A 144179-nucleotide genomic window follows, 5' to 3' on the forward strand; every position below is an offset into this window, starting at 1 on the left:
ATAAAAGACAAAAATGAATCCGCTCATCGTGAACAGCGGGTATGAACCCAAATTTTAAATATTCCTCCGAATATTGACGAGTTTTTTTCTTGCTTGCACCACTCATTTTACTATGGGCTATAATAAAAATAAGATCAATTAAAAACTAATATTAAAATATGTGTTAAAATATATTCAATGTGACATAGAGTAAATGTATACTAAAAATTAATATTTATTTAAATGTATATAACACATTTACTACACTACCACCGCAAATCAAAAGGTATCTATATTTTTTCCACTTGACAAAATTTTCTGGAGAGTTATGCTTCTAAAATTAAAATTGTCGTGCATGCACTATTATAGCCCCAATAATATTTATAAAATATTATTGCTTTCTAGCCCCGATGCAAGAAGTACTTAACAAAGAGTTTAATATTGATAAAAATAAAATCAAATACTTACCAATTATATCTATACAATATATATATGTATATTTATTAAATCAACGAGCTTTTACAACAGTTTTGACTGGCACTTATTTCAAATTAACACCAACTGAATGATGTGAAACATTACAGAAGTTGCGATGGGCCAATTAGGTGAGAATAACTGCATTGTTTAGCGAGTTTTTAAAACGTCCGGGGTTCCCCACGGCAGACGGCACGCTCCGCGGTGAACCCAGGAGGAAGTTTACTTGACGACGCCAATCACCCAGTTGATATTTTGGTCTCGTCAAACAAAATTATACTTAATAATTATTTACCACAATTATTTAAGAATTGCATTTTTTGTTAAATTTGGCACCAATATCTAGCATTGCATTTAAATGGCCCGGGGCGAAAGAGTTAAAGTTGTGTCGAGTCCATTTTCAAATTGCCTCCCTTAACTATCAAAGTGCCCCCCTGTGGGGCGTGGGCCCCACGTTGGGAAACACCGAAGGGATCAGGGTCCTTCTCTGATCAGTTTCATCTTCAAAGAATGCCACCAGAAAGGGATCAATGTGGGTCCAGGCATAGTGTGGAATGTGCAAACCATTCCCTCCTAAGTGTCCTTGGTTAAGGAAGATAGATCTTGCAATTTATTTTTTTTAATTATTTTATTTATTTATTTATTCATTTTAGAGAAGAGAGAGAGAGAGAGAAAGAGAGAGAGAGAAGGGAGAGGAGCAGGAAGCATCAACTCCCATATGTGCCTTGACCAGGCAAGCCCAAGGTTTTGAACCGGTGACCTCAGTGTTCCAGATCAATGCTTTATCCACTGCGCCACCACAGGTCAGGCAGATCTTGCAATTTATTAGCTGGCTCTAAATTGCTTGGTCGTTTTTCTATCCAGTTGTCTCAGTTTGCCTCATTCCACCTGCCAGGAAATTTCCCTAGCTTCTCACTAACCTGCCTCAATATTATTTGATAAATCAATAAATCTTTATAATTAAGATAACAAATAAGGCTCCTCATTGATATTTTTCTTTATCATTCTTCACATGGCAATAATAAAAGAAATACAGGGATTTTAAAGTATAACAAGATATTGTTCTTGAGATGTATTCAATCAAAGTAACAAGCAAAAACATACTCTGATTTATTCTATCATTCATTCATTCACTCAACACATATTTACTCTGGGAATTCTGCCAGAGGAAAACACATTTATCCTAAAGGAACTAGTGCTGAGGCCATTCTCGCTCATCTGTGGAGTCTCTCCCTGTTCAGCTTAGAATCTCACGAGAAAGGGGCTTGTTGTCTTTTTTCCTTTGGTTACAGTTCCTAAATGAAATTAGGCTCAGGAAGACATAGGTCTCCACTCCCTCCCCAAATCTTTCTATAAGTTGACAATAAATGATTAAGAAAAATTCCCTATCACATTTCAGAACATTTGTTTGAGCAGAAACAAGCTTTTCATTAAAATAACTCCAAACACACCAGGTTTTGATGCTGAGGGGAAAAGAAAATATAATTTCTTAACACAGTGCTCTTAAACCCAGAAATGGAATCTTTACTTTTTCACATCTCTCATTTATTTGGTCTTTCTTCATTGCAAATATGTGAGCTGGCATCTACCTATTAAATATGTAAACCTAGAGATCGTTAAGCAAGAAAACAGCTTTTCATTATTTAGGCAAAACATGAAATCTGTGGGATGCACACAGGGTTTCCATGGCAACTATTCTATATGAAAGAATGCCTGACTAGTCCTGCAGATTGTTCTTACCAGCCACCAGCCTGGTAATGTTTGTAAATTCAGCCAACTTGGAAAGAAACTGGCATGGTAAACGGGTTTTGTCTCCTCTCTCTGTTCTGGAAAGCTAATGGCCAAAGTGATGTATATGTGTCTCTCAGTGCATTTCTATAAATTTTAAGGTGACTTTTAATTTTGCTTTTGGTTTTTCTATTTGCTTCCACCAACTGTAGTACAGATTTTTTGAACCCACAAGTGATGAGCTCTAGCCACTCTAGAATACAGATATTTATATTTGTGGTCCCAGGAATCAGACACCACAATTTCTAGGAATTTATTCGTATTTAAGAAATGAATAAAAACCTTACAATTGACAGAGCTGCCTAAGTTTGTTTCTCCTTTCTACAATAATCAAAAATTGTTTCTTTTCACAAAAGTTAAGCCCAAGCAATGACTTTTCAAAAGCTCCTTAGATAATTCTTTATCTAAGTATATCTTATAAAAAATGCCTCCCTCGCTTTTTTTGGTATATTTCTAGATGTGATTTCAGCTATTGCATACCCACCTTTTCTTGTTTTTTCAAAGTGACAGCATTCAATATATTTTTCTATATATAAAGCCAAAAAATGATTTGATGTTAAACAAACATCCATATCAGCGTCAAGGAAAGAATGTATGACTACCAGTGAACTGGAAGGAAGCACATGGTAAATTTCTTTGGCCACTGTCAACCATTTAAAATACTCAGATTCAGAGAGATAACACTAGAAAACGGAAAACTAGGTTAATTCTCTAACCACCACTACTCTCTTCTCCCTGAGCATAAGATAAAAGAAATATGCAATCCTTGGGTTTTTTGTTTGTTTTAATTTTATTTTTTAATGGGGTGACATAAATAAATCAGGGTACATATATTCAAAGAAAACATGTCCAGGTTATCTTGTCATTTAATTATGTTGCATACCTATCACCCAAAGTCAGATTGTCCTCTGTCACCTTCTAACTAGTTTTCTTTGTGCCCCTCCCCCTCCCCCTTCCCCCTCCGTCTCCCCCCACGCCCCGTAACCACCACACTCTTGTCAATGTCTCTTAGTCTCGCTTTTATATCCCACCTACGTATGGAATAATGCGGTTCCTGGTTTTTTCTGATTTACTTATTTCACTTTGTTTAATGTTATCAAGATCCTACCATTTTCCTGTGAATGATCCGATATCATCATTTCTTATGGCTAAGTAGTATTCCATAGTGTATATGTGCCACATCTTCTTTATCCAGTCATCTATTGATGGGCTTTTTGGTTGTTTCCATGTCCTGGCCACTGTGAACAATGCTGCAATGAACATGGGGCTGCATGTGTCTTTACGTATCAATGTGTCTCAGTTTTGGGGGTATATACCCAGTAGAGGGATTGCTGGGTCATAAGGTAGTTCTATTTTCAGTTTTTTGAGGAACCACCATACTTTCTTCCATAATGGTTGTACTACTTTACATTCCCACTAACAGTGAATGAGGGTTCCTTTTTTTCCATAGCCTCTCCAACATTTGCTATTACCTGTCTTGTTAATAATAGCTAATCTAACAGGTGTGAGGTGGTATCTCATTGCAGTTTTGATTTGCATTTCTCTAATAACTAAAGAAGATAAGCATCTTTTCATATATCTGTTGGCCACTAGTATTTCTTCCTGGGAGAAGTGTCTGTTCATGTCCACTTCCCATTTTTTTATTGAATTATTTGTTTGTTTGTTGTTGAGTTTTATGAGTTCTTTTATATTTTGGATATTAGGCCCTTATCTGAGCTGTTGTTTGAAAATATCATTTCCCATTTAGTTGGCTGTCTGTTTATTTTGTTACCAGTTTCTCTTGCTGAGCAAAAACTTCTTAGTCTGATGTAGTCCCATTCATTAATTTTTGCCTTCACTTCTCTTGCCTTTGGAGTCAAATTTATAAAATGCTCTTTAAAACCCAGGTCCATGAGTTTAGTACCTATGTCTTCTTCTATGTACTTGATTGTTTCAGGTCTTATGTTTAGATCTTTGATCCATTTTGAGTTAATTTTAGTACAAGGGGACAACTGTAGTCCAGTTTCTTTCTTTTGCATGTGGCTTTCCAGATTTCCCAGCACCATTTGTTGAAGAGGCTTTCTTTTCTCCATTGTGTGTTGTCGGCCCCTTTATCAAAAATTATTTGACTATATATATGTGGTTTTATTTCTGGGTTTTCTATTCTGTTCCATTGGTCTGAGTGTCTAATTTTCTGCCAATACCATGCTATTTTGATTGTCGTGGCCCTATAATATAGTTTGAAGGCAGGTATTGTAATGCCCCCAGCTTCATTCTTTTTCTTTAGGATTGCTTTGGCTATTCGGGGTTTTTTATAATTTCATATAAATCTGATAATTTTTTGCTCCATTTCTTTAAAAAATGTCATTAAAATTTTGATGGAAATAGCATTAAATTTGTATATTGCTTTGGGTAATGTGGCCATCTTGATTATATTTATTCTTCCTAACCAAGAACAAGAAATATTCTTCCATCTCATTATATCTTTTTTGATTTCCCTTAACAATGGTTTGTAGTTTTCACTATGTAAGTCCTTTACATTCTTTGTTATCTTTATTCCTAGGTATTTTTTTTGTTGTTGTTGCAATCGTGAAGGGGATTATTTTTTGAGTTTGTTCTCAAATGTTTCATTGTTGGCATATAGAAAGGCTATGGACTTCTGTATGTTAATTTTGTATCCTGTGACCTTGCTGTATTGGTTTATTGTTTCTAGTAGTCTTTTGGTGGATTCTCTAGGGTTTTTGATGTATAGGATCATATCATCTGCAAAAAGTGATACCTTTACTTCTTCTTTTCTGATATGGATGCCTTTTATTTCTTTGTCTTGTCTGATTGCTCTGGCTAGAACCTCTAGCACCACATTAAATAAGAGTGGAGAGAGTGGACAACCCTGTCTTGTTCCTGATTTAAGGGGGGAAGGCTTCAGTTTAGTGCCATTTAATGTGATGTTACCTGATGGTTTATCATATATGGCCTTTATCATGTTGAAATATTTTCGTTCTATAGCCATTTTGTTGAGAGTCTTAAACATAAAATTGTGTTGTATTTTATTGAAAGCCTTTTCTGCGTCTATTGATAAAATCATGTAGTTTTTGTTCTTTGTTTTGTTGATATGGTGTATTATGTTAACCATTTTACATATGTTGAACCATCCTTGAGATTCTGAGATGAATCCCACTTGATCATGATGTATTATTTTTTAATATGCTGTTGTATTCAATTTGCTAGTATTTTGTTTAGTATTTTAGCATCTGTATTCATTAGAGATATTGGTCTGTAGTTTTTTTTGTGTGCGATCCTTGCCTGATTTTGGTATGAGGGTTCTGTTTGCCTCATAAAATGTGTTTGGAAGTATTGCTTCTTCTTTAATTTTTTGGAAGACTTCCAGTAGAATAGGAACCAAGTCTTCTTTGAATGTTTGATAAAATTCGCTGGTATAGCTGTCCGGGCCTGGACATTTATTTTTGGGGAGGTTTTTAATGGTTTTTTCTATTTCTTCTCTACTAATAGATCTGTTTAGGCTTTCTGCTTCTTCTTGACTCAGTCTAGAAACGTTGTATTGTTCTAAAAATTTATCCATTTATTCTAGGTTGTTGAATTTAGTGGCATAAAGTTTTTCATAGTATTCTACAATAATTCTTTGTATATCTACAGTGTCCGTGGTGATTTCTTCTCTTTCATTTTGGATTTTATTTATATGAGTTCTTTCTCTTTTTTTCTTGGTAGTCTTGCCAAAGGTTTGTCAATTTTGTTGATCTTTTCAAAGAACCAGCTCCTTGTTCTATTAATTTTTTCTATAGTTTTTCTGTTCTCTATTTCATTTATTTCTGCTCTGATTTTTATTATCTCCTTTCTTCGGCTGGTTTTGGGTTGTGTTTGTTTTTCTTTTTCCAGTTCCTTAAGGTGTGAAGTAAAGTGGTTCACTTGGGCTCTCTCTTGTTTGTTCATATATGCCTGAAGTGATATGAACTTCCCTCTTATCACTGCTTTTACTGCATCTTATAGATTCTGATATGTTGTATTGTCATTTTCATTTGTCTGTATATATCTTTTGATCTCTGCACTTCTTTCTTCTTTGACCCATTCATTTTTTAAAAGTATGTTGGTTAGTTTTCACATTTTTGTGGAAATTTTTCCCTTTTTTTTGCAGTTGACTTCTAGTTTCAAGGCTTTATGATCAGAAAATATGCTTGGTACAACTTCAATTTTTCTGAATTTGCTGATGTTGTTTTTGTGGCCCAACATATGGTCAATTCTTGAGAATGACCCAGGTACACTGGAGAAAAATGTATACTCAGTCACTTTGGGATGAAATGTCCTGTAGATGTCTATCACATCCAGGTGCTCTAGTGTTTTGTTTAAGGCCACTATATCTTTGTTGACTCTCTGTTTGGATGACCGATCTAGAGCTGTCAGCGGTGTATTGAGGTCTCCAAGTATGATTGTATTTTTGTCAGTTTTTGTTTTAAGGTCAATAAGTAGCTGTCTTATATATTTTGGTGCTCCTTGGTTTGGTGCATATCTATTAAGAATTATGTTATGTCTTCTTGATTCAGTGTCCCCTTAGCCATTATGAAATGGCCATTTTTGTCTCTGAGTTCTTTTTCTGTCTTGTAGTCAGCATTATCAGATATAAATATAGCTAGGCCTGCTTTTTTTGGGATGTTATTTGCTTGGAGTATTGTTTTCCAGCCTTTCACTTTGAATTTGTTTTTATCCTTGTTGCTTAGATGAGTTTCTTGTAGGCAGCATACAGTTGGATTTTCTTTTTTAATCTATTTTGCTACTCTGTGCCTTTTTATCGGTGAGTTTAATCTGTTTACATTTAGTGTAATTATTGACACTTGCGAGTTCCCCACTGCCATTTTATAGATTGTTTTGTGTTAGTTTTGTGTCTTGTTTGATCCTTCTCTTTTGTTTTTCTATCTTTTGTTTTTACTTGGTTGTATTCCATACATCCTTCCTCTGTTGCTATCTTTTTTTTTTTTTTTTTTTTTTTTTTTTTTTTTTTTTTACATAGTCAGATAGACAGGATCAGACCGACAGGAATGGAGAGAGATGAGAAGCATCAATCATCAGTTTCTCATTGCGCGTTGTGACTTCTTAGTTGTTCATTGATTGCTTTCTCACATGTGCCTTGACCGCAGGCCTTCAGCAGACCAAGTAACCCCCTGCTGGAGCCAGCAACCTTGGGTCCAAACTGGTGAGCTCTTTTCTCAAGCCAGATGAGCCCGCACTTAAGCTGGCAACCTTGGGGTCTCAAACCTGGGTCCTTCCGCATCCCAATTTGATGCTCTATCCACTGCGCCACCACCTGGTCAGGCTGTTGCTATCTTTTTTAAATCATGTGCTTCTTTGGTGGTTTTTTCAATGGTGGTTACTGTTACGTAATGAAAAGGGTTCCTACCCTGTTCATTGTAGTGCACTATCTTGTGAGTACTTTTGCACTCCATCGTCCTTTGCTACTGTTAATCTCCATCCTCTCCCCCCCCCCCTTTTCTTTTTGTTGTTGTCACAGTTTAAATTTGGTTTTATTGTGTTCTTCTTGGAGCTTTTACTTGGGGCTTAGGTCCTTTTTGATCTTTGTATCTGATTGGAGAACCCTCTTTAGTAATTCTTGGAGTGGGGGTTTTCTGAAGATAAATTCCCTCATCTTTTCTGTATCTGTGAATGTTTTTATTTCTCCTTCATATTTGAAGGATAGCTTTGATGGGTATAGTATTCATGGCTGAAAGTTCCTCTCTTTCAAGACTTTAAATATTGGGGTCCACTCTCTTCTAGTTTGTAGAGTTTCTGTTGAGAAATCTGATGATAATCTAATGGGCCTTCCTTTATATGTTGTATTCTTCTTTTCCCTAGCTGCCTTGAGAATTTTTTCTTTGCCGTTGGTTTGTGCCAATTTCATTATAATGTGCCTTGGAGTAGGTTTGTTGGGATTAAGAAAACTCGGAGTTCTGTTTGCTTCTTGAATTTGAGGCTTTATTTCTTTCCACAGGCTTGGGAAGTTCTCATCTATTATTTGTTTGAGTATGTTCTCCATTCCATTTTCTCTCTCTTCTCCCTCTGATATACCTATTATTCTTATGTTATTCTTTTTGATGGAGTCAGATAATTCCTGTAGGGCTATCTCATTTTTTTTAATTTTTGACTCTCTTTCTTCTTCTCTCTGTTGTGCCTCAAGTTGCTTGTCTTCTATTTTACTAAACCTACCTTCTATCTGGCTTTTTCTATTAGCTAAGCTTGTAACCTCGTTTTTCAGCTCGTGAATTGAGTTTTTCATCTCTGTTTGATTTGTTTTTATAATTTCAATTTCCTTGGAAATATATTCTTTGTGTTCATTGAGTTGTTTTCTGAGCTCCCTAAATTACCTTTCTGTGTTTTCTTGTATATCTCTGAGTATTTTTAGAATTTTTTTTACATTCTCTGTCATTTAACTCCAAGATTTCCAATATAATAAAATTTTTTATAGATTTTTTTCCTCATCTATCTGTGTTACTTCTCTTTCTTTTGTATCCATGATATTCGATTTTCTCTTCCTTAATGGCATCTGAGTGTGGTTTTGTTGATAGAATTGAGATTTAATAAAGAATAAAAAGTTAAAAAATAAAAATAAAAACTAGAAAAGAGTTCTTTTTAAAAAAAATTAAAAATTAAAAAAAAAGGAAAAAGAAAATTATTCCTCCCCTCCTTTTTTCCTCTCCTCTCCTCTCCCCTCTTTCTTGAGAAAATTTTGTGGTGAACTGTGAATTATATTGTACTGAATAGAACAAACAATGCCTGTAATGGAGGGCCTGAGTTGGGGAGAAGTAGTAAAGGTGCAAAAGAAGGGGGTATGGACCCACAAAATGAAAATAAGAAAAAAATTTGGGTCAAGAATAAAATGATTTGCTTTTAGGTGGTGGTTGACTAAGAGATATGATGAGAGGAATAAGAGGGAAACAGGTAAATGGCGGGGGGAATTAAAAAATTACTATTGTATTTAATGGAACAAGAACTAGATAAAATGGAGAGCCAGGGTTGGGAGCACTGGTAGTGAGTTAAAAAAGTGAAGCAAAAAACCCCCAAAATGCCACAAACATAAGTTTGAGTCCCAGATAAGATAATTTGTTCGTTATTGAGAATTGAATGAGAGGAGATATAAAGGAGAAAGGAAGAAACTAATATAGAGTGAGAAAAGAAAGAGAAAGAAAAAAGAGGGAACCATTAAAAGAAGAAAAAAGAAAAAAAAGGAGAGAGAGAGAGAGAGTTATGGGTTTTGGAGTGCAACCCTCATAGAGAGAAAGGAAGAGGAAAGAAAAGATAATGGGAGGTGTAACACTTATGGGTAGTGTAGTTCAAAGAGAGGAGAGAGTAAGACCGGCTGAGAATTCAACAAACAAATTGGAAGAGGAAAAAGAAAAAAAAATTAGGAATGAAGATAAGAGGAACAAACGAACAAATATAATAAAATGGGATAGGTTATAAAGTCTGAGGATTATTCTTGATTTTGAGAGGTTATCTTCTTGCTTTTTCTTTCTCTCCCTCTTCCTGGTTGGTGACTCTGTACCCCAGGTTCTGCCTCTGTGGCACGCTCAGGTAGAGGTTTGCAGTTGATAAGTCTCTATGGCGATGTCATGTATTGGGCTTCCGTCTTGTTGGCAGTCAAGGCTCATTAGCATTTGTAGGCTCTGACAGTGAGAGAGTCCGTGTTCCCGGAGCCTCTCTCCTAGTCTTTCCTTCCTCAATTAGTAGCCTGATAATCCAGCTACGGGGTTGCTGCTGCCTCTGCCTGGATAGTAACAGGCTCAAAGAGCTGGCAACTCCCCACTCTATTCCCACTCAGCACAGGGCTCTGGGTAAGGCTCAGTCAGTCAGAGCTGCTAGCATAATCAGGCGGGGCTTCCCCCCACACAAAGACCTCTAACTCTGCCACTCTGTCCAGTAACACAGGCAGGTGGGCACCCACTCCCGGGGCACTCGGAGGAATCTCTCGCTCACTATCTGCGTGCGCAGACCAGGATATCAGGCCGGCAGTCTCACACTCTGAGTGAAACCCCTGCCTGCACGGAAAAGTACCAGCGTTGGAATTGGCTCTCACTCCCTCCCTGTTCGTGGCTTTTTCAGGGCACAGGGGCAGCCCGAGATTCCGCTTTCAGCCCACACAAAGGCCCCTGACTCTGCCTCTCTGAGGGGTAACACGGGCGCCCACTCCCAAGGCGCTGGGAGGAATCTCTTGCCCACTCTTTGTGAGCGCCGACCAGGATATCATGCCGGCAGTCTTACACTCCGAGTGAAACCCACACCTACACGGAAAAGATCCAGTGTTGTAATTAGCTCTCGCTCCCTCCCTGTGCGTGGCTTTTCCACGGTGCTGGGGTGGTCCTGAGATTCTGCTTTTCAGCCCACACAAAGGCCTCTGACTTTGCCTCTCTGTGGGATAACATGGGCGCCCACTCCTGGGGCTTTCGGAGGAATCTCTCACCCACTATCTGCGCACGTTGACCAGGAGATTGGGGTGAATGGCTACCCCACTTGTCTTTCTTTATCTGGGTTTGGTACAAGTGTTAGCTTGTATTGCCTAGGTTGCCACAGGCACAGTTTTTCCTTGGCTTTGATCTTTGTGCCACAGCCTGGTTTGGCCATTTGTGCCACAGCCTGGATCTATTCACTCCCTTTGCCCGCCTTAGTTTCTATACTCTCAGTTCCCAGTGAAAGTAGCCCTATTTAGGTTAGTGAGGAAGGCGAAGTGTTTCTTACTCTCTATTTCCTTTGGGTTTGATTATATATTTAGCCAATTTTTCGCTCGACCATACCTTTGGGTGTATTGAGGAACATCTGGATGCTCCAAGGATAGATTTTTCTGTTTCTGGTTGAAGATCTTGTTGAGTTTTGGGGGAGATTTATTGGTATCGCTTCCTACTGCGCCATTACTCTGTCATCAAAATCTTCTCACAATCCTTCTTTTTTTATTTAGTTTTGTTTTGAATCAGGTGTCGAGGCTTGAGCAACTGAAAGGATAGAATTGTCACCACTAGAAATTTAGAAACTCCAGTGGCGCAAGTCCAGAGTAAAACTTTAGAGTTCAGGTTTGAACACATGAAGGTATTGATTAGTCATCTAAGTAAAATATGTCAGATAATCTGGAGATTTCTGAGTGTGAGCAAAGTCTGTGAAAGAGACACTTGGTCCTTGGCAAACAAAAATGCACCAAATATACAGCCCTGGGGGACCACTACATTAAGAGTCAGAGAAAGAGGACAAATCGGAAAAAGAGACTGAGAAGCAGAGCCACCTCCCTGCACAACTTCAGGGGACACCATTTGCATTTTTGTCTGAGTAAATGGCATCTCTTGGGATCGTGGAATTAATAGTCCATCTGAGAAAGTGTGACGAGTAAGGCAGAATAAGCAAGAGATTTGGATACTCTAGAAGCCAAGGGGAAAAGTGTCAAGGGTGGAAATTAATCAGCCATGAACTGAAGTGAGAGGAAAGCTGAGATTAGACCACCACAGTGTGCAATGCAGAGGGCACTGATGACTTGGACAAGAGCCATTTTCCCTGCTCAGTAGGGGCAAAAGACTGAATAGAATAAGCTCAAGAGAAATGGGAGAAGATGGACACTGGGATTATAGATCGTTTTTAAAGTAGGTTTTTTGTTTTTTCTTTTTTTTTTCTTTCTTTTTTTTTTTTTTCAAAAAAGAGCAGGGAAATAGGGCAGTCATTAGTAAAGTGAGCCAAAAGAATGATTTTTTAAAAACATAAGATGGGAGAAATAGCAATTTTTCCAGTAAGAAGAAATGGGCGACATAAACAGGGAGCAGAAGGAATCACTAGAGCAATGTCTTTGAGTAAGCAGATGCAGTGCAGCAATGAAGCAACAGGTTTTAAATAAAAGCGCTATCTAAAGAGGACAGTCATAGGACTGGAACTGAAGCAGGTTGGTGGATGAACACGGTGATGGCAGTCTGAATAATTTTGGAGGGGTCACAGACTGGGTTCTCCTGAAGCAAAACTGAGATGAAGTTTAAAATACTAAATATTTATTAGAAATCAACACTTACGGAAAAGAGGAAAAAGGATCTGATGGAAGAAAAATTCAAACTCCAATGAATACAAGAAAAAGCCTTAACCAACCCCGGAGAGCTCTGGTGTCTTTACACTCTCGCCACCCACTTCTCTTGTAGAGACTCTGGCTTTGGGTTTCCTCTGGGAGGGAAGGGGGTCCCTCTGGGCTTTCACTAGGTGAGGTGGACTTGCAAGGAGCAGGCTGCAGGAAGATGCCGGACAGCTCGCCGGACGGCTGGGGTAATGGTTCTTCCGCTGAAGGGAGATATGGGTGATACATCTTTACCCACCAAGTAGAATATCGTGACCATTTTCTCTCTACAAAGAGACAAACGAAATAGATACTTGGGAGTGAGAAAGAACAGTGAAATTTCGGGTGGGAAAATGAAGGACCTGAAGATAGAGATATAAAGTTGTCACCTAGGTGAGTGACCAGTACTCTTATTATGGAATTTTGAGAAAAATAAATAAAAATTATAAGTGGATGAATAGTTTTTTTGTTGTTGTTGTTGTTTTAGCAAGATAGAGACAGAGAGAGGGACAGACAGGCAGGAAAAGAGAGAGATGAGAAGCATCAATTCTTTGTTGTGGCACCCTAGTTGTTAATTGATTGATTTCTTATATGAGCCTTAATGGGGGTGGGAGGCTACAGTAGAGCGAATGATCCCTTGCTCAAGCTAGCAACTTTGTGCTCAAACCAGCACCTTGGGCTTAAGTCAGCAACCATAAGGTCATGTCCATGATCCCACACTCAAACCAGCAACCCCATACTCAAGCTGGTGAACCCGTGCTCAAGCCAGATGAGCCCACACTTGAACCTGGGTCTTCTGCGTCCCAGTCCAACACTCTATGCACTGCACCACCACCTAGTCAGGCTGAATTAACCTTGAATTATTTTGGTTCAAGTGTGTATTTCTCTGCCCTTCTATCAGGGCTTCTGTGCATATTAAACACGTGCTGAAATTTTTCTAGCAGAATTTCTCAAGACTAATGCCTCCTTAAACATAAATATAATCATTTTATTTTCTTAGTTTTTTTAAACATTTCTTTTTCTATTCTTCTAATTCCAACTTCTGAAAATGTTGCAGTTTATCATTGCCTTGTGAGGCAGCCTAGAATAGTAATTTCAGGCTCAGATGCTAGAATCAAATGACTATATTCAATACGACTTCATCATTAATAGCTGTAAGAAATTGGATAAAGTCCTTGACTGTAAAAAGCCCCATTTTCCTTCTTTAAAAAATTGTAATAGTATTTCCTGCTTCACAAAATTGTTGTGGGGATTAAAAGACAAACCATGCAAAATCCATCCCTTTTCTCAGGGTCTGACACCTGACCTAGTCATTCAGACCGTTAGCCTGAGTCATTCCAGGTGACTTCCCTTTCCTGCTCCACAACCTAACACTCCATGTCTTGTCGGCTCATGTTCCTGAACTTCCTATTCCAAATCATCTCCCCATCTCAACCACTAGTAAATCCTCTTCAGCAACTGCAGTCATCAATAATTTAATTGGCCTCCTTCCATTTTGTCCCTCCCACTCTCTTCTTTCAGATTTTAGCATTTCTAAAGTAGAAAACTAACAACGTCATTAACCCAGCGTAGAACCATGGGTTAGGGCACCCATGCATGCCCCCAACGCTGTCAGCTGGCCTGCAGTTTCCAGCTTCCGGCATTGGTTCCCTCCTCTCCACATCCATCATATCTATCTGCCTGCTGGGCTCTAAAATGCTTAGCTGTTTTACAGTTCCACGTTTTTTCTCTTATCCCTTATTTCTGAAGAATCAGCTCCGGAACATGTTCTCTGTGAATTATTCCCTATCCTCTTCCTTTCCCCATGCCTAGCTAAGGTACAACTGACCTCTCTCACCTCCACGTTCCCACTAGTCTCTGTAAAACATGTACCTGTAGGCTAGTACTTGGTGTCCTTGCTTGTGTATTGCCTACTACTGCACTCTAAGGCAGGGGTCTCAAACTCAACTCAGCATGTGGGCCGCAGAGCAAGATCACAGCCGTTAGGCGGGCCGCACTAGCTCTACAAAAGGCAACTGTTACTCAACACTTTTCTCACTGCAGTTGAAAACAAAAAAAATCAGTACAACAAGCACAATCGTACATGCAGTTTACTCAGTGTCACAAAACGACCAGAAACTGTAGTTCGCATCACAACTGCTGTTAACTAAGCTAGGATGCTAGAGAAATGAAAAATACAAGTAGGCCCCTAGGCTTACTTAATTTTATCCAAAATATTTTGAACTTCGTGGATTAGTCTGCGGGCCGCACAAAATTGTTAGGCGGGCCGCATGCGGCCTGCGGGCCGCGAGTTTGAGACCCCTGCTCTAAGGGTTCTATCCTCAGTGTCAAATGCATGGCCAATAGAGGCACAAATGTTTATTGTTGGGTGAGTACATGAAAGTTCAATGACTCTCTCATCTCAATTTCACTAAGGTGGTTAAGCAAGAGAAATATTAACAGCAATTATATGTACTTCCCTGTCAGTTGCTACAAAAGGTTTACATGACCACTTATGTCCCCTATACCTCCTCCACCTTCCCCTTCCTGTCCGCAATCACCACTGTCGTCCGTGTAGGACACTATGTTCTTACAGGTATAAATTGAAGATATTTTCACAGTATAATATTTTGTTTCATAATTCTTATATTTTTCAAAACTATGATCTGTGGATATGTTCCCAGTATCCATAAGAAATGATTTTTAAAGGATTGTGCATTATCAAATCTCAGAAATATTCATATTGTTAGACCTGCTCCCAAACAAATCTTGAGAATCTTTCCAGCCCCTCTTTCTCTCTCTTCAGATATTACATTTTTAAAAAGACGAAAATCATGACCCTCTCTCCTAGAAAAATGTACATCTTACAGGTTTTTAATGGGTTCTACAACGTTGGGGAATAAAACTCCTGGTTAAAAACCAGAGTCTAGGCTAGTAATAACAGTTCCCTAAACTACTACAAAATACCTTTCTAGTATGCCCAGGCCTATGATCTTGATAGATTGTCTCCTTGGCAAGATGAGGTGTCTCTTAGAAACGTGTGCTATGGTGCTTCTGCCACTATCCTCTATGACAGCATTTCCCAACATGTGTTCTGGAGAGGATGATACAGGCAGATAGATGTTCTAGGAAGAAAACTAAATATGGGAATACGTTCTGTAGTCTATAGACAGGGCATCCCCAGGTTACGACAGTCTCGACATACAACATTTCTAGTAGTTTACGACACTCACTCCCATAAAAAACTTAAAAATTAAGATGTGCGTTACAGCAGATTTTGAAAGAGAGGTCATCAACCTTCCAGACTAGCCTGGAACAATTCTTTAAGAAGGTAGAAAGGCCTGCAACAGATCCTGTACCCTCCACATCAGCTGCTTCCTGAGATGAAACACCTGTAGCACAGGCAGAATCTTCTCGTGTCTCCTGCATGTTCCTTAGGCAATCCTGATTCACCTGACCCAGGATCTCCAGCACCTTCTGCAGGTTCTCCTGCCTCTCCAGCTTCCTCCTCCCAATAGGTCACTCTCTCCCACCTTGCAATGCCCCTCCCAGTGTGCAAGCCAACCACAGGAATAAAGATAAGGAATTCGTTTTACTTTTTTTTTTTTACTACAGTACAGTGTCTAGTACAGTATATTTATATCCTCCTTTTTCTGTGGCTTAGCTGTGTTTTTATGTTCTAGATTATGATTTTGCAACTGTGTTAGGATAGGTAAATGAGTCAGGCTGGGATGAATTTCGATTCACACCAAAATTCAAGTTATATCACTGTTGTAGGAACAGAGCTGTGTCATAACCCGAAGAGCTCCTGTATGAGACTGAATCATATGAAATTGCCATTTGTAGAAAATTTCCTATGGTTCACTTACTTTATTTGAATGCATCAATGAAGGTGTATGGTTATTTTCTTCTGTCCTTAAATATTTTTCTGCCATAATCTTGCTAAACAGAACTCATAAATTTATGTTGGTGCACCAATAAATATACTAGTTATACTTGGTCAAAAACCAAACTGAGAACAAAATAACCAACCTAACAAAATAGAAACATCACAGAAACAGAGAACAGACTGATGGTTTCCAGATAGGAGGGCATTTTGAGGCTGGGTGAAAATCTTGAAAGATTAAAAGTATAAATTGGTAGTTACAAAATAATCACGGGGATGTAAAGTACAGCTTGGGGAATACAGGCAATAACATTGTAATAACTATGTACAGTGCCAGGTGGGTAACTAAAATATCAGGAGGACCACTCTAAAGTATGACTGTCTAATTACTATTCTGTACTCCTGAAACTAATATCAACTAATATTGAATGCAAACTGTAATTGAAAAATAAAATAAAAACTGATGTTAAAAGATATTAATCCTTTGCTTTGAGTAAATCAGCCAGCTACTAAAACAGATCACATAAAAAAGCCTGACAGTCCTAAAACATATCTGAGATGAATTCTGCATATAGTCAAACAGATACTTATTTGGAGGAAGAGAGCAAATATTTCCCAGTGTTCCTGAATGTCATGGGCCCACACAATGGAAAATTTTAAGCTGCAATAGGTTTTGCACATGGTAGTGGCTATTGATACTGAGAGCATCCTAAAAGTCCATCCTTACATCTAAATATACAGAACACCATCATCTATCACATTTTAGTAGAAATTCTATACTAATAGATTTTATTTCTTTGTATTTGTTGTATGTTATTTTTTGAGTCCTATCTCGTTAGAAACAATGTTTAGCCCATCTAACCTCAAATATGAATAAAAGGCTTTTACCAAATAAGGTCAGTTTGTTCCGTCTGGGGGATGGTATAACACAACCAACTATCTGCATTTCACCAACATCCTGAATAGAAATTAAGGGTACTAACCAACTAAAATATGCATATCAGGTTTACTAGTCCTCAAATATCTGTATGTATATAGACATATATAAGTATATATAACATTCTATAACTGATTACAAAAAATTAGGGGATATTCTATCACTTCATATTCATTTTTGAAATATCCTCTAATTTTTGTGAGCAGTATCTCTATGTTTACACTTACTTATTGAATGTGCAGAAGATGTTTTGTTTTTCTTCACTTATTTTACCAGTTGAAATATAAATTTGTACCTAATTTCTAAGACACTGAGTAATTGTACATGTCTAATACACCAATAACAATTTCGGTGAAGAGTACACAATAGAGTCACAAAAGAAACTTAATTTTATTGCTGCTAGCAGTTCAAAACAAGTGCTTTGGTTTGATAGATGGCATTAAGAAGATCTTTCTCAATTTTAATTTCAGGCACACTATAGTAACTGTTTCCTTGATTTTCTGGAACATAATTGCTATATAAATTTAGGTTCAGACTAGGTCACACAATGAGAAGTTGGGAAAAGCTTTTAGAATCTTGGCAATTTATCTGCTAAAAAGGACATAAATGGGTTATTTTTTTACCCTAAATATATTAAATCACAGTGTAGCTGCAACAGTACCTGAAAATGAATTCTCATAAATTCTTTTATTTTTATTTTCCAGATTGCATTTTAGTAAAGTATCCTTTTTTTATAGTTATACCAAAGCTTATTATTGTTGGTATCATATATACAAATGTCAGAAAACAGATTTTATAAACACATTTGTGAGCACACAAACTCACTACACGAAATGTTCATCTGGCTTTAAAAGGACCTAGTATTCAACATACTAAAGTATTTTCCCTCGCACTTAATTATATAAGTATATAACTATTTAGAAAAATTCTAAATACCCTGAGCATGTGAAGCGTTCCTAAGTAAAAAATTTTCTCAAGCCGTAGACAAACCGACTTAGAAAGGGTGACAAGTAGACATACAAGGAATAATTTTTGTTCCCCTGCTTAAATTCCCTGAATTGTATCACCCTAAAGGGGTGGATTGCTTTTTCTGCAACAGGAAAGAACTCAATGATGGGACACTGTAAAAGAACTAGTAGAAAGCAATGAAACCAGCTACCATAAAATTTAGGTAAATTTATAAAATTGAAAACAAGTGGTAACATTACTGTTGAAACAGACTATCTATAAATGACACATTATGCCTGAGATTCTATCTCTCCTCAAATCATTATGATTATTATCTTAAGGAATCTTGTCTTTAGCACCTGGGGATTTAAAATACCACTTATTTATGTTTTAAATTATAGTAGACCAGAACTCCATTATACTCATTTCATATTCATCAACTGTCCTAAATTTTTAAATGTATACAGAGTGCTCACCGACTCTAAGCAAGCAACAAAAAAGTAGCAAACAAGTAGCAGGGGTAGAAGGCGGGGAGTCATCAATCAGAATGTGGGTAGAAGGATAAAGAGAAAACTTCTACACCCCCAAACAAGGGAGACCTCTACACACAGGCCCCTGCATCTCCCATGTATCTAGTCAGTATTGATCATTAGTCTACTAATAATTAGCTACATAGAAGAGATGGTTACATTTTGTTATTGATCCTTGACTTAACTACATGGCGTTTAAGACATGTTCTTTGGTAAAGTCTGAAACTGCACATTTTACTCCAGGTTTCCACCCGTTTCAATCCAGTTGTTTCAGTATCTATTTCTAATACGCGGACAAGTCAACCAGTCACCAGGGACCTCACTGTTTTCCATAAAAGAAAAGAAGAGCACACACAGTTATTCATCTCAATAAAACAAATATATTAGTTTAGGCAGTAATTTTAATTTTACACATTTCCAATTGCAGATATGCAAAGGTATTATCCACATTCAGTCGGGTGACTGTCGATCTATTTTGTCATAGGAAAAGGCTAATATAAACAATTCTCTATTTAAGATAAGAAACGGTGAGTAGAACATTGTATCTTTACACCGGCCAACAGTTCAAAGATCAGGGCCACACAGTGTAAAAGCAGCACTGTAAGATTCAAGTGGAGATGATAAAAATAGTATTTTTTTTCCAGATAAAAGAGACAACAATACTCCTCTTAATCTCCAAAGACAGATGTAGTTGACAAACTACAGCTCAGAGAACCAAGTAAGATGCTACAGGTACAACTTAAGTAGCTGTCTTCTCTCCCTCTTCCCTATCAACTCCATCAGCCTCAGCCCTTTCCAAACAGTACTCCCTGAAGTGCCAGGGGGAATGGCCAAGAGCTGGCATCTATTTACCCCGAAATCTATTACAGACTAAGAATATATCCTTCAGTTAATCACCCAGGGCAGTACCTGTTAAAAATAGTTTCCTAAATCTCATCTCATAGCTACTAAATTTGAGTCTGAGATCAAGTCCAAGAATGTGCATTTTTAATACACTATCCAAAATTTAGGTGATAATTACAGGCATTTTTCAGGCACTCTGAAATTTCAAAAACCCTAAATTAAGTATAAGAAAAAAGGCAAATCAAATCTAAGTGTTTAAGGTAGCAACATAATTGAAAGCCGATATCAAATGGTATTATTCAGTTGTTTCTTTAGATATGAAATGTCTACTGTCAGATACTTGTACTTGAGGTGCAGAGGGTCAGACTTTTATATACCATGGCGATTAAAACAACTTGATTTACCTTCACTGGATAGAAATCTTACTCTTCCCATTCTGGTAGAAAAGTTTTGTTCTTTTCAGTGGTTCCAGATACACTCTCATTTATTCTGACAATATCCCATCAACCAGAAAAAGACTATGCCATAATCTGTGCAGGTAACTCCTAAAGAGAAGCTATAAAAATTTGCTAAGAAAGAATGACAGTGTAGGGCTCAGGATATCAGTGTATACACAAACCTGAGGACCCACACAGACTCCTTCACCAGTGGGAGGTGAAAAGGGGCCTGGGTGTGACCAGTCTATGGGCTTGTGATGAATGCTCTCCAGATTACCCCAATGTGCAAACAAATGCTATTTTCCAACAATGTCAAAAAAATTATGAAGCATAATTTCACAGAAAGTGACGTGCTGATCTAAGAATCAAGAAAACTAGGTTCAACTTCTTGTCATCTCACTGAGTGACCTTAGGTAAGTTACTCAACCCTTTGGAACCCTTAGCTAGGCTCTTCCTTATTTATCAACTGAGGACTAGTTTAGACTATTTCAAAGGTCTCTTCTATTTTTTAAAATTCTGTATTTTCCCTTACATTTACATTTCAGTATGTAATACAAGACTCACTGGTCATTTAATTAAAAGTAAATTCAGTCATTCATTAGATATTCATTAAGCACCTAATCTCTGCCAGGCATGTGAGAATCTGGGAAATAGATATGGAAGATACAGTGTTCTCATATGGGGTCAAATACAGTTTATTGTGAACAATCTTTGTGTTCCTTTAAGTGGTTAAATAGTAAAGTCTACTGAATAATGCCCAAATAATGGAAATCAGCACAAATAATGAAAAGCTTTAGTTACAGTCAAAACTTCGACCAGCATATAAGGCTTTCCTTCTCTGTACCCTTCATTTGGTTTCTTAATTAAAACATGTAAATTTACTGGTAATTTGCACTTAAAAATCAAAATTAATTTCCAAAGTATAAGTTTATAGAAAAAGTTTATTTTAAGGCCTCTCAATAGGATTTCAACATCATATTTTCAGATATACCAACAAGGTAGTCAGTATGTTCAGTATAGTCTAATTCATGATGAAAATTGGTGCACCTCTATTACTCAACCTGTGTATCCTGTTTAGTTGGGCAGGGACAGGGAAGCATAGGTTCAAAGTTTTAATTAAATATTACATAACTGAAATTTTCCCCTATAAATCCAGTGTATTATACAGATACAATTTCACAAAATTTATAATTATATACCAATTTACAACTAAAGGAAGCATTTAATTTGTTACAATGTTTTAAAAATCTAGATCCATAATAGCTTTCTTTAAAAAAATCCTTCCCATATAAAAGAAAAATCCTTTCTATATAAAATAAAAGTCTACATTTCTCTGGAATGCATATATTCACCTAAGAGTAAGATCCAACATGAGAAGAATTACTATCTCCGGGAGAGGGGGGTGGAGGCAAGGGTGGAGGGGGTGGAGGGGGGGGCAGAAAGTATGGTATAGGAATGAATTGATGCGGTGCCATGTTGGGTGCAGCCCAGCCCATGTTTACAGACGCAGGTGGTGGTGGTGGGGGAGGAGGTGGTGGTGGAGGTGGAGGCGGAGGCGGCAGTGGAGGAGGGAGTGAGTAATTATACATGTCAAACGCTGGAGGAGGGTAGGGGTACTGTGGCATGAAATGACCCTGTATGTGAGGTGGAAATCCTGAGGTGTCCCGAGATACCATATGCTCTGAGTTATAAAACTGTGGAGGTGGGGGCCCGCTGTGGCAAGGTGGAGGGTAGCTGCCCTGGGGAAATCCTCCTGTGAATTCTCTGCTGTGATACCCTTTTGAGTGCTCTGAAGCAGAACTGCGAGCATTCCAATTCTGATGTACTTCTGCAAACTCTCCACCTTTGAGCAGGGTGAAAAACAGAAACAGAAACACAAAATTAATTAATACACTGAAAAATACTGTTTAAAATTTCATAAATGTCTTTTCTTTAACTTCCTATAGTATATCTTATGGGAGTTAAAAATGCTTAAGACTTAAAATGACCCATTTTAAAGACTCCAAAAGACCAGAAAGCCTACCAAGACAGAAACTTTTAGACAATCATCACTCAACTCCAGCCCAACAGCGCAGAGAAAACCAGACATCACCATCACCCACACTCTCAGAGACCGAGTAGGAAGCTTAGACTTTCTCCCCGGACAGGCTGTAATGAGATTCCCGACCTCTCACCAGGGTGGTGTCAGAGCAGGCTGAACAGGGAGCCAGTCACAAAGGCCTCCAGCAATGACACTGGAGACCTGCCAGGACCCCTGGACTTCTACCTCCCGGCAGTGTCAGTGCTCCTCCACCTCCTGCACTGGGTGGTGTCAGAGAGGACGCACTGGAGTCAGGACTCTGGTCACCACCCAGCTGCAGCGAGGCAGTCATGAGGTGCTCCTACCCCGCCAGGCACAAGCGGAGGCCTACCTATGCCCAGCAGTAAACAGGGCACCCTCAGGTGCCTCCGCTGTCAGCCAAGAAGAAACACTGGACTTTTATCCCTACCACGTAGTCATAGTATAATGTGACTCCCTCCTTCCTTCCCCGGCCAGAGAAGTTTTAAAAACAAAACTGCTAAAATAGAAGGTCCAAATAAGATTTCAATTAAGTCTTACTGGTCCAGGTCTCAATTAAAAATCACTCATCACACCAAGAACCCAGATTTCAAACTCAATGAAAATGGAAAATTAATCGAGGCCAATACCAAGAAGACAAAAATGTTAAAATTTGAGAAGTATTTTAAAATAGTCGTTATAAAAATGCTTCAACAAGAAATTATGAGCACACTAAAACAAAAAGTTCAAACAAGCAAAAAAAAAAAAGATACAAAAAAGCAAACAGAAATTTTAGAACTGAAAATTCAATAATACAGTGAAGATATCAATTCTCTCCAAATATACATACAGGTTTAATGCAATTCCTAACAACATCCCAGTAAGACTTATTGTCAATATAGAAGTTATTCTAAATTTATTTAGAAAAGCAAAAAACTAGAATACTTAAAATGATTTTGCAACCTTTTAGAAAAACAATAGGAGAAAGTCTTTGGGATATAGGTCTAGGCAAGAAATACTGAGACTCCATTTAAAAAGCCTGATAAATTGGGGTTCACTGAAATTAAAAACTTTTGTTCTACAAATGACCTTTTCAAGAGGATGAAATATCAGCTAAAGGCTAGAATAAATTATGTACAAATTCATAATTCAAGAGTTATAAAAACAGAAACATAATTAGATAGTGGGCAAAAGACAAACGTATCACTGAAGAGGGTACACAGACAGCAAAGGAGCACAGGAAAGATGATCACTATCCTTGGCCAATGGGAAATGCAAGTTAAAATTACAGACATCACTACACACCCATGGGAATGGATGGCTAAAGTTAAAAATAGTGACTCCACCAAATGCTGGTGAGAATGCAGAGAAATGAAGTCACTCGCACTGCTGATGGGAATGTAAAGTGGTCCAGCCACTGAAAAACAGTAGGGCAGTTTCTTGAGAAACTAATTATACCACCATCATACAATCTAACAACTGCACTCTTAGATATTTATTCCAGAGAAATGAAAATTAGTGTTCACACAAAAAACTGTACACTAATGTACAAAGCAATTCCATTTCTAATATAATCGAAAACTGTTAACCACCCAGACATCCTTCAATGCATAGATGGTTAAACGACCTGTGGGACATTCACATAATGGAATACCACTCTCGAATGAAAAGACTCAAATTGGACACATACAATAATCTATATGAATCTTCAGAATATTATGATCAGTAACAAAATCGAATTCTGAGTGGTAACATATTGTGTGACTCCATCTATACAAGCAACCCTGACATGACAAATTATATGACAGAAATGGAGAACAGATTACTGGTTGCCAGGAGTTGAGGAGGAGGTAGGAGGGAGGAAATTGTGACTATAAAAAAGCAACACGAGGAATCTTTTCCTGTGATGGCAATGTTGTGTATCTTGACTGTATCAAAGTCAATATCCTGGTTGCCATATTTTACTGTATTGTTTTATCAGATGTTACTATTGCAGGAAACTGGGTAATGGGCAAATAAGGTCTCACTGTATTTCTTCTTACAACTGCATGTCACTCTATAAAAAGTTTAGTGTTAAAAAAGGAAAAAGAAAACAGGAAAGGTATAAAAAATGAAATACATGTTAAAAAAAATAAGGTAGCTTGAGTTAGACATTAAGTACTATGCCATTTAATTCAAAATTGGAAGCTACTAGGTTTCTTAAGAGGAAGTGCAAATGAGCACAAATAACTCTACCCAGGCTTAGTTTGCCTTTGACCCTAGAAGCCATTTTTACATCCTTAAGCTTGAAAAATGACCACTGAATATTCCTTGCTCCTCTCTCCCACATCACACGCTGTAAAACACCTCCAATGCTAGCTATGGAAGACAGGGCGGAACAGGAAAGCCCAGATGATTTCTTCAGCTTTATTACTGATGAACTTACATGAATGTAAGTAAAGATTCTTTTAAAATTACTGAATGCTGCATTTTCTCACCTGATTTATTAAATTCTGATCTGACTTTTTTCCGGCCTTGCATGCGATACCTTTTTCTCTGTTTGAATTCTTTTTCCTTTTCATCATCACTGTAATCCAAGGCCTGACAGAGAAAAATATATAAGTTTATGTCACATGAATTTACCAATTCAATGGTACATACATGGAGATGAAAAGAATAAGGCTATTATTTAACACTGACACTGAAAGATACTCTTTTTAATACTCAGTAGTTTCCAGTAAGATTTGAATTAGTTACATATAACAGAAAAATAAAGCATTTTTTAATAAATGCCTAAAGACTCTTAATTGACACAGGCTAGTAATCAGAGAGTACCCAAGGCTTTTTTGGTTTTTTAATTCCTAAAAAGTTTCAGACAGGTAATTTTGTTTTTATTTTTTAAGTTACAGGAGAGGAGACAGAGACAGACTCCCTGCATGCGCCCTGAAAGGGATCCACCCGTAAACCCTATCTGGGGCTGATGCTTGAATCAACCAAGCTATCCTTAGCCCTGGGGTGCCGATTCTCAAACCAACTGAGCTATCCTCAGCGGCCAGGGCCAACACTCAAACCAATTGAGCCACTGGCTGCTGGAGGCAAAGAGAGAGATAAGGGGAAAGAGAGGGGAACAGATGGTCACTTCTCATGTGTGCCCTGACTGGGGATTGAACCCAGGACATCCACACACTGGCCCAACACTCTATCCACTGAGCCAACTGGCCAGGGACAGGTAACTTTAAAATAATGGCTTTTAACAATCTTAAGATACAGCTATTCCCTAGCTAGAAGTCTAACTTCCAGCTTAGAATCAAGATTCACCACAGTGCCAGCTGCCAGAAATGCTAAAGAAGGAATTAGTTCGGAATATGCAAAGAACATAAAGTATCTGATCTAACATAAAAATAGGAGAATGTTATATATTTCATTCAAAAATTGTAAGCCAGGCACTGTTCTAAATACTATACAGGTATTCCTTCTTATTACGATAATGTCAGGTATAGAAAGGGCTATAAATAAAAAATAAGGTAAAGTAAGAGTAGAAAAAATCACAAGGGATACTATTTAGAAACGATTGCAGAAAAGGCTTTGATAAGCAGATATATACATGACCCAACTTCCAAGAGAAAATAACATTAAGAATTAAGATGGTACAGTGGTGGTGGCATAATGGATAGAGCATTGACCTGGATGCTGAGGTCCCAGGTTCAAAACCCTGAGGACACCGGCTTGAGTGTGGGCTCATCCAGCTTGAGCACAGCCTCACCAGCTTTTGACATGACCCCATGGTCACTGGCTTAGCTGGAGCTCCCCGGTCAAGGCACATATGGGAAAGCAGTCAATAAACAACTAAATAAGGTGCTGCAACTATGAGTTGATGCTTCTCATCTCTCTTCCTCCTCTCTCTTAAAAAACAAAAAAAATACAAACAAAAAAAATTACGAATTACTGTTATAGCTCAACCCCCCAAAAACTTAGCAGCTTTATAAGACTTCTGTTTTCTTAGAATTTAGACATTATTCTATTAATATCAGAAAAAAGATATTGTTTCATAAAAAATATATGAAATCAGGCTATGTATTCATGTGTGCACATTTAAAAAGAATTAAAATGTATAAGAAAGCTTTTGTATGGGATTATCAATCAGTCTTGCTGAAGTATTTTCTAGATCACATTTTCCATGAACCAAGAGTCCACACACTTCAGAATCCATAATTAAATTCAGAAACATCAACTAATTTTAGTACCTTCAAATACCTTTAGTACCTTTATGATTTTTTATTACTAACCTTTATGTGCTAAAATTTTTAAGCTCATGTGAAATCCGGTATCTGCCAGGCAGTAGAAAGTATTGAGATCACAGTTAAAACATTTCTCTGAAATTGTTCAGTTAAATGAGAAAGCAGATACATAAACCAAGAAATAGTGCATGACAGTATGGACCTAAGGAAAAAGGGCAAAGAGAATTTCCTGGTATGGGTACCCCAAGATAGATCTCTAATGACTGAGTTAACGGTGAAAATAAGAGAATGGACATTTCTTTCCAAGGAGAAAATGTGTAGAGGCTTAGTATATTCGAGACATGAAAATGGTTCTGTACGACAAAAGGCGAAATTAAAGAATAAAAGACCTTACTGTGTCATTTTAAATAACTGGGCATTGTCTTAAAGGCAGGAGGGAGAAATGAAAGGATTTTAATTGGCAATAAACTATTTAAAGACAATTTTGGCAATATTTGCAGGATCAGGAGCATTTAGTACCTCCTAAAGGTTACAAATGACAAATTTATAAGATTAAGTCCTGCCTTACTATCTAAATATTGTGTAAAAAGGCTTATCCTTACATCTGGTGGCGGTTCCTGGTCATTTTCCCATGATGCATCCGATCCCCTTCCCCTGGAAAGAGAAAACAAAAAGTCACAGAAGTACTTGTCACGTTGTTAAGCACTTTTTCTTTATGGTATTGAAAATAATAAAACAGAAGGCATGAGTTCAACTCTTATTGTTGCAATATACCTAAAAATAACAGAAAAGGACATTTCTATGTCCTTTCATCTTGTTTCAAAAGATGTGGGAAGCTCATAAAAAAAACACACACACACACACAACATGTGGACATCTTAGGATCAAGGTATCAGAAGCAGCCAGGCTGTGACGAAAGTGGGTTTGCAGTTCCTAAGCATCTCCGGATGCTATGACTCTGATTGATACTTTCATGATATCTGAGCTCAGTTAATAAAACTCACTTCAATAAATGCTTATTCTATACAAACTATAGTCAAACACTTCCAGATGATAAACACATAAAAACGAGTAGGAGGCATTTCCTTATCTAAGATTTCACAGATTTAATGGTAGAGATAACAACATGAAATTTTCTCCCCTGTTGATCTGATGAGTATCAATGACTCCAGGAGTAGCCTATGCTTATTCCAATAGTGATTCTCAAAGCAAAGAGGGTAAAAGGTGATTTCGTTTTTTGGGGGGGAAGAGGAGTTTTGAAGATTTTGAAGGACAGTAAAATCACAAGCATTAATTATTTTTAGTGGGAAGTTTTATACTCTGACCAACAAAAGTACATATTATCTATTATGAGTATAATTATAATTTATGAAAGCTCATTTAAAATCTTATTCAATTACATTAAAATACTGCCAAGTATTAGTTCTCCTGCTTCAAACTAGATCTAAAAAATTAATGGTATTCTCAGGAATTCATTAAAATGCAGTAATGTATTAATCTATAAATCCATAAAAATCAATTTATAGATGTCAGAGGCTGGTACAGTACGGAAATTATTAAGTTTGCTCAGAAATTTCAATTCAGAACTTTGACATGGTGTATGAGGCATTAGCAATAATTTTTCCACCATTTACAAAAAAAGCTTTTACTTGTTAATTATCATCTGACACCTATACATTCAACACAGCTCCAGTGTACCTCTTTTCCATGTAAGCCATCTCATGGCCTGTGGGGCCCTGAGCCTGGAGTTTGAAGACAAAAATGAAAGGAGTGCCCCAAATAGTGCATTTAGTACTGAAACTCAAAGTCTACTAGAGGAAAAATCGAGCAACATTTTAAAAACCACTTTTCAACGAGAGTAAGCTCCTGAGAAACTAAAATTAAAATAGCCCTGCTAGAAGCAGGTAAGCTGGAGTGGAGCCAAACTTCTCTACTTCAAAGGCAAAGTACTCCACTGAGTTCCCTTGACAGACACCAAGTTCAAGACTACAGTTTTGAACAGAGTAGGCTTTGACAGGTGGGCCTCTGCAGAGGAAGCCTAACTTCCTAGTTCTTTAGTTTGTTATTTCTTTCCAGCACAAAATTCTTGTTCTAAAAATCAAAAACAAAGACTGCACTTATGGTTTAAAATCTATTTAATAAACATTTCAGAAAACCTTTTCAGTTTATCTGTTTTAAGCTAAGGTATTTTATTTGGCAAAAGCAAAATATACAACATATCTACAGCAACATCCTAATATTTAAAGCAGAATGAAATGCTAATTATTTAAGGCATAATTTTAAAACATACTAAAATATTTATGATTTTACTATTTAATTCACCTTTCTTATCAGCAGTCATTTCTAAAAATTAACGTTACAATAGTCTGAAGTAATTTAAGTAAAATGTTCCTTCAGATATTATGTGGATTCTAAGTGTGAACTCAATCAATTAACAGGAACAAAATATTCATATCTGAAATAATAAATGAAATTCAGAGACTTGACTTAATACATAAATGGTAGAGACCTTCTTAAGCCCAGCACTTCTGACGGAGCACTACTCCCACTCACTGGCTGAAGCTCCTTTGCAGTTAGTTCCTCTAAAAACCACATCCCTAATGGTTCAACTACGAGCCAGACCTGCAAGCGCCTGCACAGCAAACTGAGTGCAGTCTTTTTGGATTTAAGATCTCCCTTCCCTCTCCCGATATTATGTGGTCTTGTCTTCCTTTCCTCATTTGACAATGTTTTTAGTGGCTCATATTCATTACATCCTTCTAAAGCATTCAACTAATTTTTAAAGAAAAAGTTGAACTATATGCCATTGGTTTACATAAACACTGAATTATACAATTAGAATAGGTTTGCTATAAACAGCTTTACAACTAACAGTTGGCAATACAATTAGTACAAGGCAAATACACAATTAACCAGTGGGGGCATAAGTGTGCAGAAATATTACTACCCACATGCCACAGACATCATTCAGCATATTTATATACAAAAGGGAGAACCGTGATTTATTAGTTAAGGCAAGCTTGTTTATCAATGCTTGAAACACAGCTTTTCAGGGACAAATTTTAGTTGTATCTTCTATAAGTTTACAATTTATAAGCAACCTGAAGTGTCCCCTTACTTTCTTTTCTTGAGTATTACAAAGTTCTATGAAATAGTATAAAACCTATGAATTTAATCCAATGAAAAATTTTACTCAAAATGGAAAAGAATTTTTTAAATGGTAATACTAATATTGAAGTAGCATGTATATAAAAGAATGTATATAATGAAAAATGCAATAAATTAGAATTCAGAAAGTTTATATGGCCAAAGTGTGTATTCCTACTAGTTGAGCAAGTTATTTTGGGCAAAATATGTAAATAATCTCTAGCTGTAAAATCTGAAAATAAATTGTAGCTTTCAGAGGTGTTATGAGGAAGATAAATGCACCCTTAGACAGAAATCATCTAAAAGTACCATTGCTGAGAATTATTGCTAAAATGTGAACATTAGGTAAGCAAACTAACACTTACTAGATGGGGGCGGAGTGAGTACTTACTTTTCTGTGAATACATACTGGGTGAAGTCTTTTGTTGATGGAGCAAAATACATAGTATCCTTTATTTTAATACCTTTATTCTCAATGTGCTCTGAAGAATTAAACCGTAACACGTAAAATGGATGTGCAACAGGTCCAAATATCTCAAATATCTGTAAAAAAGAAGAAACATAAAGGTCCTTTTTATCCTGTGAGTCATTACTTAAAAAGTTAGTATTTAAAATAGAAAGCACTGACAATTGTTATAAAAGGTCATATTAATATCAGAGAAATTAAAACTGTATATTTAAGTTATCTTTGCTACTCAAAGTTTTCAAATTTTGATTATAAATGCATTAGTTTTTTCCAGATTCCCCTTTTATGAATTTAAAATAAGTATAAAAACTTGTCTTTGCTAAATTCAAATCATTTGGGAGGCATCAACTAAATGGAAATTATAAATTTTTGTTTTTATTGCTCATTTAAACTATAAGGTATGAAGAAAAGAATGACAACTGATAACTTTTGAAAAATAAAATGCTGTTTGTCATTTGGAATCTTATGACACAAACACTTAAAAATAAGCTTCTGCTTCAACAGGTACTCGGCCACGTCTGCTGCTTGTACATCACAGATGACACTTTATAAAATTAAACTTTTTCTAATTTAAAAAAATACTAGATCTGAATTTCAAGTTGTTTATTTCTCCAAAATTGATGATGTTATTTATATAACCTTTAACTTTTATGTAAAGGAACTGATTTTAGCACAGACACATTTTATTTCTGCAAGTGTTTTATGAATGACAAAGAAAACCTATATAGTAGTTTTCAAGTTTTCAAAATAAATAAATACATTTTTAAGAAGTGTTTCTGAGAATAAACAGAGGCATATCATAGAAAAATGGCCATCACCAATGTCACTGTAGTTTGCCAGTCTTTTTTCTACCACTAAAATTTGAGATTATAATTTTTGTATACGGCTCACTTTTAAAACCTAAAGTGCATTAAGTTTTTCCATATTATAAGTATTCTTCATGTATAATTTCAGTTGCTATATAACATTACTTTATAGGTTTAGTACAATTTAACTCTTTTTATATTATAGGATAACCGGGCAGCAGCTTCCAATTTGTTCAAGATAATAAATGATGCCAAAGTATACTTACATGTAAATTTTTATACTTCAGAGTTCCTAAAAACTGATTTGTCAGGAATGGAATTATTGGAGCTAAGCATGATTCCTTTGGATATAGATTACTAAATCATTTTCCAGATAGCTTACACCATTTTAAACCAACTGCTGTGAAACTCCCTGCTTTATTACACTCTTGAATTTTTATAGTAAATGCTTCTCATACATGCCTTAACTGGAGGACTCAAGCCAGCTTCAAGCCAGCCACCCTAGGGATCAGGTTAATCTGAGAGAAGGCTTTATGTTCTCTACTAACTAGTCAAAATTGCGTAATTTCTGGGTAAAATGTATAGACTCCCATATTAAGAATGGACATGCAGGGTTGTTTCATTATTAAGACATCAAAAGAAACTCAACCTTATAATGAGTACTTAATTATACATATTCATAATTGCCCAGAATGTGCTTATAAGTGAAATTTTGATGCTGTCACTGAAATATTTTCCACTGAAGGAAATCAAAGTCCAAAGAATTTTGAGTCACCTCTCAACAGGACTCACAAACCAAAAGACTTTAAGAACTACTACATGATGGAGTAGCCTCCTATACTCTGAGTACCTGGCAAGTAAGGAACTGTGTCTTAATACGGAGAGCCATTGCCTAAGTACCTTACAAAGCATTACGAAAAATTCTATACATGTGTATTATTTAATGACTTAAGCAACAAAGAGTAATGAGCAGTATTAAACTAATATATATACAAAGTATTAAAGAAAATAAAAAATGTATACTAGAATGTACAATCTGAGAGTTCTTGATTGCTCACCTACTAAAATTAATAAACTCTTTTTAGGACAGATAAGGTGAAAAACACCAATAAACAAAGCAACAGAGTAATCTGTAGGATTTGAATGATTTTTACAAACCTTTCCTGCTGCCAGCCGGTCACTTTTAAAAATTACAGTATCCTCATTAACTGGAGGTAGGCCAGTCATAGATTCAATTATTACTGAAAAATGAAACAAAAGAGTTTATTTCAAGATTTAACAGAAGATAATATAGAATTAAAATGAGAATTTAGGCTTTAATTCCAACATAACTTAATATGCTATTTCAGGTGAAATAATATGTCTTACTATTCGTCCTGGATATTCTATTTATTACCATACAGCACAGGAAAATAGATTCTACATATCTTTTTATTTAACACAAAAACTACAATTCTAAGAAAGAAAAAGTATATAAAGTCTCACAGAAAATTTCATCCATGCATTAAAAAGTCAAGTTCAAGCCGTGTACATTTTTTTCAAGTACTTTTACCCAAAAACATGTAATTTAGCCACAAAACTCCTGTTTTTGAAGAAATTAGTTTTTTTCTCACTCTAGAAATTCTTTTCTATTTAGCATTGATTACTTACTGCTATATGAAAAAGTTACTTCATAAAAGCATCTTCCTCTGAACAGATAAAGAATATGAGTATATAGTAATTTTTATCACTTCTCAAAAAGCAAAAGCATTATTCCATTAGTCTAGCATATTCTAATTCTTCTAAGTGCCTTTTATAAATGTTAAACAATCAATCTACTACAGCAAAGCGGAGAAAAAAACAATAGGTTCTTAGAAAATTAGAGCAACAAGCAAGAATACTTTGTCACATTACATCGATAATGCCATCTCCACTTCAGAAAAAAATATCAGTTCGGAATATTAAAATACATTCAAAAAATTTCAACTATATCTCAACTAATTTTTTTCCCCAACACTGACGGACTTCATTGTTGGGGATTCCCAGCTGTGACTCCACCCTCTTAAATAAAACAGTGTACAGAAAAAAAGAATTTAGAAACCTTTGTATAATATCCACATCCTGGCTCCCTACGGCAGGAAGGGGGTAATTGCTAGGTGGACAGGAGGGGTCCACACACAGCCCTTGCCATCTGAAGCTCACATCCACCCTACATAAGAGATGATGTGGGAATAGGGAGCCCCCAGGCCAGGGGCAAGATAGTAACAGGGGGTGGGGGCATGCTGGGCAGCAGCTAGTGCTTTTAAATTCTGAATATACACAACAATAAGTCAAAATATTTTTAGTTAGATCTGCTTCTGGAATAAAGATGATGACAACAAACAGTAAGAGAATTTATTCTCAATCCTATCTCCTGTCTAATGCCCTTCCCAAAGAGTCAAATTATATGAAAATTAAAAATTACCTAATCCAATACCCTCTTTCGAAAGAAAACTGAGAAACAGGACTAAAGATTAATAGTATCATAATTCCATACCCAGTTATCACTAGAACCTAGATCCCTAGTTCCAATGTTCTTCCTGTAACACAAATAGTGACTGTGTTCCCAAAGCCTAAAGGACCCATTCTCTTATTATAATTTTAGATGGCACACAGATTCAGGAAGTTGGGAATAAATAAACTCAAGTGTATACTATACACTGATAAAAAATTTCAAAAACTATCAATACTCTGAAAGAATGTACTAGTACATACATAATTTCATGAAATCTATCCATTTCTACTTAGATGGATAAATATCTAAGTAGGCTCTTATATTCTCCAGATTATAAACAAAGAGGGAGGGAGGGAGGGAGGGAAACAAGCCAACATAACTTCTGTAAGAACTACAGAGCACAGAACCAAATCCTCCCTTTTCATCATTTCTGCGCTCTCATTTGAATTCACAGATATTTTGTGCCTAGTGCGCTCTTTATTTTCGTTTGTAATTCAGTCCAAATAATGTTAGGTATTTTAGGTCTTCAAAACAGAGTAGCATGTGCTGATTTTTATTCAGTCAAGCTTTATTCCAACCAGCTTGAGAATTTTGTTAGTTAATTATGTGTTAATAAAAAGTGTCTTTAAAAAGCTTTGTTTCATGTATATCATATAGTTACATTTTATTCATTGAGGATAAACATAATGATCTGTATTTTTCCTATATACATCAAGTCTGATAAATGCTCAACTCATGCTATATAATCAAGTATTATCTGTTTGAGTTATTCATGCATATTATTAACTACCATAGGATGAACAAAAAAGTAGTGTAACGCTGAGTTCCATTCTCAGGTGTATATCACTATGAAAGTCAACAGAAGGTACACAAATTTCTTCAAGGCCTTTCGATACCACCTCTTAAAGCTAAAAGGAAATCTATACTATCTAGTTATATCCAACAGATTCATATTCTATGCTATTATTATCAGTATTACATCACACACTTTTCTAATTTACATGTTTATAAAATCAAATCAAAGGTGGTAGGCAGAATAGTGCCTTCCCCACAAAAAAAAAAGATATACACACCCTAATCCCTAAACCTCTGAAAATGTTATTCAATACATTTAAACAAACTTTTTTCTTGTAGATGTGGTTATGGTTAAGAATCTTGAGATGGAGCGATTATCCTAGATTAGATATGAAGGCCCAATCTAAGGAGTCCTTAAAAGCAGAGAACCCTTCCAGGCTGAGAGAAGCCACATTGTTGGCTATGAAGATAAAAGGGGGCCATGAGCCAGGGAGTGCAGGTATCCTCTAAAGCTGAAAGGGGGAAGGAAATGGATTCTCCTCTAAAGCCTCCACAACAAAATTTAGCCCTGATGGACCCATGGATTTTAACTCAGTAAGACCTACATCAGACTTCAGGGCCAAAGACCGTAAAATAAGTTTGTATTATTTTAAATCACTAAATTTGCAGTAATTTAACAGCAATAGAAAACAAATATCACACATCAAAGAAAACTATGGAGAAACATCAGTAAAAGTAAACTTTAAATTTTTATTAAAAAAATGTATTTATGGATTATTTATATACGTAAAATTCAAAACTCAATAGTCATGAAGTCTTTGATTCAATATTAGTGCATTGGTTGGATATATGTAATCATTTTTATTAATAAATTATTTACATACCTAATTGTTCAATAATACTTGAAACCATCCCAAGAGGCTTTAATTCAATATCTTCAGGCAGAATAATAGTAAGTTCTTCAACTGAAGGTAGTTCCTATAATATAAAAAAGCATTAATTTTTCCCAAGCTTCAGCAACTTTTTAAAAAATGGGAATTAGTTTCCATTTAAAGTACTATACACACTTCTGAAGACACAACATTCAGCACTTGCACCATCTCCTTGATGTTATCCTCTGTAGTCACTGAAAGCACTTTCCTGCCTCCAACACCTCCCCACCTAACTGATGCAATAGGTCTAGTGTCTATACCCTAATCCAGACAGACTAAGAATATAGACAAAATTATCATTTGAGATCTTTCCAATCACACTTGAACAGGAGACCAACAAAAAAGAATAAGTTATTGTTAAGATATCCAAGTTAAGAAAAGAGACAATTCACATAATTTCCATTTGAAAAAAAAATTCCATTGTCACTAGTTTCTCCACAGAAGAAAAGTTCTCTCTCTTAGCTGCCTTGATTTGCTTAATCAATTAAATTGACTGTGATCAAGTTGCTGAACAGAGATGCAGCAATCTTTTCTGAGGCTACATGAAAAAAGAGATAAATATCTGGTCTCTTCAGAAAAAAATACAGAACTTCTGGAAACAGAATAGGCATCAGCCCAGAAACAGCTGTTAGGGTGACTCCTGTTATCTTTCCTCTCTAGGTGAAAAACCAAATATCTTAACATCAAAAGATTTCTCTTTTCTGACCCAGCACCTCACTATATCTCAGTTGCTATAGAAACTAGACATTGAAGTAGAGACGAGGTTGAAGACAAATCTAAGAATAAAATTGGCCTTAGGCTTTAAATTAAATAAACAGAACTTTCAATCTATTCTTGACCTTTGCCAAAAGATCACAATTAACTTCCAGAAGTTATAACTTAAGGCTTAAAAATACACATATCTTATTAATGACATGTTAGGACAGGGGTCCCCAAACTTTTTACACAGGGGGCCAGTTCACTGTCCCTCAGACCGTTGGAGGGCCGGACTATAAAAAAAAACTATGAACAAATCCTTATGCACACTGCACATAGCTTATTTTAAAGTAAAAAAACAAAACGGGAACAAATACAATATTTAAAATAAAGAACAAATAAATTTAAATCAACAAACTGACCAGTATTTCAATGGGAACTATGCTCCTCTCACTGACCACCAATGAAAGAGGTGCCCCTTCCGGAAGTGCGGCGGGGGCTGGATCAATGGCCTCAGGGGGCCGCATGTGGCCCGTGGGCCATAGTTTGGGGACCCCTGTGTTAGGAGTTAGTTTGGAAGAGGGAAATATAGAAAGGAAAACCTAAATAATATAGTATACTGTAGATGAATGCATTATGAGTAATAATTTCCCCTATAGGGATTCAAAAAAGGTTTTTCAAAAAAATCACTTAACCAGCGTTAAAGTACAACTTGCTTCTAAGAGATGCTATTTTATGATCCAGGATTACAGTAATTATAAAGAGCCACACTAAGGGTCTCAACCAACTCTGCAGACTTACCTCTGTATGACTGCAAGACATGATTGTGTTTTATATATCAGAATTTTTCTATACTTTTAGGAAGGGGAAAACCACTTGTTATTTTATCATATTAAACATGGAGAGCCTTTTCTTGACAAAACCATGATTAAAAAGTGGTCCAGAGATGTATCAGAATAGAGAAGGAAGTTCAGTTGTTAGACTGGACATGTAATAGGCAGAGTATTGCCCCCTAGTGGGTTTGCTGGGTGGATCCCAGTCGGGTGCATGTGGGAGTCTGTCTCTCTGCCTCTCCGCTTCTCACTTCAGGAAAAAAAAAAAAAAAAAAAAGTTCTTAGCCCTGTTGAATGTAAGGCTGGAAAACTATAATGTCTATAATGTCAAGGGACTGCTTTGAGGCTATTTGAAAGGACAATTGTGACAGGCATCTCACACTGATTCTGGTCCAGGGTTTCAGAGAGTGGCACCTCTTATGGCCAGTGATCTTACAAATGCAGAAGCACAGAGATGAAATCTGCCCTATCCCCCACCCAAATTACTATAGATCGAGAGGAAAAACTTTCATTACTTTTGGACTGGGATAACGCCTGCTGGGTAGTCAGGTTTGTGGTGACAGAAAGGGTAGCAAAGTCTCTGAAAGAAGTGCTATTAGATCTTTTACCGTCTGAACTGGATAGGAGAGCAGACCTATTAACACTTAGGACACAAAGACAACATAATTCTCAAACACTAAATAACAGTATTATTCAACCACAGTGTTTCACTGTACCATAATTTAGTACACCTGTCACCTCATAAAACATTTATCTGCCTTTTTCAAATCTTTACTATGACAATGAAACAATGAACATTCTTTCACATATCTTTGAGTAACCACTGTGATAAAATAAATTACTCTAAGTGTAACTGCTAGATTCAAAGACATTAATTAAAGCATTTTTATACTTACCATGGAAGAGAGATACCATGATCATAGAGACAAGAATATTTTTAATTTTGACAAATAATGCTAAATTTCCTTCCTTTTGAAAGGTTACATCAATTCACACTTCTACAAACAATATACATGAGATTTCCAACACCCTTGCCATCACCAATAAGCAAATCTTTGCCAGTTTAATAGGTCCAAATCGTATCTTGCTTTAATATGAATTTCTTCATTAATCAGGAAAACTAAACATCCCTACATGTTTCCGGGCTATATTTATGTATTTATGGACTGTCTATATATTTTACACATTTGTCTTTATCATTTTATTAATTTATAAGAGAACCCTACGTTTTTAAGAACTTTTGCCCTTTATTAAGTATTTAGCAAACACCCACTCACTTACCTACCAGCATATGTTTTAGCCTCTGTTGTTTAATAAACTTTGGTATTTTCTTTTTCTTTTCTTTCTTTTTTTTTTTTTAGGTGAAGGTAAGGGAGATAGTGAGGCAGACTTCCGCACGCACCTTGACCAGAATCCACCCAGCAACCCCCCATCTGGGGCTGATATTCGAGTACCAGGCTATTTTTAGCTCCTGCAGCTATTACACTGGTATTTTCATTTTTATGTAGTCAAACATAGTGTGTGTTTTTTTTTTTTAGGTTTTGAGACTTGTGTAAGTCACAAGAGCTTCCCTTAAACAAATTAATTTTTATTTATTTTACTACTTTTGGAGAGAGAAACAATCTGCTGTTCCACTTGGTTGATTCTTGTATGTGACTTGACTGGGAATCAAACCTGCAACTTTGGCATATTGGGGCAATGCTACCAACTGAGCTACATGGCCAGGGCAAAATTTTTTAACTGAGTGATGTTTCCATCATTTTTCTAGTTTCTTTTTTAATATTTGTAATTATATATTGGTAAATTTGTGAATTTTATTCTTACAGAAAATCAAGGTAGAAACTGAATTTATCTTTATCCAAATTACTAGCCAGTTATCCCTGCATCTTGAAAAATAATTCATGTTTTTCCCTACTGATTTGAAAAACAAATTTTAACATACACTAAATGTATTTATACATTTGGGTGTTTTGTTGAAATCTCCATTTGGTTCTACTGATCTACTTTAGTGTCAGTACTAAACTATTTTACTAACTGTGCCTTTCATAATATGTTTTGGCTGTTGTTTTTTTGTTACAGAGAGAGACGAGAGAGAGGGACAGATAGGGACAGACAGACAGGAAGGTAGAGAGATGAGAAGCATCAATTCTTCACTGTTGCTTTTTAGTTGTTCATTGATTGCTTTCTCATATGCACCTTGATGAAGGAGGGGCCTGCAGCAGACTGAATGACCCCTTGCTCAAGCCAGCAACCCTGTGCTCAAGCCAGCAACCTCGGGGTTTCGAACCTGGGTCCTCTGCATCACAGTCCGATGCTCTACCCAATGCGCTACCGCCTGGTCAGGCCATAGTATGGTTTAATATTTGGGAATAAAGACTAGTTTTCCTATCCACTTCACATCAATATTTTTCCCCTTGGAATTTTTCTAGCTATTTGCACATTTATTTCATTAGATAAACTTTAAAACCAGTTTGTTATACTAATGTTGTTATGTTGTTACTATCGATTAAAATCACATTTAGGCCCTAGCCAGTTAGAGCATTCTCCCGAAACACAAAGGCTGTGTGCAGTTTTGATCCCTGGTCAAGGTACACATGGAAACCAAACAATTAATGCACAACCTAGTAGAACTACAAAATGAATGCTTCCTTCTCTCCCATTCCCTCTCACTCTAAAATCAATTTTTAAAAAAATCTTAAAAAAAAAAAATTTTAAAAATCACATTTTATTACAATTGTCTTCTTACAGGTCCTACATAGGCTAATTTAGGCTTATTCAAAGCCATTTTTATTTAATTTGCTTTTATTTAATATTTTTTACTGCTATTATAAATTGATTCTTTATAGAGAACTGTTGTTTATTTATTTATTTTATTGATTTGAAGGGAGGAAGGAGGAGAACAAAACAACTTGTTGTTCCACTTATTAATGAATTCGCTGGTTAATTCTTGTATGTGGCCTGTCCGAGAATTAAACCTGCACCCTCAGTGTACTGGGACAACACTCTAATCAACTGAGTTACCTGAGTTTTTTGTGTATTCACTAAATTACCACATTTTAAAAATATAAGTACTCCTCCTTTTCAGTATTAGAACATCATAGTTTTCACTTTTCATCACTGGTTGAGATTTCCAGAATGTCAAATGTCTAGCAATTGTGATGTCCAAATCTTTATTAGAATCTTTTCAAATGGTAAGCAGAATGATGCATTTTGACTTTCTAATTATTGAATTTCTAATAAGATTAATAAAGTAGCCATCTATTCCTATCTTACCAAGTTTATTAAAAAAAAAATCAGAAATGACTGACCTTTAAAATGACTACTGACCTTTATAAAATGACTTTTTATCATCTTTTAAGATCATTATAGTTTACTCTAAGTTGAGCAGGTCATTCCAGAATCTGATGAAGTCTCTGCTATAAGGATGTCTGTAAGACATGCAGCCAGAATATTTACAGTGGACAGGAATGGACACCTGTGGTCAAAAACAATCTGGCAGGCCCCCTTAATTCCTGCTGCTATATCCTATTTTGACCCATGTATGAAAAGAAATAAAAGCACTAAGTTGCCTCATGATAGTAACAAACCTACTTATAAAAGTGTAGTGCATTGAATCTCTATCACAAATATCTGCAAAACAAAAAGAGCTAAACCTGGCCTGTTTGCTCAGTGGTAGAGTGTCAGCCCAGCATGTGGAAGTTCCGGGTTCAATTCCCAGCCAGGGCACACAGGAGAAGCACCCATCTGCTTCTCCACTCTTCCCCCCTCCTTTCTCTCTGTCTCTCTCTTCTCCTCCCGAGCCAAGGCTCTGTTGGAGCAAAGTTGGCCTGGGCGCTGAGGATGGCTCCATGGTGTTTGCCTCAGGCACTAGAATGGCTCCAGTTGCAGCAGAGTAACACTCCAGATGGGCAGAGCATCACTCCCCAGTGGGCATGTTGGGTGGATCCTGGTCAGGCACATGAGAGAGTCTATCCCTTTACCTCCCCGCTTCTCACTTCAGAGAAACACACACAAACATACACATACACACACACAGTTACATAAAGAGCTAAATATTGTACAAAAAAACCATATTAAGGCATAAGTCAGATTAATAAGTGAAACCAAGCCTGTACAATTCCAGGCTGAGAGCCTGTTACAGAGTTTGCCCTTAAAAGTCTAGTTGAATCAAGCAATATATTTGCTTTGAAAATGGCAGACATTTTGGGACTGACCAAGGGAGAAAAGATATATTTATCCCTTTTAAATGAGCATGCTAGAAAAGAAGGACAAAAGGGTAAAATACCCTAAGAAAATACCCTAAAAATACCCTATAACAGTGGTCCCTAACCCCTGGGGCGTGGACCAGTATCAGTCCATGGGCCATTTGGTACCAGTCCACAGAGAAAGAATAAATAACTTACATTATTTCCGTTTTATTTATATTTAAGTCTGAACGATATTTTATTTTTTAAAAATGACCAGATTCCCTGTTACATCCGTCTAAGACTCACTTTTGATGCTTGTCTCGGTCACATGATACACTTATCCATCCCACCCTAAAGGCCGGTCCATGAAAATATTTTCTGACATTAAACTGGTCCGTGGCCCAAAAAAGGTTGGGGACCACTGCCCTATAATACCCTAAAAAGTGCCAATCAAGAATTCACCCAAGCAATGTGCTTTCCATAAAAATTTTTGGCAGATTCAAAGAGGTAGAACTTTAGAAGTTTCCAGGGGAAGGTTCCTTGGATTGACACGTCAGAATGATCAATACAAGATCTTGTATTGATGTTTGGATGTCAAATGTCACCTTCTCTTCCCTAATTGCTAAATCTAAAGTACTAGGCACCACTAATAAGTCTAGTCACTCTATCAAATTATCCTGCTGCTTTCCTTTCTTGTAAACACATTACTGTTTAACATCCTGTTTGTTTACATCTTAAAGTCTATTTTCCTAACTAGACAATAAATCCAACAAAAACTTAAACCTAGCCAGGCTTGCTCCTTGCTGTAGCTCCCAGGACAATGACTAGCACATAAGAAGTGTTTAGTAAATATACGTTCACTAAATGAATTGACTTATTTCATCAGTCCATGCTAAACAAAAATCTCAGAAGAGGTCAATCTTTTCCAGAGTACAAATCAGATGCTGAAAATACAATTTTTAGAATTCAAGAGAATTCTCAAGGAATAAAAAGAACCTCAACCCAACCTTCTCAAGGCAGGCTTCAAAGGAAGAAGCTTCACTGCCCAAGGTTAATACATGGGTAACTCAGGTTTGCAGCAGCAAACCTTATTATAATTATTAGATTAACACCTGGCTCCCTGATAACACAACAGCTGCCCCAGGTAAGATAATAAATAAATCTCCTCAGTATCACAGGTTTCATAATTCCCTGTAAGAAAATAAAAAAATCAATCACTTTGATTTGCTGAGCAAGGAAAGGATGGGTATGCGTGACAGAAAATAGAGGGGAAAACACACAGACACACTCCAATACGAAAAAAATATGGCCAGAACTCGACCACTTTGACAGTGCACACAAAATATAAAGAACAAGAAATAAAATGCATAGATAGGAGATGACGTCAGAGTAATGGCGGAGTAGGAAGCGATACCGATAAATCTCCCCCAAAACTCAACAAGATCTTCAACCATAAACAGAAAAACCTATACTTGGAGCCTCCAGATGCTTCACAATACACCCGAAGGTATGGTCGAGTGAAAAATTGGCTAAATATATAACCAAATCCTGAAGGAAATAGGGAGTAAGAAATGCTCCGCCTTCCTCACTAACCTAAACAGGGCGGCTTTCTCTGGTAACTGTGAATATAGAAACTGAGGTGGGCAAAGGGGGTGAATACATCCAGGCCGCGCACAAAAGGCCGAACCAGGCTGTGGCATGGAGATCCTAGCGGAGGAAAAACTGTTCCTGTGGCAAGCCGGGCAATACAAGCTAACACTCGCGCCAAACCCAAAGAAAGAAAGACAAGCGGGGCAGCCATTTTACCCGTTCTCCTGGTTGGTGCGCAGTTAGTGGGCGAGAGATCTCTTCCTAAGCCCCAGAAGTGGGTGTCCGTGTTGCCCCACAGAGAGGCAGGGTCAGAGGCCTTTCTGTGGGACGAAAGCAGAATCTCTGGGCAGCCCCAGCGCCCTGGGAAAGCCGCGCACGGGAGGGAGCGAGAACTAATTCCAACGGTGGAAATTTTCCGTGCTGGTGAGGGTTTCACTCAGGGAAATGCGGCCGGCCTCATATCCTGGTGTGCGCGCGCAGATAGGTAGTGAGCGATTCCTCCGAGTGCCTCGGCAGGGTGCGCCCGTGTTATCACACAGAGGGGCAGAGTCAGGGGCCTTTGTGTGGGCAAAAGCGGAATCTCGGGCCGCCCCAGCGCCTTGCAAAAGCCGCGCACGGGGACGGAGCGAGAGCGAATTCCAGCGCTGCAAATTTCCATGCGGTTGGGGGTTTCACTCAGAGCGTGAGACTACTGGCCGGATATCCTGGTCTGCGCGCGCAGATAGTGAATGAGAGTTTCCTCCAAGCACCCCGGAAGTGGGTGCCCGCCTGTGTTACCGGACAGAGTGGCAGAGCCAGAGGTCTTTGAGTGGGCGGAAAGCCCGCCTGATTATGTTAGCAGCTCTGACTGACTGAGCCTTACCCAGAGCCCTGTGCTGAGTGGAAATAGAGTGGGGAGTTGCCAGCTCTTTGAACCTCTTACTATCCAGGCAGAGGCAGCAACAACCCCATAGCTGGATTATCAGGCTACTAATTGAGGAAGGAAAGACAAGAAGAAAGGCTCCAGGAACACGGACTCTCTCACTGTCGGAGCCTATGAAAGCTAATGAGCCTTGACTCCCAACGAGACTAAAGCACAATACATGAAATTGCCATAGAGACTTATCAACTGCAAACCTCTACCTGAGCGTGCCAAAGGGGCAGAACCTGGGGTACAGAGTCACCGACCAGGAAGAGGGAGAGAAAAGAAAAAACAAGAAGATAACCTCTCAAAATCAAGAATAATCTGCAGACTTTATAACCTATCCCATTTTATTATATTTGTTCGTTTGTTTCTCTTATCTTCATTCTTGATACTTTTTTTCCTCCTCCAATTTGGCCGATTAACTCTCTGCCGGTCTTACTCTCTCCTCTCCTTGAACTACACTACCCATAAGTGTTACATCTCCCATTATCTTTTTTCTCCTCTTCCTTTCTCTCTATGAGGGTTGCACTCCAAAACCCTTAACTCTCTCTCTCTCCTTTCTTTTTTCTTCTTTTACTGGTTCCCTCTTTTTTTCTCTCTCTCTCTTTCTTTTCTCCCTCTATATTAGTTTCTTCCTTTCTCCTTTACATCTCCTCTCATTCAAACCTCAATAACAAACAAATTATCTTATCTGGGACTCAAACTTATGTTTGTGGCATTTTGGGGGTTTTTTACTTCACCTTTTTAACTCACTAGCAGTGCTCCCATCCCTGGCTCTCCATTTTATCTAGTTCTTGTTCCACTAAATACAATAGTATTTTTTTAATTTGTCCCCCCATTTTTCTGTTCTCCTCTTATTCCTCTCATCATAACTCTTAGACAACACCAACACCTAAAAGCAAATCATTTTATTCTTGACCCAAATTTTTTCCTTATTTGCTTTTTGTGGGTCCATACCGCCCCCCCCCTTTTTTTTTTCTTTATTTTTCTTTTTTTTTTTTTTTTTTTGCCCCTTTATTACTTTTCCCCAATTCAGGACCTCCATCACAGGCATTGTTTGTTATAATTCACAGTTCACCACAAGATATTCTCAAGAAAAAGGGGAGAGGAGAGGAAAAAAGGAGGGGGGGAATAATTTCCTTTTTTTTTAAATTTATATTTTATTTTTATTTCATTATTAATTTTTTTAAAAAAAAAACTCTTTTTGATTTTTTATTTTTTTTAACTTTTTATTCTTTATTAAATCTCATTAATACTATCAACAAAACCACCCTCAGATGCCATTAAGGAAGAGAAAATCGAATATCATGGATACAAAAGAAAGAGAGGTAACACAGCTAGATGAGGAAAAATCTATGGAGAAAAAATTTAATATATTGGAAACCTTGGAGCTAAATGACAGAAAATTCAAGATAGAAATCCTAAAAATCCTCCGAGATATACAAGAAAACACAGAAAGGCAATTTAGGGAGCTCAGAAAACAACTCAATGAATACAAAGAATATATGTCCAAAGAAATTGAAACTATAAAAACAAATCAAACAGAGATGAAAAACTCAATTCACGAGCTGAAAAACGAAGTAACAAGCTTAGCTAATAGAACAGGTCAGATAGAAGAGAGGATTAGTGAAATAGAAGACAAGCAACTTGAGGCACAACAGAGAGAAGAAGAAAGAGACTCAAAAATTAAAAAAAATGAGATAGCCCTACAAGAATTATCTGACTCCATCAAAAAGAATAACATAAGAATAATAGGTATATCAGAGGGAGAAGAGAGAGAAAATGGAATGGAGAACATACTCAAACAAATAATAGATGAGAACTTCCCAAGCCTGTGGAAAGAACTAAAGCCTCAAATTCAAGAAGCAAACAGAACACCGAGTTTTCTTAACCCCAACAAACCTACTCAAAGGCATATCATAATGAAATTGACACAAACCAACAGCAAAGAAAAAATTCTCAAGGCAGCCAGGGAAAAGAAGAATACAACATATAAAGGAACGCCCATTAGATTATCATCAGATTTCTCAGCAGAAACTCTACAAGCTAGAAGAGAGTGGACCCCAATATTTGAAGTCCTGAAAGAGAGAAACTTTCAGCCACGAATACTATACCCATCAAAGCTATCCTTCAAATATGAAGGAGAAATAAAAACATTCACAGATACAGAAAAGATGACGGAATTTATCATCAGAAAACCCCCACTCCAGGAATTACTAAAGGGGGTTCTCCAATCAGATACAAAGAACAAAAAAAAAACAGAGCCACAAGTAAAAGCTCCAAGAAGAACACAATAAAACCAAATTTAAACTGTGACAACAACAAAAAGAAAGGGGGTGAGAAGATGGAGATTAACAGTAGCAAAGGACGATGGAGTGCAAAAGTACTCACAAAATAGTTTGCTACAATGAACAGGGTAGGGACCCTTTTCATTACTCAAAGGTAACCACCATTGAAAAAACCACCACAGAAGAACATGAGATAAAAAAGATAGCAACAGAGGAAAGATGTATGGAATACAACCAAATAAAAACAAAAGATAGAAAAACGAAAGAGAAGGATCAAACAAGACACAAAACTAACAGAAAGCAAGATATAAAATGGCAATAGGGAACTCACAAGTATCAATAATTACACTAAATGTAAACGGATTAAACTCACCAATAAAAAGGCACAGAGTAGCAGAATGGATTAAAAAAGAAAATCCAACTATATGCTGCCTACAGGAAACTCATCTAAGTAACAAGGATAAAAACAAATTCAAAGTGAAAGGCTGGAAAACAATACTCCAAGCAAATAACATCCAAAAAAAAGCAGGTGTAGCAATACTCATATCTGATAATGCTGACTACAAGACAGGAAAAGTACTCAGAGACAAAAATGGCCATTTCATAATGGCTAAGGGGACACTGAATCAAGAAGACATAACAATTCTTAATATATATGCACCAAACCAGGGAGCACCAAAATATATAAGACAGCTACTTATTGACCTTAAAACAAAAATTGACAAAAATACAATCATACTTGGAGACCTCAATACACCGCTGATGGCTCTAGATCGGTCATCCAAACAGAGAATCAACAAAGACATAGTGGCCTTAAACAAAACACTAGAGCACCTGGATATGATAGACATCTACAGGACATTTCATCCCAAAGTGACTGAGTATACATTTTTCTCCAGTGTACATGGATAATTCTCAAGAATTGACCATATGTTGGGCCACAAAAAGAACATCAGCAAATTCAGAAAAATTGAAGTTGTACCAAGCATATTTTCTGATCATAAAGCCTTGAAACTAGAATTCAACTGCAAGAAAGAGGAAAAAAATCCCACAAAAATGTGGAAACTAAACAACATACTTTTAAAAAATGAATGGGTCAAAGAAGAAATAAGTGCAGAGATCAAAAGATTTATACAGACTAATGAAAATGACAATACGACATATCAGAATCTATGGGATGCAGCAAAAGCAGTGATAAGAGGGAAGTTCATATCACTTCAGGCATATATGAACAAACAAGAGAGAGCCCAAGTGAACCACTTAACTTCCCACCTTAAGGAACTAGAAAAAGAAGAACAAAGACAACCCAAAAGCAGCCGAAGAAAGGAGATAATAAAAATCAGAGCAGAAATAAATGAATTAGAGAACAGAAAAACTATAGAAAAAATTAATAGAACAAGGAGCTGGTTCTTTGAAAAGATCAATAAAATTGACAAACCCTTGGCAAGACTTACCAAGGAAAAAAGAGAAAGAACTCATATAAACAAAATCCAAAATGAAAGAGGAGAAATCACCACAGACACCGTAGATATACAAAGAATTATTGTAGAATACTATGAAAAACTTTATGCCACTAAATTCAACAACCTAGAAGAAATGGATAAATTCCTAGAAAAATACAACCTTCCTAGACTGAGTCAAGAAGAAGCAGAAAGCCTAAACAGACCTATCAGTAGAGAAGAAATAGAAAAAACCATTAAAAACCTCCCCAAAAATAAAAGTCCAGGCGCTGACGGCTATACCAGCGAATTTTATCAAACCTTCAAAGAAGACTTGGTTCCTATTCTACTCAAAGTCTTCCAAAAAATTGAAGAAGAAGCAATACTTCCAAACACATTTTATGAGGCCAACATAACCCTCATCCCAAAACCAGGCAAGGATGGCACAAAAAAAGAAAAGTACAGACCAATATCTCTAATGAATACAGATGCTAAAATACTAAACAAAATACTAGCAAATCGAATACAACAACATATTAAAAAAATAATACATCATGATCAAGTGGGATTCATCCCAGAATCTCAAGGATGGTTCAACATACGTAAAACGGTTAACGTAATACACCATATCAACAAAACAAAGAACAAAAACCACATGATCTTATCAATAGATGCAGAAAAGGCTTTCGATAAAATACAACACAATTTTATGTTTAAGACTCTCAACAAAATGGGTATAGAAGGAAAATATCTCAACATGATAAAGGCCATATATGATAAACCATCAGCTAACATCATATTAAATGGCACTAAACTGAAGGCTTTCCCCCTTAAATCAGGAACAAGACAGGGTTGTCCACTCTCTCCACTCTTATTTAATGTGGTACTGGAGGTTCTCGCCACAGCAGTCAGACAAGACAAAGAAATAAAAGGCATCCATATCGGAAAAGAAGAAGTAAAGGTATCACTTTTTGCAGATGATATGATCCTATACATCGAAAACCCCAAAGAATCCACAAAAAGACTACTAGAAACAATAAGCCAATACAGTAAGGTCGCAGGATACAAAATTAACATTCAGAAGTCAACAGCCTTTCTATATGCCAACAATGAAACGACTGAGAAGGAACTCAAAAGAATAATCCCCTTCACGATTGCAACAAAAAAAAATAAAATACTTAGGAATAAACATAACAAAGAATGTAAAGGACTTATATAATGAAAACTATAAACCATTGTTAAGGGAAATTGAAAAAGATATAATGAGATGGAAGAATATACCTTGTTCTTGGCTAGGAAGAATAAATATAATCAAGATGGCTATATTACCCAAAGCAATATACAAATTCAATGCAATTCCCATCAAACTTCCAATGACGTTTTTTAAAGAAATAGAGCAAAAAATCATCAGATTTATATGGAACTATAAAAAACCCCGAATAGCCAAAGCAATCCTAAAGAAAAAGAATGAAGCTGGGGGCATTACAATACCTGACTTCAAACTCTATTATAGGGCCACGACAATCAAAACAGCATGGTATTGGCAGAAAAATAGACACTCAGACCAATGGAACAGAACAGAAAGGCCAGAAATAAAACCACATATATGTAGTCAAATAATTTTTGATAAAGGAGCCAACAACACACAATGGAGAAAAGAAAGCCTCTTCAATAAATGGTGCTGGGAAAACTGGAAAGCCACATGCAAAAGAATGAAACTGGACTACAGTTTGTCCCCCTGTACTAAAATTAACTCAAAATGGATCAAAGATCTAAACATAAGACCTGAAACAATTAAGTACATAGAAGAAGACATAGGTACTCAACTCATGGACCTGGGTTTTAAAGAGCATTTTATGAATTTGACTCCAATGGCAAGAGAAGTGAAGGCAAAAATTAATGAATGGGACTACATCAGACTAAGAAGTTTTTGCTCAGCAAGAGAAACTGATAACAAAATAAACAGAAAGCCAACTAAATGGGAAATGATATTTTCAAACAACAGCTCAGATAAGGGCCTAATATCCAAAATATACAAAGAACTCATAAAACTCAACAACAAACAAACAAACAATCCCATAAAAAAATGGGAAGAGGATATGAACAGACACTTCTCCCAGGAAGAAATACAAATGGCCAACAGATATATGAAAAGATGCTCATCTTCTTTAGCTATTAGAGAAATGCAAATCAAAACAGCAATGAGATACCACCTCACACCTGTTCGATTAGCTATTATTAGCAAGACAGGTAATAGCAAATGTTGGAGAGGCTGTGGAGAAAAAGGAACCCTCATACACTGTTGGTGGGAATGTAAAGTAGTACAACCATTATGGAAGAAAGTATGGTGGTTCCTCAAAAAACTGAAAATAGAACTACCTTATGACCCAGCAATCCCTCTACTGGGTATATACCCCAAAAACTCAGAAACATTGATACGTAAAGACACATGCAGCCCCATGTTTATTGCAGCATTGTTCACAGTGGCCAGGACATGGAAACAACCAAAAAGCCCGTCAATAGATGACTGGATAAAGAAGATGTGGCACATATACACTATGGAACACTACTCAGCCATAAGAAATGATGACATCGGAACATTTACAGCAAAATGGTGGGATCTTGATAACATGATACGAAGCGAAATAAGTAAAGCAGAAAAAACCAGGAACTGCATTATTCCATACGTATGTGGGACATAAAAGTGAAACTAAGAGACATTGATAAGAGTGTGGTGGTTGGGGGGGGGGGGAGGGGGGAATGGGAGAGGGAAAGGGGGAGGGGGAGGGGCACAAAGAAAACAAGATAGAAGGTGACAGAGGACAATCTGACTTTGGGTGACGGGTATGCATCATAATTGAACGACAAGATACCCTGGTCTTGTTATCTTTGAATATATGTATCCTGATTTATTGATGTCACCCCATTAAAAAAATAAAATTATTAAAAAAAATGCATAGATAAACTAAAAAATTGAGATGACAAGGAAACCTGGGATAGAAAAAGCTGCATCATCATATAATAAGCAAAAATCAAACATACTGAAAATAATAAAAGAAGGCTACTTATTGCCAGATGGGAAGTTTAAAAATGAGCCTGAATTACCCATGTCCTCAAGGAAAGAGACCATTGGGTGAGAAAGACTCATTTTATTCTGCTTCACCAATAACACATTTATTTAAATTTAATTAAAAATAAAATTTAAAACACAGTCCTCAGTCACATTAGCCACATTTCAAGAACTCAATAGCTTAAGACAATAGCTTAAGCTCAAAGGCTTAAGAACAAGCTCAGATGAGTGGACACAGAACATCCCATCTGCAGCAAAGCCTATTAGCACTGCTGTTTACACTGTCATACATCCAAGAGCCCTCCACTGCAAGACACAAAGCTATGAAGAGCACTAACCAATTTTCAGTCATTAATACAGGTATAATTTTAAGACCACATTATAAGAGCATGCACCATATGACTATAAAGTTTTCATGTTAACCTGAATTTTCTCACTTGGGAAACAAAGATTTGTGATGAATTTTTCACACTTCCCAAAATTAAAATGAAACTAAGTATCTGTTTTTTATGTACAGTATCTGCAACTAGAGATAAACATGCTATCATTTAAATAAAACTACTCTTTACAGACTCAATCAAGAGTAAAAAATAGTTTTTCTGGACATAGTTATTCAATACTTCTACTATATGCAATAACAAAGAGTGGGCAAGTAAAAGAAAAATATTTCATTCACATCATCAGCAAAAGACAAGGCCTCATGGAAACAAAAATCCCCCAACATATCACATCACAGCATTAGGCAAATGAACTACTGGAATTCAACATACTAAAACAATTATATTTTTCCTAGATGCCCTACAGTTTCAAACCAAGGCTTTATTAAGAAGGAATATAGCCCAAGCAATTACAACTTAAAAAAACTTCTATTAGATGATACAATCATTCTTCAAATGGCAAAATATGCAAAATATACATTATTATTCTGAAACCAAATAATCAGGAAGTTCAAATGACCAAATTCCAATGTTATTCGAGCAGATCTCCACAAGAACTAAAAATTAACAGACTGGAACCTGCTTGTTACTCGTTCTGAATCTGCTCCTCCCACCTATGCTACCCCAGGCCAGTCACTGTCTTTCTGGGTATCAGTTATCTTATTTATAAATAGTGAGGAACTAAGCAAAAATTCTGAATAGTTCATACAAATGGCTAACGATGCAATTTAAAAAAATCTTTAACAGCATGTAATTAAAAAGACAGTGTATAAATATAGCAAATTATGTGACATAAGAATATCTTCAAAATTTGACTCACACAAATATAAAAGTAAAATACAAAAATAATCCACCTTAATAAGAAAAATACCTTTGACCCTGGCTGGTTGGCTCAGCAGTAGAGTGCTGGCCCAGCGTGTGGAAGTCTGGGGTTCGAGTCTCGGCAAGGGCACACAGGAGAAGCACACATCTGCTTCTCCACTCTTCCCCCTCTCCTTTCTCTCTCTTCTCCTCCCACAGCCAAGGCTCCACTGGAGCAAAGTTGGCCCGGGTGCTGAGAATGGCTCCATGGCCTCTGCCTCTGGCACTAGAATGGCTCTGGTTGCAATGGAGCAATGGCCCAGATGGGCAGAGCATTTATCCCTGGTGGGCAGGCTGGGTGGAACCCTGTCAGGTGCATGCGGGAGTCTGTCTCTCTGCTTCCCAGCTTCTCACTTCAGAAAAATACAAAAAAAAAAAAAAAAAAAAAGGAAACCTTTCAACAATGAATTCTAGCATCATCTTTTATATTAACAGAGGAGGCCATATTTTATTTCATCAAATCTAAGACTGATTTTACACACCATGAAGATAACAGCACTGCCAAATAACTACAAAATGTCCTCACTTATTAACTTTTCAGAAGTCTTAAAAATTAAAAAAAAAAGTAGCCTTTTTTAGAATTGACATTAGCTATATACACGATAATGAATGAACAAACACAGAAACCTTCCCTGAGCCCCTACTATGTAGCCAACACTGGGAATAAATGTCAAGCTACCGACCCAGTCCTTTCATTGGAAAAGTTCATATTCTCTTTGCCTGTCTTTACCCAGATTTATCATCTCCATCTTTAAATCTAAGTTCAAACCATGAGCCCTCCTTGACCACTGTAGTGCAAGTTATCTCCTCTTCCACTCAATCTGATTTTTTTCCATTCACATGACATGCATTATCTCTCTGATGTTACTTTGCTTTCGGCATAAGTATGTATGCTCACTCTCTAGTTAAATTCCTCTTTAATATGCATCTGTCTTTATCCTCTAAAGCAGAAGAACTCACCTACTAAAATCTACTGGGGAATGGAGGAATCTAATAAATGCAATGTTTTTGTGCAATAGTCATTTATGTGTATTTACACAGGACCTACATGGATACTCTACTGCATAAAACAGTTTTTATTTGAAGTTTAAGGGATCATTCATGTTTATTAAAAGTTTTACTGAAATAATTTTGGGCCCTGGTCAGTTGGCTCAGTAGTAGAGTGTCAGCCCAGCATGTGGATGTCCTGGGTTCAACTCCCAGTCAGAGCACACAGGAAAGTGACCATCTGCTTCTCCACCCCTATTCCCTTTTCTCTCTTTCCCTTCCACAGCCATGACTCAATTGATTCGAGCCCACTGGCCCTTGGTGCTAAGGATGGCTCTGTGAAGGCACTAAGAATAGCTTCGTTGTGAGCACGGCCTCAGATAGGCAGAGCATCAGCCCCAGATGGGGGTTGCCAGGTGGATCCTAGTTGGGGCACATCCAGGAGTCTGTCTCTCTGTGTTCCCTTCTCTCACTTGGAAAAGAAGAAAAAATAAAAAATAAAAAGAATTTTGTATAATAAAACATTATCTTAAAAAAATATTTTTAGCCCTGGCTGGTTGGTTCAGCAGTAGAGTGCCCATTTGCTTCTCCACCCCCCCTCCTTGCTCTCTGTCGCTCTCTTCCCCTCCCGCAGCCGAGGCTCCATTGGAGCAAAGATGGCCCGGGCGCTGGGGATGGCTCCTTGGCCTCTTCCCCAGGCGCTAGAGTGGCTCTGGTCGCGGCAGAGCGACGCCCCGGAGGGGCAGAGCGTCGCCCCTGGTGGGCGTGCCGGGTGGATCCCAGTCGGGCGCATGCAGGAGTCTGTCTGTCTCTCCCCGTTTCCAGCTTCAGAAAAATAAAAATAAAAAATAAATTTTAAAGAGCTCCAAATATTAATATGAATGATCTTTCGAGTATATAAATCATTTCTAAAATATCAGGCATTTTGAGAAGAATGTTGCTAACTGCCATCAGTATTCTAAGATACACTGTAATAATGCCGAATATTTCTAAAGTCATAAAAAGCTGAAGTTGAAAGAGGCCTGCATTTAGGACAAAACTTATAACCAAGGTAGGCCTTAACAACAACATAGTCAGTCAACAATTATTAAGAATAGGCCAGGTGCAATCTAATGCCATAGATAATGGGAAATCAAAAAGGCATGAGTTCGATTCCCCATCACTGCACACAAGAGAAGCGCCCATCTGCTTCTCCATCCCTTCCCCTCTTGCTTCTCTCTCTCTCTCTTTCTCTCTCTTCTCCTCTCCTCCTCCAGCCATGGCTCTATTAGAGCAAGTTGGCCCTGGGCGGTAAGGATGGCTCCATAGCCTCCGCCTCAGGCGCTAAAAAATGGCTTTGGCACAATGGAGCAAGGGCCACAGGTGGGCAGAGCATCACCCCCTAGTGGGCTTGCTGGGTGGATCCCAGTTGGGCGCATGCAGGAGTCTGTCTCTGCCTCCCCTCCTCTTACTAAATAATAATAATAATAATAATAATAATAATAATAAAAAATAAAAAGGCATGAAATAATCCACTCTTAACTTCTGGCCAGCTGTTTCCATATCCTCATGTCAAGATGTTTTAGGATATGTATCTACACTGCCAGAATCTGAAACAAAATACAGTGTATTCAATCTAACTATAAAATATATCTGTTTCAAAACATAATATACCAGCCCTGGCTGGTTGGCTCAGTGGTAGAGTGTCGGCCTGGCGTGCAGAAGTCCCGGGTTCGATTCCTGGCCAGGGCACACAGGAGAAGCGCCCATCTGCTTCTCCACCCCTCCCCCTCTCCTTCTTCTCTGTCTCTCTCTTCCCCTCCCGCAGCCGAGGCTCCACTGGAGCAAAGATGGCGCGGGCGCTGGGGATGGCTCCTCAGCCTCTGCCCCAGGCGCTAGAGTGGCTCTGGTCGCAACAAAGCGACACCCCGGAGGGGCAGAGCATCATCCCCTGGTGGGCAGAGCGTCGCCCCCTAGTGGGCATGCGGAGTCTGTCCGACTCTCCCCGTTTCCGGCTTCCAAAAAATACAGAAAAAAAACACACACATAATATACCAAATTATAAAGGTAAATTTACCAAAAATTGCCTCCAAGCATTAAATTTTTTTCCTTGGTCATGCTATATTTTATATATAAATACACATTATAATTCTTACTACAGTATTGTAATTGTAAGCATTATAATCAAAACTTTAAAACATTATGTAAAATCGAGCTTTTCAAACAAAAAAACCATAGATATTAATTTATAAAATTCATTTCTCATTAAGGCTTTGAAATGTCACAATTCCATAAATGTTTTTATGATTCTAAATTTTTAATTATATCTGATTTATCTGAATGAAGAGTTTAGGCCATAAATTAATAAGAACATTTTTCAAAAAAACTCGAATTTTCCAATTCATTGAAACACAAAGCAAATTCTATGTGGTTTTATGCAGTTCCAAGGCCATAATAATATGTATGTTGCTTCACATGTATTGTGTAGGTTATCTATAAACCTTCTCAGCATTAGAGATTTTTTTAAAGAATAACTTGACTTAGTTATATTTAATTTTATATATTACATAATTATGGCATTATGAAAAGAGTCAATTAAAACTCTCCCTTTCCATTGTCTTGTCCATTATAGATGACTAATCCCACTTTTTCTCCCTTCCCCTCACCCCTGCTTTTCATTCAGCTTACAACCAAATCTTCTCAGGGGACTGTTGTAAATACTTGAGGTCTAATTCCAAAGGAATGATCTCAAGGTTACTTCACACATACACTTCCATGTACTTACACTTAAAAGATTGCCAAGAGTTAGTAGTTAAATCACCAGGATCTAATTTTCCAAGAACAGAAAAGATTTAATAAGCTAGATCGAAGGAGGCAACATTTCTGCTTGAGAAACAGACTAAATGAAGATATAAATTAAGCTCAGCATACCTGAAGGACACTAGCCACCTGGCTAGAATGAGACACTTTCTAAAGAGGTAGGACAAAAAACTGGGTTAAATTGGGCATGTCTATGTTCAAGAGATGGCTAAAAATCCAGCACAAACTCTTAAAATTGTTTAAACTGTTTGGCCCACTTTAATTTATGCATCTTACCTATAAGCAAAGACAATATGGATAGAATATTTCATTAATTTTCTTCAGAAAGTGTATTTCGTTACCACTAAGTCTAGCTGGGGTCTCCTATACTACCAAACCTAAACAAAACAGCACGTATAACACCAGCTAGAGTCATAACAAAAGAGGAAACACTTCCTAGGAAGAGTGGATTATCATCTTCTGGAAAAAAAAAATCTAAGATAAGAAACAGAATTATCTCAAAAGTAGGCAAAGAAATAGTAAATCTAATTAGGCAGTTCATGGGGAAGCTCAAAGTAGAAGATCCTATATTTGGACCCAAGGACACAGAAGTCCATGCACACGCAAACATGAAAAAGATGAATCTACAGGTAAAGAGAGAAAATAAAATGACAGAGAACTTATGAGAAAGGTCAAGAGGCATATAAAAGAGACAGCATGGCATCCTCCACAGCTGCCTTAAGTCCTAATGGCTTTCCTATGCAAGTTTAGAGCAAATTCCCACTCTTTCAAAGTAATTTGTGTCTCTGTTGTTCGTAACAAGAAGACTGGAACCTAAGTCATATGTGATAGCTTCTTTCACGTGTTTCCCGTTGTCCCCTATAAACTGTAACTGCTGTGACCGACTGAACAGAATCGCCTTCTCAAAGGACATAAGCCTCCCTTTCCTGTGACAGAGAACCACTCCTTGTGTTCTGCATGGGTCGATACCACCCACCCAATCCCCACCCTCCTCAAAATATACATGAATTCACACTCCCTCTGTCAACTGATCCTACACACTCCCACCCTCACTGATCCTACACACTCCCACCCTCACACTCGCCCATGTGCTCTCTCTCAAGCACACATTCTCCTACATACTCTCCCACACAAACAGAAGTCACTACATGACTCATGCGTAAGCAATCGAATACCCATTCCACTAGCCTCAATAATTTGTTCAGGACGGTGCATCAGCCTCCAAAAACCAGTAAAAGTCCTTTCCATAACTTTCATATGGGAGAATCAGTGATCAAACTGCCAGTCCCATGAAGAAACACCTGCTAAGAGAGAGAGAAAAAGAGAGTCCTAAAGATACTGAATACTGTCATGGCCGGGTAGGTCAGTTCTTTGGGGTGTCGTCCCAACAGGGCACATACTAGAATCAATCAATGAATGCACAAATTAAGTGGGAACAGCAAATCGATGTTTCTCCCTCTCTCTCTTCCTTTCCCTTTCTAAAATCAATCAGTTAATAAAAGATAAAGATACTGAGTATCTGTAGCCAAACTACCCCCGGTATTACGGACCAAACCTTTTCTTCCCGTGAATTAAAGAGTTCCAAATACTCTTTCAGAGTCCTCTGTCAAAGATTTAGGGCAGACCAGAGAAGTCATTCCTCTACCTATATCTAGCAACAGAGTAGTCTAAAGAACCAAGAACTAATAATAAGTTTACCTAAGTGTGTAAATATAAAGCACACAGCTATTCAAGAACACAAAATTTCTCCTCCTCCTGACCCCGATTCCGCCTGACCTCAGCCTGCGGGAAACTGACTTTTAAACTAAGGGCTGACCGCTAACTGGAAGGTGCTTTCTCCTTTCACTGCCTCCCATCTCCACCCATTTTTTCTTCACCAAACTCTCTGCCTCTCCCTACAGATTCTGGTTGGGCTAGAGGCTGAGCACCTTGGGGAACATTTAAGGACATGTGAGCACAATGCACAGTGTCTTCAAAAGTGTGTTGTGATGCAGGGGGAAAAAAAAGTAAAAGTAAAGACTTTAATTGCCTCCTCCATCCTTTCCAAAAACCCCTCAGTACTGGCACAAAAAGGAAAATACCAGCCCGTCATACCAAGTTTTAAAAGCTAACCTACATTCCCATCAAAAATCTAATTTTCTGGTATGTGCCAAACACATTCTCATACAATTCAAAATAGCACATCCAGCAATTAAATTCATTTGTCTCACTTTATTTATTGTCTGCTTCTCCCCACTACACACTATGAAAGCAGAAACTGGGTGGGTCTTAACTACAGCACCTAGCATATGGTAGGTGTACTCTAATAGTTTAAGAATGAATGAAAGATGCCTATCCACTCAATTATTCCCTGTTACTATTGACTGAGGAACCATTACCTGTAAAGCACTGTACTGGGCACTATGGGAACTATAAAGATCAGATATGAACTTAGTCTGTTAAAGAACATGGTTCCTGGCCTCCCTGTGGCCATGGCCCCGTTTTTACCTTCTGATGCAGATATGGGCGTTCTATCCTGAAAAATAATAAACAAATAGACGAAGATTTTACATGAAATTTCAAGGGAATCTCAAAGTAAGAATTGCAGATCTAATAAGAAAAAGAAGACACTACACATACATATACAAAAGTACTGCGGTCCTTTATTTGTCAGTTTTTATATTCTAAGAGGAAAAGCAGCAAGAGCAAGATACAGGGACAAGATCAAACAAGTTCCCCAATACTTTCAGAAAAGAGTCAGAAACTGAGAGAGCCTCTGTGTAAAAAGACCACTGAGAGATAACGTTTGTAAGAAGAAAACATGAAGTTCCTCAAAAATCCAAGGATTTTAAATATGTAAGAGTGAGATAGGAAATTTCTTATTGTAAGCAGAGAAAAAGAAGGACTATTAGTAGAATTCAGTCATAAAACAGCATTCAACTGCCTCTAGGCTTTCCAATTATTATTTTCAAATTTTGCATTAAAATATTTCATTCATTTAAGTGTTATATAATAGTTATAATTAGCGACCATTAAATACTAAAAAAGCACTAATAATAACAAAGTACATGTGAGAATGGAAAGAATAAATAGGTAGTAATGTAATCTATATTCTGAAATTCTGAGAAGACTTTTCTCTCGACTCACGAGGTTTCAACCAGACTGCCATCCCCTTCTTCAGGAGAGTTACAGTTTAACAGAAAATAACCACACAAGAGCTAATTTTACAAACCAAACCTATGAAGTGTCAATAAATACCATTTTATCACAAACAAGTTTTGTCTAACTGTAAACATAAAAATAATAAAAACTAAATTAATAAACCTCAAATAGAAATATGATTTTGCTCAATCCATTTATTTCATTTTTTGTTTCCTAGTGCAATCAACTAAAAATGATTTTAATCACAAATGAGCAAAATGTTCTGAAGTATGGTTTGAAATATGGTTTAAAAAAAAAGGGCGAGGTTGTAAATCTACATAAGAAATACCTTTTAGGAAAGATGAAAGAAAAATTGAAAAACAGTAGGCTAAAGTTGACACACCAGGAAGAACAATTAGCAAACGTTAGAGTTAGAAGCAACCTTAGAAATTATCCAGATCAATTCTCTAAACAATCCTATCGTTATGAAAGGTAAAGATGGCAAAAGTATGCCCAATAAAACTGAGAAGTCTTCAAATTTATGGATCAGACATAGGACAAATGAGATCAATATTAGCACAATATATTTTAGAACGGGGTAGTCAACCTTTTTATAACTACCGCCCACTTTTGTATCTCTGTTAGTAGTAAAATTTTCTAACCGCCCACCAGTTCCACAGTAATAGTGATTTATAAAATAGGAAAGTAACTTTACTTTATAAAATTTATAAAGCAGAGTTACAGCAAGTTAAAGCATATAATAATAATTATTTACCAAGTACTTTATGTCAGATTTTCGCTGTTTGGCAGAATAAATCTTTATAAAACAACTTACTATAGTTAAATCTATCTTTTTATTTATACTTTGGTTGCTCTGCTACCACCCACCATGAAAGGAGGAACGCCCACTAGTGGGCGGTACGGACCAAGTTGACTACCACTGCTTTAGAACATCCAAATTAGGTTTAGTTAACAAATCTAAGTACTTACGTTAAGGAGTATTTCATCTTTTGTTTTAAGAGGCAAATCCGTGTTATCCTCAACTTGTAAATCATCTCCATCTGACAGCACTGGAGGAAGTGATATTTGAGAGGAAGAGGAAGATGAGGAAGATGAGGAAGATGATGAGGAAGAGGAAGAGCTTGAACTATCTGAATCTGTTTCACTGTAAGCAAGAAAAAGTGGAAAACTTAGTAAAGCAGTAATATGATGATGATAAAACATATTTATTCAACTAGGAAATCCTTCACTACATGTTTACTGTTGTTGATATATTCAAAAGCTAGAATTCTGAAGTTGACCATATTTGGAAAGTAGTCCTTAATCCATTGGTAACATTTTCAAAACCCCTACTGTAACTGCAACCTACTTATTACAACAGTCTCATACATCTGTCTTAATATAATTAAGCATGTGACAAATCACTGACAGAAGAGAGCTCTGGGCAATGCACTTCTCTTATTGCTCACCAATGACTACATCACTTAATTGTCCACAGTTTCTTTTCAGTCTTCAGACAACTCGGAACTCAAAAGTTACCAACCATGTTGACAATTCAATTCTCTGAAAAATTCTTTAGCCCTTGACTTACACAGCAATTCTTACCAGTAACCCCACACTGGATTGAAATTTTGTTTTTCTGGCTAACCCCTTCGGTCTCACATATACTGTTTCCATCCTTATTCTCTTCTGTGTACTCTTTCCATGGATAACCTCATGCACTTCAATGTTTCCATTCATCATCCATGTGCAGGTAACTCTAAATCTACAGCACTGATAGCTCTAAGCTCCATCTTTAATCTCTAGCTGCCTACTGCGTGAATGACCTATACTTACCTCACACTAGCAACAAAATAAAAGAAAAAAAATCTTCAGATTAGTAAACACTTGTATTCCACTTCATCCCACTTCCACTGCTACTCCTATTTCAAGTACTCATTTCTCACTTACTTTTCTGTAATAACTATTACTGACATCAGCACAGATTTCTCCCCAAAACAATCACCACTTTACCCTCTCATGACCTTCTAGTTTAAATAGTTCATTCTAGCTTTAAAAAAACAAAACAAAACAGCATTCATGCAACCCCTATGTTCATTGCAGCATTATTCACAGTGGCCAAGACATGGAAATATCCAGTGTCCTTCAGGAGGTGATTGGCTAAAGATGTGGTATATATATATAGTGGAATAGTACTTAGCCATAAGAAGAGACAAAATACTGCCATCTGCGACAACACCGATAGACCTTGAGAACACATACCATGGTTAACTAAATTAGTCAGACAGAAAAAGTCAAGAACTATATAGATACACTCATATGTAGGATACAAAACTGAAAGCAACAAATGACCAAACAAGAAAAACAAAAACTCACAGACACAGAGGACAACAGTATGGTGGTTACCAGAGGGAAGAAGAGCGGTGCTAAAAGGGGTCAGATAAATGGTAACAGATGATGATTTGACTTTGGGTGGTGGGTACACAATGCAATATACCAATCATGTATCATAGAACACACAACACACTCAAATACTGTAAACAATGTTCAGTGTGCATAAGGAACATCCTACTTAGTCCTCTCCCATCCCAGAAGTTTCATATTTAAAAGACATGGGTAGTGGGCAGAATGAGGGAGACTATTACAAAACCTAATCAGAGCATACTATAATACTAAATCACAATGTTTGCTAATTTCACGTGATCCCCACAAGGATTAAAAAAATTAACAAAACTGCCAGGAGCCAATCTGGAAACAAATAAAATCAATGAACTAAACCTCAATTCATCTGTTTCAAACACAAGAGCACACGCAAAACTCGATGGAAGAAAAAAAAAAACTTAAGACCTAACACAAAACTCAAAAATTATAACCACAGAAAGACATGCCAAACTAAGTATCACGAAAACAATACAATATCCTCAGGTTTCCTATATTTTAACTGAAAATGCTACGATCTATATACAAAAGACCTTTCAAATTACCAAACTTCAGTTACAGCGATCCAATTAGGAGGCTCAGATTTACAACCGGATCTGCGACATCAGCGAGAAATGGGCGGTCCGAGCTACTTGTCAACACGTGCGCAGGGAGCTTCAGGGACCTCCCCTCCCGGGGCCACGCGGGCACCGCCTCGGCCCCCGGGCCCGGCCCCACCGCCGGTTACACAAACCCTCTCTCCCCTAGCAGTTGCGGGACCCGCTGACACCCGACCTGTCCGAGTCCGAGTCCGAGGTACCCAAGGGGTCCGGGGTCCGCACCAACTCTGCGGTCCGCACCAACTCGGCGGCGCCCCGGCCGGTGACGCAGTTCCCTCTAGGCGACGGCTGTGGCTCCACCTGCGGCCCGGGGTTCCCGCCGACGGCCGAGCTCAGCGCGGGTTCAGGCGGCTGCTCTCTTACTAGCTGAGCGTCCGCGTCCTGCCCAGTGTCTGGGGGCCCCTCATTCGATTGCAGTGGCGGCGGCGGCGGCTCTGGGACTAGAACCGAGCCCAGTGACGGCACCTCCTGACCTTGGTCAACTCCACAACTGGTACCATTGAATTTCAGGGTCTCCAGCTGATTAGCTGCGGCCTCCACTACCTCCATGACGTCGCACCCCAGACCCAGTCAGGCTCACGTTCCGGGCCTGGGACAGGCTGCCCGCTCGCTCTGCAATTAAAACAACTGTACAGAACGGCGCCTCGGCCCTCCTTCCCGTGTCTCCCCGCTAACTGCACGCGCGGATTCCTGGAGACACGCCCCCGCCGTTTACAGAGCGGCACTTCCGGGAAAGCGTGTGACGTCACGCTTCGCGACGGCGCTCCCTGGGGGCGGGGCGGATCGCAGGACCTGTGGAAAGAAGACCGTAGGTGGCCCTGAACTCCCGGCTTTCACTGAAGCTTTGCAACTGTGTCCCCCTGAAACCTCAAGATCAGATGGCTGGACTCATGGCCCTGTCACTAGCTCTGGGGCACTTCTCTTCGAAACAGAGATGTGATGGTGCGAGGCTCTGTATTTCACCAACTCCAGCCAGGAAGTCTTAAACACTTTTAGTAAACTTTACTAAAATTAAGTTAAATTGATAGCAAACACATTGACCTATTCATCTAAAAAAAAAATCATTACAGTTATTCTCCCCCCCCCCCAAAGCAACATCGAATTAAAGAGAGCAGTAATGGTGGACAGAATGTTGCCGCTTAGCAGTGTCTGTCCCGTAGTTGACACTGCTTCATTGAAAGGGTGGGAAGAGACTAAAATGTACTAACTTAGCTTAGAAAGCCATTACTCTAGGTCATAAGAAAAAGTGTTGAGGTAGAGATTAGAATTGTATGGTTTCCTATTGGAACTTTAGTTTGATGCATTAGACCCTCCAATAGTAATAATCATTGTTACCATTTATTGAACATGCATATGTGTCAAGGACTGTGCTAAATATTTATCAATTCTGAAGGAATGGTTCCAGAAGCCCTTAACCCTTTCCCTTCAGATACCAAGTCTAGAAATGCTCAAGGCCCTTAAATACATTAAATGGCATTGTATTTGCATATAACTTACACACATCCTCATGTATACTAAAAATCATCTATAGGGTACTTGTAATACTTAATGCAATGTAAATACTAACTAAATAGGGTTAATATACTGTGTCATTTAGGGAATAATGACAAGACAAAAAAGTTTGTATATGTTCAGCACAGACACAACCACCAGAGGTCTAAATACATATATAGTACATGTAATGGGGTTTTTTTGTGTGGGATTTTTTTTTGTTCGTTTGTTTTGTTTTTGGTATTTTTCTGAAGTGAGAAGTAGGGAGGCAGAGAGACAGACTCCTGCATGCACCCCACCAGGATCCACCCAGCAAGCCTACTAGGAGGCGATGCTCTGCCCATCTGGGGCTGTTGCTCTGTTGCAACCAGAGCCATTCTAGCACCTGAGGCAGAGGCTAGAGTCCAGGCCAACTTTGCTCCAATGGAGTCTTGGCTGCAGGAGGAGAAGAGAGAGAGAGATAGAGAGAAAAGAGAGAGAGAAGGGTGGAGAAGCAAATGGGCACTTCTCCTGTGTGCCCTGGCCAGGAATCAAACCCAGAACATCCATACACTGGGCCGACACTCTACCACTGACCCAACCAGCCAGGATCCATTAATATAATGTTTTTTTTAAATATTTTCCATCAGAGGTTGGTTGAATATGTGGATACAAACCTGCAGATACAGAAAGGGCTTGCTGTATTAAAAGAGAATTTATTATGTGCCCTCCACAGTAGTAAATCTTCACAAAATTCAAGACAAGAGTGGTTTTAGGGAGCTTATAATCGAATTGAAGTAAAATGATCAATGCACAGGAGATCACTAAAAAGATATTTGAAATGAGGACTAGAAAAGCAAATTCAATAATAATAGGAAGTTAGTGGGCCATATCATGGAAACACTGAAAGAGAAATAAGAATTTAAACTTGAGATACTACTCACTAATAAAATGATTAAGCAGAGCTAGGAGTCCCCAGCAAATAGAACTGTGTTCAAATCTCACCTCTACCATTTCTTTGTTGGTTAGGCTGTGACCTTGAACAGGTAGCCTAAGTTAACTAAATTTCATTTTCCTTATCTGCAAAATACTATCTCATTTAGTTCATGTGAGCATTAAAGTTTTATACAACAGAATGACATGTGATACATATAATTAGTATGAAAAATATTTTATGAATAAAACAATGTGTGAACTTATGAATAAAACGATACATCAGTGACAATGTGTACAGTATGAATTTGAGAAGAAATTTGAGTCAGAATGACCCTCTGTCTAGCCAAAAGTCTGTTACATTTTTCCAAAAATTAAGTGATAAAAGTCTGAACTAAAGCTAGAGTCAATGAAATAAAGGAAATAAATCCCTGTCAGAAGAATCATAGTCGGCCCTGGCCGGTTGGCTCAGTGGTAGAGCGTCGGCCTGGCGTGCGGAAGTCCCAGGTTCGATTCCTGGCCAGGGCACACAGGAGAGGCACCCATCTGCTTCTCCACCCCTCCCTCTCTCCTTCCTCTCTGTCTCTCTCTTCCCCTTCCGCAGCTGAGGCTCCATTAGAGCAAAAGATAGCCTGGGCGCTGGGGATGGCTCCTTGGCCTCTGCCCCAGGCGCTAGAGTGGCTCTGGTCGCGACAGAGCAACACCCCAGATGGGCAGAGCATCGCCCCCTGGTGGGCATGCCAGGTGTATCCCAGTCGGGTGCATGCAGGAGTCTGTCTGACTGCCTCCCTGTTTCCAGCTTCAGAAAAATACAATAATAAAAAAAAAAGGATCATAGTATGCTAACTTTTCTAACCAAGGAAACTAGAAAAATGTTGGTATTTCCAATAACTATGAAAGTGTTGGAATGAGATAATGAGTTTGTGATGTGGAGTTTGAGGGAAAATTGGACAATCAATTTACAATGCCAGTAGGCATTTGTAAATATGAGAATGGAATTTGGTAGAAAAGATAAAAACAGCATAGGTTTGAGAACAATTCAAATACCTATTTGTTCATTCAGTAATCACTTATGTAGTGCACTATGTCCCAGGCATCCAGGAAGATGAATAAAACTGTCCCTGACCTTAAGTAGATAACAATTTAGTAGAAAAGACAAGTTGGAAAAAAGCAATAAATACCTTATCAGGGAAATGTATGGTAGTAGAAGCATTCAGTATGGTAGTGGAAATGGGAACACTAAAGAGAAAGAAAGTATTGGAAAAGTTAAGGAAAGCTTTACAATAAGCATGATATTTGAGCTGGGCCTTTAAAGAGGACCAAGACTTTCTTACTCTGAAAATGTAGGAGGCCTTCATTGGAGAGAATAAGATCATGTAATTTTCTGTTTAAAACCCTAAATATTTGCATCACACTTAGAATAAAATCCAGGCTCCCTGCATCTAGTCTTCAAAACTCTGATCTGGATACTCCTTATTTCAATTTCCATCTCCTCTCACTTTCCCCTCCCTTGTGTCATTCATCTCACTGATCTTGATCTCCTTCAACACACCAAGCTCCTTTACATATGGCATTCTCACTATGTTGTTCTCTCTTTTCTTACTAATATGGTTCACTTCCTCATTTTACTCGGATTCTCTACTCAGATATTACACCATAGACAGGGGCCTTCCAGACCACACCATCTAAGAGTACTTCCTAATACAAGTCACTCTCTAGCTCATTGCTGTTTGTTTATTTATTTATTTATTTATTTATTTATTTTTATTCATTTTTAGAGAGGAGAGAGAGAGACCGAGAGAGAGGAGAGAGAGACAGAGAGAGAGAAGGGGGGGGGGGAGGAGCCGGAAGCATCAACTCCCATATGTGCCTTGACCAGGCAAGCCCAGGGTTTCGAACCAGTGACCTCAGCATTTCCAGGTCGATGCTTTATCCACTGCGCCACCACAGGTCTGTTTTTTATTTTTAATAGTACATATCTTCATGTGGAAATATCATATCTATTTACTTCTTTATTGTCTCTGTTTTTCCATAGATTAAATACTATGAACTCAAGATCTTTGTCTAATTCACAGGAGTCTTTCAGTGTCCAGAACCATAACAAGCCCTTTAAAAAAATTTTTAATATTTAAAAAATTTTATTTTTTAGTTACACTTTACATTCAGTTGTCTAACATGGTGGTTATACAATTATATACTTTACAAAGTGGTCCCCTCAATATTTTAAGTACCCACCTGGCAATATATATATAGTTATTACAATATTATTATATAAAAATTTTTTGAAGGAAAGAAAGGAAAACAAATAATAGATTTTTATGAAACAATCACAGTGAAGGAAAAACTATTTACAGATAAAAGTGCAGCAGGTTCCTAAGTTATTCACTCAGTTTAAATGAATCTAATGGTATCTAAAAAAAAGGCGACTGGTTTTCAACAAAAATCCCTATTGGTTTTGGAATGGGATAGTCTCTGGGAAGCAGGATAAGAATAGCTGTACCTCTGCCTAGCTTTAAACTAGGTCACTACTTTGCAAATGCTACTTTTTCTAAGTGCTTGAATATGTCAAAATGTCTTGAATTTACCTATTTTCAGAGCCTGACAGTCCACTGAATTATTTCTAATGGCTGCTAAACTTAGCCTGAAGTCTTTAACCTAAGGCTAAAAGCTGAAAAAATTAAAAATAAATAAAAAATGCTCATTGAAAGAATGAATCGTTTATAAAATTATTCTTAAAAGTAAGGGTTTATCTTGAATTAAATTAGGAATTAAAAGCCATATTATATTTCAAAGCTAACATATAAAACCCTAAACTTTCTTTAAAATGCAAAACAAAGTTTATGAGAAGAAATTTATTGATTTTAAGAATAAACAGAATGTTGCAAGTTCCCCAGTCTCTAGTTATAAAGATTGTGAACATTTTCAGAAAGAAAAAATTAACCTAACTAGTTCTTCATGACATTTTCACTGGTTTGCAATGCCGTGCTGTTCAAAATATGGTGGGACATCACTTGGAAACTTGTTAAAAAGGTAGAAGCTCAGGCCATACCTTCTGAATCTGCATTTTAATGAGATTCCTCATGTGATTTGCATGCACATTATAGTTTAAGAAACTCTGCTCCAGGGACTATGTGAAGGCAGGAAACATCCCCAGAGTAGCATGATGCTTGAAAGTAAAATAAGTGAAAGACTTAAAAGATACAAATGATGTACCCTAGATTTGTACACTTGAAACCTATATAATTTTATTAACCAATGTCACTCTGATAAATTTAATTATAAATAATAAATGAATAGATAAAATATTTTCTTTAAAAAAGAGGAGTTGATGTGCTGAGTCTAACCTGAATAAACTCAATAGCTCATCGTCTGTTGATACCTCTACACGGATGCCCCACAAGAACCTCAAACTCTCGTATCCAAAACTGATCTCAGCGTCTTTTTCTCCATACTTGTCCTTTGTTATCTTTTATCTTTGTAATATCATCGTCTACCTAGTCACTCACTATATATACTAAGTCTCAGCCTCACCAATTTGCTGTGCGTGACTTCATCCAAGTCATATTCATTCATTTATTCATTCAATAAATATTCACCAAGCACAAACTTTGTGTCAGAGCTGGGTATTGGAAATAAAGTGGTAAAAGAAGAAAGAAAAAAACAGAAAAGGCTGTAAAGCTCATGGAACTCACAATATAAAATTTCAGTTTCAAATACTGAATGGTAAGAGCAGAGCTGGACTGCTCCCGAGTGGAGGCCAGAGTTCAGGTAGAACAGCATACATAGAAATGAGTTTTCAATTCTTAGTAGCAACCAACACCTTACCTCTCAAAAACTAATAGCCTACCCAAATGTCTCACTCCCCAAAGAGTGTATTTCAAACCTATGCTGTTCTGTGGAAATCTCTACAATTATTGAAATGTACTGTATCTGTGCTATCCAATATAGTAGCCACTAGCTACATTTAGATACCGACACTTGAAATGTGGCTAAGGGAACTGACAAACTAATTTTTTACTTTATTTAATGTTAATTAATTTAAATTTAAATGTTCCTTCATTAGAGGTCTAAAGTTTTCAGCTAATACAGTGACTGCATTGGTAAATATGTCTACACCCAAAAGTCCGTTTTGCTGGTATCGCTACCATATTTGGACAGTGCCATTTTGAACCTTCATCATCCTTCTAAACTTCCTTTTCATAATTCTTTCACTCCTGTCAAATATTCATTAGATTATGTACCCCTTCACCTTTCTACCTGCAGATTTATAAACTTCCTCGTTCCCATTCTTTCTACTATCACTTTAATCTTTTAAAAACTAAAACTTCTCCCCTAATCCAGAATTGGTTCAGATCTGCTATGGATTTCATCTCTCTGTGCCTTCTCGGGGGCCATTATCACTTATTTTATTTCAGTCATTTTCAGTTAAAAGCAACCTTTGTTTTCCTCTTCTATTTCCCTTTCTTTTCCATTAAAGATGTCTTTTTATTTTTAATCTCTCTCATCTTTTTTTTCTTTACAGGGAAACTTCTTGAAAAAGTAGTCTGCACTTGGTTTTTGCTACTTCCTCATCTTCCAGTTCTTAACTCATTGCAGTGTACTAATTACAAAATCGGTGACACTAAAACTTCTCTTTGAAAGCCATAAAGGACTTCAGATGAACTGCCAAATCCAATCAGTCTTTTTAGCATTCATCTTTGCTAGCCTCTAGGATATGACACTGTTTATCACAGCCTCCACTTTTGACTTTTGGGGTAGCATTCTTCTATTTTTCCCTCCTCTGATTTATTTTTGTTGGGGTTTATTTATTTATTTGTTTTGTTTTATTTTTGACTGTCCTCAACAGCTTGCAGGAAAGCATGCTTCGCTGAGAGCAGAGGGTAATTCAAGCAGACACAAACTGCTATCAACTGGAAGATAAGGTTGGCCCATACCAGGGGTTCACTATTATTAATCTCATCACTTTCTTGCCTAAAATCTGCCACTTTGTATATTAATCTTCACTCTTTAAAATGCCTAATTTTTGGACATTGCCTCATCCTTTCTGTATCAAACCAGTCCTGACACTCAACCTCGAGGTCTGGCTAGATTATGGGTCTGAGGGGCTCCCAAGGGCCACTCACCTCCTCACACACACTGTAGACCAGGCATGTCTGTGGTTATGATGGATGGAGCAAGGGGAAAGAAGTGAATGGCTGTATCTTTCCTGGCAAGCCAGATTCCACAGCAGGCTCCAGGCTCTAGGTTCAAAAGGGTCTCTGAAACATATTGAACTGCTAAATAAAAGCCATACTCTCCAACACCCTTAACTCACTCTTCTGGTAACCACTGTATTTTTCTCAATCCCATTTCATCAGACATTGTATTCATTATGATTATATCTATTACACTTTCAACCTTATTAAATGCTGTCTCTTCATCCCTCCCACACAACTCAGAACCACCTTGACCAATACTGCTTCAGAATCTCTACTTAACCTCAAATAACCTCTAACTCAGGGGTACATGGCTGTGAGCAGTCCTGCCACCCACCTAGCTCACCCATGCTTTCAAGAGCAAGATCTGAACGGGTCAGACAGGATAGGAGACACAGGGCAGAAGGGACTGGCAACAAGAACGCAAATCAATTTTTTTTTCTGTTAGTTATGCCTCAGTAAAGCTGAAATGAAAAGACTGAGTATTTTTGGAACTGCTGCTGTAATCCAGAGTGGATGTACATGTAACACACTCAACAAATTTCGTACGCTTATTTTTATCTTGAGTTCTGTCTGAAGCCAGGAATTACATTCCCCTTTTTCTCTAAATTTTAGTTTCCAGGACAATTTTGAGCATTTCTGTTTGTTGCCTATAATTCAATCTTGAAGATACTAAAATTGATTTTACTCTTCCAAGAAATATATTTTCTTTTTAAATAAAGCAATATGAAAGTCCAACAGAGGTCAATCAATAGTTGAATGGTTTCATGAACCAGCAAACCACAATTTGGGGAAGTAGCAGTAAACACAGACGTTGTGTGGTTTGTTTGTTGGGTCAAAGAAAATTATTTGCACACTGCCTTTTTGAGGTTTACAAATAATCAAGGGAAAGTTCTTATAGGAAATACTTTATTTTCTCTTAGATTCCAAATTTAATTATGTCAAGGTCATTCTTGTTCAATTTTCTGAATTAAATGGTGATGGCAATCAGTGGATTATGTACTGCATACATCATGGGAAAGGTGATATTGAATAATAGAGTGGGGAAATGGTGTTTTGAACTAATAGGCCCTGGGGCCTTTTTATCAAAGACCTACTCAGGTGCACTGGTTAAAGTAGGCAAGATCATTTCAATATGTTTCAGGGATCAAGGGATTAACAAACTTTTCAGCATTTCTGAACCATATTAATTACATAACACTCCCTCTGTTCATTCTTCTCCTTTCATAAGACAAGTACCAACAGAGGGACTGTTTGTTATAAACAGCATAATCCAACAACAACTCAGTCAGTGTTTTCAGGAGGTGGTAGGTTTAAAACCATAATGGAATACTTCAAGCACTAGGTAAGACAGTATTGAAGAGAGTTTTATATTGTGCTTGAATGGAGACTAGATGACTTCTAGGATAGTAATTTCCAAACCTTTTTTTTTTTTTTTTGGTATGTGCACCTGTTTTGTGGTCTTTTATGAGATGGTCAGACAGATGCACTACTAGAAGCCACAGAGGAGAGGCTTAGGAAGTACCAAAGTATATTATACTCACAGGTCCTGGAGATGGGAAGCATAGCATGCCACACAGGAACACCACATAGGAAAGCCACCAGGGCGGTGCTTAGGCAGGAGACCAAAGCTGGGGACATTTAGACCACTGCCTCTTTTGGTGTTTCCATGGGGAAGGCGATGCAGTACTGAATGAGCAGTTTAGGACTGCCTAGCTGGAATAATTTTATGCAGGTTCCGGGCTATAGAAGTGGTCCCTAATGACCTGGCAACCGGATCTCCTAAGATTAAGGCAGAATAACATTGCCTTGGGGTGTATCAGCCTGACAGAGGTTTGTTTATGAATCGGTTAGTTGGCATTATCAATGGCTACTCAAAAGCGAAGCCTTTCCTTTCTCTAAGAAGTGCTAGCCCTGGAAGTGCTCATTTAAAAGCAATGCAAACTTTTAAGTTAATGGTACTAAAGTTTTGTTTTGGTTGAATACATATTCATTTTAATAATTTAGTGAAATCAACACTATTGAATAGGCTTTCTTATTTGGAAATATTAAAGTTGAGTTTCTAAGTTAAAGTTTTTTGCCTTTTTAATATGGAAAATTTTAATAGTTAAAAAAATAAGTTGAATAGTAGATCACACCTTTATGCATTTGTCATCTGTTTATAGGTTCATAGTAATCTTGGTTTATCCATAGATTACTCATAGTTATCTCACACTTCTTTTGACTACTACTCTGGATCATTTTGAAACAAATTCCACATTGTCGGGAGCCGATCAACGACTGCTGGCTGACAAGGTCACAGCAGGAGAAGACCCACAACTGCTGGCTGACAAGGTCACAGCAGGAGAAGACCCACAACTGCTGGCTGACAAGGTCACAGCAGGAGAAGACCCACAACTGCTGGCTGACAAAGTCACAGCAGAAGAAGATCAAAAACTGCTGATTGACAAAGTCACAGCAGAGAAGACCAATGGCTGCGGGGTGACAAAGTCATTGCAGTGAAGACCAATGGCTGCGGGGTGACAAAGTCATTGCAGTGAAGACCAATGGCTGCGGGGTGACAAAGTCATTGCAGTGAAGACCAATGGCTGCGGGGTGACAAAGTCACCACAAAAGAAAGGCACAACAATACTTCCCCCTTTGACCTTTTTGAATTAATCTGGCCTTATATCCCCCCTTTTCTGGGTGTGTGCTATTATTTATGGCACAGGAATAATAGTACTGTGCTTTCCCTGTAGATTTGTAGTCATTTCTTTGGAAAGTGTAATAATAATTTGTAGTAATTTGTAGTAATTTCTTTGGAAAGTGTAGTAATTTCTTTGGAAGGTGTAAGTTCCACAGAAAAGCCTGTAAGCCCCTTGAACTGGGCTCATAAACATAAGAGGCTGGCCATGATATCCCTCATAAAGGGTTAAGTTTGTAGGAGAATTTCTTCTTATTAATCATGTGAGAAAGAATAAAGTTAGTATGAATATAGTAAATGAATAAAGTTTAACTAGACATTAGAATCTTAGGTAAAGTATAGTGGAGTGGCCTGTTGCGTGGCCTTGGATAGGAGTGCAGCTGGCAAGTAAAGAATGTTTTGTTAAAAGACTTGTTTTGTCACTGAAGGCAGTTGCTAGGTTTTTCTCAGTAAAACATTCTCATGAGATTTTTGTATTTTCCAAGAATAAGGAGAGGAATGTGGTGGGATTCATAGCAGCAATAGCAATTAATGCCTTCTGATATTATGTTGCTACTAGCTATCTTGCAGGTGCACTCTATGTCTCTTTAAGTAAAAGTTACTCTTAATACTATGTCAGTTTCTTAAATAGCAAGCCTTTTGTAGTCTTGTGAAAAAAGAATTAAGACACTACATGAACTCAAGGCTATTTGCCTGAGCAAGCGGTGGTCCTTTGCTAGTCCTTGATGATTTGGTCTGCTATCTCTCTCTGCACCCTTGACTCACAACAACAGTAAGATAGAGTTATTAATTAATACTAATCTTTTAGAAGTTTGTGCCGATATTATTATTACTATTCAAGTTATTGTATAACTGTACTTTGAATGACTTACCACCTGATTTGTAGTTTATAGATATGAATTAACTGTTATCTGGAAATATGTAACCATAGTGAAACAAAATACCATGTGATTGTAACTTAGAGTGTGTGCATAAAAAGTAAAGTTAGACCAGCCATTGGCAGAGATGCCTGGCAGTAAATGCTAACTAGAGAATAAAGAGAAAGAAAAGAATTCGGCTCTCTCACTCGATTCGTGCCGACGCCATCTCTTCCTGTGGGACCCCTGGATCCCCCCCGGGGCTGGACCCCGGCACCACATTTCATATAACTCATCTGTAAATGTTTCATTATGTATTTCTTTAAAATAAGCCACAACCTTATTAACACAGACAAAAATTACTAAAAAAATTCCTTAATATAATCAAATATCCAGGTACTAATTCACATTTATGAGTTTTATACAACCACTTAAGTTAATATTGAAAATTGATTGTAATGAGTATAATAGCTAAAAAAAAGTATTACAAAAGCATAATAAAACAATATACATTAAACACTTAAAGTAAATTAAATTATGGATGTTAAGGTAAAAAGTGGATATGAAAGCATGTTTCAGAGTCCCCCTGACAATTTTGAATAGTTTTGCCCAATCTTTCAAGATCTACTTAGGCTGCCATTGTTTTCATCTTGTAATAGTACATTTGACAAAAGAGTTCTCGTTTAAGAATTTGAGATATGATTGACATAAAGCATTGTGTAAGTTTAAAGTATAGTACCTGTTAATTTGATACATTTATATATTGCATATGATTACCACCATAGCCTTTGCTAACATCTCCATTATGTCATATAATTATCATTTATTTTTTGAGGGGTGAGGACATTTAAGATCTAGTCTCTTAGCAACTTTGAAGTACATAATACTGTACTGTTAACTCTACAAAGAGCCTTTATTAGGAAACAGAAAGTTCAGCTGCACTGTCTTCTTGTTTCCTGTGTGCTTTACTAGTGTAACTATCGAGCACTGGTTACTTTGGAATTATTTGTAAAGCCTTTTGTACATATTATGAGGACTACTTTATTATATATCACATATCCTGAAATGATATATAAGCCATAAGTCTACTTACATCACACTTAACATTCTCTGTGCTACTCTATGCTTCAAGTAAAGGGACAAGGGAGGACTCTCCCATCAAGCCCTCTGTGCTGTGGAATTATCACCCTTCTCTTATTATAGGGAACTCTGGACTAATCTAAAGGTGAAATAAGGATACTGAAGCCAAACTATTTAATATTAATAAAGCTTATGTTTTCCCTAAATTTATATATATATATATGTGTGTATATATATATATATATATATATATATATATATATATATATATGCAAGTTTTAAAATTTCTTTCTCTTAGAGAATTGTCACATGCACCCATTCGGTGAAGACCTACTTCTGTGTTTCCTAAGCTTTCTAGGTCTGTGAATTGCTCTGTGTCGGTACTTTTGGGAAGTTCTCTATAGAGAGCCACTGCGTCTGAATGCCTCCGGCCTATGTGCAGCTGAGAGCAGAGGAAGGGCCCTGCTCGGCCTTGAGTCACCTGGCAAGGCAGGTCACTAAAACAACTTGAAGGCCGTTTGTGGCATTGACGCCGAAAGCAGGGCAGCAAGCACACAAGCTCTACCACTACCACGGGCTCTATCACTACCATCTGCTTATAGAACAGAGCTTCAAGTAGTTTTAGATTTGGGGTTGTTTCCACTCCCCAGCACAACACCCTTTTGTTTAAGCATATAAAATAAACAGGTTTTCCAGGCTCAGCGGCAGTGTGTCTCCAACAGAGCACACTGTCGCACCTGGCCCAAACTCTATCTATGTCCCCGTGTTTTCCTTCATCCTTCGCGGCCCCCACTCAGGTCTTCACTTCTCCGCACTGGTTGCGGCAGTTCCCAGTCGTTATTAATTTAAATATTTCTTCTGCTCCATGCTATCTTTCTTCTTCATTAGGTGTTCCAATTATACATGTTACTACCTTTAAAATGGTCCTATAGTTTTGGGATATTTTTTTGTTTTTTTCTTAATTGTTTACCTCATTTGGGGATGTCTCTGTCAACCTGTCTCAAGCTCATTGATCTTCTGGAGTCCAGGCTACTGGATGAGTGCACCAAAGACATTTTATTTCTGTTGTGTTTGTATTTCTAGCATTTCCTTCTGATCCTTCCTTAGAGTTTCCATCTCTGTTTACATTGCCCATCTGTTCTTGCATGTCGTCTACTTTTTTCATTCAAGCACTTAATAGATTAATGATTGTATTTTTAATTCCCTGTCCCATAATTTTAACTTCTTTATTATAGTTAAGTCTGGTTCTGATGCATTTTTTGCCTTTTTAGATTGTTTTTTCTTTTTAGCATACTTTGTAATTTGTTGTTGTTAACAGCTGGATGTGATATATAAGGTAATAAGACAGGTAAATAGTCTTCAGTATGATATTTTTATGTTAAACTGGCTAGGAAATCAGATGTGCTTAATGTCTTTGTAGCTGTATATGTTCCAGAGCTTCCAATTCCTTCAATGTTCTCTTTTTCCTTCCCTGTTGACTTGAGGTTTCCCTAAGTACTCCTCCTTAAGGACAGTCTGTGTGTCAAAGCTTTTCCAGCAGAAACCCGTTGTTACTATCCTGGAGCACTGGTATATGGTAAGGTATAGGTGAGAGGAAACACTATAGGTGAGATTTAATCAGATTATAGGTGAGATTTAATCAGATTATAATGGAAAGAAGTCTTTTAGTGGAGTTTTTTCCATGCACTGTTATCTTTCTAAGTGTTTTCTGCCCTAAGTGAGACAGAAAGGCTAGAGGAGACTGAAGTGAAGTGCCCTTCCTGACTTGGGATAAGCCTCTGCTAAAGATTTTTTTTTTCCTTAGAAAGTAGGTTTTTTGATTCCTCTGGGAGATTTTCACCATTTTACCTTTTTTACCTCCTTCTCAGATCCACAAGGTGATTTTTTTCAGTTCTTGATCATGAGAATCAGTGTTGGAAAAAAATCTCAATTATTATCTCTTCAGATATTGCTGCTGTACAACTGCCTCTATTCTCTCTTTCTGGGACTCCAGTTTCACTTGTGGTAGACCATTTTACCATGTCACATGTTTCTTATGCTTTTTTATGTATTTTTATTTTTCTATCTCTCATATTTCAGTTTGGACATTTTTTTATGCCCTATAATCCAATTCATTCATTTTCTTTTCATTCTTTTATATCTGGTGATTTTTCTTTCAGTGTTGGACATTGTTTATGGAAAATTATAGATAACTTTGATTTTCCAGATAATACTTCCCACAGAGAGAATTTACTTTTGCTTCTTTCACTAAGGTGCCAGATATCTCAGGTTGTCTTAGTTTAATCAGAGATTGAAATAATTCTAATTAGAGCCTCATTTATGGTTCACCTTTGATTCCTAGGGTGGAGTCCTTCAGGGTCCTTGCATAAAACCTCACACATTTACCCAGCTCCTCCTTTTTCATAATTATTAAAACCTAGTTTTCTGTCATTGGAACTTTAGGAGTCTGTCAAGGCCTCTGACTACCTTTGCAGCCTCAACAATTACTTTTCAAATTGACATCCTGGATTAATTTCTCTGAACTTCCATGGGTATTTGTCACACAAGTCTTTGCTATTTGGCAGCTTTCTTCTGCCTTCAAATAGGTTTTATTTTGTTCCATTTCATTTTTGTCCAGAACTTCTAGTTTTTAGTTAGAATTGAAATAACTGAAAATACATTTAAAAAAAAATAGGACCATAGGGAGTAAAAACCTTTGTTTTGTCTCTGTATCTTGGATCTGAAAATTTTGTCCATAACAGTTAAAGTATAAGTAAGGTCTACTCCAGAGATGCTATATGTGCTTATTTTTTGATAGAATACTAGAGATCTAAATCACCTAGTTTTTGTAATGTACTTTTTTAAAAATTTCATCAGAAATACTTTATGCACTATCTACAAAGATTCTTTTCATAATTTTCTTTGTAAGCACCAGTTTTGGCTAAGGCAATAGAATTTTATGGCATAGAACAACTGCAGACGAGCCTGTGAAAACAAATATAGCTCTCTGGGAATTTTGTGCTTAACCCAACTCTGTAGATGATAGTTTTCTCTGGGAGGCTCTACAGCTAGTTTATTTCATTTTGCGATTACACAGACTTTGATAATAGCCTTTATAATTTTACACATTTGAGAGGTCATCCTAAAGGAAAGTGAACTAGCTTTCCAAAGTTGTCTCACATGTATTCTAAACTCCTAAAAACAATAATGTCCCTCCATCTTAACTAGTGCCTTTTATGCTTCCTGGATCATGCAAACACAAGTATATAATACATGCATGAATAAATGAAAACAAAGGCATCCTCTAAATTTTCAATGTTTTTCTGAAAATAAGAAACTCAAACTGAACACAATACCTATCAATGTTTTTATAAATAACAAGTGGGGCAAAGCAATCACCTTTGAATTTGGGGGAAATTTTTAATTAGAGGATACTATTAAAAGTAATAATATTAAGAATATAAGTAATAGAGTAACTCAGGTTAAAAAAGAGCCAGATTGTCTGTGGTTTAGGCAATTATTTGCTTTCAGGACTTAAAATAGTTTTCAAAGATTTCTATATTTTAAATCTTTGCCAAATTAAGCTTATAATATTTTCATAATAATTTATTCTGTGTCTGGAATTATGTTAAGCTATTGCAGCAGTTGTTATCTTTTTATAGTGTATATATGCAAAAATAAAAAGATACACAAATATTACTAAATTGGGAAGAGTAGAAATTTGGGAAGCATTTTGTGACTTCTAACTATATATTTTTAACATGTTAAGGCTATTTATTAATTGACACGGCATTAACTCTATGCCAATATACTTTCTTTTATTTATTGCATTCTATCTACTCTCCAAAACATTCCTAAAAGTGATTAAAATAATAATGGATAATTAAAGAAAAATATGTATCTTTAATAGATGATATCTGGAGTAGCTGATGATTTCAGCATATTTAAACTTAGTGATGTTTATTTTAAAGTAGAATTTTCTTGTTCTATGGTATTCAATAGCAATATTATGAACTGTTTTAACTAGACCAGATAAATAGATAGTATTATAACTATTCCTCTTTTTTTTTTTTACAACAGATGGTGGTTTATTCCAAGAAAAGAAATCTTCCAATTAGACATATTCCATGAACATACAGAATTTAATGTAAGAAGTTATCATTTTGCTTGAAAAGCATCATTGAAAGTACTGTATTTGGCATTGCTGACATTTCTTTTGGTGTCTTCTCAGGTAGTTTTTAATATGCTGAAAAGAAACTTTAGAAGTTTACTTTATACATTAATTCTACAATTTTAAAACTCTGATCCTTTTTTGAGCCTTTAAATTTATCTCAAATCATATTATTAACTTGTAAGACTATATAAAAAAAGACGAAAACAAAAAGGCTTAGCCCTGGCCAGTTGTCTCAGCAGTAGAGTGTCAGTCCAGTGCGTGGAAATTCTGGGTTTGATTCCTGGTCAGGGAACACAGAAGAAGCGACCATCTGCTTCTCCACCCCTTCCCCTCTCACTTCTCTCTCTTTCTCTCTCTCTTCCCTCTACTGGATTTAGTTGGCCCTGGGCACTGAGGATGGTTCCATGGCATCTGCTTCAGGTGCTAAGAAGAGCTTGGTTGCTGAGCAACAGAGCAACACCTGAGAAAGCCAGAGCATAGCCCCATAGGGATTGTGGGGTGGATCCCGGTCAGGATGCATGTGTCTGTCTGCCTCCCGTCCTCTCACAGAATTAAAACTACAACAAAAAAAAAACACCACTTTTAAGATATCTTTGAATGACATTTGGAACTGCTTAAAGTTAAAAACTTTAACATTTTAAGTTGTACTTGTGAGTTTAATGTACTTTTTTTCTTTTTGAATACTTTAAATTTCTTCAAATAGATCCTGCCTGATTACATAAGTAACTTTTATAAATCTAGTTAAACATGGTAAGCTTAAACCTAACACTATATATAAATAATACTATTTCAAATTAAAAACCATTAATCTAAATAAATTATCTAATTTAATATATATTAAATTGAAGCAACAAGACTTTTAAACTAATAAACCAAATTCTTGTTAAAAAGTACTAATCCAGCCGTTCCTTGAACAACACTGGGTTGGGGCGCTGATCCACCATGCAGTCAAAAATGTGCATACAACTTTTGACTACCCAAAAGCTTGACTATTAATAGCTTACTGTTGACTGGAAGCCTTCTGATAACATAAACATTCGATTAACATATATTTTGTATGTTATATGTATTTATAGTATATTTTTATAATAAAGTAAACTAGAGAAGAGCCATTTGCAACAACATAGATGGACCTTAAGGATATTATGCTAAGTGAAATAAGTCAGAAGAAACTAAGAACCATATGATTTCACTCATATGTGGGTTATAAAACTGAACTCACAGACACAGACAACAGTATGGTTGTCACCAGAGAGAAGAAGGATAGGGGTAGTAAAAGATAAAGGGGGCCAAATATATAGTGATGGAAGATGATTTGTCGTTGGGTGGTGGGCACACAATGCAACATATAGATCATGTGCCATAGAAATGTCCACTTGAAACCTATATGATCTTATTAACCAATGTCACCCTAATAAATTTAATAAAAAAGAAAATCATAGGGAAGAAACAATACATTTATAGTATTGCACATATTTTTTGAAAAAATTAGTGTATTAGGGGATTCATTCAATGGTCAACATAGACTAGGTTTTAATGTGTACTTTCTTTTCAAACACAAAAATTATATTCTAGTATTCTGCTTCTCCTAAATTTTCAAATCTTTAATGCATCATATTCCTGTAGTTAACAGTTGTATATGTAGGAGAAAATAAAATTTAACCCAATTCACACATTTATTCACTAATTTATTCATTCATTCATTCAAAAATTATTTCCTTAACACTTAACTGTGTATAGCACAATGAACAAAGCAAGGAAAAAGCAAGCTTTCACTCATGAACCTTAACTTCTTAGGGGAGAAGAAATATAATAAATGAGATAAATTTATCACATAATTTATAGTATGTTAAAGGTGATACATCAACCAATGGGTGGATACCATAAAAAAAAAAGAGAGAAAAAAATAACAAGCATTGCTAAGAATGTGAAGAAATTGGAACCCTTGTGCATTGTTGGTGTGAATGTAAACTGGTACAGCTTCTATGAGAATAATATGATGGTTGCTCAAAAAATTAAAAACGAATTACCATTACCATATGATGCAGCAATTCCACTTCTGGGTGTGTACTCAAAAGAATTAAAATCAGGGTCTTGAAGAGATAGTTGCACACTCATGTTCATAATAGCAATATTCAAAATAGCGAAGCCTGACTTGTGGTGGTGCAGTAGATAGAGCATTGACCTGGAATGCTGAAGTCACCAGTTCAAAACTCCAGGCTTGCCCAATCAAAGCACATATGAGAAGCAACCAATGAACAGCTAAAGTGAAGCAATTATGATCTTGTTCCCTCTCTCTTTCTCTGCCTCATTTTCTCTCTAAAAATAATCAATAAAATATTTTTTTAAATAGCTAAAACATGGATTCGAACCAACAGATAAATAAATAAGCAAAATGTGCTATATATCATATACATATAATGCAATATTATTCAGCCTTAAAAAGGAAGGAAATTCTGACATGCTATAACATGGATGAACCTTGAAACATTATTTTAAGTGAAATAAGCCAGTCACAAAATACAAATCTGTATGGTTCCATTTATATGAGTCACTTAGGGAAGTCAAAATCATAGAGACAGAAAGTAGAATGGTAGATAACAAGGGCTAGGAGAAGGGGAAAATAGAGAATTATTGTTTAATGGGCATAAAATTTCAGTTTTGCAAGAAGAGTTTCAGAGATGGATGATGGTGATGGTTGCATAACAATACAACTATACTTAATATCACTGGACTGTACCCTTAAAATGATTAAAATAATAAATTTTATGTTTTGTGTACTTTGCCAATATAAAAAAAATTGAGAGAAAAAGAGTTTACATGCTATGGAGAAAAAGAAACTTGGAAAGGGGCCAGCAGCAATTTAAAATTGTGTCACCAGAGAACAGAAGTTATTTAAGATCTCCTATTTGAAAAGGGCAGGAGGTTAGGTTCTGCAGACATTCAGAAACTTTGGTCTCCTTGTCATCAGAGCCTCCACTTTTGGTCACTGCAAAATTCCTCTAAAGACTGGTCTCACAGCTCACCTGCCACAGCTCACCTTACCTGGTTGTTGTTTTTTTCCGCTCAGAGAGTGCTTAATGAGTCTTCCAGGCAGACACTTCAGAAAATTTTGCAGCTGTTTAACTTTTAAGATATGTAAAGTTTTCTCTTGTAATGCTAAAGAATCCTGCCCTTGTATTTTGGACCTCTAAACATTGCTGTAGATTTAAAATTTTATTTGATAGACATCTCACAGGCTGTTTCTGATGTGTAGATGCAGTTATGAAACCATTCTACCTTCAGAAGCCTATGACTTTCTTCCTGAATGCAAAAAATATAAAAATTACCTGGCATTGTTATTAATAGATGTTTTTTCCTGAGAAAATCTATTGGGTTCTTTAGACTCTCAACAATAATATTATCTAAGAAATGGTACTTGGAATACCATATATTTAAAATGCTAATAATTCTAAAAAGTAACTATGTTAGCTTCATATAAACAAAAGGCTGAGAAACGTGTTCATTTCTATCTAAGCAAAATTACATGAACAGATTTTTAACTTGATCTGGCCAATTTCATTGTTATGAGCAATACCTACTCCCAACAATGGAACTTGATATGAGGAATAGCAAAAATGTTCCACGTAAAAATTATTCAGTAAAAAAGAATAGATTACCAATCTTTTAAATGTATTTTTAAAATATGATATTTTGTTTTCTATGTGACTTTAAGAAAAATACTAGACATGCTTGATTAAACTTGGCTGATCACATTTTATTTATTTATTTTTAAACCAGAATTTACTTCTATTTAAAAATGCTTAAGAGTCTTTTAAAAGACCCAAAAGGTCAAAGATGCTCAAGTTTAATATAAGATCACACTGAGGTGGCATCTGTCGGTTTCTCTATTACTTCTTGATTTGATTCTTGTTAATGAAACACTGTGATAATTCCTTTCGTTGGATCATGGTGATTTCCTCTGACTCCCGGTATAAATGCCCATCAGCTTCCGAATGCTGGAAAATGTAATACCAGAAATAATTATGAAACATCTGCAGATTCTACTTGAATATCCTTCCTCCATTATTCTCGGAAACCAGGTCCAGTTATTATCAATTTGAGTAGTGGAGTTCACGGCGAGGGTCATCTGCAGAGATAGGGATTAAATGCAGCTTTCAAGACAGAAACCAGCAAACACCCTCTGAGATTAAACACCCTCTGTCCACATTTAAAAAAGACATCATCTAGGAACCAAATTGACAAAAATCTATATATTTATATTTGATTAAATTGCACTGTTTATGCACATACAAGTCATGTCATAAACTGATTTAAGTTAATTTAAAGTTTCACATAGGGCCATGTATTTGTACGGCAGGCATAATATGAACTCTGCAGTAGAATCATAATTATTCCTCCCATCCCTCGCTCTAAGACGTAGAGTGTTTAAAGTAGGCAGAAGGAACAGTTTACTGGAGCTGGGACAGCTTTTTTGAGACTTGAGAAATGTACCCCATGTATAAGACGTACCCTTTTTTGAAAAATTTGGGGTCTAAAAACTGGATACATCTTATACAGTGGTTGTAGATTTTTTTACTTGCATTTCCTTCTTTTCCACACTTATTTTTGCACTCATTGTTGAAGACAGTGATTCATCATCAGACACAGATGAGAACAAGCTAATGGATGGGAATTTTGACAGTGATGAGGAGTTGTATGAATAAAACTTGAGTTCAATAACTTTATATAATACATTTTTTTTTATTTTGGGCCCTGAAATTAAGGTGTGTCTTATACATGGGGTCATCCTATACATGGGGAGATACGGTATGTTTTGTGAGTAGCTCAAACAGGAAGGTGACAGGGCCTTTAGAGGGAATAACTGCGTGGTTCTCTCTCACCTTGGCACCCTTGTACTTGGATGTGTCAGCCATGCTCCCATCCGAAGAGCTCTGCCCTTGCTCTGTCTAGAGAGTGTTTCCATTTCTTCTTCAAAAGCCATGCCAGCCTGACCTGTGGTGGCGCAGTGGATAAAGCGTCGATCTGGAAATGCTGAGGTCGCCGGTTCAAAACCCTGGGCTTGCCTGGTCAAGGCACATATGGGAGTTGATGCTTCCAGCTCCTCCCTACCTTCTCTCTCTGTTTCTCTCTCCTTTCTCTCTCCCTCTCTGTCTCTCTCTCTCCCTTTCTCTCTCCTCTCTAAAATGAATAAAAAATAAATAAAATTTAAAAAAAAAGAAATCTTAAAAAAAAAACAAAAACAAGTACAAAAGCCATGCCAATGCTTTGTTCAAAGGTACTGTTTTCAGTGAAATTTTCTATGGCCAGTCGTATTTTTTTCCAAGATGACACGCGTTCTCCGAGAACCTTTCCACGCTGCAGTGAAGAGGTAGAAAGTATTTCCTACCCCTTTTAAACTGGTCATGCACTTTTAACTATCTCAATAAAGGGACAGTAGCAAAACTGGCACTGTATAACTTTTAAGCTAGGCTACAGAGGCCTTCTTCTTGGACCGCTCTGTCTTGGGATTCAAGTCCTTGGAACACAGCAACTACTTTGCAAGGAAGCTCAAGCCATGAACAGAGGCTTTACCGTGTCTAAGTGTTTCAGAAGCAACTACCGGATACTTGAGTGAGCAAGTCTTCTTCTAGCCCTTAGCCTCCAGCCTTCTAGTGGAGACCTTGGGCATTGTGGAACAGAGAAAAACTATCCCTGCCACGCCTTATCCAAATTCTTGACACATAAGTCCTTGAGACAACAAATGATTTGTTTTATACCCCTAAGTTTCAGAGAAATATGCTATGTAGTTAGATAACTGGCAAGGCCCTAGGGAAATATTTATTGTAGATCCCCTACCTACATAAACCATTTTATTAAAAAGAAATATATTACAAAAGTGATGGGCCAGTGGATAGAATGTCAGCCTGGTGTATGAAAGTCCTGGGTTTGATTCCCGGTCAGGGCACACAGAAAAAGAAACCATCTGCTTCTCCCACCTTCTCTCCTTCTTCCCCTCCCACAGCCAGTGGGTCAATTGGTTCAAGGGTGGTACTGGGCACTGAGGATAGCTCTGTTGGAGTGTATCAGAGTCAGGTGCTAAAAATAGCTTGATACTCAAGCATCAGTCCCAGATGGGGTTGCTGGGTGAATCCTGGTTGGGGTGCATGCGGGAGTCTGCCTCGCTATCTCCCCTCTTTTCACCTAAAAAAAAAGTCATGGGTCCATGTAATGTATAGTGCTTTATCAATGAAGAGTATGTTTATGGGCAATCAGTGAACATGAACATTCTTAGTCCAAAGTCTGACCTATTCTGCAATCCCATCAAGCCAGCAAGTCAGCATTATTCAGGTGGTCCAATCTCTCTGGGCCCCAGCTACAAGAAGTGATCCACTTATCAGGCCCTTCTCCTGGAACTGGGGCATGGCCTGCAATCCCAGGATAACCTCAGAAGCATGAGTCCTAGGCTTCTTTGAAACATCTTGGTAAGAAGTCAGAGAATGCTTTAAAGAGGTGAAAGCAGAAACCGGGCTCAGGTGTCTCCATGGTGCGCACCTGGCTCCAGGAAATCCCAAGCACTAGAGTGGGACTTTTACAATTTCAAGATTTACAGTTTTGGGACTAAGAGGCATGGGGACTGAGGCAGGGACTGTGCTTGTCACTATCTAATGCCATATTGTTATAGGAACACCTTTCTTAACCTCTTGCTTAAAATTTTTCCCTGAACTCCCAGTACTCCCTATCCCTTTCCTGCTCTGCTTGTTCATATAGCACTTAAACCATTGATATTTACAAGAGGTCTATCTGTTTAAAACATTTAATGTGCTTCCTCCCTCTAAAATGTATGCTTCTAGAAGGTTATTGTTTTATTTTTTGGTTCCCACTTGTATCCCTATTTTCGAGAATAGTTCCTGGAGCATGACAGGTATTCAATAATAGTGATACATGTTAAGAAAAAATAAGAAGGGGTAAGGACAGCTCTGAGTATGACTGGGACATAGTGGACACTATAGATGTACTTTATGAATGAATAATTAAATATGAAAGCAATGATGAAGTTATGTATGGGCAGTATGAGAACATGAGGGAAAGAGACATCAGGTAAGGTTTGCCAGAAACTGAGCAAATGGAAAACAGGTTTGGCATTTCAGCAAACTAGGACTGCTTAGAAAATTCTAGGAACAGATGGTTTGAGGTCATGGAGTGTAACTTAAGATGTGATGGGTTTAAGAAACAGGTATGCATCATATTATGGACACATTTGTAAGCTATCTTAAGATTTCCTGTACACGCAATGGTGAAACAACAGCGTTTTCAGCAAAGGAGGGATGTGCTTTGGCTGATGTGGTATGGTTCTGATTCAGAGCGTGGATTCGATGTAGGCCACGCCAGATTGAGAAAATTAGTCATTGGCTGCTTTAACAGCTACGTGGCAAAATGTTTTGCTGTTTGGAAATCTGGACTTTTGAAGTGAAGGCAAATGAGAAGACTGATAAAATGACTTCCCTCATTACCGCCTCCCCCTGTTCCTTTTATACTTGTACTGGAGCCAGTTGACTCCTACCTGCAGTTGCCCTTGCCTTGGGACTTGAGACCAAATCTGTCTACAGTCAGAGGTAATTAAGAAGGGAGATCTAAGAGCCAAAGGGACCGAAAACCAGGTCAGTCCTGCTGCTTCTCTCATTGTGACTTCATGCCCTAAATTTAGTAAGCTGGCTATTTCCTTGTTCCTATAATCAAGATCAAAGCTCCACTAATACATCCACCAGAACTGGCGCCATGTGTTGTTTTTACTAATTGCCTTGATTGCAGACCTACTGCTAGTCTGTATAATATTTCCATGTGAATTAGTAAAAGTGTCTTCTCTGGGAAGAAACAGCTAGATCTTCAGGCTTTCAGAAATGGGAGTTAGTCCTTTTTGATTCCCCTGCTGGATGACATTGTGCTGTTCACAAACTGCCCAACTGTATGTGTTGGTCCTGCTTAAGTTCGATGTCATATCTTTGAACCTTAGCCTCATGACTCTTATCTTGCTACCAGACCTATAATACTGGACTGGCCACCTGCCTACATCTTCAACCATCACCTTCTCCCTGAAACTCAGCTGAGTACCTCCCACCTGCTAAAACAGTTTAGGATTTTAGAGGAAACATAGTGTTAATTCAAGTTTCATTTTAGGGGAATATTTTTTAATTTTTTTCAGTGAGGTTTAGAAACCATACATTGAGTTTATGCTACCTCTTTCTTTTGTACATTATTTACTCATGTTATTAGAAAATTAATATTTGGTTTAACAGTTAAAATTCTCATCTATGATTGGTCAAGGTGTCTATTATTATATTTTCTTTCTTGGAAGTGGCACTTGAGTTATAAATCAGTATTAATGTATATATGGATCTCTATAATCTCTATTCTGTTCCATTGGCTATACATATACTGGTACACCAATACAATATTGTATTAATTACTCTAGCTTTATAAGAATATGTATAAATATTTTTCTTTGTTTGCACTAAAATTTTGTTAAATGTTTTTTGGGAGGTTTTTTTTGGCCTGAAAGTCTACTTGTTTGATTTTTTTTATAGCTACAAAACATTCCTTTTAAGTGATATTTGCACCATATATTTTTTCCTTTATTTTCAGTATCCTTATATTTCATGTGAATTTATTGTAACATACAGTGAGGTTTGTTGTTGTCTAATATGATAAATTTTGTATTTTAATTAGCTAAATTAGCTTTTTAAAATTTACATTAATAACTGATATGCTTTAGTTTAAATCTATCACTTTGCTATTGGTTAAGTATTTATCTTGTTTATTCTGCATTTTCTTTCTCTTATTTAGGTCAGTGAGTTCCTCATATATATACAGATGGATACATATATATGTATATATAATTATATGTGTGTATATATATGATTTATATATAGATATTATGGTATATATTATATTAGATATTAGATATACATATAATATAACATTATGTATATATAAAATTTAAGTTATGTCAGCAAGATCTCTTCACTAAGATACAAATATCTTCAGAAATAGAAAACTTTTAACAAATATAAAATTGTATGTTGAATAAGCTGGGCTAGAAAATGAAAAGTCTGAGGAGAGCAGAATTGGAGAAACAATGGGTGGGCAGCTTTCAAGGAGACACAGTAAGTTTTAAGAGAAATCTACCATTGGCTTAATCCCAGTATTGCAGGGACCTACGTCATAGCTAGAAAAGTATACAAGGATCAAAGGTGTGGTGAGTGAACACAGAGCATTCTGATTAGCTCCTATCGTCAACAAGTATCTTGTCTGCATATACAACAACCTCACAATCACTGTGTCATACAACAATAAGTGTTTATTCTAACACTCAAGACCATGTGGACTAGCTTCTGTGACTCTGACTCAGAGTTTACTTTTCTCTGTGGGTATTTATTATGAAGCCCAGAAAGTAGGAGCAGTGGCTACTTTGAGAAAGATCAAAATCACCTACTGATTAAGTTTAAACAGAAAATTACATTTAAGATCTAGATTTGTACACTCTCACTTCCATCCACATTCCATTAACCAAAGCAAATCCTATGAAGAAGGCCAACATCAAAAGTACGGGAAGGAATCTTCTTCCTAAGGAAGTATGGGAATAAGGAATAAATACTTGCTGAAAAAGAGTTTAATTGACCTCAGTGCCTAGCTAGAAAATGCTTTTAAAGCATCCATTATTTTTTTTTCTGCTTTTTGCTCATGCAACAAAAAACATCATCCTTGGGCTTCTATGCCTTATGAATCTTTAAATGAAATTTGGGAAGCAGATGGGTCCTTTCTTTATAAAATTAGCTAGCAATAGCCTACCATATATTTTATAACAAAAAATTGTTATAAGGTATTTGACTCACTCCTCCCTTTCCCCTATAACAAGGGACTTCTTTAGTGCTCTTCAGATGCAAAAAAACATCTATTTTGGTAAACAATTTTAGCTAGGTTCCATTAAATGTAGGAATCTGTTCTTGGGCTTTAGTATCTTGCAATCATAGCATGAAATACTATTTTGAAATTGATTCAGATAACAAGTATTAGAATTGTAGAAATTTATAGCATACACATAAGAATAATGCTTTAATCATTTGTTATTTTTAACATTAGAAAAAAATAACAAACTCACAATGTATTGAAAACATGTTATAGAGAATAAGATGAAGGCACTTCCAAGAATGATTTCACATCTCTATAATTCATCATTGTGTCTGCTTGCCAAATAGAAATCACAAAATATAAATCTGCTGAATATGAGAAACATCTAAATTTAAGATGAATAAGAGCAAGACACATATCCAAAAGAGTATGAATAAAACAAACACCCCAATCCATTGAATATATGTAGCAAAACCAAAAGTATAGGATTAGAGAGTACAATATTGAAACAGTTATTTTCAGTGGTGGTAGTTACCTAATACCTTTGGATAAAAGGAATTCATAGCAGGCACTTTAAAAGAAAAACTAGAAAAAGGGATTTATAGCCCTGGCTGGTTGTATCCATGGATAGAGCATTGTCCTGGGTTTCATGGCTCAATTTGTTTTAGTGTGAACCCAGGTGCTGAGATAGCTCAGTTGGTCCAGTGTGTCAGTCTCAAGCACTAAAAATAGCTCAGTCGAGGCCCTGGCCAGTTGGCTCAGTGGTAGAGCATCGGCCTGGCGTGCAGAAGTCCTGGGTTCGATTCCCGGCCAGGGCACACAGGAGAAGCGCCCATCTGCTTCTCCACCCCTCTCCCTCTCCTTCCTCTCTGTCTCTCTCTTCCCCTCCCGCAGCAAGGCTCTATTGGAGCAAAGATGGCCTGGGCGCTGGGGATGGCTCCTTGGCCTCTGCCCCAGGCGCTAGAGTGGCTGTGGTCACAACAGAGCGATGCCCCGGATGGGCAGAGCATCGCCCCCTGGTGGGCGTACCAGTTGGATCCCCGTCAGGCGCATGCGGGAGTCTGTCTGACTGTCTCTCCCCGTTTCCAGCTTCAGGAAAAAAAAAATAGCTCAGTCGATTGACCATCAGTCCCAGACAGTGGTTGCCAGGTGAATCCTGGTCGGGGCCATATAGGAGTCTGTCTCACTATTTCTCCTCCTCTCACTTAAAAAGAAAAGAAAAGAAAAAGGGATTGATGAAAATACTGAATATGACATTGTATTTTTAGAAACTGAGAAAAGACAAAACAGATTTAATGAAAGTTTTAATTGGTTTGGTTGACCAAGGATGGCAAAGCATCATTGATGCTGAAAAGTCACAAACAGAAATGGCAGAGCACAACTTAACCAGCTGGATAGATGACAAAGTGAAAAAGAAACTGGGAGACTTGGGATGGGGTGTGGAAGAAGATAGAAAGGAGAAAGGGAAGCAAGGGAGGAAGGGAAGAAAGGAGGAAACTATCTCAGGGCGATTGCCAGCTTTAACTCTCAAGCACTCCTATGAATTTTTGTTTTGTTATTGATTTTTAATCTATAAGATTTTTATTTTTTTACTTTTTGTTCCAAAAGGTTGCCTTAAAAATAATCCAGTATTTTATATGTGTTATACTCAGAAGGTTTCTCTGAAAGTTTATACTCTTCATTGTCAGAAGTTGAAGTCTCCTCTTATGAAAATCTTCACCCAGTCTTAGGAAGAAATGAGGTTCTTATATTACCTTACAGTTTCAAAACTCTGTTCCTGTTCTGCAATGCTCAGTTTTTGTAAATCCAAATCTTTTCTTTTGAGATCATTTGCATACACAGATTTGTAAAATATATTCTATCACAAAAAATTCCAAGAATTGCTTCCCTGTCTTCTGTTCCTATAGCAGCATCCATTTTTTGAGATGAATAAAATGCAATTCACAAGCAGCTGGGATTAAGCAGCAGGTCCACAGGGAACAGTACAAGGAATTTTTGGTACTTCTATTATATACACTAGCAAAAAACCACATCATTTATTGAATCCAGCTATCAACCTTCACTCCTTACAAAAGAAAAAAATACACTCATATAAGTTGTGATTGAATACACTATAAAAATCATGAATACAGGCCCTGGCCGGTTGGCTCAGTGGTAGAGCGTCCGCCTGGTGTGCAGGAGTCCCGGGTTCAATTCCCAGCCAGGGCACACAGGAGAAGCGCCCATCTGCTTCTCCACCCCTCCCCCTCTCCGTCCTCTCTGTCTCTCTCTTCCCCTCTCACAGCTGAGGCTCCATTGGAGCAAAGTTGGCCCGGGCGCTGAGGATGGCTCTGTGGCCTCTGCCTCAGGCGCTAGGATGGCTCTGGATACAACAGAGCGATGCCCTAGATGGGCAGAGCATCGCCCCCTGATGGGCATGCCGGGTGGATCCCAGTCAGGCGCATGCGGGAGTCTGTCTGACTGCCTCCCCATTTCCAGGTTTGGAAAAATGCAAAACAATAAATAAATAAATAAATAAATCATGAATACAGCTTTCAAACTATTATTCAAAATTGCCCAGAAATACTATACTGCTCACAAAAATTAGGGGATCAGGGAATGAGCAGATACTCCAGTGCTTTCAGCCTTTTGTATAGTGCATTTTCACAAATGAAATAAAAGTTGGTTTTGCATCTTATTTGCATAATCAAACAACTTTCTTTGACTTGTCATTTGCTTTTCTGATGTTCTTGTTTAATAAAAAAATTAAATGTTTCTTTTTTTATCATTTCATATTCATTTTGAAGTATCCCCTAATTTTTGTGAGTAGTATATTATATTTGGCTAGAAGATTCACTTTTACCCTTTCTGAGAAGACTATTCTGCACCTTCTCTCTTCAGATTTCTAGTAGCCCCTTCTTCACTCCCTTTAATGACACCCTCACTTCTTTACTATAAAAATATTCAAAACTAGACATAATCAATACATCAATATAACCATACCCATCCATATTCATATTCTGTGTCATCCTCCTTGCCACAAAGGAACCCTACTGTGATGCTCTGGGCCCTGTCTCCTCTTTCTTTCACTCTTTCTCCCGCAGTAATTTCTTCCTATCTTTTGAATCCTTCTTGAAGGAGTATACTATCTCAGCACTATGTGCTGTGACTTCACATATGTCTTTGACTTCCATTCTGTTCCTTTCTCTATCTTTTTCTTTTCTTCCCTTCCCAACTATTCTTGAACCCACTCAAATCAAGTTTCTGTTCCCATAACATTTACTAACATTGTTTTTGTAAAGGTCTCAGTTTTCAAATTAGTAAATGCAACGGGCTATTCATTGATCTCATCTTGATTGGGCTCTCAGCAGTACTAGACATGATCAACTACTTTCTGCTCCTTGAAATAGTTTATTGTCTACTTCTAGAATACACTTTTCTTTTGTTTTCTATTTCACAAGTAGTCTCAAGATCCTTTACAGGTTTCAGCTTTTCTAACTAAGCTCTATTGGACTTCTCAAAGCTGAACCTTGATCCTAGTTCTTAACTATAAATAACTGCACTTTGTAAATGATATCTAGTTTTGTGTTTTTACAAACATATTAACTTCTCTTGTCTTGACCTTTCCACTGAGCTCTGCACTCATATCTACCTACCTGGAGTCTGCATTTGTGTATCAGATGAGGTAATACTAGATGCTTTAACAAACAATCTTTCCAAATTTCAGTGGCTTAATACAATGATATAAATTTATTTCCCATTCACATAAACAGTTCAGTTTAGGGAGAAGGGGTTCCAAAGGCATCCTTCCTCATGGTGCTGAGGTAGTCCCCAAACTTCTCCCTATGTTTCCACTCTTATTTTGGTCCTGAGTGTATTATGCATTCAGTAGAGAGGATGCAGAAGTAAATAAAACATATACATATCTTGATCTCCTCTGCCCAGAATGACACAGGACATGTTCTCCTGTGCTCTGCTGGTAAGAACTAATCAGATGGCCCCTTCTGGATGCAGTATGAACTAGGAAATATTATCTCTGGCTGAAAAGCTGATAACCAGCAATGATTATACTATGTTAAGGGCAGTATGAATCTCAGATGTATAGCTAGCCAGCTCTGCCACATTCTGTCTTTCTTGTACCAAATAAGCATCCAAACCTTTCTTCACCTACACAAAACATAAGCATCCCTTTTCTGAGGGATAAACCAACATTTTTCCCAGCTACTGAATCCAACTAAGAGTCCAGGGTCTCTGGGTGGTGAATGATTCTGCAGCAGAGGTGGCTATGGTTCCTACTCTGGCTACATACAAACTAAATGAAAAGTCATTTGTCCACTCAATCCCACTTCCAATTCACAGTGCTGGAGCAGGAACCATGAAAAATTGCAATAAAGCTTCTATCTGAAAAGGAAAGGGACTGGGAAAGTTTCTCTACACCAATTAAAGGAAAGCTCTGTTTTTCCCTTTATAATGCACACCACTTCACTTCTGGCCACCAAATGCATGGAGGTTTTCCCACACCCACCCATTCTCCAACACCAGCTCGCTGTCCTGTTCAGTTCTGACACTATCTGTCTGGAGATAGGATAGGATTGCACAACTTAAGGGCTCAGTGCTACAAGACTACCCCACTTCAGATGTCAGTTGTAAGTCCTAGGTAGTTACCTATACCTCTGATGGCTGCCTATATATAAATTGTAGTAACCATGACCCCCTCCACCAGCTCTCTAACTTGTTAGGATGGCTCACAGAATTTAGGGAAGCACATACATTTACCAGTTTATTATATAATAAAGTATACAGATGAATAGCCCAATGAAAAGATATTAGGGTGAGATCGGAAGGGTCCAAGTGCAGGAGCTCCTATCCCCATAGAGCTGTGGATGGTAGAGAAAGGTTTTCCAGGAAGAACCAACAGCATGTGCAAAGATGCTGAATTCAGAAATATACATGTTGTATTTGAGAGGCTGGAAAAGGAGCAGTATCTTTATAGAAAGCTCTGTGGAGTGTGGAAAACTTCCAGAAGAGGAAGTATAGGGTCAGTGAAGGAGTATGAGATGTTATCACATGAGTAATAGGAGATTGCCAAAAAGATTCAGGGAAAATAGATTTATGAGTAAATGTACACTGTTACCGCATTATGTATGGACCTTGTAAAATAGAAGCTGCATTCATTCATCAAAATAGTTTTATAAAGGTCAATTCCACTGATGTTGAAGAACTCAAAAGAAATCATTAAAATGGCTAAAAATGTACTGTATTTTATTTATTTATTTTTATTTTTTGTATTTTCCTAAAGTGAGAAGTGGGGAGGCAGAGAGACAGACTCCTACATGTGCCCAATAGGGATCCATCTGGCATGCCCACTAGAGGGTGATGCTCTGCTCATCTGGGGCCTTGCTCCATTGCAACCAGAGCCATTTTTTTAAGGCCTGAGGTGGAGGCCATGGAGCCATCCTCAGCGCCTGGGCCAACTTTGCTCCAATGGAGCCTTGGTTGCAAGAGGGGAAGAGAGAGATAAAGAGAAGGAGAGGGGGAGGAGTGGAGAAGCAGATGGGTGGTTCTCCTGTGTGCCCTGACCGAGAATCGAACCCAGGACTTCTACATGCCTGGCCAATGCTCTACTGCTGAGCAAACTGGCCAGGGCCAAAATATACTGTATTTTAAATCAAAGTTGGAATACTTTAAATTCTGGTACAAAGGAACCATGCATATATAGACAAATAAAAATGCTGAAATAAATTTACAAATAGATGTACAGTGGTTGTATCTACAAGCAATAATTAATTCTATTCCACCTAACATAACTAATTTGCATTTCTATGGGAAAGGATCTTTGCACTGTTATTACTCATGATTATTACTCATAATTTCTAGGGTTGTAAAATAATGCAAAGACAATGAAAAGAGTGAGAAAACCAGGAAGGGTACTCTCTGGGAAGACAATTTTGGTCAGTTTCAAAGCATTTCAGAATTGTTCCCACAACTATATAAAAATTATAAATTTTATAGTCTATAAGAAGGCTACTCTAGTACTGGTCCAAAATTACTGCTCTGCCCTATAACCAACTTAACCTCAAATCAATGCTGTTATTTATGGCAAAGCTCTGCAGGGTCCTGGAGCACTTCCACTTTAATCGTAATGTAAGTCAGCTCCAGAGTTTTAAATCTAGAGAAATTTCACTCATATGTGACCCTGATCAGAACATCCAGCCACACAATGCAGGACACTTGACCGATGAAAACTCTAAGATAATAAATGTGCTTGTAGTCCATTATTACACAGAATACAAAACTAATGTACATATATACATTACAATTCCATTTATATGGAGTTGAAGACTAGGCAAAACTGAACTGAGTGTGGTATTAGATGTCTAGCCAAGTGCTACCTCTGGGCAGTAAAGAGGTAATAATTAGGTGGGTAGGTGGGGAAATGAGGGGGCTTCTGGAATCTGATAAGGCTCTATTTCTTTATCTGAACATGAATTTGGGGAAATTCACCAAACCGTACATCAAGGATTGGTGTATGTTTCTGAATGTATAGTTCAACCAAATGTTATTGAAGAAAGATATAATTTAGCTTATATTTATATTTCTGATTTCATTGCCAAAAAATAGCTGATAATATTTACATATATTTAGCTAACATGTTTCCAAAGGCTTCATATCAATTAACATGTTTTTATTTTTTATTTTGCTTTTAGTGCCTTTTTAAATATAGAATTCTGTTAATTTGATATAGTCAAGAGTAAAAATATTTATCCTTTAGGGTATACTTGTATCTCATTTAAGAATCTTCCCTACCTTGATTAAAGTGCTTTTAGAAACAAGTAAAGAAGGTATTTCCTACATATAAAAATTAATTGAATATACTCTGTTTTTAAAGATAAGCATAGTCTTTCTGTATATGAAAGGCAGCTTTTAGCCCTGGCCAGATAGCTCAGTCCATCAGAGCATTGTCCTGAAACGCCAAGGTTGCAGGTTTGATCTCTGGTCAGGGCACATACAGGAAGCAACCAATGAATGCACAAATAAGGGGAACAAAAAAATCAATGTTTCTCTCTCTCAAATCAATCAGTAAAATAGACACCCATAATAAAAACCATTTTGCTAATTATATTTAACCCATTTTTACATTTAATTTTGATAAATGACAGCACTTTTCAGTCCTAACATATGAGGAATCTATTGAGAGGTTTGGGGTTTTTTGCATGAAAATAAATTTTTTTTTTGTAATTATTATCATTTTCTTGTTACAGTCTTGGTTTTTAAATGCCCTCTCCGTTTTGGCATTCAAAATAATTTTAATTGTATTTATTTGTGTCTTCAATAAACAATATATTCTTTTGACTCAAAATTCAAAAGATATGAGTGAATACAGAAGAAAAAAGACCTTCCTACTTCTGTCTTCAACACTCCAATTCTCCTTCCCACAGGCAATATATGGTATACTTTTCATGCATATCATCACAGAAATATTTTTATGCACATATGCTCAAATATGTACAAATTATATATTTGGATATAAATTATATAAAAGATACATAGCTGTAGATATATAATATATATATACAGAAATGAGCAGGCTGTTTTTAACACTTATAGACAATAAACTCCTTAAGATGATAGTCTTTCTGATACATCTGTGTAACCTCTCCAATATATTTATTACTCATTTGAGAGAGGAGAAAGAGAGAAAAGAGAGACACGAGGGGGAAAGAGCAGGAAGCAAACTCCCGTATGTGCCTTGACTGGGTAGGCCCAGGGCCTCAGCATTTTCAGGTCGACACTTTATCCACTGTGCCACCACAGGCCAGACTCCAATATATTTATTATATGTATTATTCTCTCCTTTCTTTTTGGCACATGGTAGCATATATACCAATACTGCACTATATTTGGTTTCCTGCCTTTGTTTTTGTTTTTTGATAAATTCCTATCAGTACATAAAATACTTTATTATCCTATCAGTACATAAAATACTTTATTATCCTTTTTAATGATGGTATAATATTTCACTATATGTAGTATTCCATATACATATAATTTTTTCAACCAAGCTTCTCTCTAGATCTACATTTAAGTTGTTTCCACTAGCTTGCCATTAAAATCTACATATGACCATGGAAAAAATAATTTCTTATAATAGCTAACTTCAGTTGAGAAGTTAGTATGATTTTGGCACCATGTGAAATGCTTTACATAAATCAACTTGTTTAGTTCTCCAGTTGACTCTAGGAGGGGAGTGCTTATTTTTACTTTACAAATGAAGAAAATAAGAGGTTATCTAATTTTCCTAAAGTGAAAAAATGAGTGAGAGATTCAGAGTCTGATTGCTGTTCTGTGTTATCTCCAAAACTTTTATAACAACAAATAATTACATAGATATTTATTGACAAACTATATGGATGCAACATGCTAGGGAGATCACACAGATGAGACAGGCACAACTCTCATCTAAGGAACTGATTTTAAGTGTTAAAAACAGTCTGATCATTTCTGAGTAAAAGTAAGTCAATTACAGCAGATTTCAACATAATGACTGACAGTTTGGTAAACAGGTGTACATCTATACACAGAAATCACAGTTTAAAATCATATTCTCAATCTCAGGTTATATAATTTAACTGAAGAGTATCAGACTGAAAAAAGTAGTAATTATAACATTTAATAAAACTTCAAAGCTGCTTCTGATGTGATCCCCATAGGGTATAAGCTTAACAGCTAAATTTCAAAGATGAGCACTTTTGAGAGTTGAGCTAGAAAACATCTCTAAATCAGTAATTACAGCTAGAAAAAACTCTTACAACATGAAAGATTTTAAAACAAGTAGTGAGAAAATGAATGCCTTGGAAGAATTCTGAAAATGGCTTGCCTGATTCTAGGACAGAGAATAAATTTAAATTGATTATAGGATTTTAAAAATTCTCATTTTATTCTGTTTTACTGCTTATGTCCTTCAGGGACAAAGATTAGAAATGTCAAAAATAACACATAACGAGCATTTCTTTTCAATGTTGAGATTTATATAGGAATAAAAAATGTTATAAAGAAGCCTACTTTTAATTTTCCAGCCTAGTTTGAAATGTTCAAAATAAAAAAATAAAAAAAGCAGTTATAGTAAGAAAACCCCCCCACAGTTTATAGTGAGGCACTTACATCTGAAATGTAGTCTTGGCAATTCAATTACTCCTCTCTCTTGTCTTGCAGCTGTGCTTGAAATTACTACTAACACTTCAACATTCGGCCATCATAGTCCTTATCACACGACTACTGTAATTTGCCAACATAAAATAAAAATTCTTGGTAGAATTAAGAGATGAGAGAATTGTTAAATATTTTCCCTTTGAATTGGCAATTGAATCAACAAATTAGACTACCAAATGCAGATTCCCTAGCCCCAATTCTGACTCTTTATAAGAGAGTATCCAGGAATCTGCATTTTGGCTAAGTCTCATGCAATTAAATTTTAGAAGCTGTGCAACGAAAGAAAAGAAACTGCAGGGATTACCTGTGATTTCTCTCTTCGCTCATGCACTTAGGGACAAACCAGTGGATAGAAAATGCACCAACTGAAACTGGAAGAGTGTCTTCTAAGCCTGGTTCTGCTACTTCCTTGCTGTGGGGAAAACAGCTGTGTTAGGCTTGCTGTCTGCAAGCACTTTGCCTGTCAAGTGCATCTATGTAAGGCTATACTTTCCCTTGGGGGTGATTCTCCTAGGATTGCTCTCCCGCCACTAGGAGATGGGTTTTCCTGCTCCCTTGCCTTTCACTGTGAAAAGCAGGTTTTTCTTTGTTTATTCACTCGCCTATCTCTGTGAGCCTCCAATAAACCGGTAATAGTCCGACGCTGTCTGGCTCCGCAGTTCCTCTACTGTCTGCCCAAATTCAGTGCAAACCTTCCTGGCCTCAACCACCAGCATTACACTTGCAGAATGTGCTTGTAGGGGGCACTGAACGTCCATGACCCCCAGAGCCCTCTTCTTCCTCTGGGGTGCTGTGGGGTAAAAGATAATATGTGCAGGCTCCTCATTTCCTGCCATTAAAATATATGGTATTAATAGTGTTAATTCCATTCACTAAGAGTAGATCGAAGAGTAATAGATTCAAAATAAAATCCATTTCGAAGTAAAAAGAATACAAACCAAGAAAGCGTATAACTGCAATTAACACAAAATAATATTAAATGTAAAGTGTAATTAAAAAAAGAAGGAAACGAATAAACATTTACTTACTTTTTGTAAATTTATGACAGTATTAAATATCATTTTGTAATGATGACTATTTTTAATTTAAGAGCTCTTCCTTGTGTTACTTTTTCACACAGAAACAAAAAACAGGTTTGCTTTCATGATTAAAAGGGACAGGTTTCACGACATAAGCATTGCCTACTTTTGGGTACAATTGGGTTTCCATGAAGTCCTTGAAAATGTTTTTTCATTGTTGAAGCATGTCTGTCTTGGGTATTACAAAAGCTCTGGCTTTTTAAAATTTGTTTTATTTTAGAAAAGAAGCATGCCTTAAAAGTCTGACATTTCTGACAAATATGATCACAACCCTTGGGAAATTAGAGAGTTCTCTGGAGATATCACTAAAAAATACCAACTGAAACTATTCCTGTCTGACATATGAAAGCTCTAAACACCAAGGCTACAAACTGTTGGAATGAGCAAATACTGAGATGAGAATCTTTTACTAGTTGCTCAAAGTGCTTAAAAAACTGGTGAGTCAGTAGCACATCTGCACATCGTATGAGCCTCTTACCATTTCAGGGCCTCAGGGGCCTCCTGAGAAATGAAGAAACGGGATCCGATGATAAAGGCACCATTGGGGATCAGCAATCTGTGATCTATCTTACATCATCATGACCTGGAAATAGGAATGCTTCAGCCAACAAAAAAGGGTTGAGAGAAGAAATTAAGAAGTCTAAAACTACAAAGAAAAGAAAGAAAATTGTAAAGCCAAGTGCTATATGTTGCTATAACTGGATAGAGAGGAAGGGAAGGGACAGGAGAGGAAGGGAGAGGAGGAGAAAATGCAACAGCAGGTTTAGTTTAAGGGCAGCATGGCCAGAATGGCCTCCTGGTGAAGTATGAGGTCTTCAGAACCAGGCTCCTCTGTTAGAATCTCAGTATTGCATTTCTAGCTGTGTGGCCTTGGGTAAGTAACTTAACTTCTCTGTGTTTCAGAGTTATCTATAAAATGGAAATAGCATTAGAAAGTGCTGGAAACACATGGAAACACTTAAATGTTGATTTTATCAATATTAAGAGAATTTATACAGTTAATATTCAGTTATCCATGAATAATAACTGACAAACAGGTAATTGACAAATAATTATTGATTTATTTACTGAGATTAAACTAATACTTTTTCATTTAAAATCTCAGGGTCTTTTAAGCTTTTCTCTAGAAGTTAGTCTACTAAGTACAGAATTTGGAAATAAATTTACATTAAGCTTTTAAATATACCTAGATTAAGAAGAAAGACATTTTCCCATATTAATCTGCTTTATTCTTACTCAGAACTAAATTTTATATGTATGTCAATATAATTACTCTCCACTTGATTCTACAACTACATAAATAAAAGTTAAAAGATATCAAAGACATTTTAAAATTCTGATGGAGTGGTTGATTTGATTATTCCATTTGCTTTAGCTTTTTAAGGCTAAACTCAAAATTCAAAGGCTTCTGGATGACTATATAACATTATAAAGTACCAAGTTAAAATAATCAGTGTGAAATATACAGACTTGTGATTAGCCAGAAAGGTTTAAAAAATAAGAAAATAAATGAGACTGTATTGTGAATCATACATTGTAGTATTATAGCTTAAATAATTCATCAATATGCCGGCCCTGGCCAGTTGCACAGTGGTAGAGCGTCAGTCTGGCATGTGGATGTTCTGGTTTGATTTTTGGTCAGGGCACACAGGAGAAACAACCATCTGCTTCTCCACCTCTCCTCCTCCTCCATCTCTCTCTTCCTCTCCAGCAGCCATGGCTGGATTGATTCGAGCTCATTGGCCCCAGGCAGTGAGGATGGCTCTGTGGACCCTCCATCTCAGGTGCTAAAAATAGCTCTGCTGCTAGCATGGCCCCAGATGGGGGTTGTCAGGTGGATCCCAGTCAGGGTGCATGTGGAAGTCTGTCTATCTCCCTTTCTCTCACTTGAAAAAAGAAGAAAATTTTTTTTTTAAATAATGACATCAATATTGCTCGTTCAGAGAATCCTTAATGGAACCCTAGGAGAGGATGTGTAGAAGGATGTTACTGCCATGGCTTGATTACATAGACATGCTATGCAATCTAAAGGAGAAGCAAGGAAAACTAGAGCCTGCTGCCATCTGTTTCACATCTTTATTATTCTAGCCACAGTTCTGTGAACACTGCAGTATCTACTCTTACATGTCACAGTGTCATTTAATGACTGGGCTGAAATAATCAGTAATAAAGGATGAGGCTGACAAAGATTCAAAACACTATTTGGCATTAAGCGAATACCACAGGAACATTGGCATGGCACCTGCTATTCCTTTCCAAAAACATAATCAAAAGATAGTTAGACAACCCACACCGCCCACACTTCCCAGGTGGCTAACACATAAGTGGATCATTATTGGATAGGCGAGCAGGTTTTATGATATTGGCAGCAAATTGTCCATGACTGTTTTTCAAGTTTAGAAACATCTAGGAGTTTCTACTTTGACATTTGAAAAAAAGACTTTAGTAAAACTATTTTCAAAACAAGAAAGTAACCTAATATGAGGGAGAGTAAAGCAATTTACATCTTTTTTGCTGCTACTGCTGCTAACTTTCTTTTACCATTGTCAAAGCAAATTGTTTTGAAATTTAGAGTGACTGTATTCTATTTTATATAAGTTATATAATTTGGTTAATATAGTGTTTCTAATTTTAACAGAATTGTGGTTCCAGTAATTAATAAGAATTTCTTGCACTTTTTGCTAAAGTTGTATATTTCAATTTGTTTATACATGCATTTGGTCAGGGTTTCACAAATTTGATAAGCATGACTGGTTTTGATACAATAGAATTGAGAATAAATTAAATTATTCATTCTAAAATCACTTTTCTTAATTTGATTTTTTTTTTTTTTTTTTTTGGCAAGACAGAGAGAGAGACAGATAGGGACAGACAGGAAGGGAGAGAGATGAGAAGCATCAGTTCTTCATTGCAGCTCCTTAGTTGTTCATTGATTGCTTTCTTATATGTGCCTTGACCGAGGGGCTTCAGCAGAGCAAGTGACACCTTGCTCAAGCCGGCGACCTTGGGCTCAAGCCAGTGACCTTGGGCTTCAAGCCAGTGACATTTGGGCTCAAGCCAGCAACCCTGTGCTCAAGTTGGTGAGCCCGTGCTCAAGCCGGGTGATCCCATGCTCAAGTCGAATGAACCCGTGCTCAAGCCTGTGACCTCAGTGTTTCAAACCTGGGTCCTTCATGTCCCAGTCTAATGCTCTTTCTGCTGCACCACCGCTTGGTCAGGCTGACTTAATTTTTATATATAGTGTCCAACTTCATTTTTTTGCATGTAGATATCTAATTATCTCAGCACAATTTTTTTGTTTTATTTTGTTTTTTGTATTTTTCTGAAGTTGGAAAAGGGGAGGCAGTCAGACAGACTCCCGCATGCGCCTGACCGGGCTCCATCCAGCACGCCCACCAGGGGGCGATGCTCTGCCCATCTGAGGCGTCACTCTGCCGCAACCAGAGCCACTCTAGCGCCTGGGTCAGAGGCCAAGGAGCCATCCCCAGCGCCAGGGCCAACTTTGTTCCAATGGAGTCTTGGCTGGAAGGGGAAGAGAGAGACAGAGGAAGGAGGGGGGAGGGGTGGAGGAGCAGAAGGGCACTTCTGCGTGTCCTGGCCGGGAATTGAACCAGGGACTCCTGCACACCAGGCCGACACTCTACCACTGAGCCAACCAGCCAGGGCCAGCACTATTTATTAAAAAGACTATCCTTTAAAAAGAAAACTGTTCTTTCCCATTGAATTACCTTTGCAGCCTTGTAAAATCTTGACAATAAATATAAGGTTTTTTTTTTTTTTTTTGGATGCTCAGTTCAAGTTCATTGATTTATAGGTCTAACCTTATGTCAGTATCATACAGTTTTGATTACTGTTGTTTTGTATTAAATTTTAAAATCTGTAATAGTGTATCCTCCAACTTTATTTTATTTTCAATACTTTTTGGTTTTGGTCATTTGCATTTATTGTCATATGTATTTCACTATCCGATTTCATTTTTTGCAAAGGTGTAACAAGGATTTCAATAAGGAGTGCATTGAATCTGTAGATTGGATTTGGAAGTATTACCATCTTAACATTAAGCCTTCTGTTCCATAATCATGTGATATTTTTCTACTTATACAGATCTTTTTATTTCTTTTAACATCATTTTATAGTTTTCCATGTGTAAGTTTTGCACTTTTTGTTAAATTTATTTTTAAGTACTTTATTCTCTGTTATTATTATAAATAAAATTTTTCCTTATTTTGATTTTTGGACTGTACATTGACAGCCTGTAGAAGTACAATTGATTTTAATATATTGATCTTGCATCCTGCCACCTTGCTTAACCCATTTGTTGGCTCTAAAACTTATTAGTAGATATGTTAGGATTTTCTATACACAGTCAAGTCACGCATTGCTTAATGATGATGCTATATTCTGAGGAATGCATCGTTAGGTGATTTTTTCATTGTGTGAACATCATAAAGTGGACTTACACAAACCTAGGTAGTATAGCCTACTGTACTCCTAGGCTATATGGTACAGCCTATTGCTCTTAGGCTACAAACCTGTATAGCAGGTTACTGTACTGAAAATACTGTAGGCAACTGTAACACAATGATAAGTCCTTGTGTATATAAGCATATCAAAACATAGAAATGGTACAGTGAATTTATGGTACAAAAGATCAAAACTGGTATAACTGTATAAGTTATTTACCATGAATGAAACTTGCAGTACTTGAATTTGCTCTGAGTGAGCCAGTGAGTGAGTGGTAAGTCTGAAAGTGTAGGACATCACTGTGCATTACTGTAGACTTTATAAACACTGTACACTTAAGCTACAATAAATTTAATTAAAGTTACTTTTTTATTAATAATAAACTAATCTTAGTTTATTCTAACTTTTTTACTTTATAAAATTTTCAACTTCTTAAACTTTCACTTTTTCACAATAGCACAATCTAGATTAAAACAGAAACACTATCCAATTCTATAAAAATATTTTCATTATATCTTTTTTCTTTGAGCTTTTATTTATTTTTTTATTTTTACTTTTAAAATTCTTTTGTTAAAAAAGTGAGACACAAGCACACACATTAGCCGAGGGGCCAACCCAGGGACAGGGTGATCAATATCACCGTCTTCCACTTCTGCTTCTTGTTGCACTGGAAGGTCTTCAGGGCAATGACATGCACGGAGTAGTCATCTCCTACAGTACAACACCTCCTTTTGGAACATCTCCTGAATGAGCTGCCTGAGGCTTTTCTTGAGCTGGTATCACTCTTTTAAGAAATATGTCCATGATGTTTGGCTTGGTTCCTTTTTTTATCATTGATTTGTTCTCTGAATAAAATTATTCCTGAATATTTCATGCTGACATGGAGTTATGTGAAAATATTAAACAAAACTATGTAAATTATTTTTGAAAAGCAGTGTGTTTGTTGTTTAATCTACAGTCCCTACTAATTAACTACCTCTTTGGAGAAAGAGAAAGAGAGAACTAAAGATGAAGTAGCTTTGAAAATGTCTCCATTAAAAAGTTTCAAACCAACTGAACTAGACTGAAATTGATGACTTGATTATATTTGTCAAGTGATGTCTAAAGACTATAGTCTGTGAAAGATAGTGAAGCAGTTATGCAAATTTATGCATAAAAATCCCATATGTACCCAAAAGGAGAGGTTTCCAGCCAAAATGCTAATGATATGAAAAAACAATAGTTATCATCTAGACAGATTTTAATTCAGAGATCAAAATGGATTATAAATTTATTATCTGCTAAACGAGAGTAGACAGTTATTTTCCTCTGTTAAAAATTTTAAAAGTGTTTACATTTTAATTGGACACAGATATATACATAATAATGAAATCTCTGAATGAGTAAACACCAGAAGACACCTAAAAATGTTTAAGATTTAAAAACATCTAAGTGACCCAAATTGAATCAAATGTATAAACAAAACTGCTTGCAAATTTGAATAAACAGTCTATAAACATTTTAAAGACTGTTCTATTTTACATTTACATTTTAATATATAAACTATAATAAAAAATTTTAAATAGTGTGAGTTCTAGATTAGGTGAAAAAAATATGGCAGCTGCCTTAAAGTGTTAGAATTAATGGGGAAAATGAAACTAATTAATAGGACTAACATAAACCAGACATTATATACTAAAGAGTTCAAAGGAGACAAGCAACTTTAGGCAACTGAAGAGGAAATAATGATCTTGAGATTGGCTTTATAAAGGGCAATTAAGCCAGATTTTGAAGTACTTTTAGAATTTCTCAGGTCTGTTTTTGAGAAAGTAAATTTAGGGGATAATAAAATAATGTTAATGAACTGCCAGAATATGAAGTGTGATATGTAGAATGGTAGGGACTAGACAGAAAGGCAGGTCAAGGTCAAACCAAGGTGGGATTGTCTTCTTCAAGTAATGAGAAATGACGGAAGTATTCTAAGTGTGACAGTGACAAATAATATTTGATTTGTGAATATTTTCTCACAGGATCAATGTTATAAATCTGCAATAGAAAATATAAGAAATATAAGTAGTTTCTAAGGGAGATATTTGTTTCAAACATAAAATAAAAAACTTAGTACAAAGCCTTAGAAGTTATTTCCTTAACCCACAACTTTTCTTCCCTCAATCTTTTTGTCATTAACTATAGAAATTAAGAACTCCATACATAAATAGTTATTAATCTGCCCAAATCCACACAACAAATCAATTGTGTTGTGAGTTATTGATGAAATGTTCCAGTGGAGACTTCTAGCAGGAGGCTGAAAATGTGAATAGAGACATCATTAAAAAGTTGAGAGTTAAGCCTGTAGATTTGGGACTCTTCCAAATAGAATTTAAAAGAACCCTTAACTGGAGGTAGAAATAAATAAGAACAAGGAATGAAAGATAAATTCTTCAATGAAAGGTAGCCACACAAAACAAGAAGGCATGTTTCAATCATTTGAAAGTTTCTTTGACATTGAAGCTGGAAAGTCCAACTCATAGATACAAAGGACAGACTGAAGCTGTCAGAGGGGAAGGGAACTAGGGAGAGGGGCTTGAAATAGATGAAGGGATTAAGCAAAAAAAGAGAAAAAGAAAAAAGAAAACCTTATATATACAAACACTGTATGGTGATTACCAGAGCAGAAAAGGAGGTAGGGCAGGCAGGAGAAGTTAAAGGGTAGATAAATGGTGATGGAAGGAGACTTGACTTTATAATACAATATATTATAAAACTGTACCTCTGAAACCTATAGAATTTCATTAACCAATATCAATTCCAATAAATTCAATAAAAAATTAAATTAAAAAAAAAAAGAGCTTAGAGAGTCCAAGATCAAAGTGTCAACAGAATCAGTGTCTGGTAAGGACTCTCTCCATGGGATGCAGATGGCCATCTTCTTGTTGTGTCCTTATTTGGCCTTTCCTTGATACATGCATGAGGGAGGCAGAGACAGAGCAAGAGATAGTTATCAAGAGAGAACTCTTGGGGGTTCCAAGCTGGCCACAGAGTAGGCAGACGCTCCAACTCCCGCTTCCCAGAGCCAAGGTGGATTAGCACTTAAATCTGAGAACACTCATCGGGAAAGACAAACTTTGGACTAAAATAGAAGGATTCTACAGCCAAGGACCACCAATGAACCCTCACTGAGTCTGGTAGGAAAGGCGGAGACACGGGATAGGCTTCCCGGCTCCCGGGAGCCAGCAGAGCCCGGGAAGGAATTTCGTGAGGAGGAGGGCTGTCCAGTGGATTGTAGGTCCTTATCCCCAAAACTGGAATCCCAGCCTAGAGCCCTGGATCCTGGAAGGGGCTTACAGACTATATCTGGCTGAGAAAAAAGCTTAGACACAGTTTGAGAGAAGGAGGCAGGACTCTCAGACCCAGGCTCCCTATTAAAGTAACTGCACGGAAAGCCTCGCTCACAGCCACTTTCTTGGAGTTCCAAGAAGACACCCTAACCCCTGGGCTGAGTCACTCCTCAAATTTAAAGTGAACATTTTTTCTGGGAACAGCATCACCAGTAAAGGAAAGAAAGTGCCCCGTCCACTGGAGGCTCCCCTACCCTAGCTAGAACAAAGGCGCTTAGAGCCAGGCACCATGTTAGGGACACAAATACGGAGTGCAGAGGTCTAAGCTACACCACTCACTTCAGAGCTGAGTGCTCCCCCAGGACAGACAGGCCGGAGGAAGCAGGGTGTGGCTGTGGAGGTTCCACAGAGCAAAGCGGAACCCGGCCCATGGAGCCGGGAACCGCTACTGCTACTGGGGGAGTCCAGACTCACACACAGCCCTGCTCGCTGAGTAGCCCACCCTTGGCAGGCATGGAGGCCCAAGAGTCAGCAGAGGAGGAACCCAAGGATGCGCGGGAGCCCGCCAGTGACAGCAGAAGTCACTGGAGCTGCTGCAGGGCTCCAGGCCTGCGTGCAAACTTGCTTAGGGTGTGGGCGTGCCCTCAGCAGCTGCGAAAGCACCAGTGACCTTGGCAGTGATCCGAGTGGGCACTCGCAGCTCCCCCCACAAGTGGCTGTTGAGGTCTGAGACAACCAAGGTAGCCCTCGAAGTGGTCCATTGGGTGTGCATGGCACCACCTGCAGGGGTGAAAGCTGGGGCAGATGCCCAAGCCCATGAGCAAAAGTGCCTGGGGCACACCCCAGCTCTCAGGCAGTGGAGGCTGGGGCGGCCATGGAAGCAGTCCAAACGGGTGGGCGAGCACACATGAGCCTGACCAGGGCAGCAGTGGTCATGGAGGTGGGCTGGTGCCAGCAGCACCTGAGCCCAAAAGCCCCAGCAGCAACAGCAGTGGTGGCCTGGTAGACAGACAACACAATGGGAGCACAGGAGCCACATCCACTGGACCGCTGCGACTACACACTATTGAGTGCTGAAAAAGAACAAAATAAAATAAAATAAAATAAGTAAATAAAATGTCTGGATAGAATGACACCTGAAGCTAAGGAGTAGTCCATATCAAATACTGTACCTAATCACTGAGTTACAGTACTGAGCCCAAAAAATAGCCAGTAATAAGAGGCAACAGAAAGTGGATGTTAGGGGAATTTGAACTTTTAAAAAAACTTCTCCCAGGCCAAGAGTACATAAAAGCAAGCCTAGGAGTGCAGCTGATATTTACAATGGCACCTGGACCCAGCAGAGGCAGCCACAAGATCTGGATAATCTGTAGTTCCCAAAAGGTGGATAAGAACCAATCATAGGCAGAGACCACCACTGATGGGCACCAGGCCCCAGCCAGAGAGGTCTAGGGCAACACAGACAAAATGGGAAGACAGAGAAGTGCAACCAAATTCAACAAAAGAAATCCCCAGTAAATGAACTGAGTGAGATGGAAATAAGCAAACTACTGGATGTAGAGTTTAAAATAATGATTATTTGAATGCTGAAAGATCTTAGAACAACAGTGGATCAACACAGTGAGCACATAAATAAAGAGATAACAAGCATCAAAAAGGACATTGCAATAATAAAGAAGAACTAGTCAGAAATGACAAATATAATATCAGAAATGAAGACTACACTAGAAGCAATTACAAGCAGGCTAGATGAAGCAGAGGATTGAATCAGCGATTTAGAAGACAAGATAAACAAAAACAGAGAAGCAGAGCTGCAAAAAGAAAAAAGACTGAAAAAATATCTGAGGAAACTCTAAGACAGCTCTGTGACAACTTAAGGAGAAACAACATCTGCATCATAGGAGTTCCTGAAGAAGAAGAGAAAGAACAAGGGATAGAGACCTTGTTCAAACAAATCATAGCTGAAAACTTCCTAAATTGATGCAGGAAAAAGTCACACAAGTTCAAGAAGCACAGAGAATTCCATTAAAGAGAAACCCAAAGAAATTCACACCAAGACACATCATAAATAAAATAGCAAAGCTAAGAGATAAAGAGAAAATATTAAAAATTGCTAGAGGAAAAAAAGGGTATCACCTACAAAGTAGGCCCCATAAGGATGACATCTGACTTCTCAACAGAAACACTTGAGGCCAGAAGGGAATGGCAAGAAATATTCAAAGTAATGCAGAACAAGAGCCTACAACCAAGACTACTTTATCCAGCAAGGCTATCATTTAAAATTGAAGGAGAAATAAAAAGTTTCCCCCCCAAAAAAAAAACTCAAGGAATTTATTACAACCAAACAAATGCTGTAAGAAATGTTAAGGGGGCTGTTGTAAACAGAACAAAGGGGGAAAAGAATATAGTAAAAGAGGAATATAGCTTTAAAGAGTAAAATGGCAATAAACAACTACATATCAATAGTAAACTTAAATGTAAATGAATTAAATAATACAATGAAAAGACATAGAGATAAGAAAACAGGACATGTACATATGCTGTCTACAAGAGACACACCTCAAAACAAAAGATACACATAGACTAAAGGTAAAAGGATGAAAAAAACCATATTTCATGCAAATGGAAATGAAAAAAAAGCTGGAGTAGCAATACTTAGACAAAATGGACTTTAAAGCAAAGGCTATAGTAAGAGATAAAGAAGGTCACTACATAATGATAAAGGAAGCAATCCAACAGGAAGAATATAACCATTATAAATATCTACACACCTAATATGGGAGCACCTAAATATATAAAGCCGACTTTGATGGATATAAAGGGCAACATCAACAGCAATACTATAATAGTAGGAGATTTCAATACCCCACTAACATCACTAGGTAGATCCTCAAGAAAGAAAATTAACAAAGAAACAGCAGATTTAAAGGACACACCAGATCAACTTGGATTTAATAGATATCTTCAGAACCTTTCACCCTAAAGCAGCAGAATATACATTCTTTTCAAGTGCTTATGGTACAGTCTCTAGGATAGAACACATGTTAGGGCACAAAAGCAGTCTCAACAAATTTTAGAAGATTTAAATCATATCAAGCATATTCTCTGATCACAATGGCATGAAACAAGAAATCAACAACAATAGAAAAACTGAAAATTACTGAAACACATGGAAACTAAATAGCATGTTATTAAATAATGAATGGGTTAACAATGAGATCAAAGAAGAAATAAAAAAATTTCTAGAAATGAATGATAATGAGCATACAACAACTCAAAATTTATGAGACACAGCAAAAGCAGTACTGAGAGGGAAGTTCATAGCACTACAGCATACTTTAAGAAGCTAGAAAAACTCAAATAAACAACCTAACCCTGCATCTAAAAGAACTAGGAAAAGAACAAGTAAAGCCCAGAGGTAGTAGAAGGAAGGAAATAATAAAGATCAGAGCAGAAATAAATGACATAGAGGCTAAAGAAACAATACAGTGGATCAATGAAACCAAGAGCTGGTTCTTTGAAAGGGTAAACAAGATTGTTGAACTTTTAACCAGACACACCAAGAAAAAAGAAAAGAGGACTCAAATAAATAAAATTAGAAATGAGAGTGGAGAAATAACAACTGACACAACAGAAATACAAAATATTGTAAAAAAATACTATAAAGAACTGTATGCCAAAAATTTAACAACCTAGGTGAAATGGACAAATTCCTTGAAACATATAATCTTTCAAAAATCAGTCTAGAAGAATCAGAAAACCTGAACAGACCAATTACAACAAAAGAGATCAAAACAGTTATCAAAAACTGCCAACAAACAAAAGCCCTGGGCCAGATGGTTTCACTGGTGAATTCAACCAAATATTCAAAGAAGAACTAACTCCTATCCTTCTCAAGCTATTTCAAACAATTCAAAAGGAAGGAAGACTTCCAAGCTCCTTTTATGAGGAAAGCATAATTCTGATTTCAAAACCAGGAAAGACAACACAAAGAAAGAAAATTATAGGCCAATACCCCTGATGAATTTAGATGCTAAAATTCTCAACAAAATATTAGCAAACCAGATCCAGCAATACATGAAAAAAAATCATACATCATGATCAAGTGGGATTTATTCTGGGGAGTCAAGGATGGTACAATATTTGTAAATCAATCAATGTAATTCATCACATAAACAAAAGGAATTAGAAAAACCACATACCATATGATAATTTCAATAAATGCAGAAAAAGCATTTGATAAAATCCAGCACCCATTAATGATCAAAACTCTCAACAAAGTGGGAATACAGGGAACATACTTCAACATGATAAAGGCCATCTATGACAAACCCACTGCCAACATCATAATTAATAGGCAAAAATTAAAAGCAATCCCCTCAAGATCAGAACAAGGCAGGAGTGCCCCCTCTTACCACTCTTATTCAACATAGTTCTGAAAGTCCTAGCCACAGCAGTCAGACAAGAAGAAGAAATAAAAGGCATCCAAATTGGAAAAGAAGAAGTAATTTTTTTTGCATTATTTGCAGATGATATGATACTGTATATAGAAAACCTTAAAGTCTCAGTCAAAAACTACTCTACCTGATAAATGAATTCAGCAAGGTGGCAGGGTATAAAATTAATACACAGAAATCAGTGTCATTTTTTTATACCCCAACAAAGAACTATCAGAAAGAGAAATTTTTAAAAAAATCCCTTTTACTATTGCAACAACAAAAAAATAACGTACCTAGGAGTAAATTTAACCAAGGAGGTTAAAGACTTGTACTCAGAAAATTATAAAACATTGATAAAAGAAATCAATGAAAATACAAACAAGTGGAAGCATGTACCGTGCTTTTGGGTAGGAACAATAAACATCATTAAAATGTCTATATTAGCCCTGGCCGGTTGGCTCAGTAGTAGAGCATCAGCCTGGCGTGCAGGAGTCCCAGGTTCGATTCCTGGCCAGGGCACACAGGAGAAGCATCCATCTGCTTCTCCACCCCTCCCCCTCTCCTTCCTCTCTGTCTCTCTCTTCCCCTCCAGAGCAGAGGCTTCATTGGAGCAATAGTTGGCCCGGAAGCTGAGATGGCACCATGGCCTCTGCCTCAGGTGCTAGAATGGCTCTGGTCGCAAAAGAGTGATGCCCCAGATGGGCAGAGCATCGCCCCCTGGTGGGCATGCCGGGTGGATACCAGTCGGGCGCATGCGGGAGTCTGTCTGACTGCCTCCCCGTTTCTAACTTCAGAAAAATCCAAAAACTAAACTAAAATAAAATCTTAAATAAAAATGTCTATATTACCCAAAGCAATTTATAAATTCAATGCAATACCAATTAAAATACCAATGACATACTTCAAAGATATAGAACACATAGTCCAAAAATTTATATGGAACCAAAAAAGAACATGAATAGCTTCAGAAATCCTGAAAAAGAAGAATAAAGTGGGAGGTATCACACTTCCTAATATCAAGTTATACTACAAGGCCATTGTACACAAAACATCTTGGTACTGGCATAAGAACAATCATATAGATCAACAGAACAAAACAGAGAACCCAGAAATAAACCCACAACTTTATAGACAATTGATATTGACAAAGGAGGTGAAAGCATGCAATTGAGTAAAGACAGCCTCTTCAACAAATGGTATTGGGAAAATTGGACAGCTACCTGCAACAAAATGAAACTAGACCACCAACTTATACCATTCACAAAAATAAACTCAAAATGGATAAAAGACTTAAATGTAAGTCATGAAACCATAAGCATCTTAGAAGAAAACAGGTAGTTAGCTCTCTGACACCTTCACAGAAATATATTTGCTGATTTATCTCCACAGGCAAGTGAAATAAAAGACAAGATAAACAAATGGGACTACATCAAACTGAAAAGCTTTTGCACAGCTAAAGACAAGATGAACAGAATAAAAAGACAAACTACACAATGGGAGAACATATTCGACAATACGTCTGATAAGGGGTTAATAACCAAAATTTATAAAGAACTTGTAGAACTCAACAGCAGGAAGACAAACAACCTAATCAAAAAATGAGCAAAAGAAATGAATAGACACTTCTCCAAAGAGAACATACAGATGGCCTATAGACAGATGAAAAAATGTTCAACATCACTAATCATTAGAGAAATGCAAATTAAAACCACAATGAGATATCACCTCACACCAGTCTGAATGGCGCTCATTAACAAAACCACACTGTAGGTGCTGGTGAGGATGTGGAGAAAGGGGAACCCTCCTGAACTGCTGGTGGGAATGCAGACTGGTACAGCCACTGTGGAATACAGTATGGAGATTCCTTAAAAAATTAAAAATGGAACTGCCTTTTGACTGAGCCATACCACTTTTAGGAATATATCCCAAGAACACCGTATCACTGATTCGAAAACAAGAAATGCAGCCCCATGTTTATGGAAGCATTGTTCACAATAGTGAAGATTTGGAAACAGCCCAAGTGTCCATCAGCGGACAAGTGGATTAAAAAGCTTGGTACATATATACAATGGAATACTATGGGGCCATGAAAAAGAAGAAAATATTACCTTTTGCAACAACATAGATGGACCTGGAAACTATTGTGTTAAGTGAAATAAGCCAGGCAGAGAAAGAAAAATATCATATGACCTCAACTCATTTGAGGAACCCAAGGAACAATGTGAACTGAGGAACGGAATTAAACCTGAAGGGAAGGGGGGAGGAAATTGTTGAAAGGGGGGCAAGGGAGATGTTGAGGGGAATATGGGGGAGGGGGAGATGCATTCAAGGAGACACTAGAATATGTAAACACAATGAGTAAATAAATGAATAAATAAATAAATAAATCTCCCATTTTATAAGGTCACCATCCTTTTGGATTAAGACCCCACCCTTATATAACTCATTTAACACATATTGTTTCCTAAAAGCCCTATCTCCAAATACAATTAGGTTGGGGACTAGGGTTTCATAATACAGATTTCACAGGGACATGATTCAGTGTACAGCAACAAGAAAACAAATCTGAACATATTACTTTAAAAAGGAATACATACAATTCATTCAGTCAATATTATTGAACATGTCTTATGTGTCAAATGCTATTCTAGGCATTTAAGTTAACATATAGGAGAACAAAGCAAAGATCCCTGCTTTTGGCAGGCAATTTTGGTTTTTGTTTTTTTTTAAGCCACTAACCGTATTTGGCTGTTTCTATTTAAATTAATTAAAATTGTAGGCAATATTTTAAATGGATTTTCATAATCTGAATTATTTAATGGCAGATGACATGTTTCATATCTCTTATTGACATCTTACTTGGTAATAAATAATTTTTGAAATATCAGTAAAAGGGTAAAATGAACACCATGCAAAAAATCAGGCTTTTCTAAAATTGCAATTCAAGATATAATGACAAAATATATAGAAATTCTGTTAAATATCAAAACTTATGTCACAAACCTTTACCAAAATAAATTTGGCTTGTGGAGCCATGAACTAAGAAAAGAAATATTTTTCCTTAATGAAAAAACAAACAGTATTTTAGAGCACTTTTTTTTTCAGACGGCCAAAATAGTATTAGAAATCATGGTAGGAAAGTAAATTAAATACCAATGAAATGTTACATTTGGAAATCAGTAAACCAGCCCAAGAATAACAGTGAAATAGCAAGAGACTCTCTAATGTATTATTTATCAGGGATTAAAAACACTCAGAATGCTTATTTTAGTATGTCACAAAGAATCTAAAAAGGCAGTTAATCTAAGTAAAATTAGAAAGAATAAGTTTTAACAGATTTTTAAGTCAAAATAATTACACAGAATTTAACAAATAATAATTGACAACAACATATATTTAAATGTCATAATACTGTATCAAATTCATTTTTCAACATGATCAGTTAAATAAAGGGATGAGAACTACTTTGTCAAATGCATTCTTAGGTAGCAATGTGATTTAAATTTTTAAGATTTCAACTGACAAACAGTCATATCTCTTTACTGGGAAAGCTCCTTCCTAGGCATAAGATCTGTTCCTGAGTGTCTGAAGACCTAACTTTGTTCTGAAGACCCACAGCAATTGATAAAACCCATAGGGAAGGAAAGGGGGAAAGGATGGGAAGGAAGGAGCAAGGTGGGGAGAAAAGGAAGAAATAGAAAGGGAGGGAGGGTAGAACAGAAAGGGTACATAGTATCCTCTAAGTCATCTTTTTTGAGATTCTCCTCACCCTCATGTCTTTGATACCATCAGTGCTATGCAAAGATACCTAATATTTGACCAGCTGTGTCACAAACTGTGTCAAGAATGTTATCATACTCTGCTGTTTCTACATTAAAGAGAACTGTAGGGAGGTGATGTTTATCTCCTTCAATTTTGGCTTGTCCAGAATAGTTGTCTTATTTTATCTGGAAAGTTATTAAAGCCTCCTCTTTTTCCTTTCCAGCTCAAATCATTTTGTTTTTAGAATAAATATTCCAAGGTCTACAACTTTCCATCGTTTAAAAAATTAAAAAAAAAAAAAAGTTGCAGTTTATTGCCTCTACTGTATTTTCTTTTAAATCCTCCTATATCACTCACATTGAAGTCTATCTTCTGATTTTTTTTAAAAGCTACAGTGTTATATATATTGTATTCTTTCAATTATGCATTCTTAAGTAAAATTTTAACAGAGGCTGTGTAATGATTGAGATGTTTTGTCCAGTAGAATTTAATTTATTTCTGAAACTATTTACTTTTATCCCCCAGCTTTATTGAGACTTAACTGACATATAATTTGTGTAAATTTAGGGTGTACAACATGATGATTTGATACACATATATATTGTGAAATGTTTACCACAATAAGCTTAGTTGACCATTTTTTTTTCTTTTTTTGTGACAGAGACAGAGAAAGGGACACATAGGGACAGACAAGAAGGGAGAGAGATGAGAAGCATCAATTCTTTATTGTGGCAACTTAGTTGTTCATTGATTGCCTTCTCATATGTGCCTTGACCAGGGGGCTACAGCAGGGCAAGTGACCCCTTGCTTAAGTCAGCGACCTTGGGCTTCAAGGCAGCGACCATAGGGTCATGTCTATGATCCCACACTCAAGCCAGTGACCTCTCACTCAAGCTGGTGAGCCCACACTCAAGCCAGCGACCTCGGGGTTTTGAACCTGGGTCCTCTGAGTCTCACTCCGATGTTCTATCCACTGCTCCACTGCCTGGTCAGGCAGTTAACCATTCATTTATTACAAGTTTTTATTTTTTAAATACAAAATCAAATATGAAGGTGATGTTCTAAAGGTAATTCAGTTTTGTCTCGTTAGACATAAATCTCTTGGGAATTAGCAAAAAGAAAAATTACAACATTTGATGTATCTGTTAATCATTTGCCATATTTTCTAGTGAATGACTGTATCAATCTCAGACCATGAAAAATAGGCAAAGAATTATGAATGAATTCATGAATATAACCTTTTAAAGAAATTACGTAAGTTATTAAAAACTGCCTTTTCACTGACATTTCAGTCAAGATGGTACCCAGATACCTATTCACATACCACATTACATATGGTTCCCAAAAGTGGTGAGCCCTCTGGTCGTGCTGAGACAAGACTTCACTCATACGTGGCCGGGTAGTTCAATTGTTTAGAGTATCATTCCAATATTCCAAGGTTGAAGGCTCAATCCACAGTGACAGCACATACAAGAATCAACCAATTAAGGCATAAAGAAGTGGAACAGTAAATCAATGTTTCTCTCTCTCTCTCTGTCCCTTTTTCTCTAAAATTAATTAAAAAGAAAAAGACTACACTCAATAATGATTTGTTATGGCTCAAATGAAGTAGTAGACTACTTCTGAATGTGCTGTATTATCTCCCTTTATAATTTATTTTGAGTTCACCATTCAATAGCATTGCTTCAACACATTTTATCTGTATCATCACAGACCTTAAATATTTTTTTTCATTTTTTTTTATTAAATTTAATGCAGTGACATTGATAAATCAGGGTACATATGTTGAGAGAAAATATCTCTAGATTATTTTGACATTTGATTGTGCTGTATACCCCTCCCGCAAAGTTAAATTGTCTTCTGTCACCTTCTATCTGGTTTTCTTTGTGCCCCTCCCCTCCCCTAACCCCTCTCTCCTTCTTCACCCCCTCCCCCTCCCCCAACCCCCCCGCCCCTGTTGCCATCACATTCTTGTTCATGTCTCTGAGTCTCGTTTTTATGTCCCTTCTATGTATGGATTCATCTCAGTTTTTTTTCTGATTTACTTATTTCACTCCGTATAATGTTATCAAGGTCCATCCATGTTATTGTAAATGATCCGATGTCATCATTTCTTATGGCTGAGTAGTATTCCATAGTATATATGTACCAAAGTTTTTTAATCCACTCATCCTCTGACGGACACTTGGGCTGTTTCCAGATCTTCGCTATTGTGAACAATGCTGCCACAAACATGCGGGTGCATTTCTCCTTTTCGAGCCGTTCTATGGTGTCCTTGGGGTATATTCCTAAAAGTGGGATAGCTGGGTCAAAAGGCAGTTCGATTTTCAGTTTTTTGAGGAATCTCCATACTGTTTTCCACAGTGGCTGCACCAGTCTGCATTCCCACCAGCAGTGCAGGAGGGTCCCCTTTTCTCCACATCCTCGCCAGCACTTATTCTGTGTTGTTTTGTTGATAAGCGCCATTCTGACTGGTGTAAGGTGATATCTCATTGTGGTTTTAATTTGCATTTCTCTAATGATTAGTGATGTTGAGCATTTTTTCATATGCCTATTGGCCATCTGTATGTCCTCTTTGGAGAAGTGTCTATTCATCTCTTTTGCCCATTTTTGGATTGGGTTGTTTGTCTTCCTGGTGTTGAGTTTTACAAGTTCTTTATAAATTTTGGTTATTAACCCCTTATCAGACGTATTGTCAAATATGTTCTCCCATTGTATAGTTTGTCTTTTTATTCTGTTCTTGTTGTCTTTAGCTGTGCAAAAGCTTTTTAGTTTGATATAGTCCCATTTCTTTATCCTGTCTTTTATTTCACTTCCCCGTGGAGATAAATCAGCAAATATATTGCTCCGAGAGATGTCGGAGAGCTTACTGCCTATGTTTTCTTCTAAGATGCTTATGGTTTCACGGCCTACATTCAAGTCTTTTATCCATTTTGAGTTTATTTTTGTGAGTGGTGTAAGCTGGTGATCTAGTTTCATTTTTTTGCAGGTAGCTGTCCAATTTTCCCAACACCATTTGTTAAAGAGGCTGTCTTTACTCCATTGTATTTCCTTACCTCCTTTGTCAAATATCAGTTGTCCATAGAACTGTGGGTTTGTTTCTGGGTTCTCTGTTCTATTCCATTGATCTATATGCCTGTTCTTATGCCAGTACCAGGCTGTTTTGAGTACAATGGCCTTGTAGTATAACTTGATATCAGGAAGTGTGATACCTCCCACTTTATTCTTCTTTTTTAAGATTGCTGAGGCTATTCGTGTCCTTTTTTGGTTCCATATAAATTTTTGGAATATGTGTTCTATATCTTTGAAGTATGTCATTGGTATTTTAATTGGTATTGCATTGAATTTATAAATTGCTTTGGGTAATATAGACATTTTAATGATGTTTATTCTTCCTAACCATGAGCACGGTATATGCTTCCACTTGTTAGTATCTTCCTTGATTTCTTTTATCAATGTTTTGTAATTTTCCGAGTACAAGTCTTTAGTCTCCTTGGTTAAGTTTACTCCTAGGTACTTTATTTTTTTGGTTGTAATTGTGAAGGGGATTGTTTCCTTAATTTCTCTTTCTGACTGTTCATTGTTGGTGTATAAAAATGCTTCTGATTTCTGAGTATTGATTTTATATCCTGCCACTTTGCTGAATTTATTTATCAGGTCCAGTAGTTTTTTGACTGAGACTTTAGGGTTTTCTATATACAATATCAAATCATCTGCAAATAATGATAGTTTTACTTCTTCTTTTCCAACTTGAATGCCTTTTATTTCTTCTTCTTGTCTGATTGCTGTGGCTAGGACTTCCAGGACTATGTTAAATAAGAGTGGTGAAAGGGGGCACCCCTGCCTTGTTCCTGATCTTAAGGGTATTGCTTTTAATTTTTGCCCATTGAGTATGATGTTGGCTGTGGGTTTCTCATAGATGGCTTTTATCATGTTGAGGTATGTACCCTGTATTCCCACTTTGCTGAGAGTTTTGATCATGAATGGGTGCTGGATTTTATCAAATGCTTTTTCTGCATCTATTGAAATTATCATATGGTTTTTCTCCTTCTTTTTGTTTATGTGATGAATCACATTGATTGATTTATGAATATTGTACCAGCCTTGCCTCCCCAGAATAAATCCCACTTGATCATGGTGTATGATTTTTTCCATATATTGTTGGATCCGGTTTGCTAATATTTTGTTGAGGATTTTAGCATCTATATTCATCAGAGATATTGGCCTATAATTTTCTTTCTTTGTGTGGTCTTTGCCTGGTTTTGGAATCAGAATTATGCTCACCTCATAAAAGGAGGTTGGAAGTCTTCCTTCCTCTTGAATTTTTTGAAATAGTTTGAGAAGGATAGGAGTTAGTTCTTCTTTGAATATTTGGTAGAATTCCATTGTGAAGCCATTGGGCCCCGGACTTTTCTTTGTTGGGAGTTTTTTGATAACTGTTTCGATCTCCTTTGGTGTAATTGGTCTGTTTAAGTTTTCTGATTCTTCCAGATTGATTTTTGGAAGATTGTACGTTTCAAGGAATTTGTCCATTTCATCTAGGTTGTCTAGTTTTTTGGCATACAGTTCTTCATAGTATTTTCTTACAATATTTTGTATTTCTGTTGTGTCAGTTGTTATTTCTCCTCTCTCATTTCTAATTTTATTTATTTGAGTCCTCTCTCTCTTTTTCTTGGTGAGTCTACTTAAAGGTGCATCAATCTTGTTTACCTTTTCAAAGAACCAGCTCCTAGTTTCATTGATCCTCTGTATTGTTTCTTTAACCTCTATGTCATTTATTTCTGCTCTGATCTTTATTATTTCCTTCCTTCTACTACATTTGGGCTTTACTTGCTGTTCTTTTTCTAATTCTTTTAGATGCAGGGTTAAGTTGTTTATTTGAGCTTTTTCTAGCTTCTGAAAGTGTGCCTGTAGTGCTATGAACTTCTCTCTCAGCACTGCTTTCGCTGTGTCCCATAAATTTTGAGTTGTTGTATGTTCATTGTCATTCGTTTTTAGGAATTTCTTTATTTCTTCTTTGATCTCATTCTTAATCCATTCATTATTTAACACCCTGCTATTTAGTTTCCATGTATTTGAGAATTTTTGAGCTTTTCTGCTGTGATTCATTTCTAGTTTCATGCCGTTGTGATCGGAGAAAGTGCTTGATATGATTTCAGTCTTCTTAAATTTGTTGAGAGCACTTTTGTGCCCTAACATGTGGTCTATCCTAGAGAATGTACCATGAGCACTTGAAAAGAATGTATATTCTGCTGCTTTAGGGTGAAAGGTTCTGAAGATATCTATTAAATCGAGTTGATCTAGTGTTTCCAATAAGTCTGCTGTTTCTTTGTTAATTTTCTTTCTTGAGGATCTATCTAGTGATGTTAGTGGGGTATTGAAATCCCCTACTATTATAGTATTGCTGTTGTTCTCGCCCTTTAAATCCATCAAAGTCTGTTTTATATATTTGGGTGCTCTTATATTAGGTGCATAGATATTTATAATAGTTATATCTTCCTGTTGGATTACTCCCTTTATCATTATGTAGTGGCCTTCTTTATCTCTTACTATATCCTTTGTTTTAAAGTCCAATTTGTCTGATATAAGTATTGCTACCCCAGCTTTCTTTTCATTTCCATTTGCATGAAACATTTTTTTCCATCCCTTTACCTTCAATCTGTGTGTGTCTTTTGTTCTAAGGTGTGTCTCTTGTAGACAACATATGTATGGGTCCTGTTTTCTTATCCACGCAGCTACCCTATGTCTTTTGATTGGATCATTTAATCCATTTACATTTAAGGTTATTATTGATATGTAGTTGTTTATTGCCATTTTCTTCTTTAAAGGTGTATTCCTTTTTCTTTTTTTTTTTTCTGTATTCTTTTCCCACTTTATCTGTTTACACCAGGCCCCTTAATATTTCCTGCAGCATTGGTTTGGTTGTAATGAATTCCTTGAGTTGTTTTTTGTCTGGGAAGCTTTTTATTTCTCCTTCAATTTTAAACGATAGCCTTGCTGGATAAAGTAGTCTTGGTTGTAGGTTCTTGTTCTGCATTACTTTGAATATTTCTTGCCATTCCCTTCTGACCTCAAGTGTTTCTGTTGAGAAGTCAGATGTCATCCTTATGGGGGCTCCTTTGTAGGTGATAACTTTTTTTTCTCTTGCAGCTTTTAATATTTTCTCTTTATCGCTTAGCTTTGGTATTTTAATTATGATGTGTCTTGGTGTAGGTTTCTTTGGGTTTCTCTTTAATGGAGTCCTCTGTGCTTCTTGGATTTGTGAGAGTTTCTCTTGCATTAATTTAGGGAAGTTTTCAGCTATGATATGATTGAACAAAGTCTCTATCCCTTGTTCTTTTTCTTCTTCTTCAGGAACCCCTATGATGCAGATGTTATTTCTCTTCATGTTGTCACAGAGCTCTCTAAGAGTTTCCTCTGACTTTTTGAGTCTTTTTTCTCTTTTCTTCTCTGCTTTCATGCCTTCATTCCAGTTGTCTTCTAACTCGCTGATTCGATCCTCTGCTCTATCTATCCTGTTTTTAATTCCTTCCATTGTGGTCTTTATTTCTGATATTGTATTTGTCGTCTCCAACTGATTCTTTTTTATACTTGCTATTTCTTTATTTAGGTTTTCAAACTCCCCCTCCATTGTTGTTCTAAGATCCCTAAGCATCCTTACAATCATTATTTTGAACTCCGCATCTGGAAGTTTGATTATTTCCATATCACTCAGTTCATCTCTCGAAAGTGTCTCTTGTGGTTTCATTTGGATTGCACTCCTTTGTTTTCTCATCTTCTTCTTCTTTTTTTTTTTATTTGTAGAGTTGATTGAGTCTAGGCTTGGTGTTGTCTGCCTCCAGTTTTCAGTTGTGTTATTTTTAGGTCTTCGTGGGTTGGTATCAGCTATTATTTGTAATCCACTTTCGGATTTGGGCAGCTTTGAAGTCTTGATTTGTTTGTTTTCTTAACAGGTGATAGTCTTGTTAACTGATCTCAGCAGGGGGCTTCCTTGAAACTGTATCCAGGAATGCTGTGGGTGTAACCTGAGACGCTGAAGGTCTCTTCCTCCAACTAATCTCACTGGGGGCAGGGTTTTTTCTCTCAGCTTCAGTAGGGGGAGGTGTATCTCAGATCTCCATGGAGACCTGAGTTACTGCCCCTCCTCCCCACTTCTTGTTTTCAGCTGTGTCTTGTTGTGCTGATTGGAGCTGGTTAGATGTCCGGAGATCTCTGATCCGGAAGCACTTCAGCTCTGTTTTGTGAAAGGTTCAGTCCCTCCCCCAGCTATGGCCGCCTCCAGCACGAATGAGTCAGCTTTTTTATTTTGTTTCTTGCATACCTTAGCCCCTCACAGTCTGTCCCTCTCCCTGTCTTTTCCACTTGGGAGATAAGCTGGTCTTTTCAACCCACCTTGCTCCCTGGTCGCCAGGTAAGTGGCTGTGAGCAGTAGTTTCTGCTCTTTTTCCTCTGTGAAATCCTCTCTGGGCTCTCAGCCTCACCCCCCTCCTTCCCTTCCTGTAAGCAGAGGAGATTCAGGCACTCCTTACCAGGATTATTGTGGCTTCCTCTTTGCTCCTTGGTTTTTGAGAGCTGTTCTTGCAGTTCAGTGTTGGTTTTTCATGCTGATTTTTTCTAAATTGATTTGTATTCCAGTTTGGTGTTGAGAGCTGGGTGTCTGTGCATCCGCCTACTCCGCTGCCATCTTCTCTCTCTCACAGACCTTAAATATTTTAAGTTGAATTGTTTTGTCTATAAATATCACCCACACCTTTTCACTTCATAGGGTGTCATGAAACTTCATACATAGCCACTCAGAAGGAACTGGATCTCTTCTATTGAGATCCATGCTTCCTAAATTTCCTTTACGTATTTTCCTAAAATTTTATTCTTTCATACTTACCGAGAATTCCTCTAGGTTCTCAGTTCTAAAACTAATAAAGCTAATTCACAAACACTAAAACTACTTGCGTGATTGATGGAGTTTAATTACACCAAGGGAACCGCAACAACAACAAAGACCCCTGAGGCAATATTGGCTGATGGCCAGCCTGGACCAGCTGGGCAGGGCAGGCAGCAGTCTGGGACAAGCTGACTGGACAGTGTGGGCAGCAGCAGGCATCCTGTGCTGGGAGAAGGGACACAGCCGCAAACAGCAGTCATACTAGAAAAAGATGGCTCTGGAGTCTGTGCTGTGAGGCAAAGTCACAGGCCACCCAGGAGACCCTTGTTCCCACATGGCAGCAACTTCAATCAGCAGGGCCATTTCTACATTAAAAAGAAAAAATAGCAACGAATGTTTACTTTATTTGCTGCCTAATCAATAACAGTTGTTTTTGTTTTTGTTTTTTTCCTATGAAAATCAAAGCTGAGTTTTTTTCCCTTTTGTTTGTTTTTAAAGAAAGTGGAGGGAGTGAGCAATGTGTAATTTGGGTAGATTGTTGAACAGAACCGTGGCCTACGCGGAGCACTTTTAGATTCACATTTTATGATATTTGTCCATGTAGTCTCATCATAGCTTCTACTACTCTCTGAAAAGTTGCACATGGAGCCGTGAATTAATTGAGTTTACAAATATCACAGGCCAGTCTAAGACAATTTATCCTACAAACTAATGGCTAGCATTTCACAAAATTAGAACAATACTAGCAAATTATGGTCCCCAAAATAAAGTTCATAAACTTTGCTCCCCCTCTTTTCTATTTGTCCATATTTTCAAACATTTATTCAAATAGTCAACTCAAATGGTTCTTCCTCCTGTAGTTTTTCCTATTTCCTCATTCAGCGATCTGTCTTTCTCCTTGGTGTTCATGAGGCATTTGCAGAAGGATTATGGTGACAACTAACTCATCCCTGTACACCTGGTTATTCATTTACCAAACATTTTTTTTTAATGACAGAGAGTCAGAGAGAGGGATAGGGACAGACAGATAGGAAGGGAGAGCAGACAGGAAGGGAGAGAGATGAGAAGCATCAATTCTTCGTTGCGGCACCTTAGTTGTTCATTGATTGCTTTCTCATATGTGCCTTGACTGGGGCGCTACAGCAGACCAAGTAACCCCTTGCTCCAACTAGCAAGTTTGAGCTCAAGCTGGTGAGCCCTGCTTAAACCAGATGAGGCGATGCTCAAGCTCACGACCTTGGCGTTTCGAACCTGGGTCCTCCACGTCCCAGTCCAATGCTCTATCCATTGCGCCACTGCCTGGTCAGGCTCATTTACCAAACATTTATTGCTTATTTTCTATCTAGCAACTGAGGGCACCGGGTTGCATGCGATGCAAGCAAGCAGATGATACACAAGCTCTTCGGAGGAGTAAAAGTGACTGATTTTGTTTCTTGGTATAGAGGGAAAGCTAGGAAAATGAGGAGTAGCTTGACCCGGTTTCAGGAATGATTAGTTTGCCAAGTAGATGGAGATGGGTTGGGAGAGAGATTTTCCAGACAGAGGGAATGAGTACAAAGCCCCAGAGGGGTGAAAGGATTGGGGCAGTCAGAGAGCTGGAAGCAGAAAGATTTTGGTAGAGCACAAAGTTCAAAGGAGAAGATTGTAATTCAGGACAGTTTAAAATAGTCATGAGCTAAACATGGAAGGCCTAGTACTGACCATTGGAATTTATTTTACTGGCTAGTGTTTTTCTTTAGTGTATCACCTGGAAAGCTTGTTAAAATGCCCCACTCCTAAAAATTTTGATTCAATAGGTCTAAGGTGAGATCCAGAAAACCATTCTTAGCAAAAATCCTCAGTGACATTTTTGAAGATAGCTTTTGTTCATGTTCTGAGAAAATGGCTGTAGTAACAGGGAGATATAGAGGCTTTCTAACCAGAAGAACATTTGGCACAATAATTTGAGATATAGAAAAGAAGGAAATTGGACTTACTTGACTTGAGCAGACAGCACATGTTTGTAAGCCCCTTGTTCTGGAACTAAGGAGACTTGGAATTCTAGTTGGGCTCCATCATTTCTTCAGAGTAGTTATCTAACTTACCTGCCTGTCATTTGTATAAAAATTTCATATTATAAACCTTCCTTCATTTTAAAAAAAGTTCTGTTTTTCAATTACAGTTACATACCATATTATATTAATTTCAGATGGACCATATAGTGAGTAGACATTTATGTACCTTATGAGATGATCACCATGATGTCTTTTTACCCCTTCTTTTCCAAGTGAAAGGAGGGGAGTTAGAGAGACCGACTTCCTCATGCACCCTGATCTGGATCCACCCAGGAATCCCAGTATGGGGCCAATGCTTTTCCCATCTGGGGCCATGCTTGCAACTGAGCTATTTTTAGTGCCTGAGGTGGAGCCTCCAGGGAGCCATCCTCAACACCCAAGGCCAATGCGCTAGAAACAATTGAGCCATGGCTGTGGGTTGTGGGGAGAGAAAGTAGAGAAGGAGAGATGGAGAAGCAGATGGTCATTTCTCCTGTGTGCTCTAACTGGGAATCAAACCCAGGACATCCATACACTGGGCTGATGTTCTACCACTGAACGAACCAACCAGGGCCCACCTTGATAAGTCTTGTACCAATCTAACACCGTATATATTTTAGTTCTTATAATATTATTGACTATATTCTCTATTCTGTACTTTACATCCCTGTGACTATTTTGTAACTAGCAATTTGTATTTTTTAATCCCTTCACCTTTTCCATCCATTCCTGCAAACTCCTCTCATGTAGGAACCATCAAAATGTTTTCTGTATCTATGCATTTTTTTGTTTTGTCATTTATTTTGTTTTTTAGATTCCTTATGAATCATGTGAAATTATATGGTATTTGTCTTTCTTTGTCTATTTCACTTAGCCTAATACCCTCTAGGTCCATTCATGTTATAGATGGCAAGATTTTATTTTTCATTTTTTTATGCTGAGTCATATTCCACTGCATATGTGCACCACTTCTTTATCCATTCATTTATTGATGGACATTTATGTTCTTTCCATATTTTGACTATTGTAAATAATGCTGCAATAAACATAAGCCTGCATGTATTCTTTTGAATTGGTGTTTTGGGTATCTTCGAATAAATACCCAGAAGTGGAATTGCTGGGTCCTTGTTGGTCTCTTATTATAGACTTTGTTTAAAAGTCTATTTTTCCTGGTAATAAATATTGATATCCTAGCTTTTTTTTCTTACAATTTCCATTTCCATGAAATATCTTTTTTCATCCCTTTATTTTCAGTGTCTTCTAATCTGAAGTCAGTCTCTTGTAAGCAGCATATACTTGCGTCTTATTTTCTTATCCATTCTGCCACTCAGTGTCTTTTGACTGTAGTATTTAATCCATTTACATTTAAAGTAATTGTTGATAGATATATAAGAATCATGAAAGTTTCTTCTAAGTTGATAAATAATAAAGCTAAAAATGCTTTAAAATAATTATGTTTTATACAACCAAAATGGAAGTTTTATCATTTTGTATAGTTTACCAAAATGATGGTATGATTCAAATTAGAGAATATACTATATTAATAGATACAGCCAAAACAAGTTTATGTTTGTCATTAAAAAATGATGTCATTTTTTTACTCTTAAATATCAATGCAGTCATTTTAAAAAGAGTACATAATTGCTTGCTCTACTTAAAAATCAAAGTAAACATTTTCTCACTTTATTATTTATGTTCCATTTATAACAATAAAAGATATCCATAAGTTATTCATATTAATTACTTGTAATACTTTTTCAATGCTCTAGTAGTTTTATTGCAACCATTCTTAATGATTTGTCAATAACGCTTGGCATACAAAGGACACCCTCTCTCATTACCACCATTGCTTCTCCTTTCTGAGCCTTTGGTTCACTCTAGAGACTGCCTAGTAGTCTGAAGAACAACGTCTGCCTTCAGACTTTATGAATACATATGAAAATATTAAGACTGCTTCTTTTATGCCTGAATAAAAACTGAAATTTCAGACTTTTCATTTAACATTTCATTTTGTGCCCTGATTTAACAAAATTTATGAGTGTGTTGTTTAATTTAGTTTTCTTTACTTAGAATATATGGTTTAACCTCTCAGGATCTCAGTTTCTTTGTTCATTTATTTTCAATTAAATAAACACTCAGTATTTTTTTAAAAAATGTTTTAATTAATTAATGAGGTTGAAGTCGTGGGTCTTTAAATCATACAATAGGTAGTTTTGTCCTTTTCTCTAAGCTACCTGGTTAGCCATCTTGCAAATACATTAATTGTTTATCAGAAGAATTTAAAAAAACAACCAAAAACACTGTGGAAATGAGTGAAAACCCTTTGGCATTATTTTCAGAACAGCCACTGAGAGTATCCTTAATAATAAAGCTAGTTAATAAAGCTTAGAATTTGAATACAGGTTCTTAGATCAAAGAAGAAGGATGTGGTCAAAACTTACCCTTAGTATCTTCATAATAACTTCCTCACCATTACAAATTCAAATAGCTAACAGATATGTCTGTACTAAATGCCAGGAACTGTTATAGCATTTTAAATAAAAAATGTATCTCAAAACCCCTATTGATAAAATGTATCTTCAATGATGAATGGAATCTGTAATTGATCACAGGCAATCACTTAAATTTTTACTAACATATGAATTTCTCCATTCAAACAATATTTGCCAATGTAGTAGGTTGAGAATAATGTAAAATTAATTGATCATCTCTTTTTTTGCAAAAAATACAAGCTTCTTCAAATCTATATTCATAAATGTTGAAACAATTTGTTCAGAAGTCCATTTTAAAAATTGGAGCTTAAATGAATCAGTGTGGAATAAAGACAGGGACCACTGTTACCATACAAAAGTTACTAAAGTTACTGGACAAAAAATCAGAGCTGACTTCCATAAGAAATGATGACATCGGATCATTTATAGCAAAATGGTGGGATCTTGACTACATTATACGAAGTGAAATAAGTAAATCAGAAAAAACCAGGAACTGCATTATTCCATACGTAGATGGGACATAAAAGTGAGACCAAGAGACATTGATAAGAGTGTGGTGGTTACGGGGGGAGGGGGGAGAGGGAGAGGGAAGGGGGAGGGGGAGGGGCACAAAGAGAACTAGATAGAAGGTGACAGAGGACAATCTGACTTTGGGTGATGGGTATGCAACATAATTGAACGACAAGATAACCTGGACATGTTATCTTTGAATATATGTATCTTGATTCACTGATGTCACCCCATTAAAAATAAATAAATTAATTTAAAAAAATCAGCTCTGCTGCTAATCACCTGAGCACCCTGAAGAAAGCAAGTTATCTCTCTTTTCCTTAGTTTATTTTTCTTTTATTATAATATCAAACAACTGGACCAGTTAGTCTCCAATAAACCTTTAATCTCTACAATTTTATGATTCTATAATTAGAAATAAAATGTGTTGCCCATCCCTTAAGTTAAATATGAATCATCGATCATCTTACTACTAAAAAAATATGCCTTTCATCTCCTGTAACACCTCAGGCTCATGGTATCACAAGAGAACTATACCAGTCACATTTAGCTGCTTTGCTTATATAGTTTATGGCCAGAATTGGTTTGTTTTAGATAACACACTCCTGTGCTGTGCCACTGTTGCTAAGATACGGTTGTGTAAATAAAAGTTATTTTAAATATACATCCTGCTGTAGGGAGGGAAGAAAACATGAGAAGTGGTAAGTCAAAGATTTAAAGTACCTTTTGAGATAAATGAGACAATGCTTTAGCTAAATCTTTGCATTGATCCCTAAAATGATTATGCTTCACCTTAAAACTCAGTGAAGAGAGGGTAAGGACCCAGAAGGAGAGTGAGCAAGTCTAAGGCTAGTAATAAGGACGAGTTGTTTTGCAGCTCAGTGACTTGGCCAGTTTGAAAAGACACTACTATTGTTGCTCCCTGGCTCTGTAAGGTTATTTTGCCCTTGATATTTATGTCTTAGTCTTTTCACCAAAAAAAAGGGAGGGGTTCGATTTTCATCATTCACAGATCAAAAGAGCCGTTATCTAAGGAGTCGCTATTGAAGGCTGAAGGGATTACAACTGGACAGCCCTGAGCAGTTGGCATACAGGCTACCTGATGGTGGTGATAGAATACGTTGTTCACCATGTACTGGGCATTAACAGGCAAAAAGGCCTGTGAGCTCCAGATAACTCCTCCACCAAAACCTGACACCCACAATTAGGCATTCATGTCTTAAAGCCCCCATGACTTTAATGAGTGAGACTAAAGAAGACTGCTTTGGAGGGGCGTTTCTGGGCAACTAGCTGTCAACAGGATAGAAGGGTGGTGAGAGACGAAGGGTCCAGAGGGTATGTTGGTTGCCTGGCAAGGGGGAGAGGAGCTGGAAGTGCACTACAGTGTTTTGTAGTCATAATTTTACCTGCTGCAGTCACTTCAAGGTGGAGCAGCAAGGACTTCAGCCACTTTAAATCACAGAAAGGATGAGTCCAGCTGCCTTAGCTTATTTTTGTTTTTATGAATGAGGACTGTTCCATTAGCCTATTTCACTTACATTTATGCCTCTAAGCAGTATTCTTCTTAGCCACATTCTTATTATCAGCCTTTGCCTAATATATGTACTTCCCTCCTTCATTCCTGGTCCCCCAGGACTTCTCCTGCCCCCCCCCCCCCCGCCTGTCTTTATTCAAGAAATGTAACTTGACTTCATGTTTACTAATCAAAATAAAGTCCTTTAGCATCTGATAAGTTTAGGAGAAGGGCTTGAAAACATCACCCCTGCTGCTAGGCCTTGTTAGTCTCTGTATCATTGACTAATACAGAAGGGCCACACTGAGAAAGTCCTCTGACACCACTCACTCCAATGAAGAGCTCCTCTACAATTAGGTAACAACTCTTTTCTTCTACTGCCTTTTACTACTGTTATCTTCATTACTATTACTACATGTCCAGTTCTTCACCAGACTCTAAGATGTGTCCACTCCTGGGCATTGTATGTCTTAGTACCCCTGCCCCTCCCCCCAACACACACACACACACACACACACACACACACACACACACACACTCACACACACCTTGCCAGTGTCAGGCTCTTGGCACAGGCTTAGCTTTTAGGAAATCCTTTTTAAATAAATGCAAATGATAAGAGCAGAAGACCGTTTCACTATTACTTTAAATCAGGGGTAATCAACCTTTTTATACCTACCACCCACTTTTGTATTTCTGTTAGTAAAATTTTCTAACCACCCTCCGATTCCACAGTAATGGGGATTTATAAAGTAGGGAAGTAACTTTACTTTATAAAATTTATAAAGCAGAGTTACAGCAAGTTAAAGCATATAATAATAATTACTTACCAAGTACTTTATGTCAAATTTTCGCTAAGTTTGGCAGAAAAAATCTTTATAAAACAACTTACTATAGTTAAATCTATCTTTTATTTATACTTTGGTTGCTCCGCTACCGCCCACCATGAAAGCTGGAATGCCCACTAGTGGGCAGTAGGGACCAGGTTGACTACCACTGCTTTAAATAGTATCTGAAGGCAATGGACATTCTTAGTACTTCTCTCAGTTTCTTAGAGGGGGAAATAGGGCTGAACACCTCCTCCCTGGTTTGGTTGATTTTTTATGTGTTGCTTTGAGTAATGAGGAGCATAGATCCCACTCATAAGAGTCAGAACTCAGAAATGGGAGGTGATGAGCATTACTCAAACCCATAGGGTTTCATTAACTTGTGCTCTCTCGGTTTTACCCTAGCCTGTCCAATTTCTTCTTTCCCTTTCATCTGACTCAGGATAACTTACACCTCTTGTCTTTCTGTGTTGCTGTCTTGTCCTGGTCATTAAAATAAATGAATAAAAGAAATTACCCTGCTGGTATTTAAAAGGTTAACTTGGAAATTGCTGATGTCTAAACTGCTTGGCTAATATAAGAACACAAACCATATACTTCTCTGCTATGCACCCCTGGGAATATCCTGGAAGAAAATGTTGAACCATGGGATTCAGACTATTTCACAGAAATGGAACTAAAAACAAAACAAGTAGCTCTTGCTGCCAAAGAAAAATGAGGAACATAAAATCTTGCCAAAAACGGATACTAAAAAAGGAGGGAAACATAATAATAACAAACTCAGGAGTTCAAACTTACTGTCTTCAAAAATTTCTGTGATTCTAAAGATTTAGATGCTATATATAACTGTTACCTAGAAGTTTTAAAAAGCCACACTTTATTGGTATGCATATTTAAAATACAAGGTATTTGTAGTTAGCCATTTTTATTGTCAAGATGTTGTTCTACAACTTACTAGTCTTGTGGCCTTGGCTTTCTGCACACTCTAGCATCTAACGAACATCAACTGTAATAATAAATGTGCTAAGGCCTGACCAGGCAGTGGCACAATGGATAGAGTGTTGAACTGGGACACAGAGTACCCAGGTTTAAAACCCTGAGGTACCAGCTTGAGCACGGGCTCATCTGGCTTGAGTGCGGGCTTACCAGCTTGAACACAGAGTCACTGGCTTGAATGTGTAATCTTATGGATCAATGTTACTCCAATAAATTTAATTGATAAAATAAAATAATTTAGTTCAAATAAAAATAAAATAAAGTGATAGTTATTTAATATACATTAAAATTAAATGCTGATTGACTCCTACATATTTCAGGCACTATCTTATTTACTGTACATATATTACCTTATTTAATTCTTATATAACCTTATGAGATAAGGCCCATCATTGGCACAATGTCAGGTGAGATAACTGAGGTACATAAAACTTAAGTCATTCGCTTGACCTGTGGTGGCACAGTGGATAAAGTGTCCATCTGGAATGTTGGGGTCACTGGTTTGAAGCCCTGGGCTTGCCTGGTCAAGGCACATATGGGAGTTGATGCTTCCTGCTTCTCCCCCACTTCTCTCTCTCTCTCTCTCTCTCTCTCTCTCTCTCTCTCTCTCCTCTCTAAAATAAATAAATAAAATCTAAAAAAAAAAAAAACAACAAAAAACTTAAGTTATTCACCCAAGCTGACACAGATGATAAATGGAAACATTGAGATTTAAGTCCAGGCTAAAGGGCTTGAGCATCCACTCTCCTAACTACTCTTCTTTAAATCAATATGTTTGCAAACTCTTAGACATGCAAGAGTTTAGTAGAGCCCTTTGTTTACATATGAGGACCCTGGGCCTCAGAATTGAGGCAGAGTCCCCAGAGAGTGACAGATCCAAGAGAAAGAGTCAGCTCTCCTGTCTGTGTGTCCACACCTCGAGCCTCACTCTGCACTGAGAAAGAGAAATCCACACACGAGAGACACCCATTGGGTCTTCTGGGCATGTTCAAGAGAGCAAATAAAAGAATATTTGTTTTGAGAAAATGTTTTTATATGGTTTAGAGGGCTTATATAAACTAATAAAATAAACTGGTCTGCAGGAATTATATTTCATCTACAGCAACAAAATAAGAGTCAATAAAGCAGAAGAAATAGGGAAGAGCGGAAATGAACAGAATTAAAGCTGGTTTTGATGACTCGCTGTATCTCCAGATATGAGAAGGTATGGATGGCCACTGGGTTTTTCATCCTCAATTCATCACTTACTAAAACTTTATCTATATAAAATAACAAGAGAGAGGCTAGAGAAACCATTAAATTTTTAAAGAATTTCTTTTGTCTATGTGTGGTTTGGGGAATGTGTTCATTTTCCTTCATTACCACTGGTCTCCTACTGGATGTGTAATAATGCTACTAAGGTCTCTTATAGTTCAATACAATTCACATTGTGTATTTCTCCCTCACAACCATCCTGGGAGATATGTAGTAGAAATTAAATGGTCTCCTTTGGTCAAAAGAGGAAAATGAGGCTCAGAGAAGGTAAGTCATATACATGCCCAGTTCATCCACAGACTTTGGATGGTCATGGTCTCTTGAAGGATAGTTTTACTGAAAATTTCTTTTTCCCCCAAATGTGGTAGCCTATGGCCCAGTAATGTCCTGTAATTTACACCTAGATCTATCTCTGTACATGATATTACTTTATAGTGTTTTTTCCTTTCTATTGATGATAAAGATAGAAAAATAATAAAGATGAGAGCCTCTCTTTCCAAAAAGGGACTTTTGAAGTGATGGAGTTGGAACACCCAGTTACTGTGGACCCTGTCACAACAAAGGGTCTCAATGCCTGTATATACCCACAGACTCTAAGGCAAACTGAGACAAGTGCTTAATTATTCATTGACTATAGAAATATGAACCAGCCCAGAGAAAAGGTTGTCAGAAAAATTTTCAATCGCATGTTAATTGGTTAGACCTCAGAGCAGAAAGTTATAAGGGAAAAAAATAAAAATAGAGGTATGAATGATATTAATCTAGCAAATCAGATAAATTCTTACAATACAATATCAGAGGGTCAGATTTCAGCACAGTCAGCTTTTTCATCCAAAGATCTGAACAGTGTTTGAAAGAATTGCCCTAATCTGCTGGTTGCTCATGTATAGGTAAATGGTTGCTCTCTGACGTAGATAATTAACATTCAGGGTTGCATTGGGCCCTTGAAATAGTCTTGTTTTAGTTTGACACAATTATTTAAATAATTTTGGACATGTCATTTGCAATTTTTAGGGTACAGACTAAGTTGCTTGAATAAGGACACCTCAAAAATACTTAAGAGCACTTTATTATTCCCCCAGATACTCATAGATACTCTGGGGAAGGAACTGGGCTAGGACAGAGCAGGGAGGGCTTGTTTTGTTCCAAGATATCTGGAGCTCTGGTGGGAAGACATGAAGGTCTGGGGGTGATTCAAATGATTACAGGCAGGAATTGTCTAGAAGCTTCTTTACTGACATGTCTCTACCTGGGCTGGGAGTACTTGAAGGCTGAGCTCAGCTGGTTCCGTCAACCCACACGTCGCCTCTCCATGGAACTTGGGCCTGACACAGAAGGGCAGCTGGCTTGCCATCTCATACTGAGTATTCTGAGAGAACTAGGTAAAAATCATGGCTTCCTCTGGCCAAGCCTTGGAAGTTCCCTAGTATCACTTTTGTCATACTTCATTGGCTGAAGAAGTCATGTTTTTCAAAGGGAGGAGACAAAGACTCTACTTTTTTAGGCTTTGTTTTAAAACAATTACAGGTGCCAGACCAGGCAGTGGTACAGTGGATAGAGTATTGGCCTGGGATGCTGAGAACCCTGGTTTTAAACCCCAAGGTCCCCAGCTTGAGTGTGGGCTCAACAGCTTGAACATAGGATCATAAACATGACCCCGTGTTCACTGGCTTGAGTCCAAAGGTTGCTGGTTTGAAGCCCAAGGTTGCTGGCTTGAGCCCAAGGTCACTGGCTTGAGCAAGGGGTCACTGGCTCAGCTGGAGCCTGCCAGTCAAGGTACATATGGGAAAGCAATCAATGAACAACTAAGGAATCACAACTATGAGTTGATGCTTCTCATCTCTCTCCCTTCCTGTCTGTCTGTCCCTCTCTCTCAAAAACAAACAAACAAACAAAAAAAGAACAGTCACAAAGTATGTAAATAAACTAACACTCCAAAGGTGATCATTCCAGGCCTGGGAATAGCCTATGATTTCCAAGGTTTCTTCCATTTCTACCTTTTTCTAAGCAACAGAAAGGGGTAATTGCAGAGAAACCATCTGTAAAGAGATGACTTAAGATTTTTTTCAAGCTCATCAGCTTGAACTCAGTCAAATGGCTTCACGTGACTGTAAAAGAGCCTGAGAGAACAGTGTGGAGCTGACAGGTGTGAAGGGTCACATGTGTCCGGGTCAAATCTGGGTGGTGCTGTTACTAAGTGTAAGAAGAGAAAGGACATTGGGACCTAGAGGACCTCAGTACGCCCTCTGTACTTCCCTCCTGCCCCAAGTTCCACACACGCTCTCTTCTTTTTATTGATACAACTATTCCTTTCCCCAAAAAAGGACAACTCAAAATCTCACTCTGTTTCTTCACGCAGCACAGGGGCAGGATTTCCGGAGTACTCGGTCTCCTCCATCATGTCTGGCTGGGGTTCCTCCTGCTCTGGGAGACATCATGCAGGAATCAAGATAAACGGCTATGGCATGAGGTCCCTGCTGGTTCTGTGAAACCCACCTCTGACTCTATTTTTGATTTTTTAATGAAAAACCTATTTTTACTTTATTGATTTTACCACCTTTTTCACATATTTAATTCACATATATACTTAGGTGTGCTCTTGTCTTAGTTATATTTAATAAGTAAATATAATAAATACTAAATGTAGCCTAGTAATAACCTGTTTAAATTACATGATATTTAAATGCATATTGACCTCTGATAAAGCAATTTGTTCTTTATTACACTTTCTATTCATTTCTTTCTTTTTTACAAAAAAATTTGGGGTGATATTGGTTATTATATGATGGAGAAATAAACTATCTTTTCTAAAAAGTCCATTGTAATTTTCTTTTCTGTCACTGCAGCTGAGATTTACTCAAACTAATAACAGCATTTATCACAAAATGGTTCAAATTGTCTACGCTTATTTCAGTTTTATATTTAAGGATGACTTCCTAAACAAGACTATGTATTGTAGCAATTTAGGATTCAGTAGCATTTACTTGTTTATTGTCAGTCATCGTGTTCAATGATTTCAACAGTTGCTGTGCTGCAGAGCACAGAGAAGAGAGCAGATGGTCAAGACAAGGAATACCCATTGTTGCTGTCATCACCACTTCTGTTGCTTTGAAATGAGAAAAGTCATGATAGTTAGTTTTTGGAAATGTTCCTACAGACTCAGGTAAACCCAGGGATGTTTAGATAAGGATTAGAAGGCAATCCTCTCATACTTGCTTACTCCTTGTCCCACCAACTCCAAAGCCACCTGAACTTTCCACATGGAATTTTTAGGTGAGAAGTAGGTATTCAGTTACTTCGTGCAGCTCCTACTCAACCCCTGATCTCTAAGGACAATTTGGACACGGGTTACATGTGACAAGTGTTGAAATACACTTCTAGGCCTGAAATGAAGCCTCTCCTGCCCAAGTTGTTGTTACATCAACAAACTGAAACTGAGAAAACTTTCTTGCCCCTGTAAATGTTCCAGTTGACCAGCAATGCTGTCTATCCAGTTATCCAATCCCAAAACAAGAAAATAACTCTGGCTGGGTTTTATACTCAGTTTCTGGTTACTTATTTATTTTTGACATTTTTCTTCTTTGTTTTTCTTTTTTCTTTCTCCTATAAAACTTCCTGTCTTCCCCCCCCCCCCATTTTGCAATTCTGTGGATCTGTGTTTCATGAAGTATATTACCTAAGTTGTCTTCCTTATTTTTAACACAGGCTATCTTAATTTTTGCTAGTATGTGTGTTTCTTAATTCTTTTTAAAATCCTCAAATGCATATTTTAGAATTCTGAGATCAAAATGATACAGTAAAATCCTGGTTAATGAGATTGATTAGGTAAGAAGTAGTTTTGGTAGCTAGTGCTTGATAAAAGAAAACATTATTTTCATTTCAAAAATTGTCACTGCAAAATAATTAGAAATGCATTACTGAATCAGGGTTCCCATGTAGAACCTAATTTCAGTGACTCTCACTGTAAAACCATCAAGAATGATGGCGGCCATGGGGCAATCTCTCCAAGGTGCCTCGTCATAAGCAACTTATCCCAAGAGAAAAGGGCATCAAGAAACCAAGATCAAAGTCTGAACAGAATGTGTATGAATACAGTTTTCCAGAATGCCCTTTAGCTCAGTCTTCATGAATTCACACCCAAGCCTAACAGCAAAGGAGATGCAATAAAAATAGAACAAAAAGAAAATGAACAAAATGGGAAATGTCAACCGTATGTTTGGGCTTCAAACGTGAGACGTAGTTGGCAGCATGGACATCAGCAGCCTTTATACTGAGCACCCACAGGCGCTGTCTGGACACCGATGAACATTAGTATTAATGAGGCTGCCCTGAGATTTCTAGAGGCCCTGAGGCTGAAGACATTATGATTCTCCTATGTGGACAACCAATAAAAATAATAATTATTATTATTATTCTAGAGTGTGAAATACATGTAAAATTTAAATTATGATTTTGCTAGAAAGGCTAAATCAATAAATTTTTAAATGTCAAAGACATTATTTACCAATTTGTTTTTTGCTGCCTTTATTTTGTTAATGTCCTAATCATATACCTTCTCTGCCTTAGGTTATCCAGGTTGGTTTTAATAACAATCTCTTTGGAGAGGAGTGGGCTGGGCAACAGCACACCTGGCACAGATGACATCTTGCTGAACACGAAACCTCTCTGACACAGAAGGCATCAGCAGAGATGGAGAGCATAGCCAGGGCACATTGGAGTGGGAGGAGAAGCATGGCAGGTTCCACAGGCAGTCAAGGGGACTGGTGCACAGGGAGGGACCTGGGGAGCACCATGCTAAGAGAAGTAAGCCAGTCAGAGAAAGACAAGTACCATACGACTTCACTGAATGTGTATGAATACAGTTTTCCAGAATTCCCTTTAGCTCAGTCTTCATGAATTCACACCCAAGCCTGACAGCAAGGGAGATGCAATAAAAATAGAACAAAAAGAAAATGAACAAAATGGGAAATGTCAACCCATTATGTGGAAGTTAATGCTCAAAATAAACAAACTAACTAACGAAAGAAAAACAGACTCGTGGATACAGAGAACAGACTGACAGCTGTTGGAGGGGAAGGGGGCTGGAAGCTGGGTGAAAAGGTGAAGAGATCAGGGAAAGAAAAAAAAAACTCAGACACAGACAGCAGTATACAGATAACAAGAGGGAAAGGAGTGGGCAGGAGGTAGAAGGGGTCAAGAGGGGATAAATGGTGATGGAGACTGGACTTGGGGTGGTGCACACACAATACAGCATACAGTAATGTATTATAGACATGTACACCTGAAACCTATAGAATGTTATTAACTTATGTTACACCAATAAATTGAATTAAGAATACATAAATAAGTGTGTGATCAAAGATCTAATATATTATAAATAGTTAATCTTGGTGTTTCAAAGTCTTGAGGTGCCATAATCATAAATTCTTATATTATAATACAAAAAATCTTGTATTATAAATTAATATAGATATACAAATAGAATATAGAGGTAATTAGAATTAATGTGCAAAGAACCATAACAGCCCTGAAAGTTATTTTCTGTTATATTTCATTTTCTATCCTTTTGCTTTTGTTCTTATAGTTCAGGCAGCCAACAATAATTCTGCTTATTTTAGGACAGGTATTAAAATTTTAGTTCAATTCAACAAGTATGAGTTGAGCACTTACAATGTTCCAGGAACAAATCAAGGTGCTGGGCTACAGGGATGATGAACATGTAGTCTCTCTCTTCGAAAGTCTCACACTGAGAAGGTACACCAAAAGCATACAAATAAAAATGATTAGAGACAGTATGTGTAAATTCCAACATCTATAACAAAAAACAGAAGTGCCTAGGGAAGTGGCAACATGTAAAAAGAACATTCAATTTAGTGGCGGATGTGGCATTTCCATGAGAAAACATTTCTAAAAGGAAGTAGTGATTGATCTTTATGGGGGAAGAATAGAAGTCAGTCAGGCAATTAAGTAGGGAACCACAAGATTATAACAAAGTCATAAAACATTTCACCTCATAAGAGAATGAGTGTGCATTAGTGTGATTGAAGTGGAAGGGGTGTATGTAGCATGATAGGATTTGAATGTCAGGAAATTCACCAGGCAGTTGTTTGGAAGGTAGTCTGGAAATAATAACCTAGAACAGTGGTCCCCAACCTTTTTTGGGCCACAGACCGGTTTAATGTCAGAAAATATTTTCACGGACCAACCTTTAGGGTGGGACGGATAAATGTATCACGTGACCGAGACAAGCGTCAAGAGTGAGTCTTAGATGGATGTAACAGAGGGAATTTGGTCATTTTTTAAAAATAAAACATCATTCAGACTTATATATAAATAAAACGGAAATAATGTAGGTTATTTATTCTTTCTCTGTGGACCAGTACCAAATGGCGCATGGACCAGTACTGGTCCATGGCCCGGGGCGGGGAGGGGGCAGTTGGGGACCACTGACCTAAAACAACCAGAGAAAGCTAACCAAGGAATGAGAAGAGTTTCAAGTAAGGCTTTGCAAAGTATAGAGGTACAAAAAGAAGAAGATATTTCAGAGGTAATATTTAGCAAAAAGGAGAAAGGAAATTAAGATAATTCTAATTTTTTTTTCTTGATAATTGGTGGTTCCACTAACAGAGACAAGGAAAATGAAAAGAAAAAGCAGAGTTGGGTTTGCATGCAGGGTGAAGACTGGTAGTAGCAGGTACAGATTCTAGATTTGCAATGCTTGTGTGAGACCCATGTGCAGCTATTAAAAAGACATTTAGAAATAGAGATTTAAAGATAAGTCTAAGATGGAGAGAGAAATATTATAATTGATATTGTTGCACGTCCTCTAGATCATCTTACAAACTGTATTCAATCATCAGGTATCAAAATGTAACATGTCTTTACTCTTTGTTCTATTGATTGTGAAACACTTTATTATGCTTTTACAAGTAAGAACCAACTATTGTACATGGGATGTTAATAAAAGATGGTTTAGAAGTCCAAAATGCAAAAGCAGTGGCTGAGAATGAATCATCCAACAATCATATGTAAACACAATACTTGTTTGAAAGAGATATTTCCAATTATTTATGCATTCCTCGGATTGCTGAAAGGCCGTGTGGAACTGAGGTTACAGGCACATTTTCTGGAATGGACTGTACTTTTAACTCTCAGTTCTGCCCCACTGGGCTGTATGAGCTTGAACAACTCTCTGATGCTCTCTGTGCTTTAGCAATCCCATGAGGAAAATGAGAATGATAAGTTGAGGATAACATACCATACAGGATTTTTGTGAGAATCAAATGAAATATTATAGGTTAAGCATTTAAAAAAGAGCAGGCATATAGAGCGTGTTCAGTAAGCATTGTCTATTATTATTTTCAATGAACAGTAGGTTTTGTTATTCTTCTAATATGTTTACCCATAATGGGGAAGAATAGTCTCCAATTTCTTTTTATATCTTTGTCAACTAAACCTAAAGTTGATACATGACCTAAGTAGAAATTGTGTTTATTTCAAAAGGAGTTTGATACAAGGTGAATACGTAGATTTTTCTACTAGGGAAATGGAGATCTTTTCTAACAGTAAGAAAAATAAAAGCAGATTCAGTGTTTTAAAAATAAAAGTGTTCAGTTTGGGAAAAATTGAACTGTTTGGCATTGTCTGCAGTAATCAATCAGCTAACAGTTTTAGTTTTTCCTAATAATGCAGATGCAATCCCAGTCACACCAAACCAACTGTGTGAAGGACAAAAGGGAGAGATTATAAAAGTTAGAAACTGAAACTCATGCAATTAATAAGGCTTAACTGTGGAAAACTAAGGGTGTTATTCGTTCTGGGGCTTTCTTGTGATGCATTCCAAAGCAGAGGAAATTCGCTGGGTGAGCTAGCTCCCCATGTAGCAAAGAGGGTGTGGGCAGAAACCTGTAGCATTAGAGGGAGGGAACAGAAAATGAGAGCATTAAAAAATAAAGGATGCTGAATCAAAAGTTTCAAGTCAAAGATGGAGAGGAAATACCCTGGCCCCTTCCATGCCCCCCATCCCATATTTCTATTCGTCTTTATTGAGTTAAACGAAAGAAATAAGAGCTGTGAGACCACTTAGAGGCAGCATCTGTTCTCTGCTATGAGATGCTCAATTTAGCTTCTGGACTATAAAATGAACTAATTGTTTCTCTTAACTTTCTAGATAATTATATGCCTTCCTCTGAATAGTAAACCATTTCTAAAGCTTTGTTCAGGTCTTAGATGATAGTTTTCTTTAAATAAGCACTGTTGAATGTTATATATGGATATTAAAAGACCCCAAGGCAGCCTCTTACACCTCTTCCTTTTCTACATCCATATATAGTATGTATTTGGTAGATCCACTTCTGACTGAAGCTTTACTTACAAAAAATATGGAACATAAATGTGACAAGGTACAATGGGGAAGATATGGACCAGTAAAATCAGAAGAGGACACTGAAAGCATATTTCAGTCTATTTAATATAGCTTCCTAGACAATGCACAACTCGATACATCTTTTGGAGGAAGTAGCACCAAAACGAAGAAAAATCCTCCTATACAGTACATTTTGCTCTGAGGAAACCACCCACACTTCTCAATTTGGAAATATATCCTTAGGGTATTTTGCCAGAAATAATTTATCCTTCTTTATGTTCACACGTTCAAAGAAATCTTTCGCATTTCCCCCTCATTTTTAGAGTCAAATTTATGCCTATGAGATATACCCCTGGCTTAGCCTATGTTTCAATGCATTTTTCCATTGGTGAAATCCAATCAGTATTCATTATCTTTGGTCTCACAGAAAATTGGCTTAGTGGATTCCAGGATATTGGCTAAAGATGACTTTACACACAGTTACAGCCTTGGATGTTGGGTTGCTATGAGTAGCATGTTCTAATTCAGATTCCAGACTTCTGAGAGATAAAACAGATTAGGAAGAGCTAAGGTCAATCATCCATTTCTAGTTCATCCGCCTATGGCCAGGCTTAGGGTTGAAAGTGGGAAAAATAGGCTGCACATTAAAAACATGGCAGAGGGTTTGTTTTAGCTCAACAATTCCTTTCTCATCATTTACTTGCTAAAAACATGGCAGCTTTCAGGGAAATGGGGTGAGAAGAAACCTCCAACACTATCGACTACAGGCTCTAACTATGGTTTATTTACCAACAGGACTAAAACAAACTAAGGAAAGAAATTATTTGGAAGAGATATACTTGGGATGTGATTTACCAAAAAAAAAAAAAAGCTGTTGAATTGCTCTTCAAGCTTGAGGACCTTGTATGATGACAATGACAAAACAGAAAAGCCAGAGGGTATCTTACCTCAGGAATAGGCTAGAAAGCTTATCTTCATTCAAGGTCAAGGAAGGGCAGAATAGCATAGCTGACATTGTTCCTCTCACAAGGCCACTGAAATAGAACAAAAAGAGTTTCAAATAATTATGTCCTTCTACTGAGTTTTGTTGTTTTCTTCTAACCATGGTGCCTACATAATCACAATAAGATACCATGGTAAGTCATTTTTAATTCTTATTATTCTCAGCCAAGTGGCATTGTATATAAAATGTTACCAAAATTTTACATGGTCACAAATGCTCTATTCTTAATGTCAAATTTATAGTAATAATAACACATTTTATTTTAATGTAAATGCTTGCTATATTGTTAGTTACAATATTATCTTCCATTTAGAAATAGTAACTACAAAAAAGAAAAAAAAGCTTATGCTTAACCATTAACTTTTAAATAAAATTCTCAGCATATAAAAATCTATAATAATATAGACAAACATATTTTTAATTTATGTTGGAAGGTACAGTCTTAGCACAGATAATTTATTCTTGAAAAAGAAGAATAAAATTTAAAAAATATATCTACCTTATGTTTAAGGTCTAAAATATAGCTACATTATCAAGACAGTGTGATATTGGTGCCAAGATAGACATCTAGATCAATGAAACAGGCTAGAAAACCCCAAAATGGCCCAAATTTATCTTTGAAAAATATAGTTTAAAAATAAGAAAATCAATTGAAACCTCATACTTTATACAAAAACTAATTAAAACTTGATCATAGACATTAAATATAAAACAAAAAATAGAAATTATTTAGTCTTAGGTTTAACCCTTTAACCCTGCCAGTAATTCTGTTTCAGGGCTCGCAGCAGATAACCAACCGCAAAGGAATGTCTGACGTCACAAGCCGAGAAGTCCTGGCAAACTTCCATAAAAGACCCTCCTTGGTCCAGCAGCCAATGGGCTAAATGCCCCACGAGCCTTCCTACCCCCTCCCCAAAACCCTTAAAACCCGGTCCCAGGCTGTGCTTGGTGCAACTCTCCCTTATGAGTCAGCCTGGCAGGGTTCCTTTCTTCCTTTCAAGTAAGCCTGTTACACTGGTCTTTTTGGGCTCCCATAGATTCTAACATTTAGGAAAAACATAAGAGAAAATCTTCAAATTCTAGACAGAGAATTCTAAGATTTGACACCAAAAGGACAATCTATGAAAAGAAAGATTGATATATTGGACTTCATCAAAATTGAATACTTATAGTCTGCAAAAGATCTTAAGACAATGAAAAAGATAAACTATAGACTGGGAAATAAATATTTGCAGACCACATATCTGACAAAGGACTAATATCTGTAATAATACATAAAGAATTCTCAAAAATCAATAGTAAAAAAACCCAAATAATCCAATCAGAAAATAAGCAAAAGACATGAACAGACATTTAAGATATACAGATGGCAAATAAGCATTTGCAAAGGTGTTCAACTTCATTAGCCATTAGGGAAATGCAAATTTAAACCATGATAAGATAATTACTATACTTGTATCAGGATGGCTAAAATAAAAATGACAACACCAACTACTGGAGAGGATATGAAGAAACTGAATCATTTATACAATGCTGATGTAAATATAGTATGGTACAGCAACTCTGGAAAACAGTTTGACAGTTTCTTATAAAAACTAAATATGTAATTACTATGCAACCCGCCATTTGTACTCTTGAGCATTTACTCCAGAAAAATGGAATTGTATGTTCACATGAAAAAAAACTATATACAAATCTTCACAACAACTTTGTTTGTTTGTTTGTTTTTTAAGCAAGGGTGGGGGTTGGACAGACAGACAGGAAGGGAGAGAGATGAGAAACATCAACTCATAGTTACAGCACCTTAATTGTTGATCAATTGCTTTCTCTCTCTCTCTCTCTCTCTCTTAATTAAATGAAAGGTGAGGAGGTAGTGAGACAGACTCATACATGCGCCCTGACCAGGATCTACCCAGCAAGCCTCCTACCAGGTGATGCTTTGCTTATCTGGGACTGCTGCTCCATGGCTCAGTAACCGAGCTATTTTAGTGCCTAAGGTGAGGCCATGGAGCCATCCTCAGTGCTTGGGGCCAACTCACTTGAGCCATTTGAGCCATGGCTGTGGGAGGAGGAGAGAGAGACAGAAGGGGAGGGTAAGGGATGGAGAAACAAATGGTCACTTCTCCTGTGTGCCCTGACCAGAAATTGAACTGGGACTTCCACACTTTGGGTGATGCTCTACCACTGAGGCAACCAACCAGGGTCTCAACTGCTTCATCATATGTGCCTTGACCCAGAACTCCAGCCAGCCAGTGACCCCTTGCTCAAGCTGGCGACCTTGGGCTCAAGCCAGCAACCCTGGGTTCATGCGTATGATCCCATGCTCAAGCTGGCTACCCTGTGCTCAAGCTGAATGAGCCTTCTCTCAAGCTGGTGACCATAGGGTTTTGAACCTGGGTCCTCAGCACTTCAGGCCAATGTGCTATTCACTGCACCACTGCCTGGTCAAGCTTCACAACAACTTTATTGATAATAACCTCAAACTGGAAAAAAATCATATCCTGAAACATATGAGTGGTTAAACAAACTATAATATATCATACTAGAAAATACTACTCTGTACTAAAATGTAATAATCCAGTAATACATAAAACTTCCTGGATGAACTTCAGGGAAATTATACTGAGTAAAAAAACAAACAAACTTCTATCAAATGTATATAAGCTTAGGGAATAAGTTTAGAACTTATACATAAATTATAAGTTATATAAGTTATACCATGTATAGTATATAAATTATTATAATAACTTATAATAATTATACTACTTTCTAGTAATGAAGCAAGCTCAAGTCTGTTTGGGCTGGGATTTCAAAGTCCTGAGTAGCTATAAAGTGATATAAAGGGAGGGGCATTAACTCCATGTGGCAAGTCCTTTTGGCTTGTGGACTTTTTGCACTATGAGTGAAACATGGCTGGAAAATTTCTCATTATCAAAACAAGACCTGTAATCAACCAACTACCAACAGCTGAAGGGACTGAGTGCTTGAATCTTGCAGGAGAGATCATCTGACAGGTGCACCAGAGCATGTACTACAAGAACAGATCGATACCAACATTTCTAAATGATATTTCCAATGACTGAGAAAACAGGCTTCCTGGCCAATATTCACACCTAGGAAAGCCATAGCAAGATACCATTACTAATTAAAATCCCCTTAGTGGGAAATAAACAATCCCTGAAAATCTATAAGTGTTAAACAGATTTCAGAATAGAAATTAGAAATCTGAGGCACTTTGCATCTTTGTTTAGAAACTTGCTATTTGGATTCATTGATCTAGGTATTAAAAAATAACCTGGGTATATAACTGGAGTGTTTGCATATACCCACCCTTTAAGATATTCTTTGTATTAGAGGCACGAAACAAAATTTATAAATCTCATAATAAAGTCAAGAAGGGGTTAGGTTAAAAGGGTTAGTGGATATATTGAATTTACTAAATATAAATGCTTAGACTAAGATTCAAAAGCTAAGATCATGAGGAGAAAATACTCTTTTCTGAATAGAAACAAATAATTATAAATGAAATACATACATTATAACTATGTTTAATGAGTGCTCTTTTTTATCTGTAACTAATTTAGGTAGAGTGTCATACTCTATCAAATGATTCTAACAAAGCTGGAAAGACTAAGATCATGCATAAGCATTTAAGTAGCCCAGATGACAAAACAAGAGTCAAGTAAGCCAGCCTCCATAACACTGTGAGATTAGAGCCTCCACTGAGAAGTCTGATAACAGCTGTGGACTCTCTCTGTGTCTGTGGCTGATCTGAATGGACCATTCTCCCAAGAAGACATACAAATAGCTAATAGAT

General features: G+C 37.2%; 1 protein-coding gene across 1 annotated transcript; it reads right to left on the minus strand.

Moving 5' to 3' along the window:
* Positions 1–20778: 20778 nt before the first annotated feature.
* NAF1 (nuclear assembly factor 1 ribonucleoprotein) lies at positions 20779–61680 on the minus strand. The gene is made up of 8 exons (XM_066280021.1): positions 61154–61680; positions 58931–59105; positions 34682–34775; positions 31688–31770; positions 29649–29800; positions 26713–26764; positions 24371–24473; positions 20779–21698 (listed from the first exon to the last, which is right to left on the minus strand). The coding sequence occupies exons 1-8, from the start codon at positions 61525–61527 to the stop codon at positions 21208–21210; spliced, it is 1524 nt and encodes a 507-aa protein (XP_066136118.1). The 5' UTR covers positions 61528–61680; the 3' UTR covers positions 20779–21207.
* Between the last annotated feature and the right edge of the window lie 82499 nt (positions 61681–144179).

The sequence above is a fragment of the Saccopteryx bilineata genome, chromosome 1 (genome assembly GCF_036850765.1).
Source record: "Saccopteryx bilineata isolate mSacBil1 chromosome 1, mSacBil1_pri_phased_curated, whole genome shotgun sequence".
Lineage (NCBI taxonomy): Eukaryota > Metazoa > Chordata > Mammalia > Chiroptera > Emballonuridae > Saccopteryx > Saccopteryx bilineata.

Excerpts from the sequence above, each read along its gene's own strand:
- NAF1 (XM_066280021.1), bottom strand. The coding sequence starts at position 61,527 with ATGGAGGTAGTGGAGGCCGCAGCTAATCAGCTGGAGACCCTGAAATTC. Across the intron at positions 29,801-31,687 it reads ACCGGCTGGCAGCAGGAAAG|ATATTTGAGATATTTGGACC; the intron begins GTTTGTAAAAAT and ends TCTTTTTTACAG. Across the intron at positions 26,765-29,648 it reads CAGTATGTATTCACAGAAAA|GGGAAGGGGATCGGATGCAT; the intron begins GTAAGTACTCAC and ends TTCTCTTTCCAG.